The sequence below is a fragment of the Miniopterus schreibersii genome (genome assembly GCF_964146895.1).
Source record: "Miniopterus schreibersii genome assembly, chromosome: 19".
NCBI classification, from domain to species: Eukaryota; Metazoa; Chordata; class Mammalia; order Chiroptera; family Miniopteridae; genus Miniopterus; species Miniopterus schreibersii.
The window spans coordinates 36,499,515-36,621,410 of NC_138119.1; the positions used below are offsets into that span (position 1 = coordinate 36,499,515).

At 49.5% G+C, this 121,896-nt stretch overlaps 4 protein-coding genes across 6 annotated transcripts; 1 reads left to right on the forward strand and 3 right to left on the reverse strand.

Moving 5' to 3' along the window:
* Positions 1-9,097: 9,097 nt before the first annotated feature.
* On the reverse strand, positions 9,098-27,961 carry TBX19 (T-box transcription factor 19; the record flags this gene model as incomplete). The annotated part of the gene is made up of 8 exons (XM_081121930.1): positions 9,098-9,383; positions 12,115-12,250; positions 14,351-14,539; positions 15,904-15,965; positions 17,406-17,467; positions 19,123-19,257; positions 20,489-20,753; positions 27,765-27,961. 8 exons carry the CDS (start codon positions 27,959-27,961, stop codon positions 9,098-9,100), a joined length of 1,332 nt encoding a protein of 443 aa, XP_080978056.1.
* A 9,541-nt stretch (positions 27,962-37,502) lies between these two features.
* On the reverse strand, positions 37,503-56,975 carry SFT2D2 (SFT2 domain containing 2). The gene is made up of 8 exons (XM_081121689.1): positions 56,845-56,975; positions 52,325-52,411; positions 51,995-52,080; positions 49,030-49,111; positions 47,551-47,586; positions 47,406-47,464; positions 44,816-44,845; positions 37,503-42,735 (listed from the first exon to the last, which is right to left on the reverse strand). Exons 1-8 carry the CDS (start codon positions 56,905-56,907, stop codon positions 42,696-42,698), a joined length of 483 nt encoding a protein of 160 aa, XP_080977815.1. The 5' UTR covers positions 56,908-56,975; the 3' UTR covers positions 37,503-42,695.
* A 4,975-nt stretch (positions 56,976-61,950) lies between these two features.
* Positions 61,951-79,383, reverse strand: TIPRL (TOR signaling pathway regulator). Its single transcript, XM_081120846.1, has 7 exons — positions 79,091-79,383; positions 74,620-74,799; positions 73,842-73,941; positions 72,334-72,465; positions 67,770-67,865; positions 65,085-65,147; positions 61,951-64,143 (listed from the first exon to the last, which is right to left on the reverse strand). The coding sequence occupies exons 1-7, from the start codon at positions 79,192-79,194 to the stop codon at positions 64,000-64,002; spliced, it is 819 nt and encodes a 272-aa protein (XP_080976972.1). The 5' UTR covers positions 79,195-79,383; the 3' UTR covers positions 61,951-63,999.
* Positions 79,384-87,879: 8,496 nt separating this feature from the next.
* Positions 87,880-120,658, forward strand: GPR161 (G protein-coupled receptor 161). 3 transcript variants are annotated; one of them, XM_081121213.1, is made up of 6 exons: positions 87,880-87,988; positions 99,911-100,328; positions 103,491-104,215; positions 109,582-109,686; positions 114,843-114,962; positions 115,931-120,658. In XM_081121213.1, the coding sequence occupies exons 2-6, from the start codon at positions 99,955-99,957 to the stop codon at positions 116,194-116,196; spliced, it is 1,590 nt and encodes a 529-aa protein (XP_080977339.1). In that variant the 5' UTR covers positions 87,880-87,988; positions 99,911-99,954; the 3' UTR covers positions 116,197-120,658. The 3 variants fall into 3 exon arrangements, with proteins under 3 accessions (XP_080977339.1, XP_080977341.1, XP_080977340.1); XM_081121215.1 differs by lacking the exon at positions 87,880-87,988 and adding an exon at positions 88,066-88,306; XM_081121214.1 differs by lacking the exon at positions 87,880-87,988 and adding an exon at positions 88,274-88,355.
* Positions 120,659-121,896: the final 1,238 nt, after the last annotated feature.

Consider the following 121,896-nt stretch of genomic DNA (forward strand, 5'->3'; position numbering starts at 1 on the left):
GATTATCACACTGTTTCTGAAAATACCATCAGTCTCTCTTCCTAATGCTGTCACCTACCTTCCTGGGCTAGTTTTTCAAGCGCTTAGCAGGCCTCTTTGCCCTCCAGGTCACAGAGGGAGTGGCCCCCGTTTGACACGTTACGGAGGCAGAGCAATGTGCAGGGCGGGGGACAGATCAAGTCATGTCCTGGGATTATGGAGCTGGGAGACCTACCGAGGCTCTGAGATGCCTTCCTCTTTTCCCCAAAACACATGCAAAAAAACCCACATTTTTAAACAGGCAACAACCAAGCTTAAGCTAAACATGGAGGGTGGCACGTCCAGAGGGAAAAATAAGTACAGGTCTTGGAGTCAGGGAAGAGAGTGTGGAAGGGAGAAGGGACTTCTTCCCAGCTCAGTGGAGGTGACTGCATGAGTCTGAGCCCCAGGGGCGGGGGAGGCGCCCTTCTCCTGCCCTAGCACCCAGGAGCTCTGGCTGAAGAGGGGCAGTGATCCCCCAAAACCTCAGAACCAGGTGATTGGATAATATCCTAGCAACTGCTCTGATATTAGAGGATTGGGTCCGCCCGCTTCTGTTTGAGAGCGCTACCTGCGAAGTGTCAAGCATTTGACAGGTATCATCTCCCGTTAATCTCACAGCAGCCCTGCAAATTAAGTGTCATTATCCACCCCCTCTATAGAGGAAGAGGAAGGGCTCAGCAAGCCTCAAAAATGATGCCAAGTGCTCATCACAGCAACCGAGGGCCAGAGTCTCAAACTAGGTCTCCCTAGCTCCTGATATGGGGTGTCTTTTGCACCCCTACCCACCCCGTTTACCACAAATCCAGCAGAGGGAGATCTTGGGTGCGAGAAGACAGTCCTTAGCAGCACCCAGCAATTTGCTCAAGTCTCATCTTTTCCGGTTTTTCCAGTCCCCTTCACCGTGTCCCTTGATCAGGGAGACCATTTGTATGGAGTTTCATAAACCAGATTCCCTTTATCCCACAATAAGCATGCTGTTTGGTATCCAGGAGAAAAAATTACTAAACTACATTTCAAAACGAGGAGACAGTAGGGGAAATGTGGGGACAATTAACCAACATGCAGCTCAATTCTGAATTTGGTTTGTATCTATCTTAACAGCGCTCACACCATCTCCATCCACTAGCGTCATGGATGTGCATCCAAGACCTAGGTCTGTTAACCTTGAGCTGTTTAGGCCAGCAACCAAGGCCTGGACTCCAGTGCCTGAGGAACTGGAATTAGGCCACTCTTTTGTTCGCCCAAGATCCACTCCTATGCCAGGGTTTTCTGCGGCCTTTACTCAGTTCCAGATCCCTGGCTCCTGCCAACGGGGCTGCAGGCACATGCGCATTACGCCCCACTTCAGCCAGCTTTGGAGCGGGGTCCACCATAAACCACCTGCCCAGCCTCCAGAGAGGAGGAAGCCCTCCCCCAGCATCGCTCTGAGGCAACAGCTACAAATTGGCCACAGCTGGACCCCAGTTGGAATTGATGCTTCTCCAGAACCAGGGATCCAGGTGTCTCTTATGTGAGGCTACACCTGCTGGCCACCAGGCCCCTCTGGACCAACACTCAGGGGAGATAAGCACCCCTGAATAGGTTAGGGGTTGCAATTTGGAGATGCCATGTTCACCCAAGCACCTGCCCTTAAGGCCAGGCCTCTGCAGATCCAGGCCAGTTCCACCCAGATGCCCAGGACCCCAACCTGGCTGCCCGCAGGCCCATGGAGCAAGAGCCTTGTCCCCAAACCTCCAGCCTCTGGGGATGGAAGGAGCCCACTCCACAGCTGGCTCCAAGGTGGCAGCTGCAAATAGGGACAGTGGGTTCCCCACTCGGACTGCAGCCTGAGGAGCTCCTGGGTGCCTACAGCGGAGGACACCCTGCTGGTGTCCCTGTCCCAGCACCAGGACAGCGGGTTCTCTCCTGCTGTCCTTCAGTGGGCACATGCACAAGGGGTAGTTTAGGGCTGGGCATTAGGAGGTGCCTGGTCCCAAGAGCCAGCTCCTGTGACCCTGCTTTCTGATGTCTTGGGTTCCAGGCCCCTGGCCACCATGAACTATGCCAAACGTGCAGGCACCATCAGCGACCTTGGGCCACCAGGCCTCCAGGTGCAGCCTGGCCCATCCGACAACCTGCAGAGCCTGCGCAATGGAGGGAGCCCAACCCCTCAAATCACTCCCAGCTGCAGCTGTGAATGGACCGAAATCAGCCCCACGTGGACAGATCCTTGATGGGATCCAGGGTTTCTCTGCCAACCAGGACCCCCAGGTGTTTCTTATGGAAGATAGGCCAGCCCATCCGGTACCCCCGGGGCAGAGTGGTTGAGGCCCCTCGAGCCCTGCCTTCAGTGACAGTATGCGCCTTTGGATAGGTTAGGGCTTGGAATTAAGCAGATTCCTTGTTCCCCCAAGAGCCCAAAACTGTGACCAAGACTCTCATGACACCCTGCGAGGTTTAGATCCTGGCTGCCCTAACCTGCACTAAACCCATCAGTGGGCCTTGGGCAGCTGGAATCTCCAGCCACCTGCATGGTGTCCAGCATGCAGGGGGCTCACTCCGCCCTAACCCTCCCCTCCTCAGTTTCGTGCCCTCTGGCAGATAGAAATCTGGAAACAGAAAATGCAAACTACGAGCAAAGCTGGCATCAATACAAATTTGCCAGGAAGTCCTTTACATTGTAAGCAGAGAAATTAATTTGGCTGAGGTAATACGTGAAAATAGAATTGTAGAATTTAACTGTAGGGGATTAATTACAATCTCATTCATTAATCCAGGGAGGATTTCTGGGAAAGGAGGGATTGCAGGCAACATATAAATATCAGAAAGACGAGCCTAAAATGCACTGGTATCGATTAAGTGGTCCACTGACCCAGGATGGCAAATAGATGTATCTCACCCTACCACCCAGGCTCCCGAGAGAAGACACGGGGAACATGCGCGTGTCCCCATCTCTCTGAAGTCACAAGGAGACCTTGGAAGGTGAGGAAGTCAACAGCCCATGCACATGGCAAAACCGGGATTTCTTATTCTATGTAAACACACAGCCCCCAGCTGCCCTTGAAATCCCGGCTACAGAGATGATGGAGAAGAAGAGGTGCCTGGCAGGGCTCCCCCCACCCAGCTCTGGTTCTGGCCTCCTCTCCCGGCCTTTGCAGTCTCCTTGCTGTCTCTAGATCCACATAAGTAGCTTTCAAGCAAGCTGAAAAACTGGTCCTCCGCAAGATGATTGCTTTTGTAAGTCTAGAAGCTTCAGCTGGACCAGGCTGGCTTCTTACAGGCCTTGGGCAGCACTCTAAACAGAAAATCCTATAGAAGGAGCAGAGAAGGTGGGGAGCAGGGTGGTGGGGTGGGCTCGCTGACTCCTGAGAACCAGCTGGTCTTTGGGAGACAGGGCTCAGGAGTGCTGGACCCTAGCTGAGTGCTCTTGCTTGTACGGCCTCCCCTGTCCCCCACTGGTCCTTTTCCTGCCTCTGGGAGGCAGTTTGCATGCCTTCAACATCGAATTGTCAGCTCCAAAGATTCAGGACCAAATGCATTGTATTCTCAGACATGTTTCATAAGTGATGGCTTGCTTTGGGGGGGGGAGGGGGGGTTCCCTGTCCTATCCAGAAGGCAGCTTTCGTCCTGTTGATGTCTCAGGTATCATCATGACTCTCTTTATAGCTGCCAGTCTTGCATGGGTAGCTCTTTCTGTAAAAAATAAAAATCTGCAGAATCATTCGTTTTTTTTAAGTTCTGCCTCAGAAAATGATCAGCCACGACACAGCACGGTGGTGGGTGAACTGGCGCTTTGCTGCCACCTAGCGTCAACCTGCGAGGTTGGTGCAGCGAAGAGGCAATGATCAGGCTCTGGACCTGGTCCTGGGTCACACAGTTGGCTCTGAACCTTCAGCGGCTAGGCTCTGATTTAAAGAGGCAGAGCACACATGCCCACAGACAGAAAACCCGAGGCTGGCACCTGCCCTCACACCCATCACCAGGGCAAAGTCGGTGTGCCCACCACTCTCTCTCACCTCCAGACCTTTCCAGAAGCTCTCGGGTCGTTCTTTCCTCCCACCTGAATCCTGCTCCCATCCCCCCGTATCCCCTGGTGAAAAGATGGGGAGGGAGGAAGAGGCAGGAAAGCATAAGCCGTGTGATTTTCTCTAAGCTCTGCAGTCTTACCCCCTCCCCACCCGAGAGCTCTGAGCACTAAATGCCTCAGCTTTTGAGAGAGAAAAAGGGATCTTAAATCCATGCTCAGAAATCTCCAAGAGGTGCACACCATCGAGGTGCTGTGCGCATGGCCTTCCACAGGAAGGGCTGGAGAGGACCCTGCGAGGCAACTATAGACACATGCTCAGGAAAAAAACTAAAGCTCATTTAACTAAAATTAGGTCTGATGCGACCCATCTGCCAGTGTAAAGCCCCAGTAGCAGCTGGTGTGTGTTGTGTGTGCCCAAAACTGGGAACACTCCCACGAGACTCCTTCAAACCTTTAATGATAATGCTGTGAACTTCAGTTCATCAGACGGGTCAGGGCCAGGAAGGTTTCATTTGATTTTCTAGTTAACAGAGAGTTAATGGAGGAAATCATCTCTTATCCAGGAACGTGGTTCCTGGTAATTTCAACTTTTCATGCACGTCCATCCTACTGAATACTCCTGTTGCTACATACGAAGACTTTGAGATACTCTGATCAAAGTTTATACAGCATGGGCTGGGGAGGACTGCGGGTGTGTTATACGGCAGAATTTCACTCGAAAATAACTCCACGGGCTAAAATTCAAGACTTGTCTTACAAGAGAGAAGATTAAGTCCTGCAAACAGTTTTTTGAGTTGCCCACATGAATATAGAACGTGCAGACTTGGCTTAATAGCCGGTGATGGCCAAAATCTGAAGTTTGGCAACAACTTTGAGAGAAGAAAACCTTAAAACCTTAAGATCATAGGCAGTACTCTAGGTCTCAGGTCACATCAAGCCCTTGGCAGGGAGACGCTCGATAGAGCTGGACAGATGGACAGGGTTGTCTGTCCTGAAACAAGCAGCTGCTTTTACTGCACCCAGCACTTCTGGCGGCTCCAAGCAGCAGTTTCCCTCCGCAGGTAATTGTGCTGTGCAACAGCCCCACCTGCAGGATGCTGGGAAGAGCGCGGCCGTGGGATTTCAAGCCGCCAAGGTGCGTCTGGTCTCAGCTCTGCCACTCCTGCTATCTCTGCCCCGTTCCTTGTCAGGAACAGTCACCCCCAAGTGGGCAGAGCAGCAGGATTCTGCATCCGCACTGGTCAGCCCGCAGCATGTGTTCCTGGTGGAGGTTGACCAGCACCCATGCTGTCTGGTTTCAAACTGGAATTCCACGATCCAGGAGGCCACTGTCCTGGGCAAGCCACCGTGGTCACAGTGGCCATCGTGGATACCTTGGTCAATGTCTGTGCTTGCCTCTCCTGTTTCCCAAGGACTCACTGGCATCCCTTTGGGACAAGAAGGTATGAGGAGAGGGACAAACATCTACCAGGCTTCAAATAGCTTTTATTGCCCCAGCCAGTGTGGCTCAGTGGTTAGAATGTCAACCTGTGCCCCTAAGGGTCGTAGGTTCCATTCCCAGTCAGGGACATGTATCTGGGTTGCAGGTTCGCTCCCCGCCCCCAGTTGAGACTTGTGCAGGAGGCAAGCAGTCGGTGTCTCTCTTAAATCGATGTTTCTCTTTCTCGGGCTCTCTCTCCCCCTCCCCCCTCCCTCCCACTCTCTGTGAAGAGCAATGGAAAAAATGTCCTCTGGTGAGAATAACAAAACAAAAAAATTAAATAGCTTTTTTGAGAGTTTTGTCTTGATAACTTAAGTGTTTTCACTCTCAATAACCACCTCCCTGTTCTTTCCCCCAGTTCCAGGAGGTGCCCCTGGGGGACAGAGGGGCTTAGCAGCATCCTGTGAGCACCTGGCTTCGGCCTGGTGGGCGAAGGTGTTTGGAGCCGAGGCTGCCTCGGCCACAGAGGGGAGGGCTGGGGAGGCCACGCAGACCCCTAACGGGCCCCCGAGGGGAGACACTTCCAAATAGACCAGGCCTTAGGGAGAGTGAAAATCTCGACCACCCGCCTAAAGGAAGCGCACTAACCCTTTCTATGCAGTGGAATTTAAGTTTCTCTTCACTTTCATGTGGCCAGCCTAAAACCCAACTTGGGCCCGTTTCTCTTTACAATGAGCTAGGTGATGAAAATGCTCTAAGTGTCTCTAAAATCTCAGAGAGACTCATTTTTTTTAACTGACTGAAGCAATCAAGTGCTCTTCCTCCCGGTCAGAAATGAGCTCCGGACTCTCCTGAGAAAACACCGGAGAGCATATGGCTCCGGCTGCAGGGCTGCCTCCAGAGAGCCTCCACACAGCAGCCGCCACCCTGCGCGTCCCGCACCACGGCAGGCTCCCCGCCGAGCGTCCTGTGAGACCGGCGAGCCAGTCACCCCCACCCCGGCTCATGCTACGTCATCCTCTGCAGAGGACCCCATTCACCTGAGCAAGAGAAGTGAAAAGGGAATGAAGTTTCCTGGCTTCTTCTGCTCTGTCCCCTGGGCGTCTTCTGTCTGCTCCAGGCTGGGGGAGGGCAAGACTAAAGGTAGGTTTTCACAGAGCAGTTTGCCAGGCACGTTGGTGCATGACCCCTGCCGCAGAGACTGGTGAAGAGGCCTGTCCCTGACCTGCAGGGGCAACAGGAGGCAGCGATAGTCTCAGCTTCTAACAGAATGAGAAATTGCCACTTTCTACAACTTACCAAAATGCCATCTTGCAGAGACGCTAACATATTAATACCTTAATGGCCTCCAACGCATCGCAGAGGGACTAGGGAACCAGAGCCCCGTCCTGGGGCAAGCTGACTGGGCAGCTTTGCAAAGAGCAGTGGTGTGAGCACAACGTGCCTCCATCACTCACACACGGGTGCCTGGAGCTCTGGCCAGGCGACCCGAGTGCGGTGGCTTTCCAGGTCACCGTGCGGTTGAGTGGCGTTGTTTCAGAGATCTGAGTCTAAAAATGGAATGGCCCATGTTAAAGAAGCCCTTCTAGAAAGAACCAAGGACTCCACAGGGCCATGTTTGCATGCCCAGACTAAGGCTTGGAGTGGGGCAGGTTCGAATGGGCTCAGCCGGTAGGATAGTGGTGGAAGCAGCTGACCACTGCCGGGCTCCAAGCTGGACCTTAGGTGCCTGCAGCAATGCCCAAGTGACTATTCGGTCAATGCTGGGAGAACCACTCACCACTCAGGTCTGGAAACCTCGCTCCCAGGATTATCAACACATCCAGTAGTGGGTACAAGAGGCAAAGGAGAACCATTGAAACAGTGATTTTGCTCATGGACTACAGCAGTGGCCTTGGCTGGGGCACAAGCTACAGCGTGACCTTGGCTGGGACACTGACTATAGCAGTGACCTTGGCTAGGGCAGAGTTTGGAATTTTTATCTGAAACGAGGTTCCTAGAGTATTTATCATTCTATTTCTCTATTCTAGGCAAGTCTTTTCAAACTTGACTCTGTGTTGCCCGACTGAGTGGCTCAGCGGTTGATCCAGGAGATAAGGTTCAATTCCTAGTCAGGGCACATGCCTGCGTTTCAGGTTTGACCCCCAGTAGGGGGCCTATAGGAGGCAGCCAATCAATGACTCTCATCATTGATGTTTTTATCTTTCTCTCTCTCCCTCTCCCTTCCTCTCTCTGAAATCAATAAAGACATATTTTTTTAAAAAAAACAAAAAACCAACTCTGTGTCCATTGTCTGGTGCCCTTGTTTGAAATGCAAATTCCTGGATTCTAGCCCCAATGATTCAGATCCCATAGGTGTGGAGTGCGGCCAGGAATCTGTGTCCTAGCAGGTGCTCCAGGTGATCCCGGCACTGGGAAGCCAAGGACCAATGTTAGGAGTAGCCATTCTAGCACCGTCTCCATATGTCAGCAACGACTGAGAACTGGCAATCCCCACGTATCCCAGGGCTCCCACGCTGACAGTCTACCCTGCCCTGAACACGTGTCTCTGAGCTCTGCCTCTACCACTGTCCTTTAGCAAACACGCTTCACACCAGTTCAGTTCAACCAATGTTTATTGGGCACCTACAATAGGCAAGGCACAGAACCAGGAGCTGTGGGGCCCAGAGACAAGGCTGGGCCTCGCTCCCAGGGGCTTACAGTCTGTGGGAGACTCGCACAGGTAAGAGGAGCAGAGGCAGAAGGAAATGAGTTCCAACAGAGGCAATGCAGCGGGAGAGCAGGAGGCAGAGAGTGGGGCGAGATAGAGCACCTGGGGGGCACTGGCTACACAATGGCCTGGGCAGGCCAATGTCTGATGCAGGCTGTGGCACTTCTGCCGCCTGGGAGAGGAGTAGGATCCGCACAGTGGGACTGGACAGAGGGCAGCTCGGGCACAGGAGAAGGTACAGCGCTGTGAACGCCCACTGACAGCAAGGAGAACCGAGGCAGAAGTCTCCCTCGACTGAAATACAGCTGCTAAAGTAACGGGGAGCTCAGGCTGGAGAAGTGGTGAGGCTGGTGGTACAGGACCTGCTGGTGGTTAGGGGACATGCGCCATCCCCCGCAGGCACTGGTGAGCCATCGAAAGTTCCTGAGCAAGGACGCACATGCTCTCACCTCCTCAGTTCCAGGCCCCCTGCCATATTACATGATTAGCTCTATCTTTGCTAACTTCACTCTGAGTTACAGCTTCTCTTGCTCTCAGAGTAGAAGCCTGTGGCCGCTCGTCCTCAGGGGCTGCACAAAGCGACAAAGCAGTGGCCTTAGGTTGGCAACCTTGGCGCTTACCTAACAGCTTTCAGCCTCACCGCAGAGGAAGTAGGCCTTCCTGAATCATTTGGGAGCAGGGCAAGGCACTAGGAAGGTGTCCAACGAACTGTGGCTGCCTGAGCACAACAGATCCGCTGCGGAGAGATGAGAATGCAGAGAGAAAACGGGAGAAAGGTGCAAGCTCATAATTAGCTAATTAGCATCACCCACACTGACCAGTCTGCCTGTCGGCCTCTGGAAGAACCCACTGCGCACGCCCTGCAGCCCCACCCGCCGGGTCGGGGTTTCCAAGTGCTGGACACACAGAGGTTCTGCGAACACCTGCCCTCCGACCCTGCCTAGCTGTCCAGCGAGGAGGGAGAGTGGCACCCACCCCCACCCGAGCCACCCCAGCCCGCGAATGGATTCGAGGCCACCGCTGTCCAGGTGGACACGGCGATGCTGGTCAGCGAGGGCTCCCCCAGGACCTCCACACCCACTGAAGTGGACGTCTGGGTGGAGAGGGGCGAGGTCACAGCTGGGTTACCCAGGAGAAACGCTCCTGGGGACCCGGCGTGCACCTCTGGGCCAGGCCCGGCAGGGCCCCCCCCGCTGTTGCTGATGGTCCACAGGCACGGGTAGGGGCTGCAACACAGAAAGAGACAGGAGGGCGGGGCTTGATGGCGCCCCAGGCGACTTCCCCTGCGCACGCACGGTCCTGAGCGGGCCTCGGGGGTCGGGGGGGCAGCTGGCCGCGGGGTTGTTTCCGGCTCTGACACAGGCTGGCCCTGATTCTGCAGAGACGCCAAGGGAAGCACAAGACGTATGGTTGGGTGTCCTGAGACCTGACCCTGGGGCTGGCCCTGCCACTAGCAAGCTGTTCACTTTCAAACACAGCCACTCGCGCCTCTGGGCCTCCCCTCTCATAGCCTGGGGGCAGGAAGCGGGGAAGGGGACGTTGGGACAGTCTGATCTGTGAGCAAGGTGTCTCCCCGGCCTGGAGAGGAGATGTGGTGAAATAGCCAGGACACCCTGGGTCAGAAAGCCTGGGACAGAATCCCACCCCCGCCACTATTAACCCTGTGACCTTGGTCAGGTTATTCAATATCTCTGAGCCTCAGTTTCCCCTCTTCAACACCGGGACGCTAATTACACAGCCCTGCAGACACCGCCGGGAGGATTCAAGGAGGGGAGAATGGGACGCTGGCGCACTGAATTCTACGCCTGGTCCCCGGGTCAGCGCGGGCGCCGGCGCGAAGGCCAGGCCCGGGACCCCCGCTGGCCCCCTCTTATTCTGTAGCACTGCCCTCAGGGGGCTGCACACCGCGCCACCTGGTGAGGTTTGAGACTGCTGCCGGGCCCTGCCCCGAGACGCTGGTTTGCCGAGTCTGGCACGCAGCCCGGGCGCCAGGACGTTTCAAAGCCTCCCGCTGACGGTCACGCGGGGCCACTTGGGCACGCGAACGTAGAGCCAGGTGGGAGCCGGCAGGACGACCCCACTGCTTCGGGCCTCTATCAGCACTGCGCTCGGACGTCGGGGAGTCTCTGCATCGCCTGAGACGAGGCTGCCTGGTAACAGACTCATCACCCAGCGGCGGTCCTGACACACTGGCTTTTCTCGAGCACAGCCTTTAGAGAGGCAGGAAGGGGTTAAGCGCACCCCTGAGGCAGCGCCACCTCGCACTCTGCACCCTGCCACATGTCCGACATCACTGGACCACATAAGACCCGCAGAAGCCCAGGCCTTTTTTTTCCACCAGCTCAGCCGGCCGGGATTCTGGCCCCCGTTTCTTCTGCACCATCAGCCCTTCCTGGAGCTCCTGAGCAGGTAGAAGTCCCTGGACTCTGAGTTACAGGACTTCCTGTGTGACCTTCGGGTGTTTTAATGCTGCCCAGCTTTAGTTTTCCTCACCAGCGGGGAAATTTTCACACCAGCCCATGGAGCGCTATAACCGACCTCCAGGAAGTATCTAGTGCGGAACTTGGTACGTGGTGGCTTAATATCTTCGAGGTCATTCTGTCTCGCTTCCTGCCACAGCCCAAGTCAGTGTTTCCCTGAGGCCCCCAGCCAAGCCCTGTCTGCTGGAAACACAGTGTGAGCCACACACGCCAGGCTCAGCTTCCCAGGGGCCGCACTTTTAAAAAGGAAAGAAAAAGATCTTACTGTTAATAGTATTTTATATAACTGAAAATATTTAAAATAGTATTTCTTATTCTGCCTTCAGTGTAAAAAAATCATTGAGGCTTTTATTCTTCGCTTCGCATTCGTCTGTCTTCCACGTTCCGTGTGCACCACACTTGCTGTGCGTCTCAACTGGGACTAGGTTCAGTGGGCGCAGGCAGCTGGTGGCGGCTGCCTCGGACAGCCTGGCACTGGACCCCGTGGCCACAGCAACATTGAGAACACAATTTACAGCAACATTGGCAACACCTGGAAGCTCGTGGCAAATGCAGGGTCTCGGGCCCCAAATGTGCATTTTAACAACATCCCGGGCAATTCTGATGCATTTGGAGCATGAGAAGCCCTGCTATAAAGCGAGGCCCTGCATTCTTCTAAGTTGTTCTTGACTTGCAAGATCACAAGTCCTCTGACATCTGCCCAACCCCATCTTGTAATTTTGAATCCCTTTTTGGACCTTCTCTAAATTCTGCATACCTCTGTCGAGCATAACAGCTGACACGGAGATAGAATTGGCTGCTTACGAAGCACTTAGTGCACTTTCTCATTTTGATCTCACGCTAACTCTGCAGAGGAGCTCACATTATTACAGATAGGCCAGCTGAAGCTCAGTGAGGCTAAGAAAGTTGCCCAAGGTCACAGAGTCAATAGAGAGGGAGCTAAGCAACTCAAGCCCACGTCTGTCCAACTCCAGGTGCCCTTGCCCTCACCCCCCACAGAGATTTCTGGACGTCAGAACTAATGCGGGTCTCTGGTGAGAGTCCACAAGGGGTCCTACGTGCTGCACTCGGCCCCATCATCTGCATCGAGAGCCAGGCACCCATAGCCTGTGCCCCCGCTAGGCCGGGTGGCTTATCAGAATATGCACAATGAAAGGTCTTGAGTTCTCAGTGTGTATTTACTTTTCCCCTTCGATTCCCCTATATCCATTATCTATCTGTGATCACCATAGTTCATGGTATTTCTGACTGGTTTGAGACAAATGATCCCGGGCCATAAAATCTTTAACCTTTAAAAATAAACTACTGAGCAGGTGCTTTCCTACCCCCTTCCTGCCGGGTGAACAGTCCACCCTGTTGCTAACCTTCACCGTCACTGCCCAGGGGCCTGGGAGTCCCGACAACAGCTGAGACCCAGCCCCGTGGAGGACAATCCCTGGGCCCCACAGCCAGCGAGCACCCGCTGCGCCCGCCTTACCTGGGCCCCGGGTTGATGGGGCCGCTGGTGTGGGGCACAGACAGGATGCTGGCGTGCGGCGCCGAGGAAATGGAAGTCCAGCTGTCAGCTCCGGAGAACACTTGCAGGTTATTGCCGGCGCTTTCTATCAAATTCACTTTGGAGAAATAACAACAGCTCAGTGGATGGAACATGCAGACCCTACAAACGTGGCGACCAGTGACATCATCCTGGGGCCAAACAGCCCTGGCTTGTCTACCGGTGCCCACGGCTGTTAGTACTTTCTGAGGGAAACAGCAAAGGGGGGGAACTCGGGCTTCAAAACGTCAGCCATACACCACAGACTATCTTATTTTAATCTCACAGCAGCTCAGCTCCACGTTACAGGGGAGGCTCAGAGAGCTGGGGGGCACCGCCCTCTGAGACACGGCTCTGTCTACCTCAGTCACCACACTTAAGAAGGTCATCGCCCCTCAAGCTAAGCCTAAGGGCCACCAGTGCCCAGGCGAGCCGTCTGAGGTCCGGGACCTTATACTCAGCAGCCTCAGACGTACACCTCTCAAGAGCAGTGTCTTCCATGTCCTTGAATCTCCAGGCGCATAAATAGTGAGTGTGTGAGCGGAAGAAGGAAAAACGGAGAGAGGCAGAGGGGAGAGGAGAGGGAGAGGTTTCCGACGGTCACGCTGGCTGGTCTCCCTCCCAGGATTGGCACTCACAGCTTCCTTGGCCTGGCTCCCTCGCCTTCTACCTCTCCTCCCTCTACTCCGTTCCCCGGACGCAGGCTCTCTCACCCTCCTGGTCTTCGCTCCCACCACTCTGTCACCTGGAGGGCCCTTGCCTCTGCCTGTGTCCCGCCATCCACCCTCCACCTGTCCTTCTGCATGCAGCCTTCAGATCTTCAGCGTTAACCCCTGGGGGCAGATCTAGCTGCCCTTTTTCCTTGATCCCCATGGCACCTTGGCTTGTGTGTTTTACACAATGTTTCTCAACTCTCCTGTGCATGGGAATCACCTGGGGATCTTGTTACAAGGCAGCCTCTTTCAGAAGGAGAGCCTGAGAGCCCACCTTTCTAAGACGTTCCCGGGGGACGCTGCAAGGCCAGGGCCACATTAGAGCTGCCACTACATTGTATGAGGATCAGTGACGCACAGATTCGTGTGGCCCTGAGCTCCTCCAGGGAACACACTAAACCTCAGTAGCCTTCCATCGCCTAGACGAGGCCTGGTGACATGCTCAGAGGGCGTGTTTTGTGTGCTGACCATGGAGAGAACCGGGAAGCAGAGTGAGAACACTGCTCAGTGTCTGAGACATTAAGCTCCACACCTTCCTTCCTGGTAGCAGCTGTCACGGTTGCCAGGAGGCAGGCAAAGGAGCACAAGGACAGGTACTGGTGACCAGGAAAGCCCTCTGTAGATACAGAGCTCAGGTGTGCCTGGCACTGAAGTCTTAACACCCTCCACCATCTCCCATGCCAGGGACTTTACTTCTTTGTTTTATTTCATGTCGATCTCCCCACCTGAGAATAGAATCTCCATGAGGGTCAAGTCCTTGCCTATTTTGTTCATGGGCAGAACCTGGAACATTGTCAGCCCCCAGTAAATATTTGTTGCATGAATAACTGCATGAGAAATCCACCCTTGGTTCCATTGCTCCCTCCCTCATACAAATAACCAGGCAAGGGGTTGACACAGGTCAGGGCAGATGAGGCGGCCGTCAGTGAGATTAAAGCTCACAACAGCGTCAACATAAAAATAATCAGAGTGCACAAACTATTAAGGATGGCTCCTCGTGCCTTCGACTAATCAAACCCAAGCCTGGGCGCAGAGCAACCCAGCTCCCCAGAGACCATCGTGATGAGCACTTTAGCTCGGGCCTGGTGCTCCTGGGGCTGAGCACGCGCACACCTGTAGAGAAGAGCCCGTGAAGGCGACGAGCTGAGGGTCTCAGACCCCAGCCCCTGGCCTGGCCTTCAGAGACGAGCCTGGAACTGCTCAGGACATCGGTGCCCTGAGCAATCACACACATTAGGAAGTAGGAGACTCAGTGTCTTGTGAAAAAATGACAAAATGCTAGAAATGTCATATCTAATAAACAGTATTTCAAAGAAAACTTTAAAATAATAACATACAAAGATCTTACATGTTTGACGAAAGGGGTTCCATCGTCAGACACTTCTTTTTACTGCGTATCCACTTCTCTCCTCCACCCTCCCCACCCGCACCCAGGCCCCCACGGATTTAATGGGCAGGGCACCCACCTGCAGGAGAGTGGTTCCTGTGCACGCGTGCAGGAGGGTAGGGAGCCTGCCGGTGTCCCCGGAGGCTGGGGTAGCGCTCACAGCCGTGGTGGGTGTGGGGGGCAGACAGGGGCAAAGGAGCCGCGTACTGGTAACTGGCGTTTCCTGCTGTGCACACGCCGTCCGGGTTGGAAAAGATCCAGCCTCCCACTAGAACAGACGAGAGGAAGACACAGAGACTGGCACCAAAGCCAGGCCCCCGGCCACTTTGCATAGCTGTTGCTGTGTGGACTGCACTGAATGTCTGCCGTGGGACATAGATGCCACCACCCTGCCACTCCCCTTCACCCCCACCTCCTGCCACCCTTCCACGTTCGCAGCTACGTCGGCTTCTCTGGAGATGGATGGCAGGTCCTCGCCAAGTTTGTGACGCTGGAGTCATAGCGATATTAAAGACTATTGGAATGTATGAGTTAATAGAAATTCAAAGCTTAAGTTGCTTCTGACTTCACTGAATGAAATTAAGTCGGTCTAAGAAGCAGGTGTTAGCCGCACACACAGCTCACCGACCTGCAGCCACCAGGACTGTTTATCCTGGTTGCACAGAGGGGTGGAGGCCTCTCTATTTCTGCTCATCAGGGAGGTTCTCACTGCTCCCCTCATCCCCCCCAAGGAGGATCCTGAAAGCGGAGAGACAGGGGCCCGGCCAGCACGCCTTGGCAGCAGGAATCTTGCAGAATATTTTGGAAGGCTGCAAAGTATTTCACAGAAATTTGTTTGTGAATGATCGCCTCAATTAATACAGAAATTGCATCTGGCAAAATTTAACATACTTTGATGATTAAAAAAACAAAAAACATTCAACAAACTAAGAATGAAAGGAAATGGCCTCAACATAATTCAGGCCACATATGACAAGTCCATAGCTAGCAACAAACTCAACAGTCAAAAGCTGAAGAGATCAGGAAAAGGCAAGGACACCTGTTCCTGACATTCTATTCAGCACAGTACCGGAAGCCACTGGGCAAAATCAAAACGATAAAAAATAAGGAAAAAGAAAAGGAACCCAAATTGGAAAGGAAGAAATAAAATTATCTCTGTCCACAGATGACATGATCTTACATAGGAAAAACCCTGAAGATCTCTCACACACACACAAATGTTGGAACTAATAAACAAATTCAGCAAAGTTGCAGGACACAAAATCAACACACAAAATCAGTTTCATTTCTACACACTAACAATGTCTCTATCTCTGTCTCTGTCTGTATCTCTGTCTCTATCGCCATCTCTACCTGTCTCTGTCTGTCTCTATCTCTGTCTCTGTCTTCACTCTCTGTCCCGCTCTATCTCTGTATCTCTGTCTCTGTCTCTACCTATCCCTGTCTCTGTCTCTATCGCTGGGAACACTTGCAAGGCCATGGACTTGTCTTGAGCGGAAGAAATACCCCCTGGGTCTTGATGGGAGATTTGGAACAGGCCTGGGGCAGTCACAACATGTGGAGTCTGATGTGGTGGGAGTTGGCCCCTAGTGTCGCCCCAGGTTCCTCCCACCCGGAGTTCACCTGACTCACAGTGCGAATAAGCCACGTGCTGGCTCTCGGAGATCGCTTCTGGAACATCTTTTAGGTGGCTCCTGAAAGAGGGACGAAATGCACCATGGCTGTCCAGCTGACCACACAAGTCAGCACAAAGTCTGCCCTAACGTCTCTGGAGAGCATGCTGTTCTTGAAAATCAAGCACTCTTTTTTCTCAAATCTACTATCTTTCCCCCACTCCCGTTCCTCCAGGGCACTTTATCCAACTGGCCATTGCTCGCCGAATTGTAATTTTATGGTTACTCCAATTTGCCGTATTTATAACTCTGTCTACTTAGTTTGGTCTTACTGACAGGCAGGCCATGGGTCCTGCCTGACAGAATTCAAGCACTAACGACAGCTGAGATTTGTGGAGGACTTCAAGGCACAACCACAGCTGTGATAGGCCAGACCCTCCAACGATCCTGCGAGGGAAATAAGATTTAAAAAGTGGATCTCAAGCAGGTGAGCTGACGTAGGCCAGCTCAACAGCCAGGAAATGGTGAAGCTCAGACTCAAAGTCAGGACCCCTTACTCCAAGTCCTAAATTCTTCTGCTTGTACCATGCTTACTGCCTTTCAGAACCCGGGCTCTGTCAGCTCACACATCAGATTTTCTTTAGGCCTTTACTTCTCCGAAAAAGTTCTAAGTATGTCTCCTACACCATCGAAATTAAGCCAGATATTGACAGGTCAGATCCCCTGTGGCATCATTATAAACAGCTGTCCATTAACCCAGAGCCTTTACAATGAAAAGGGAACATTAGATAGTTATAGGAGGTATCGAAAAAGACTTGACACTCAGGCTTTAAAACCTGACCACTTCCACCAGAAATCATATCAATGCTCCAGGGCTTGTCGATAGAGGTCATAACTGTCATTAATTTTCATTTATAACTGAAAGAAATGAGCATAAATTGGTTATGCTCATTAATTAATAACTATCATTAATTTTTCATTTTTTTCCTAGAATGGAAAAGAAAGATACAGGGATTGAAGTCACTGGCCCAACGTGGTAGAATTTTTACACTCGGAGTCTAACTTTCTCTCAGGCCTGAGAGATACAAACCTCTCACCTCTGAACTACGCACATGAATGACTCACCTTCCCTAGGCTAAATGTCGTTTTCTTTAAATCCAACTCACTGAAACCACAGTACTCAGAGAGACTTGGGGAGGGCAAAGTGAAACATATAAAATCTAAATCACTTAATTTTTTTAAATGTGGTTGTGCCAGTTTCAAGAGTCTGCAGCCAAACAGCTGACGAAACATTGCAAGTTAAATGTTCTCCCGACCCCTATTATAAGGGACAGATAATTAAGAGTTGGTTGAATTTTGTTGATTTTGTTAAGTGTTCAGTTGAATATTTAAAAAAATATATTTCTATCAATGGTAATGCAAGTGCTACTTGTCCAGCTCCTTTCTGGACAATCATAAATTTCACATTTGCAGAAATCAAGGCATCAAGAAATCGGGTTTTACTGAAATGTCTCTACTCACCTTTCCTTGGCATCCAGGAAGGCTTTGGCAAAGGGGTTGTACTTGATTTTGAGAGCTGTTATCTTATGTTCATAAAGATGAGAAGTGTTAGTGAAAGCAGGACAGGCAGGAGCAGACACAACGCTTTGTCTTCACCTGAGAATTTCTGTAAAACCAGAACCGCCCCCGCCCCGTCTTTTTCTCCCTCCTCCACGTTTCTTTGCTTATTTCTGCACAAAACCGCTGTCGACCGCACTGTCTCTGGCAAAGAACGTTTTATTGTGGCCCATCATGAAAATGGCAAAGGCGGTGCACCTGAGCCAAGAAAGCCAAGCCCTGGAAAGGAGCAGAGCACCTTGCGTGCCACCCCAGCCTCCTTTCTTTGGTTCAGTCGTTCTTTTTTCTTTCTGCAGTTATGGAGCACCTGCCGCACGTCAGTTAGGCTTCTAGTCCCTGGGGACACCGTGGAAAGCGAGGCAGTGAGATCCCGCCCGGCCAAGAGAGCGGTCCGGCCTCGCCCCCCTATTGTTAAACCAGGGCCTACGCACTCAGACTCACTCCCACCCCCTGCTGCCCTGGTGCCACGGCCTCAGCCCTCTCCATTTGCTTCAGGGCCACCTGACTTCCACGCATCACGCCTCAGGCATAGGACACGTATGTTGGGTCTATATACTGGGGCTTCCACTCTCCCCACTGAGGACACAGCACACATGCAAAGTTTTATTCAGTGCAGTTTCCCCAACACGTAGAGCATCCAGCAGGTAGCAACACTCACCGAATACCTGCTGAGTAAGTGAATATTGAAATGAACGTTTGTGTCAGCAAAGGCCTGAGCCGTGCTGAGCTGCTCTCTTCCCGGCGGCTCGGGAGCGGCAGGAAGCCCAGGAGAGAGGGAGCAGGCTGCCGAGCCGCGTGCTCACGCCCCGCGTCCTTCCTGGCTTCATGTTCAGGGGGATCCATGGTGACTTTTTAAAAGCCCACACAGTGAACAGTACAGAAGTATGCAGTGGGAATGAAAGGCAAAGGGTAAAGGTGTATCCTCCCCTCCTGCCCTTGACCTCACTCTCCAGGGGCCCTACAGATGCCAGCTTCGTGGGTGTCCTCCACACAGTCTGTACATACAGAAATCTATATGCCCATCTCTAGTTAAAATTTGTTTTAAGTTTAAGCAGAAAGAATCCAAGCTTCCACAGGTGCTTCTGATGACCAGCAGGCCTAAGATCCCCCCAAAGTACAGGATGGACCCAAACATCCTGCCCAGAGCCGTTTAGAGGCCAGTTTCTGGCAACTTGGCTCTAACCCAGGGAGTGGGCTCAAGCCCAGGCAATAAAAGACCCGAGTGTGCTCAGAAAAACCAACCAGCGGGACAGCTAGCGCGACACAACCTGAAGGAGGGGCAGACCTGGCTCAGTGACCACAGACTCGATGCTAGAGCAGGGGAGACAGCAGCTTTGTGCAGGCCAAGGGCACAGTCCTGGAAACAGCCCTGGCTCTGTCGGGTTTACCACGCAGCACGACCCGCCCACTGGCAGCGGGACAGGGAGTGCCGGCGGGCCTTCGGCAAACGGGCAAGAGGGAGCGGCCAGTGGCCGTCCCACTGTTTAACTTCACCTCTGCCGAGTGTATGCGAATCCTGAAAAACCTACCTGTCACCCCAGCTGGGTCGTGGCAATAAAAGCACCCCCTCCTCGTCCCCCCACGCTCTCCCAGGTGACACGCATGCACCCCCCCCCCTTACCTCCTCATTCTGATAGGCAGTCACAGCTATGAACTGGGTTTCGGGGAAGGAACAGTTCATGACCATCCGATGGGCACCTCCCACACGCACTATGTGAACCTGGGGCTCATATTTATGCAGAGAATTCAGCATTATCTGTTGAGATGCAAGAAGAGGAAGACCAGCCATGCAAAGCCCAGGCTCTCACAGGTAATGGACCAGCTGGCCCTTGTGGTTGTCCCAAGCTCAGCGCCACCCAGTTAGGGCCACACACTGGGAATCCCCGGTCACCTGAGACAGCACCACACCTCTATGAGCAATGATGGGGGTGGGTTTCCAGGGAGTTTTCTAAAGAATATTCAGTTTTCTGCCAGAAATTCTGACTCCCTTATTTTTCTCTCCCTATTTTCAGCACAATGACATGGGTTTTGACCTACTAAACATACTGGTTTCCTTCACAGGAGGAATCAGCATTTTAGAACATGGACCTCGGCTGCATTCCACAGGAGCTGCCCAAAGAGTAATGACTGCGTCTGACATCCGCTGGTCACGGAAAACCCACTCTGTGCCTCCACTGAAAGATGCGCTGGAATCTGGGAGGCGATAACAGTTTACTTTCCAATTTCCTGTTTTAATAAAGAACTGGAACCTTCTGGAAACTGCAAAGACTTGGGTGGGTTCCCTCCCCCTCCTGACATGAACGCCTGCCCCTCAGCTGGTGAGCATTGGGAGGTCAGAAGGGGCGCAGAGGCTGCAGGCAGGGGGACCCAGGGAAATGTAGGGGGGCAGACCTTTTCCTCTAATTCCCCCTAATTCTACCTTTCATAAAGTGAACAACACCCCTACACAGAACACTAGTATTTGTAATCCCACCGGAGAAAACAAAAGAGGAGAAAAGCCCCCAGATCGTGTTTACTCTGATTGAGGAGCCTGAGTAAACCCTTCCTTAGTGGAGGTTTGTTTGGGTTTTTTCTGCAAACCCAAAGCTGATTCCATATTCTACTGATAATTATCCTAATGCCCAAGTGGAGGTACAATTATTTCATTAGGAACAGCTCTCTATTAAGGCATCTGTCCATTGCCAACACGCCACTCTCACCAAAAAAGGGCGAACGAGTAACAAAACGCACCGCCAGCCTCTCCCTCCCAGCTCAGCGAGGCGAACGGGAGAGGGCCCTGGTTAAGTCGGCTCTCTTCACAGCAGGAAGTCCATTAAAAACTGAAAGCACCAATTAAGAGCTGTTTATTCCTGTTTACATTCGGACTCCGGGGAGTAATTGGCTTCTGTGGGAGAAGAGGCCAGTGGGGACCTCTCTAATTGCCTAAATGCACCCTGGTTTTTTCTTGATTGGTTTGCGGGGCGTTAGCCAGGCCACCGGAGACCTACCTGCCCACCTCCATTGAGCTTGTTGGTGAGCTTGACTTTGCTGAAGGAGATGGGCGCTTTCATCCAGTGGGCCCCGAAGTTGGGCGAGTCCGGGTGGATGTAGACGCAGCTGTGGCTGGAGACCTCTGGCTTGCCCGCGGGCACCCATTCCCCGTTGACGTACTTCCAGCGGTGACTGTCCGTGGGGACAAAGTCCAGCAGGAGGGAGTACATGGCATTGGGGTCCAGCCCCGTGACACTAATCTTTAGAACAGGGAACATCCGTCTAAAAGAAAATGCAGAAATTGAGCCACAGGAGGGAAGTTAGAGTGTTAGGGACACTGCCCTGCTTTTCCAGCCATCAGAATATGCCAAGATTTCCCACGGAGAATGCCTGGGGAGAGGCCAAATACATCAGTGTAGCTAGAAGTTTACAGAAATGCAGGCCCTCAGACCTCACTCTAGACGTACTCAATCAGAATCTGCTTTTCCAAAATCCATTAGAACATTAAAACCTCAGAGTTTGGTCTAGAGGACCCGCCAAGCCGGCAGTCCCAGTCCCAAAAGAGCCTCTTTCCACAAATGCATTCATCTTGGGGTTTTACTCTAAACTGTTGTGCTGAGTGTAAAAGTCTGAAAACCACTGATCTAGCCATTTGACAGAGGAACCTGAAGCCCAAGGTGAATGTTCACACAGAGAGCTTTTCCAAGTCTTCTCCTGGCACAAGTGGGATTCTCACACTCACGCCACAAAGCCGTCCTTCCCAGCCTCACAAGAGAGCTCTGTCTAACAGTAAGAGCACTAGTAGATAAATGTAGTTTCACTGTAAAGTAAGTGAGGGGAACTCCTGGTTATACGAAGTTAGACCAGTTCCTTTCCTGCGGGACTTCTCAGAGGCTTTACACTACTAATGCGCACCACAAACCTTTGAGAAGGAGGCACAGGATGGTACACACTCTGAACTCAAAGGACAGTGAAGCCATCTTTGCATGAGCACCTTGAGGGAGTCTGAGCTCAGGGGATGTACCTGGAGACACGCTGATCTGCCTTCACGGGTCCTTCCTCCGCCCTCTAGGTCACACAGCAAGTCTGCTCTCAGGAATATCAGGAGCAGCCTCCTCACCACTTGGCTCCTGACTCCCTTTGGTTTATTGTTCTTTCACCAAACATTGGAAGTTGCTCCAAAATGTCCTCTAAAGACCTGGTTTCCAGACACATCCCCACGCTACCTGACTGCCCAGATGCTGTCTTATTTGTCAATACTGCTTTGAAAATCTGCATCCCCAAATCCAGAAGGTAAGCATCAAGAGTCTAGATATTTGCAGCTCAAAGTGGTCCATGAACCAGTACATCAGTGTAGCTGGAAGTTACAGAAATGCAGACCCTCAGACCTCACTCTAGACCTACTCAACTGGAATCTGCTTTTCCAAAATCCATTGGAACATTAAAACCTCAGAGATTGGTCTAGAGGATCCGCAGTGTTTTAGACAATAACTTAGGAGATATGCACAGGAGTCTAAGGACTGGTGCTTCTGATGGGCTGAGGGAGAATGAAAGGGAAACTGGGGTGGGCTCACTACTACGAGAAGGGCCCAAAGGCCAGGAATGGGCACAGGTGAGGACTGGAGGGTCACCAAGCATATCCTACTTTGTACAGTGGTGCCCAGCTCTGAGACAAGGTAGAATGGGTATCGTTACACATGGGAAAGGAAGGAACTGACTGGCAGATGACAGGGATGGATCTAGAGGACTCAGGCATCCAGTTCCAGGCTCCAGGGTGCAAGTCACATGGGCTCCCTGAGCTTGCCAGACATTGATAGGGTGCTTTCCCCTTGGCCCAGCCTCCCTGCCTTCTCCTACCTCACTCACTATGCCTTCTCTCTCTCTCCCTTCTGATTCTGCTAGTAAGTAAATATGGACAGGCTACAGGGGAGAGGAAGTCCCCGAAATGTCTCCCTAAATCTGAATACCTTATTAGAGATTTAGTTACTCATTTAACAAACGGCTTGAAGGGCCTGCTCTATGCCAGGAACCGCTGTAGGTGGGAATTCAGTGGCAAACCATCGCAGGCCATGTGTCTTGTTCATGAAGCCCACATTTGAGAGGAGAAGTCAGGCCACGAAAATGCCAGAGGCCACGAAGGAACTAAAGTGAGTGATGTCAGTAGGGAGATTAAAGGCGGAGGAGCTACTCTAGATGGACCCTAGCGGTTTGCGATAACATTTAAGCTGAGACCCAAATAAGAAGTGGGAATGCCAGAAATGAGTGATGTCAACACACCTGCACGCAAAAGAATTGCAGTGCAGTGGACCTTGGGCCCAAATAAGCCTGGACTATTGAGGAAGGAAAAGGCCAGCGTGGCTCAGGCAAATCAAGAAGAAATTCAGCTTTCACTTCCGCTGCTAACAGGACCGAGTGCCCTCCCCCTCTCGACTGTGTCGCGCTGAGCCTCACAGGGACGGCAGCTGGCTTTGCTTTTCACGCTCCATCCAGAGTGTTACCTGCTGTTCCAAGGAAACTGCGACCCCGTGGGAAGTCTCAGCGCCACCGGCCAGCAGAGAAACGAAACCAGTGAGCACCGTTTCCCACTCCCCAGCAGGGACAGTGACAGCGTTGGGGAGGAGGAGACGCGGAGCCTTCGTATGCTGCAGGTGGGAATGGAAAGGGTCCCCACTCAGGAAAACAGCCTGGCAGCTGCTCAACCAGTTAAATGCCCAACTGCCACATGGCCCCGCAATTCCATTCCGAGGGGCACACACAAGGGAAGGAAAAACACGCATCCACACAAAAGCACAAGTGCTCACAGCGGGTCATTCATACAGGGCAGGCAACACGCACGCCCACCAGCTGTGCACGGACGGGCATGGGGGACGTGACCACGGAGTATCAGGTGGCAGGAAAGATGCCACAACACGGAGGAACCTGGAGGGCATGGTGCCACGTGAAAGAAGCCAGACGCAAAGGGCCACACACTGTATGACCCCATGAGCATGCAGTGCCCAAGTGGGCAAACCTACGGGGAGAGGAAATGGATGAGAGATTGCAGGGCCCGGGGAGGGCACGACGGGGAGATGGCGAAAGACGCAGGGCTTCTTCGAGGACAACGAAAACCTTCTAAAATTACTTATGGGACCATTTGCACAGTTCTTTGAAAATACCAAAAGCCATTGACTTGTGCACTTTAAATAGGTGAATTGTAAGGAATGGGAACCATCACGATAAAGCTATTAACAAAAAAAGTAAAGCAGCCACAGTGTCCTGGCGCTTAGAAGGACACATCTGAGGGGTTGTGAAATGGCTTATTGCTTTATTCTCATTAGTCCTTCATTTGCCAACAATTTGATAATTATTTTTTTATCAACAAACAAATGGACAAAGGGATGCTATGTCTTTTTAATCTCCATATGCCAATGAGGAGTCAATGTAGGTCAGCCAACTTGCCAAAAGTCTCCCCCGGCCTCTGAGCCAAGTTCTGCTCCTCCGGCCTCAGGAGGGCCAGGACACACGACATGCTCACCTGCAGGCAGCGCCCGTGACCGGCTTGTTTTCGAGGACGAATTGCTCTGCTCATCAAGTTGACCCCCACCCTCCGCTTTTCTTTCCAAAGTGCAACTAACCACAGAGATACCCAAGAATCTTTGGGGAGCTGAGAAATATGTAGATCAGTCGCAAGTAAGAGAGAGGGGGAGATGGAGAAGGAGAGGGAGAAGCGGTGGGGCAGGTGAATAAGTCCTCCCCAAACCACGTTTGAGGAACCGAGGCTGGTTGAGCTGCCCATGAACTCTGTTGCTTTGCTGTAAGGTTTTCATTTTATTTCCCTAACAGGGGACCTTGGAGGCAGCAGGGCCAAAGGATGCTGTGAGGAGTAAGGTTTGCTGGAAGGAAGGGGCAGAGATAAGGCAGATGTTGTGGGTGGGGGAGCAGCAGAGGTGGGTAAAGGCAAAATTCAGGAGGTGTCGCTCCTAAACACCTTCCTCCATCTACCCACAGAACTATGATGTCTGTAGAACAGTCATCAGAGCTCTGGGAGTGTGAGTGTGAGCATGTGAGTGTGCATGTGTGTGTGTGTGTGTGTGAGCATATGCATGTATGTGCATGTGTGTGTGTGTGTGCACCCAAGCACTAGGGCAGACTACACCAATACATGTGCTCCTCATACATCCCAATGGTTAACTTGGGAGGAGAATGCCTGTGGGGTATGGACACTTGGACGGTTACCTGCCTGGTGTGCAACCTGAATTTTCTCCACTCTTGCACTGGGCTCACTGCACTGACAGCCTGTCACGATCACTGGCAAGTTCAACGTAGGTACCCCAATACTTACTTTATGATAGCAAATGGACGTACCTGCCCCAAGGCAACTTTAGTCAGAATTAAGTCAGAATTATTTAGTTTGATGGAAATACACATGAAATGTAGCGTTTTCCCCTAAGGATGTTACAGTCATGAACACAAGAGGAACCAGGGATTTCATTTCTTTGCCTCTGCAGCCTGAAGTAAGTCTTTTCTGCACCCCAAAATAGAAGTTCCGAGCTTAAGGGATGCAGGGGAAATGCTGAAAGCCAGCGATGATTCAAATGAGCCCTGGGAGGTAGTGTAATTGTCATGTTATCTCTGAAAGACTGATGATGAATCACTAAAAGTTTTCAATAAAAAGAAGGCAGGAAGCAAGGGGGGGAGGGAGGGCAGCAGGATCCCAGGTTCCGGGAATAATTCAGTGTTTTGGGGAGAAAGTCCTCTCTCTTTACTATTTCTGATCAATATCGGGGTGAGCCTACAATTTATGAGTAGAAACAGCTCTCCACTGGCAAATGAGCCTTTTCCTTCTCTGGTCGGCTGGCCTGTGCTATTTCCAGGCCTGCTCTTACTACTCAGGACAATGACGCCAAGTGCACAGGGGCTGACGAACGGACTGCGGCTTTTAGAAAAGTCAGCAGGTCCACTGCCTACAGGGGTCAAAGGCCCAGGCTGGGTGTGAAATGCCAGGAATATTCTCCACAGGGAAGGGCTGCAAGTCCACCACCCCGGGGCTCAGGAGGTGGCTTGGAAGACAGGGAGGGGGTATTTGGAGGGGATACAGCGGGGCTATAGTCCGAGGAAATGGGTAAAAAGGAGACGCTGAAGTAGGTGGTTAGGAGGAAATCGGGACACAGAAGAAGGTAGTAAAAGAGACGATGAAATAAGAAAGGTGTGTCTAAAGCAGGCACAGTAACGTGTTGCCAACAATTCAGTCATGAACTGAGACTGAGCCATTGCAGACCAAGCTCGCTCATTAACCAGCCGTGTCATCTCCTGGAGACGCGTCCTCCATCGTCACCTGGAGAAGGGAGGGGGCATCTCCCTCCCGGCAAAACCGTGGCCCAAGGGGCAGAAACCTAAAGTGCATCTAAGGAAAGATCCAGTTCACTGGAGGAGAGAAAACAGCAGCAGGGCCTCCACCTCCACAGAGAATCAGAAAACCAAGGTGACCACAAGGAATAGTTAATAGTAGATGACTTCAACCCTGTGAAGAATTTTAAATTTTAAATATGGAGAGAAAAATTGTATAGGTAAAAAAGGGCAAGAGAAAGCACATGTCGATGTGACATATTATTAAATTGAATTTTATAATGGTATCAGAAACTTTTATTCCTTACGGAAAGAGATGAAATATATTTTTACTTGGTGATTGTATTTATTTTGTTTATAAATGACTGCTCCAACAGCCAAAGAGATAGTGTGAGGTTAAGTATTAGTGTAACTACTACCAAGTACAAAGAATAATAAACAGAAATTCCTCCCTATTATCAGATATCATAAAATTTTTACAGCTGTACCACCACTCATCTCTGAAAAGAAAGCGAATCCAGCCCTGGCCGGGCGCTCAGTTGGCTGGAGCGTCATCAGTGCACCAAGAGGCTGAGGGTTGGATTCCCAGTCGGGGCACACGCCTGGGCTGCAGGCTCGATGCTTCTCTCACGTTGATGTTTCCCTCTTTCCCTCTCTCCCTCCCTCGATTCCTCCCTTTTTCTTTCTAAAAACATATCCTCAGGTGAGGATTAAAAAACAAATAAACATGTTTTATATCTCTTTCTACCAAAAACAATGTGTAGCTACCGATCAAGAGTAGGAACAGCTACAGATATTAAAAGAAATACATCCTATGTATGAAATAAGGAGGGTGCCGGTTCAGAAATATAACAATCACAGTGTGTAGCAACACCCTGGTTTCTGGCACACCTGTCACATACGAAGCACCTCAATGTCATGTAACCGCACTTGGTTCACAGTTCTCCCGGATCCACAGGAATGGTTCACTTTCTACTCTGGGCATTTTATTCAAAAATGGGAAAGTGAGGCCTCAGGAGTGGAGGCATTCTGCACGAGGCGAACGCCTTCCAGAGGGTCACCGAGTCCCGACTCTTCTCTGCTGGAGAGCAGACGTTCTCTCTCGGGTCACTGTTAGTCCTGCCCAGGCCAACCCCACTGAAAACACCTTCCCACATGAACCACAAGATGAGTGTGTATCGGCTGAATGTTGGGAGCTGGTCTGGCCAAGCAGGGAGCAGTGAAATTATCTTTCAAAATATTTGTGTCTTTTCTACTAAGTGAAAGCTTCTAAAATTACCTGGCCAGCCCCTTAGCGAACAAGATTTAATAGAATCTGAGAAATGCCAACAGAGATCAGGTTCAGTTAATCCCTAATTTGTTGCAATGAGAAAAAAGAAATCTTCCCCTTTCTCAGGCAGTACGTGTCAGTTTCATTACCTGGGACCACAGCGGCTCTCGGTGTCTCTCTCACACACACACGCACACACACGCACAACCTCAACCGAACACGCGCCGCAAACACACACCAGAGCAGATGCCGTGAGAGGCAAAGATTAAATTTGTCCTTTTGCTCCCAATTTCAACTAGTCAGAAATCTCTGGCAAGTTTGTTATATTTAAGCGAAAACCACCCAGCTTCCAAATAAAGCTGCCTTTCCCCTTATCTGAAAAAGTTGGGGCTCAGGTCTGCTCCAGGATACACCGTCAGTCAAAACCTGCCATCATTTTCTGACGTGTGAGCACATTTCCCAAAGCCATGGGACATGCCCCCCTGTAGAGTAATTTCCCCACTGAAAATGCATGCAAGGCAGGTGGCCTCGCCCTCCGCCTCTCGGATGGTCTCAGAGAAAATTAAGTTGGCCAGAGTAGCGTGGGAGACTGCTCTCGCGTGTTTAATCAGACCCCACGGCAGCCTCCTCCATATTTACGGGGTCTCACCTCCCTCGCCAAGCCCAGCCGGCCCAGGCAGGGCCACAGAGAAAGTCACCTGCCATTCTTGGTCACGATCATCTCATTAGTGACTTCCTTGAACCTCTGCCAAAGAGGGGCGTCCTCCAGGACGATCCGAAGCTGCTTCTCCGTGGGGTCGCCTTTCTCCCTCCCCGCCTGGAGCTCACTCTCCACCACGTTGAGCAGGCGAGAAACGGTGCCATCGCCAGTCTTCTGCGTGCCCAGCTCACTCATGGCCACGGGCCCCTCTCAAAGAGAGAGGCGTTTGGCTGGGAGACGCTCCCTACCTCGCCCGCTCCCACCTCCTCCTCTCACTCGCCTGTGAGAGGACGGTGCCCGGGGAGCTGGAGAGAAGATGCTGGCTCTTGCCTAAGCTCCTAGCATGACACCCCTGAAAGTCTCCAAATTATACACCAACCTGTTAAGCTTTAGTTAAGGGGGGAGGGGAGAGGGGGAAGAAAAAGCCCTCTCTTAATTACTCATTGGATCAGGTGGGGGAGAGCCCGGCTCTGCCATTGGCTGCTGAGCATAGAGTAACCATTTAAGAAGAGTACTCCATCCAAATTATCAGGCTTTTATCTTGTTGTACCTGAAGAGGTCTAATCAGCGTATTGAGGACCATTTTCCCGTTAATTAAAATTGTTCTAGGCCCGGACTGCCACAATCGGGCAAATCATGTTTGTGTATAAACCATGGCATGTGGCCCCTGTAGGAAGGAGGTCCTGGAAGGATGGACAAACCTGAGGCCAAGGCAGGTTCCCGGACACGGGTCGAGAGCCCAAGTCCCTCAGCTCCCCGCCAGCCCAGAGCGTACCTGGAGGCCCAAGGCACCGCGCCAAGGACTGTGGCCACCGCAGCGGAGACCAGGGTGGGCCAAATGACACCCGCCGCCCACGGTCAGAGAGCAGGATAAAAGAGCTAAGGCCTCTTTCTCCCAGGGTGTCCCCGACGGGTCACCTCTCTCCTGAGGGACCCTACACACACCCACACTCTGCTCACCTCCCACAAACAGAAGAGCCCTGAGCAGGGTCCTTCGTCCCTGGGATCCGAGCCCCAATTTCTCTAACCTCAGCCCCAGGCAGAAGTAGAGAAACCCCTTAGCACCCGCCCGCCTCCGAGGCGCCCGCTCTCCCCCGCTCCCCGCCGTGAGTGAGAAGGAGCCTCGCCAGCAGCACCCAGGGCGGCTTTGGTGCCGGGTCCAGAAAGGCACCGCGGCGAGTTTCCTTCGGGCGGCCCCTGGCACCCAGGTGAGTCCCCACGTTTCCCAGGAAGACACCAGCAGAAGCTGTCCTTTCTCTCCCATGGCCCTGGCACAGACGGGCCGGGAGGGCCGGGCTGAGCCGCCTCCTCAACCCCGAGTGCGTCCTGGGGGGGGGGCGGGGGGCTTCTCGCTGCAACAGAAAGTCGGAAGGGAAAAGCAAAAAGAGTAAAAGCAAAAAGGGAAGATCAAGGCAGGGCGAGGACGGCACTTAAAACTCATCCAGCGCCCACACGGTGCCGGAGCCCATGAGGCGTCACCTCCTTGAGGGATGGAGAAGTGGCTGGGCCTTCCCGGGTTTAATCGGAGAGAGAAGGTGACAATGCAGACAACTAAGCCACCATCGAGTGACAGGTCTGAGGATGTGGAACAGGGTGATTTGGGGCAGGAACATGGGTGCCAGGCAGCGTGGGGAGAACCGGGTTAGAGGGGTTTGTAGGGAAAGGCTTCTCTGCGGAGGAGACTGCTCGGCTGAGACCAAGGTGCAGGCTGGGGGTGGAGGGCAGGCCGGGGAGGAGGGCAGGCCGGGGGTGGAGGGCAGGCGGGGGGAGGGGGGGCAGGGGGGCTGGGAGGGGGGAGGGCAGGCCGGGAAGGAGGGCAGGCCGGGAGGAGCGCCCTCGGAGGACCCGCGGGGTGAGCAGGCCAGGCCAGTTAGAGAGCGTAGTGCAGAGAGAGCCCAGTGAGGCTGCTTAGGCTGGGCCTGGTCAGCTGCCGGGAGGAACTGGGTTTTCTATGATGTGAGACAGGAAACCATTGGAGAGTATTAGGCAGGAAAATAGCATGACTGGCTTTGTGTTTTTTAAAATCTGTCTGGTTTGCACAGAATAGGCTAGTAAAAGGCAAAAATTGAAGAGACAAATTAGGAGGCAAAAGACGGTGGTGGCTTAGCCTAGGGTAGTGGCTGTGGCCACAAAGACACGTGATTGGACTCTGGATACATCTTAGAAGTCAATTTGACAGAATGACATGAGGGACTTGGTGTGGAGGTGACAGGGACTTAGTAGATGGTAGGGCCACTTACTGAGCTGGGGAAGGCCATGTGGTACTGGCTAGAGCAGCAATAAGAAATTAACACAAAGACCAGGAGACAACTAAGTGGAGATTTCAGAAAGGCATTGCTCAGAACCATGACACAAGTGTGTATCTGAGCTTCCTAGCAGCCAATGCAAAAAGGGGAACTGCAAGCTGGCATATATTACTGTGTTCCTAAAATAAAAACTAGCCATTTACCTGCAAGAAGCTCCTATGAATCTTTATAATGAAAACACTGCAATACAGTGAACGTTTCCCCAAACAGTCCATAAATACCAGTAGGATGAGAAGCCCTGCCTCCAAAGAGTTAACAGTCTAGGAGATGAAAAAGACACGTGCCCAGAGAATTCCAATACACAGACGTGCCAAGTGTTCTGGAGAAACGAAGGAAATGCCGTTTTTTCTTAGTTATATCCGAAACAGTGTGCCCCCGAAAACTCCGTCAGCACATGGGTCCCTCCAACCAGCGAGCCCAGGACAGAGTGGCTGCAGGAGAACAGCACACAGAGGCTCTAGGCAGACCCCTGCAATAAAGTGGTTCACACCCTCGTGACCTTGAGTCTGTCCTGTCTAGAATAAGACTCCACTTCCCAGGCTCTGAGGTCGTATGATATGGGCTATTATAGATTGAACCATATGAATTAATGATAGTCAACCTTTGTTTTCCCTAAAAAAAAACAGAAATTTCATACAGTTCAATCTAATTGTTGGGTTTGAAACAAATATAAAATGCTTTGGCCCGGCCGGGCGTGGCTCAGCGGTTGAGCGTCGACCTAGGTAAGAGACTTGGTTCCTCAGGGAGATGGCCTGTGGCCAGTGGCCGCCAGCCCCAGTCAAGCGGGGAAAGCCAGCCTTTGCCATGCCCTGCCCTGCTCACAGGCATCCCGCCGTCGTATCCGTGTCTCGGCCTTCAATGTGACCACACAGTCAGGGACCGCCCAACACAGAAGTCAAACCAAAGCAAAAAAATACATTAAAAAAGAAATTCTGAGGAAACAGAGATTATGCAGGGAGCGGAAAATAACAAGAGGAAACCATAACTATTAACTTAAACATAGTCCTTTCCAACCTCGGCGAGGCTGTGGGCAGGACTCTGTCCCAGTGACAGGACTGAGGCCTCCGGCTCCCGTGGGCCTCCACCCTCCATCAGTTCAGAACCTGGCTGTTTGCTCTCTTCCGCCAGACCAGCAGAAGGGCATCTTTTTCTTCCTTCAAGGGTTCACCTGATTAGGTGAGACCCACCTAAGATGATCTCCCTTTTATTAACTCAGTCAACTGATTAGGAACCCTAACTACATCTGAAAAATCCTTTTTGCCATAACCACAGGAGTGATATCCCATCACATTCGGAGGTCCTGCCAATCTCCGGGAAGGGGATTCCACAGGGCTTGTCCACCAGGGGACAGAACCTTGGGAGCCATCTTCAAATTCTGCCCACCAGAGACCATGAAAAACAAGCAAGAAAACAGATTTTTTTTAAATGGAGGCAACTATGAACTACAAGGAATAAAAGGAGTTGTCCAAGGAAGGAAATATAACCACAGTATACTAGACCTCAACTAGAAACACAATTATGAAAATATAAATGTTGATTTAACAAAAACTCATGCTATTAGGGTGATGAGAGAAAGGGAAGCTTGCATTGCAGGGGAAGGGGTGCTAAATTCCCACCTCCTATGGGAGGAAGACAGTAAATTATGTCCAACATGAAAGGTCAACTAATAGCAGCACATGTACAATATCCAGCAGCCGGGAGAGAACTGGTGAGGTAATGGCATAAAGAGAGGGCAGTGGCGGCCCTGGCCGGGTGGCTCAGTTGGTCGGAGCAGCATCCCAGGCACCAAAAGGCCGTGGGTTCAATTCCCGGTCAGGGCGCATACCCAGGTTGGGAGTTCAGTCCGTGGTCGGGCCACATGTGGGAGACAACTAACTGATGTTTCTCCCTCTTTCTCTTCCTCTCTCTAAAAAAAAAATCAATAAAATTTTTAAAATTTTTTTAAAAAGAGAGGACACTAACTGCCTCTCGGGAGGGGGAGAGATGAATACTGGGGTTTTTTCCCTATGAGTTTTTAACCATACGAGTAAATGAAGCACTAATATGATTAACTTATAATCTAATTTTTAATTTAACAATGTATTAACAATAACTTTCCCATGTTATCAAATAATGCTCCACATTATTACTTTACTGTTTATAAATTACTCCATCTTATGAATGGGTCATGTTTCACTTACCCAATCTACCATTCCTACATATTTACTATTTTCCTGTATTTTATAGTTTTAACAATTAGATAAAAATTCTGTATTTTATAGTTTACAATTAGATAAAAATTCTGTACAATAAATATTTGGGAAAAGCCATGATTGTTTCCTTGTAGTGTTTTTAGAAGTAGTGCTAGCTGACAAGCACACAACATGCTAAGCAATTTATATGCATGATCTCAATCCTTATCAGAATCCTATAAGGGTAAGTGTCATGATTCTATCATCTTTTTAGGTGAGAAAGTTGAAGCTCAGAAAGTTGGTTAAGTAACTAGTCTGTGGGCATCGAGCCACTAAGTAGGAGGCCACAAATAACCCTGCGTCCTGGGCAATTACCTTCATTGCTCTACTTGCTTCATGTGCCACGAGGAGCCGAAATCTCTGAGTTCTCCCAAACATCCTAGGGTTTTACAAATAGGACTGGTGACCACAAGGATGGGTGTGCCTCCCTGGCACCAATTCCCACAATATGGAGTGCCCGCCCTGGGCTGGCACGCCTGAGCCCAGGAGGGAGAAAACTGACAAGGGACACCTTTGCGGAGCAGGGGACACCTGAGCTCTCAAGGGGGGAGTCTGCCTTGGGCACCGGATGAGCTGCATCCCAGGGAGAGAGAATATTCCATGAAAAGGCCGGAAGGCGTGAACACGCCGAGTGTCCCAGTAACGTGGAGCAGCTCAGGCGGCGGAATGCTGGACAGAGGAAATTTAACGGGGTTTGGACATTCAGTATTTCCCACGAGCAAACACTGTTGGGTGGCACGGGGACCAACCCTGTGATTATAACAGTTATGCCAGAGAAACAGAACTCGCACGTGAGACCTGTGTCTTCCAGGGCAGAATTAATTAGGACAACGAAGAAGAGAAACTAAATGAGAGGGCCCTTTAGGTTAGAATCCAAATAAAGCAAGAGCGAAGGTGGAACTCGCACACCACAAAGGTGGTACGAAGGTGGCCGACGTCCAGCAAAGCTGCCCTGGGTGACGACAACAACCGCATCATTTCAGCAAGCAGACAACCTGATGAGACTGGCGTTTGGGAAGAGGGCAGGGCGGTGAGGCGAGCCACGCGGGTGCAGTGGGAGGCAGCCACGAGAGCTCTTCAGGAGGTGGGATTCCCGGGCACCGGTCCCTGGATCCGGCTGTTAGGGCAGAGAGCACATGTGAGGAGGCTGAGTGTCTGGCTGCAAGACTGAGAAGGTGACAAACCATTTCTCCGGGACAGAGAACACAAGCGGAGTTGGGAGGGTGGCTTCCACACTGGCCACAAGCAGGAGCATTAATTCCCAAGAAGAGTCTGCAGTCCTCAGGCTGTGAACACCCCGGGCACCAGCTTGAATGTTGGGAACTGGGAAGTCCGTGCCCAGTTCTGACCTCCGGCCCTGACCGCTGCTGAAGAGATTAGGGGACTTAATGTCCTTCGGCCTGAGGACGTGAGTTTTATCTTACAGGCCCAGCAGCTGCCCTGCCGCTTTCGACTTGGGGGGGGGGGGTGTTAATTAAGGTGTGCGGCCTAGCGGACACCTGATAGCGCGGCTCTGTCCCTGGGCGCACAGCGGCCTCGCGGACTCAAAGGGCAGGAATGGGACGCCAGGCAACCTGAGCTCAGGAGCTGGGGCTGCCCTGCCAGTGCTGGCTCCTGGGCACAAACAGGGCAGGACCCACGTCTGTACATTCAGTCCCTGCAGAAACCTGACACCTGCTCCTCGCCTCCAGTGCCACCAGGAAATTAACACTCGCCCAGGCACTTGGTCCTAATTAAACTGAACAAAAAGACAGCTGCTCTGCCTTTCTTTTCTAATCACCAACCTGTGGCCAGGGGATTACTAGCTTTGGGGCAATTTAGGGAGGATTACTCTTTCATTAGTGTCTGGGGGGCCAGTTCCAACACAATGTCCTAAGAGCCTTGTCAGACACCCTCCCATGCCCACAGCCCATCCCTCTGCGTGTCCCAAAGGTTAGACTACAAAGCCACCAGCAACCCACTGTCTATCAGACCCCAAACAGCTGCGATTTTTCACCAGAAACGTCACCCACAATGAATTCTGCCTGGAGTTTCCAGGGATCTATGAGAACGTCATTCCAAAACTCCATTAAGTCTCTGACGACGATGCTGCTGATGATAAGGAACAGCATTGAGGGAGGAATAGGACTGTCCTCTGGGTTGACAAAGTTAAGAGACTCTTGACTTCCACACAGCTCCACCTACCACGCCCTCACGCAGCTCAGCCAGGACACACAGACACGCTGACCTCAGGCTGAAGGCTGGCCCTCAGACTGGACCAGGCACACTCCCCCCAGGGGCTAAGAGAGAAGCTAAGTATTGTGTGGGGATAAACAGAGTATTCTGCAGGCCAAAGTCAGCCCGCCTGCCTGCGGGCCCCCGTTTACACTGCCATTCATTCGGCAAATATTTCTGACGGCTTGTGTCTGTTAGGTGGTGTGCTAAGCGGGGGACGTGGCAGCTGCAAACTCAGACGCAGCCCTCGAGGAACGCTGAGTCTGCAGTCCTGGAGGCCAGGAAAGGGCTCCTGAGGAGGCGAGGCCTACTCGGAAATCCGAAGGCGAGCAGGAGGCAGTGTGGCAGAGGGCACAGGCAGATGAAACAGCACGTGAAGGCCACATGGCGCGAGAGCACGACACGGACAGAAGCGAGCGGCGTAGACTGAAAATGCAAAGGCAGGTGGAGGCCGGGCCACACGAAACCAGGCAGCCTTGTAGGCCTAAGTATGAAACACTGCCTCGTCCCAAAGCCGTGGAGAATGCGTTTGTAAAAGCCCCTCTGGCTACACTGGAGAGCCTGTCCTGGGGGGTGCTGCCCGACGTGGGGAGAAGCCAGTGGACACCACCGGCCCCCAGCAGGCGGTGCTCGCTCGCGGCCCCCTCGGCGCCCGGCAGACACGTCACGCTCCCTCCCGGCCCCGCCAGCATTTGAAGTTAAAGGGGCCTCCTCTAACCTCCCGGGAGTGGCTCCAGTCCCCGGACCGGCAGTGGCGGCCAGCCTGGGTTTGCCCCCGTCTCCCCCCCTCCACCGCTGCAGCTTCACCGACGCCCGGCCGCCGCCTTCGTTTTTCTACCCAAGCCCTCCAACCGCTTCATCCTGACCCGTCAGAGGCCCTGGAGTTTGGGGAACAGTTTCCAGCTCTATTTCAGCTTTCTCATCGCACGGAGAAAACATTTTATCCGTATGAAACGATAGAGGTTAACTAAATGTGCTGCGGCGATCATTTTGCGATGCGTATGTCCTTATATGGTACACTTTACACTTACACAGGGCTGTGTGTGAGCTAAATCTCAGTAACAGAGGAGGGTCTGAAGAAAACCAGCACGGTGCCTCGCAGTCAGGATACTGGTGACCTCTGGAAAGGATACAGGCAGCACTGCCTGCTGAGCGCAAGGCGACTTGAGATGTGGGCAACGTCCTATTTCGTTTTGTTTTAATCTTCTCCCGGGGATATTTTTCCCATCGGTTCTTAGAGAGGGTGGAAGGGGGAGAGAGAGGGGTGGGGAGAAACATCAACGTGAGGAAGACACAGGCTGGCTGCCTCCCACACATGCCCCAACCGGGGCCAGGGATCGAAACCTGCAACCCAGGTGCGTGCCCTTGACCAGCAATCAAACCCGTGACCCTTCAAGAAGGGCCAGTGCTCTAACCACTGAGTCACACTGGCCAGGGCCACGCCACTCTATTTCTTGCCTGGGTGGTGGTTATACCATCACACTGCAGTAATCCATTGATTCAAAACAATTTTTTATTGTTTTGTATTTTGTCTCTGTGTTTTGTTTTTCAAAGTGTTTAAAATACAGTGTAAAAACTGATCGAATGAAAATCGTTAAATCCAAATTATAATTAACACCTCTCAATTTATAGTAGACAAAATAAGGTTAGAACCTGACCACCACTACAATTTGACATAATTGATATTTGTAGAACACTCCACCCAACAGATACATATTATTTTCAAATACACATGGAACACCCACCAAGAAAGACTATATGCTGGGCCATAAAACAAGGCCCAATAAATGTTAAAGGATTAAAATCATTTGGATTATGTTCTCTCACTACAATAGAATTGAACTAAATCAATAATAGATATTTGGGAAATCTCCAAGTGTTTGAAAGTTAAAACGCACTTCCAAATAATAAACAGGTCAAAGAAGAAATCACAGGGAAATAAAATATTTTGAAGTGAATTAAAAAGCAGTGCTTAGAGGGAAGCTTATAGTATTATATTAGAAAAGATGAAATATCTAAAATCAATTATTTAAGCTCCCACCTTAAAAAGCTAGAAGAGTAAGTTAAGCCCAAAGTAAGTATAAGAAAATAAATCATAAAGAAAATAAGTCAAACAAAAAAGGCAATAATGAAAATAAATGAAACCACAGCGGGTTATTTTTTATTGTAAAATACATCACAAAAGTGCACACACACAAAAAGCATACAGTGCGATGATTTATCAGGGTGAACACCTTGTAGATTCCGCTTGATGAAGAAACAGGACATGGCCAGCACGCAGGTCCCCTGCACACCACGTCCCTTCCCAATCACAAACCTCTCCCTCCCTCCCACAGTCGTCATCATTCTTTCATGCAAATCACTTCCTTGCTTGTCATTATGATTTTACCACCTAAGAATGCACCTTTAAAGTCTAGAATTGAGTGTTACCTGATTTTTAATCTTCATACAATCACACAGTATTAGATGTTTGTTGGCCATTCATGTATCTTCTTGTTAACATCTGTTCGTATTTCTTTAACTGAGTTTTCTTTGAAACAATAAAATTCATAAACCTCAAGCTAGACTAATCAAAACGGAGAGGGGAGACTCAAAGTGCCCGTATCTGCAATAAAAGAAGGGACAACTGAAAATCCTACAGACATGAAAAGAACCTGACAATCCTAGTTTACGCAACGTGGTTAAACAAGCTACATGCGCGGGAGCAGCCCAATAAACACTTGAAATTTCTTACCTTCCAAACACCTTCAATCACTGGCTTATTGCAACGCTATGGATCGACCTTAGACCATGTTAATCCCCAAGTTATCTGGAAAAGGGGACTACCTAACAATTCAGCTCAAAAACACCCGTAAGTACCGACAGTGTGCACTTCCTACTAAGGACTCATGTTAAAGACGTGCTCTTTCCTTAGAGTCATACCATCTTCATTTGGTGTAGTGACTCCTGGAAAAACAAATAATAAGACACAACACTGGATTTATTAAAGATCATAATGCTATCGTTTATTAAAGGAGAAAAGCAAAACAAAAAAAGAATCGTTTCATGATGTTTGGGGGGCGGGATAGCTTCTATCAGCAAAATCCTCCCTCTGAAACGAGCTAGTAAAAGGAGAACGATCTTTATTGTATGAAACAGTCTCAAGGTAGGAAAAGGAACAGACATGAATATATTTTTGGATATAAAAATTCAGTGATGCAATCAGCAGCATTCAAAATTGTTGACTATACAATTACAAAAATTGATTCACGTTTTAACGAAGTGTTTTAAAAGCTCATCGTATTAGAACAGGCACGATGTTCTAAAGGCACAGAAATTTCCCGTTTCCAAAAGTCCTCGTTCCCGACTTCACAATCAGAATTTACAAATGCAGCAAAAATATGAGTTCAGAGGGGTTTTTCTGTGTGTGTTTCCTTTGTTCCAAGTGGCTAAGTCAAGCAAATATACTGAAGGCAAAATAAACACTTTTCACAGCAAAAAGACCACCAGATTAGATGTAAGCTATGACTCTCCTTTAGGACATTACACAAACACAAGGTTCGTCCATATTTAGGCTACAGCTCATTACCTCCTTCCAGTGTGGAAGCTCGACGGGAGCAGGCCGCCTCTGGCACATCTGCCCAGACACCAGTCTGTGTGGTCCAGCAGGATGCCTGGCAGGATGCTCAGTTTAGGCAGCCCATTTATATCAGGGAGCTTTTGCCTGTGACATTTTTTTGGTACTGTTTAATTAAATGTAGTGACATTACTTTCTTATGAATGCACACATCGCTGTTACAGCAATTTCAACTGGTGTGCCAAAATAATTTTTAAAGCATGCATTACCTGACTATTTAGTCAGGGGCACTGACCTCTTCCTCCTCAGATTGTCAAATAAAAAAATGACAACACCCAACACAATAGCAGTCTGGTGCGAATGAACCAAAATTATACCTATTGTCAAACGGGCAAAAAAAAAATTTTTTTGGTGTGCCGCAGAATTTTAGTAATTTGTGTGCCATGAGACGAAAAGGTTGAAAACTGCTGGTTTATTGCAGTGCTATGGATCAACCTTTGGCTTCAAATGCCCACGTTTCTCCCGTCTGGTGAACTCACTCTTCCTGGCTCTCAGCTCGTCCCACCTGCAGAACTGTTTGTACGTTTCTGAGCCCATCATCAGTTCGTCGGCTCATACTAGGAAGGAGGCAATTTTATTCTGTCCACTCACTCTAAGGCTCTCTGCCAGTGGTCTGGGCAGAGCGGACACCCGAGTGTCCACAGCACGACATCAGTGCACTTGGGAGGGTCACCTGTGCATTAGGGTAGAACTGGAAAAAGCCCAAAAGGGGAACTGAACACCCTATATCTTGAGTGGGATTAAACAAATTGCACCTTCCTTCTTTACTCAACTAAAAACCCTCAAGATCTCAGAATTTCATAGTTTTGCATTAGAAGGTATTTTAAACTCACATAATTTAACCTCCCAATGTTTTAAATAAGAACTTCCAAAAAATCTGGACTCCTAAATCTTAATTCTTTTGTTAATATCTCATCAAGAGGTACACAGATATAATTCTGTATTTAGCTTCAGCTGAAGGTCTGTCAGCTTTTTAAAAATGCTATCTGCAAAGATGGTGTACATCTTACATCATCAACAAAACCCTGGATTTTAAAATCAAAACTACACCAAAAATCTAGCAAAGTGGATTTATAAGCCTAAACACTAATTTGTTTTTATTTGCTGAAAATGAAGCTTGTGAATTTTTAAGTGTTGTAACCCTGCAGCAGACCCTAGTAAGCAATGGTCTGAGGGAACAAAGGCAGGCCTGGCCCAGGCTGCCCCAGAGTGAAAGGGATCCCCAGCCACTCATTCCACTAGGTCTGATCACTCACGAGGCAACAGCTGTCACCCGTGGAGCTCCCAAAGCCAGCAGCAGTAAGACCAGCATCCCCACACCCCTTTTTTTAAGGTATGACCCACTTCATTATTTTCCAATGGAAGTATCCAAAAGACATTTTATTTAGATCCATTTCTAACTGCTCCCTGAGCATACACTGATTGGGGTGGAAGGGAGGCAGCACTCAGGTAAACAGTCCACAGTCACCCCGCCAGCGTGACACCTAGAGGCTCCACGCACTGGTAAGCGCCCAGTGAAGATGCTCACCTGGGGGCAGTTTCACCCCCCCCCGGGGCCTAGGCAGCCGCCTGGGAGAGGGGCCAGGAACCACAGGGGCCTGGGCAGCAGTGGCCGGGGCACAGCCACACCTGAGCTGGAGAGACAGAGGCGGAGGGAAGGCGGCTCTGCAGTGAGACGGAGGTGGGAGGCAGCCTCGGGGAGGGCCAAGAGCTTGGCAGTGGCTCTCCAGGTGTGCACAGCGCAGCTGCTGCCAACCTGCCAACCTCCCAGCACAGCAATCTCAGGCCAGCAAGTCCAAGGAGGAGCGGTGGGGCCACTGCTGCACACAACTGGGACCCTAACCTCAGGTGGGCACATTTCCTGCCTGCAAGAGTCACCTCAATGGTTCCCTTCACTCCAAAAACACAAGGGTCTCCCCCTCCCCCAGCAGTGAACGGGGGTGGGGGGGAGGGGCACACGGAAGGCCGGGGAGCAGCCCCAGGGTCTAACACCAATTTTCCACTCCTCATCTCTCCCACTAGGTCCTTTAAACCAGCACTGCTGCTCGGTAACAGCGTTCCGCAGATCTGAAGCGGATGCCTTCCTCCCACAGCCCAGCAGACAAAAACAACCCAGAAGCTAACAGAGAACAGGCAGCAGGAGGAGAAATTTAGGATTCCAGAAGATCCTGGGAGGCAGGATCACCCCCAAGCTGCCAAGTTCCTGACCGGAGCGGTCTGAACACGCCACAGGCCATCAGGGCAAAGCAGGAGCTTTTCTGCAGGAGCCAACGCCCCCTACTGGCGATATCTGGCACAGACCCCCTTACCCTGAGGCTGCTCCTCTAACAATGGAGACGAGACCACCAGCCTGCAAAATTTTTGCAAATATTAAATGACATCCTGCATGGCAATACCTACAGTGCCAGAAATGTAGTACTGGATAATTTTTTTTAGATAAATTAATGGCCAGAGACATTGATGCTGTCACCTTCAATGGCCATCGGTTATTTACGGGATTAAATAATATGACCTCCCATTTACTGAGATGTCATTCACCTGTGCTGGGCCCTGTGCTAAGCCCTGATATCCTGCGACAACCCGGTGGGACTTATTTATTCCTGTGATTTTTAAACAGATGAGCAATCTGAGGACCAGAGGTTAAGTAACTTGTTCAACATGACACTAGCATGTGACAGAGCCACAACCCATGCCCGGATGTGTTTGACATCCAAGCCCACGTTCTCTACCTTATGCTACACACCCAGGTGACATCTTAAAAGGCAGCTCAGAGCCCTTTGGAGACCTGAACTCTCTCCGAGAGGCACCTAGGACAGGAAAGAACCCACAAAAGAGGGTAGTGTTTAATTTCCCTCCCTGGCTGAAGGCAGGTTAGGGACCTCAGCCTAAGACAAAATGTCCTAACAGCCTAGAAAGAACCCAGTAAGACTGGCTCCCCACTCTGCCGCATTAGGCTTGCTCACACCTCCCAGCTCAGAGGAAAAGGCTGGCTGGTATGGAGTCTCAGCTGTAGAGGGAAAGAGTCCAGCAACAGCCACAGCAAGGAGACAACCACTGCCTCTGGTATGGAGGCTCTAAGAGCAAGAGTCCACATGGGCAGCTAGAGCAAGTCAAGGACAGAAAGGCAATTGCAAAGAGACCTTGTTTGTAGAGGGATTTTGGAGATCTTGCAATGACAGGAACTCTGGCGATCGAGATAGGACACTCTGGTGGTGAGGCAGCAAGAAGCTAAAAGGACACAGAGAATGGAGATGCCACAGACCCAGTAAGCATCTGAAAGGGAGGCAGGGCCAGAGACACCGCAGTGACGTAGAGATCAGACCAGAAAAGTCAGGCTTGCTGATGGAAATGGACCCAGTCACAGGAGCTACCCCAGAGCCACACCAGTAAACACAGGGCCAGGAGAGACTGAAGCTGGGCACCACGCTCTGGCTCAGCTCTACCACCAGCCGTGGCTTTGGGTAGACCTGGTAACCTCTCTGAGCCTTGATTTCCTTGAATGCTCAGTCATGAAGCTCTTGTGAGGACCAGGCAAGATCAGGGACACAGAAGCACTTTATCTGTGGTTCGGCATTAGGCTGAGCTACGACCACCCTGCAGCCCACGGTGTCGTCCTCACGCAGTGTTTCCAGCGTGGGCTCATGCTGCAGCACTGGGGCTGCTTAAAGGTCATGGGCAGCTGGCCTACATCCCGCTGGCCCCACAGTGGGGCTCTGTCACCCCATCCACTCTCCCCTGGCTCCGCTCCAGGAGGGAACAGAAAATAAAATCAAATATTTATAAACAACGAAGGAAAGAATACAGCAGAGAACAGCTGTATGTTCACCTCCTGTCGGCTCTTGTCGAAAAGGAAAAGCAGCATTTTCTCTGCTGCTTTGTTCTCTGTCTAGTTCCTGGAGGTCATGAGTAAAATAAGATAGAAAAACCCGAGAGAGTGCGCGCTGATGTTACAAATCCATTCCACAGCCAGGGTGGCATCTGCATGGGCCAAGGTTCAGATTCAAAACCACCCCTTACCCCCCGAAAGGCCCATTCTTCCCCTCCCCCATCCCATGGCCAGGATCCACATGGCTGGCACAGCAGTCCAGGAGCAGTCGCTGGATCCCAGGCCCAGGGAACAAGCATGTGATGCTGTATGAGGCATGGGTGGTGGTCTCCAAGCTGAGGGACAAGTCTACAAAGTCCCTGTGGGCCTCAAAGCTGTCCCTGACTGCTGCACCCTGCCGTCTCCAATGGGGATCCTGGCTCCCAAGACTTATATGCTGCTTAAAGCAGTTTTTATTTATGAGAATTCAGGGGACCACCACTCACAGAGGAAGGAGTGATGAGAAAAAGTCCTCTCCAAAAGATACAGACCCCACCCCTCCTGCTTTGCTACAGACATTTGGGATTGGAGACACACCGCTGCCTCCAAAGCAATCCGCAAAGGTTTGGGTCACAGGAACCCATTGCCTCACGAGGAAAGGCACGTGTCTGTGAGTGAGAGTTCAAAGGTATTTACAAAAGTGTCCGCCAGCTTCCTTCCACGGTGCCTCCCAAAGCTTTGCAGAACTGGCCGCGTGTTACGCAAGACATACGGCAAAACACTTCTTCACAGCGTCCCTAGGAGGGAAACACAAGGGTAAATGGGGATTGCCGCCCCCGGGCTCCTGTAGATTTCCTGGCTCCCAGAGTAGCACCTTGTAGAGCAAAAAGTACCCAGACTGTGGGGTCAGACCTGGGCAAGTTGCTTGTCTTGCCTGAGTTGCAAATATCTCATCTGTGAAAGGGGATGTCCCCACTCACCCTCCAGAACAGCGATGGGAGTGAGTGCACTGAACAGAGGAGGTATTTTCTAAATGACAGCGATCATGATGATCAAAGGCAAAGACAGGAGGGAAGCAGAGACCATCAGAAACCAAGAAGTGCGTCAGGACAGTGCACTGTCTAGCAACCAGAGTCACAGAATATACTCAATGCATTAAGTGAAAGTCGCTTGGGGATTCCTTCATTCTAAGCAAGCAGCAGACGCGTGCTAAGCAACATCTGCCAGGAGTTCCCTAGCAAGGGCACCTTCTCTACAGCACGGAGCTCACTGACGTGATCCTGGGAATGCAGTGGCGAGCATGCGCGGAAAGACTGCGCTCAATAAACTGCTGTTCTATGGACTAGGGCTTTCGCCCCAGCTCCACTCCATTCTCAGCTGCACTGATGCCAAGGGCACTGGGAGCCAGCTAAAGGAGATGCGGTAAGTGAGCGCACTCACGTGAGCAGGCACTGTGCTTTAACATCAAGATAGTTCTAGACCATTTCTTAAGCTATGCTCTGTCCTGTGGTCCCAGGAGGTGCTGTGCGTGAGAAAGGGTTTTATGGTCAAGTGCGATCCCTCCTGGAAGCTCGCAACACACATAACACATGAGGGGACCTGGACAGCTGGCAAAGCCATGGGTGCCTTGACCCTGATGGGCTGCTAAGTTCTCATCTAGCCACTCACTTCCAGCACCTTCAATCACTATCAGCACCCGACATGAGATTCGGCAAAACATAAGTCTGCTCCTTTTGCTCCTCAGCTCACACACCATTTTTCATTTTCTCAACAGTTTAGGAAAAACTTTTTTTTAATCCTCACCAAGAATATTTTTTCCACTGCTTTTCAGAGAGAGTGGAAGGGGGGGGGAAGAGAGAGAGAAAAACATTGATGTGAGAGAAACACATCAACTGACTGTCTCCTGCACATGCCCCAACCCGGGCGGGGGATTGAGCGTGCAACCAAGGTACGTGCCCTTGACTGGAATCGAACCCGGGACTCTTCAGTCGGTGGGGCGACACTCTAACCACTGAGCCAAACCAGCTAGAGCAGGAAAAACTTCTTTTAAGTTAACAAGAGAAGAATAGAAATTAGTGACATAGCCAGGCCAGGCGTGGCTCAGCAGTTGAGCATCTACCTAGGATCCAGGCGATCGGGGTTCGATTCCTGGTCAGGGCACATGCCCAGGTGTGGGCTCGATCACTGACTCTCTCATCATTGATGTTTCTATCTCTCTCTCTCTCCCTCTCCATTCCTCTCTCTGAAATCAATAAAGATATATTTAAAAAAAAAGAAATTAGTGACATAAAAACAGAGTCAGAGGCAAAGAACACTGTGCCAGTTTTTAGGAGTCTTGGAGAGACAGAACCTCAGAGCTGGAAGGGCCAATCCACTCTAGTTGCAATGAGTCCTCTGAAGCCAGAGGGGTAGGGCATTGCCCAAGGTTACACTGCTAATAGGAACCCCTGGCCTGCTTACTTTCCCTTTACAAGCTCTTCTCTGAATCATCCCCATCAGTGAGATGCTGTAAGAAGACAAATACGAACTTAGATCCCCCCACCTCTGGCTCAGGGATACTGACGTAGTACCTGCCTTTGAGAAAATCTCCTCAAAGCTGCTGGTGAAAGGAGTGGGAATGTGCATTTACATGCTACAGATCACAGCAGAATGTTTAGATAGGCCTGCGTCAATGCCTATCACTGGTTGTGGGGGGCGGGGCGGAGCCTTAGCTTATTAATCTATAAATAGGTGTATAACATCTGCTTATTTGTCTCAAAGGGTCTCAGTGAAGATAAAACAAGCAATCTCTGAAAGCACCCATACTAACAGGCCCTCAGCAAACACATCAGCATCCCCAGATGACAAATGGTACAGTCCTAATACAGTGCATCTTACCTTGCAAACGGTATGTAGGAAAGGCTGTACCTATAATGAGAAACAAACACAGAAGATCAAATTAAATGAAGGGAGTGGACGGTTTCGGAAGAACAGGCTTCTGAGCTGTAAGAGCATCTGCAGTGACTTATGAAGCCCTCGGGGTGGAGAGTGCACACACACGCTGCGCCACAATTATACTGGGGAGAGGGAGTGTCATCTGCGGCCAAAGGAGGGCAACACGCCCAAGTGGAGAAAAGCCCTGTGACCTCAGGCTCACAGGGTGACCACTTTGACCAGCGGAGCCAGCAGAGTCTCCTAAAACAGGCAGATTCCAGAAATCTCGATGGCACAGAGCCCTGTCCTGAGAGGATGCCAAACAACCGCCAGACCATTTGTCCTCTCATATTTTACAAATCCTCAACAGAATACAACTTCTACCCATTGGGAGAAATTTTCTGCTCTGCTCCAATTACTTTTAAAAAAAGAACAGAAAAAAATAAAACCCCAGTACCAACTACTCTATGAATGAAAATATAAACAAGCTATGATTCTTCAAGAACCCAAGTCCAAAGCTATCTTGGTGGCCCCAGTTAGCTCAGCCCCCTGCCCAGAAGGGAACTACACTGGGAGAGGGCTATCCACAACCCTAAGGACCAGGCCTGGTGTGACGGGCAGGTGTAAATTGTTCAGCCCTAAGAAAAGCACACACAGGCGGAATATGTCAGTGTCAGTGGGGATGTGCCACTGTCTGAGCTCCTATGAATGCTGAGCCTCTGAAAACTGTCCTTAAAATCAGTCTACAGCAGAACCCCCTTATTGGAAGTTTCGCTTTCCACAGTTTCAGTTATCCATGGTCAACTGTGGTCCAAAAATACTGAATGGAAAATTCCAGAAATGATTTTTAAATTGTGTTCTGAGCAGCACGATACAATCCCACGCCGCCCGCGCTGTCCCGCCTGCGACAGGATCACCACGCTGTCCAGTGTTACCTATGCGGCAGATGCTTGGGCCCAACAGTCACTTAGTTATCAGCTCGACTGCTGGAACCGTGGGGCTGGTGCTCCAGTCACCCTTATTTCACTTAATAATGGCCCCAAAGTGCAAGAGTAGCGATGTTGCAACTCGGATATGCCATAGCGAAGCTGGAAAGTGCTTCCTTTAAGTGAAGAGGTAAAAGTTCTCGACTTAAGGCATTTTATCATCTCAGGGCATCGCAAGAAGGGTGGGCACAGTACAGTATGATATTTTGAGAGCGAGAGAGACCACATTTACATAACTTTTATTACAGTAAATTGTGTAAATTGTTCTATTAGTTACTGTTTGTTGCTAATCACTCATTGTGCCTAATTTATTAATTATACTTCATCATAGATGGGTATGGGTAGGAAAAAGCATAGTATATTCTATATAGAGTTCGATACTATCCATGGCTTCAGGCATCCACAGGGAAGTCTTGGAACAAACATATCCCCCACAGATAAGGGGGGACAACTATATAAGCAAAGACAGACATGTATATGTGGGTACAAGTTTCTGCCCCCAGAAAACAAAAATATAAACATAAGTGGTCACGCCAGGCCCTTTCAGCACCTGCTACCAAAACGTGTGTCGCATCAAAACTGGGCCATCAATCTTCGCCCTATCCTGCACTCACCAGCCCCATCTACTTGTGAACATAGTAAATTCCCAAAGGCATCGTGAAAGTACATTTATTCAAAAATCCAAAATTACCCACAGGAGGGATGGGTGTTAAGCTTGCAGTCTCAAGATCCATCTCCACCTAATTGATCCTTGGACACTCAAAAACTTTCACAGTCCTCTTTTTCTTTGCTTCAGAGCAAACATTTTTTTCCCCAAAGTAGATCAGTCACATCTAGACTGAAAATGTCTGGCAAATACCATCCCCTGGTAAACTTTGGAAGTATTATAGAAACATCTCACAAGCTCCAGGCTCACTACGTGCCATCCCATCCTCTCTTTGATCCTGGACCAGTTTGAAAGGGACATGAACCCACAGCCCAATCTGTGGTTTCAAATGACCATGTCTCCAGTCGCCCTTTCACTATCCGTGGCCCTCGAGTTACAACCCCCTGGTCTTGTCAATAGGCTTCCTACAGCCCACAGGCACGTGGTTTCCAGTCAGTCACTGCTCATCGGCTGACAACTCACTCTTCGTCCCTCTGTTAAATGATTCATCCCATCCCCAATGTAATGCTCATTATTTTTCTTACCACTTTCCTTTCTCTTTAATGTCTTTCTGACTCACAGACTATTTTTACCAGCCCCTCTAAGACTTCATTATCCTTGCTCTTACTGGATGCAAGTGGTTCAGTAACATTAACAACATCCCAAAATCAACCCCGAGCCCAGCCAAAATGCTGCAGTAGGCCAACAGCCTCCCAAGGCCACTCACGCCACCTACTGGCAGTGGCCGCATCCACGGGCTTTTGCTCCGGAGCCTGACTTCACCTGCATCACTGAGAATTCTTCTCTGAAGAGCATCTTTGCTTTCCTAACCCTCCTCCCCACAGCACATGGGAGTTTATCACCTTCGCTGCATTAGTCAGAGGCCGATGTGGGCAGGGACTACTGGTTAAAGGTTACTTACCACGTCAGGGCCAGAGACTGCAGGATGCAGAAGATGAGGGCGAGCCCCTTGTTGTGCCACTGAAAGGAAAACGGCATGGTTCCGTGAGCCAGGGGGACGGGCGCAGAAACCAGGCAGGTTACAGAAAATGCAGATACAAACTTACCCAAAAGGCAGAGCACAGGGTGAGCACAAAACACAACTGGGGAGAGAAAGGAAATATTATTGAGTTAATACAGTTACGACGACAACACGGGGGAAAATCCCGTAAAGACTTATCCTTGGCAAACTTTCATTAATACTGATCAAGCTGCAGTAAGCAGGTTTCTGTGATGAGCACAGCAGCCAAAAGCATCCTTCATTTCAAAGCATTTCACCCACCTGAGCACCCACGTTTGGCAGAAGAGTTATAATTGCTATGAAATTAAACTGGCCAATAAGATGTCAAGTAAATTAAAAAGGGAAGGAGCCTCTCTTACTTTCAAATTTTTCCCAAATCTCTGCCCAGCAAACAAAAATCACATTTCCAGTCCACCCACATGCCCATCCATCTGTCTTTCCATTCAAATACTAAAGCAGATTTCACAGGCACCTGTATTCTAACTCCTGCCAAACACTAGTCTCGAGAGTGGAAAGAGCCATGCGAAAACAAAGGTTAACATGAGACACCTCTCTCACAGTCAGCGGGTCAGTTATCTATTTCCTTGTCATATGATACTTTCCCTAGATCCCTTCTTAGAAAGTTCTTTCTACAAGACACTTGTCCAGAGCACCTCCATCCTCAACGGGCCAAGGACGATAGGTGCCAGAGCATCCATCATGCCTGTCACCTCCATTCTTCCATAACAGTAACCTCCCAAGAAATAGGTCCTAAGTATTTTCTTTGTGTCCAGCACTGTGCCCAGTGCTCTGAAAGGACACAAAATAAACAGCAAATGTGGACACGGCCTTAGAAAACTTACCTATTTGAAGAAATAAGAGGTACACAAACAAAACTAAAAGTGAAATACACTACCCAAGCTCCAAATGTTGCGCTACTGCTCATTATAATAAAAGGACAGAGAATGTGGTCTGGAATGATTTTGACGGTCACATAGAAATGGCCCAAAGAAATGAAAGGCATTCTGGGTTAATGGGACAGGGAGACAGGACGAGACTGAAGGCACTATCGTCAGAGCAGGGAACAGGGGTGATGGGCCATGAGGAAGACCAATGAAAACAAACATGACCCCAAAGTCACAGGACGATGAGAGGAAAAGAGCCCACCCTATGAGACTGGACTCCCCCCTCCCCCACCCCAGAGAATGAACTCAGTCTTTCTGAGCTAGTCCCTCTGTTATGCCTGCGTGTGCCGCCTTCACCCACCACCAGGAGGGCATGGGAGCTCGCTTACTACCCTACCACTGTGGCTAATTTGACAAGCAGCGCCCTCTGGAGGTGCTTTATAGACCTGGCAGTACCCTAACACCAACAGAAACACAAAGTGGGGAGTAATTATTAGATGGAGCATGCTCCCTTCTGACACAGTGGTTATGGGCATCGGTTACTAAGTCAAGATGAAAGGAAAAAGGTTAAGAAGAAAAAAATGCCACAGAGCAGAAATAAAACTCCCAACCCAGAAGCCCAGCTGAAAGGCGGACCTTACCAGCACCATGATGGTTGCGATCAAACGTGTGGGCTCCACCATTCTCTTTAGTTGTTTCACCGGCCCCATGAGGAAGACAGTGCTGCAGGCAAATACACACAAGCCATGAGACCAGAGCAGACCACGCTGGGCACAGCCGCCTCCCTACCACCCCCAGGATGACCATGGCAACGACGGCGGTGACTCGACTACTGTGTGACAAGCTCTCACTGTGCCAGGCACTGCACTGAAGGGCCTTGCGCACATTACCCTCATTTAACCCAGCAACACTAATGGAGCTGATCACAGGAATACGTGTCATACATATTTTACAGATGGAGAAAGTGCAGCCCAGAAAGGTTGGTTACTGTCCACAGCCACCAACTAGTAAATTCATCATCACTGGGTGAGATAAACCATCTCTGAGAGGTGCCACCTTGCCTCCTTCACAATCTACCCATGGAAACGAACAAACCAACTAAAAAGAAATGTAATTTAAAAAAGAAAAATCACATCTTACAGGCTTAGGTTGTTCATGTTAAAAGTAGAGCACGTCACTTTCCTTCCTGACTCCCAGAGAACACTACATAAATGATGGTAACATCACCTCTAAACTGCTGAATGTCTGCTAGATGCCAACTATCACATACATGACCTCATTTCATCACCCTCAACAACTCTGAGTCAGGTATTATCACACTGTAGAAATGAGAACATGAAGCTCAGAAAGGTTAACTGACTTATCCAAGATCATCACACAGCTAGGAGCTTAAGGAGCTGGCATTCAAACCCACATCTGTTAGGTGCCAAAGCTCCGAAAGATACCCTTTGTGTGCCTTCTGTGTGAATGGAACCTGAGAGGTGGCAGATGAGAGAGAGCAGAGCCTCACACCTACCACGCCAGGGCCAGGGCCAACCTTATGTTGTTTCTCGACTCCTCACAGAAGTACCCATGTGGCATCACCCAAGGGGTAGGCCTGTCATAACCAGGGTTTAATACACACCAGCCAGCAAGTAACATTAGCAATGGAGTGTTTAAGAAATACAAAAATTTTAAAATAAGTCTACCTCTCTTTGAAGTGCCATTTAATTTCAACTGAAATTCAAGGCTGTGCTCTTGGGTCAAATATTTACCAGCACTGAACAAGAAGCGATAGCCAAGGCTGGTCTTAGAAATTAAATACAGCAAATATACAAACATATAAGATTAAAGGAAAAGCCACAAATTCCTAAGACACACCCTGGAAATAACAATTCACTCCCCCTTTATTATCTCCCTAGGCAATGCTACAGAGTTGGTCCCACTGGGATTACTAACAGTTCTTATGGACTAAACAAAAGGCCAATTTATTTATTTTACTCAGTCTAGACTCTACATTATAATCTATACTGTTTGCACAAAGCAACCCCCCCCCCCAAAAGTTAGCATGTGAGGGCTTTAGAGGCACAAGTAGACATGTGCAGGCCAGCATTTAATAAACGAAGCTTTAAGAAGGTGTCTAGATTCAGGCAATCAATCATCTGTCAACATTTCCAGCTAGAAACAGCTGGTTTGGGGATAATTAGGGACAAGCAAAATAGAGGTACAGCCAAGTGGCTTATAGACTTGTACCAAGTAAGCTGACAAAACACTGTGTTTACCACCACATAAATATATACGAGGTGTGCAGAGCTCTGTGTGAAAAAGGCAGGCATTGATTCTGGAGGGGAGGAGGTGATAAGGAGGCATTTCTCAGAAGAAGTGGCTTTTGAGCTAGGTCTTGCAAGTATCCACCAAATGGGGGGAGGGAGGCATGGAGAGGAGGTGCACATGGGGCTGCATTCCATGCAGAGAACGCAGCCAGAGCAGAGGCACAGAGACCTCCAGAAAGGCAGGAGGTTCAGCCTGGCTGGGGTACACATGAGGCAAGTGGGAGGTGGGAGGGGTAAAGGCAGATCTCGAGGGTCTTGCCTGTCTGCATGCTAACCGGTTTGACTCCACCTGCAGAGAGGGACTGGGAGCCACTGAGCTCAGTGGGGCAGAAAATGGTTGGCCGGTAGGGGGCGATGGAGGACCAGACAATGGATTCTTGCAGAGTTCAGATGAGTGACACCTGAGAGCAGCTCAAATTCCACCTGCTCCAGGAAGTCCTCCCTAGTCCCTGGGTCGGGTCACACCAGGCCAGCTGCCCCTCCCTCAGCATCTCTCTCCACATCCTATTCTGTTATCAGTTTCTGTCTGTCTGCCTGACTGTCCAGCGAGCTCCATCTTGGCAGGAACCAGACCATACTGGTCTTTGAATGCTCAGAGCCCAGCAGGGTATGACGAGGGCTCCTCATATAAGGGACAATGGCCATGGGGCACAAAGAGGGAAGAGCCAGCAAGAGGTCAATACCAAGCCTCAATGATGGGGATGGGGTGGGCACCCAGGAATCTGGGGAAGAGAGGAAAGAGAACTGAGTTCAGGGCTAGTGGGCAGAAGTCGAGCCATCGCTCCCCCTGGCTGAGGCAGGACTAGAGTTGTCAGCACACGGGTGTGGCTGAAGCGTGAGGGTGAATGATTTGACCGCGATGTGGATCAAGAGTGGATGTCTGTGCACCCACGGCACGTGGAATGGGCTGACTCCTGCCCTCACGAGCAGGTCTGACACGGTCTTGCACTGAGTAATAACAAGTTTCACCTGTAGTGAAGTCATGGCGACCGCAGAGGGCTGTGTGTGAACCTTACAGACATCGTCCAACTGCTCTGTACCATGGTTCCCTCATATGCAAAATCACAACAGGAGCATACTTCTGCTTTCTCCCAGGGGAATTTCAAAGATAAACTAGGATATAGATATATTCTAAAGTGACAAGACATGGATCAGATGTATTTTGACTACCTCTTTTCTCCCCCAATCCTTAAAACAATTGTGGCACCCTCCTTCACCACCACCCCCTTTCAGGCACAATCCATATCCATTTTCCCATCTAATAAGTGGATAAGGGTAGATTAAAAACTGTTACCTGCCAATGGATGCGATGTTACCAAAGGTATAAAACACTGCAAAGAGGTACAGTCCCTTTTTCGGCACCCAGAGCAGAAGAGTGCCCTGGAAGACAAAGCAGAGGCATCCGCAGGTGAGGCGCTCTCCTCCTCTGCCCACAGCCACCAATCAGTCGCCCAGAGAAACCTGCTCCCCTCCCCACTCTCCCTACCTCCCGCTCCACTCCCCTCCTCCCTCTCCTCTTACACATGCATTTTGGTGAAAAAGCAGCAGAGGAAAGGAGGTGGGTGACTTGGGAAAGACCAAGGGAAGGAAGGCAGGGGCAAAGACAGGGGGAGGGAAGCCTTACCAGCAGTGAGCAGAGAATTCCTATAACAAAACAAGCAATGAAGCCTTTTATTCTGGTATTCCAGCTTAATGAAGATGTGTCAGCCACCTGCAATTTTACAAAACAGATTACATACATCACCCAAGACAAAGGACATACATAATTAAGCTTAGAAGCAGCATGTGAATTTGTACTGAGGGAGGTGGGAACGCAGAATCCTACACGCTCACTCGTAGCTACAAGAGCCCTCCTGAGCCTCGGAAGCCAGCTCCTTCTCCATCCAAGAGCCTCTTGTCCTGCGGCTTATACGAGGCTGGACATCTCCAGAGTGGGGGCTCTGCCTCAAGCAAACCCATTTCACAAACAGGAAGGCAGGACACAGACCCTCAAGGAGCCCAGCCTCAGGCAGCCCAGGCAGGCCCAGGCCCACAAGAAGAAAGGCACGAGCTCCACCAGGCAGGCCCAGGAGAGGAGGAAAGCCAGGGGACAGCAGCCAGGCGGTTGTATCCACTGGACATCGTCTCCTCCATCCACTAGCCAAGATTCAGCAGTTGCTGCTCCTGCCCGCATCTGCTCCCACCCTTCTCAGGACCCTCATTAAATCATTCACTGTTGTCAATGTTATTGTTCAGGGCTGGCATCAGCCAAGTCACCCAAGTGTGAGGCCCAGCCTAGTTAATTAGTTACCTCCCTACCCATCCTGACTGTCTGCCACCAAGATTAATCCCTCCCAAGAGCGAAGTTCAGAGGAGGTCGTTTCCAAAAAAACTCTACTAAAACAGGAGCCCGTGAGTAGCTCCCAAGGGTTTTCTCCCCGTGTCCAAGACAACAGCTAAGTGTCTGCACCAGAAACCTTCTTAGTCTATCTACCTGACAAGTAGCCATGGAGGCTCCAAGCTGGGCACAGGCAGCTACCAAAGGCCTTACCTGCACAGCAAGGAAGGGCTGCCAGGCCCAGGGTCTGTTCACCCAGGACCACCCATGGGGCCAGCAGTCTCCATTGGCAACGTGCTGGAAGCTACTGACCACATTCCCACCGGCTAATGGAGGAAGGTAGGTGGTGGCAGAGGCTGCAGGGTCACTGGACTGGCAACTGCCTCAGCCTTGAGTGTTCCCAGCTCAGGACCTGTTTTCAACCCTGTCTCCAAACTTCCTGTCAAACCTGAAGCTGGGAGAGAAGGACCAGAGGGCTCTCCCAGACATTGCTCCAGAATGACTTCATCTCCACCCAGGACAGAGATATTTGGGGCAGGCTATCAAAAGGGGTTCTCCTGCTTCCCCATATATTCACACGTATTGAAAGTGGGCTCATGACACTGCAATCCCCCCCCCACACACACACACAGCACCTGCAAGAACATGTGGCATCACATGACCCTGCAGGGAAAGGCACGCTCAGAGATGGTAGCATGCAGTGGGAGCAGGGGGTTAGGACCAGAGACATGGCCACCTGGCGCCATGACAGGAAAACCTCGCCTCCAAAATGAGCCAGGTGACAGACACTCTGCTATCCGGCTGCACCGGCGCCCAGACAACCAGGTTGGACCCCCTCTAACTAACCTGTTCAACCTCCCACCAAGAAAAGAATAAAATCAAAAACCACAACTCCTCCTACTCATGCAAGCACCAAGGAACTTACCTTGCCAAGGTGGAAAAAAACACCGGGCTGCATGTAGGGAGAGAAGTGTGGTACAGGATCGGATTGGATGTTACCGGAACACTATTTGGCACCAACAGGGATATTTTAAAAGATTCAACCTTTTCTTTTTTTTTAAAGAGGATAAACCATGAAGTTAAGTATCAAACTTGAATTGATCCTGGCACTGAGGGCACTAAACAGTCTCAACAGCAGGACGGCGAGATTCCAGCCCTTGTAAAGATCAAAATCACTGGCAACAGGACGCAGCCTGCTTTCCACCTTCAGAAAGAAAGTGGTGTGTTGGTTCTGTAAGTCTCTCAAGCTGAATTCCATCCCAACGTCACCCTGCTTACCAAAATGGGGGGAGATAACTTTTCATCACTGTTTTACTACTCTATGTGGTGGCAAGTTCTTGGTCACAGGCTGGAGGAAGCTGTCGTTTCACTACTTCTAACTGGACTCAGGGAAAACTAAACACTTTTATGAAAATAAATTCAGTTGGTGTAAAACGTCTCTCAGAATTCATGGTTGCTGGAAACTGTGCTAATACACTTTTTGGAAGTTAGAGTCGTTAAAACAGTACCCGGATAGAATTTGGAAGCAATCAGCTCATACACTGTCTGACTGGCAGTTTTCACAAAGGTCCCTTTGACTCTGGGATGTGGACAGAAGAGCAGCTCTTGCCAAAAAGAAGTAAAGCTAAGAACTGTTCGGGAAACAGGGCTGGTAATGAGAAGAAGGTGAGAAAGGAATACTGCCTTGTTGTGCTGTCCAACCAGGCAGTATTCATACCTTTCTTGCCCCTGGAATCCTCTGTAGAAATGTAAAACCTATACTTTTAGAAAGAAGTCCACTGACACTAAAGACTGAAAGTGTAGTTATAAAGATGAAGCATCAGAAAACTCATCGTGAGACTACTTGTGATCAGACATGACCAAGCAATTTTTATAATCACCTAGTTTCCTATGTAGGAGAAACAGAAGTAGTCATCTTATTACAGTTTGCATTAAAAGAAGAAAAGAAATTCTATCACAAAAAATCCTGCAGCTTTGCCAGCATTAAAACCATGGGAAATGTGAGACAATCAAGTCAGGACCGACATTTTAAAAGAGGCCCTAACCTAACAAGTAAGAGTGGAGCTAAAAATAACCCTAAAAATGAATTCAGCAGGTTCTGAAATGTTTCCCAGGAGTTTGTGGACTTGGGATGTGCCATTCAATGATGATATAAACAGGAATCTAAACTCAGAAAGAAGAAACTGACAGCCAGCAATATTTTACAAGAGAGAAGCACCTACCCTTTTTAAACTAGATTTAACACATGCCTGAGCCTCCAACATCTGAAAGCCCTTCACTGTGTCCAACACACACAGTTACCATTTTAAGTAAAAACAAATTCAGCATTTAGTTTTCAATCTGTACTACATCATTCACTCTTGAGGGTCTGTCCATTGTTTCATGATTATTTTCTAAATATATAATATGGGCAGCCAGGCCCAGCGTGGCTCAGAGGTTGAGCGTCAACCTAGGATCCAGGCGATCGGGGTTCGATTTCCGGTCAGGACACATGCCTGGGTTGTGGGTTCGATCCCCAGTCAGGGGCATGCAGAAGGCAGCCAGCCGATCAATGACTCTTTCATCATTGATGTTTTATCTCTTTCTCTCTCTCTCCTTTCCTCTCTGTGAAATCAATAAAGATATATTAAAAAAAAAAATACTGGCATCATCCATTGTCAACCCTCCCCCCCCCCCAAGTCTTCAGGAAGAGAAAAGGGCACCCTCTTGAAGCCTGGCTGCTCATAAAAAGCTTGTTGACAGTCTACAGGGCATAAAGCTTTAGATAAGCAGGACTGTCAGCCACCTGAGTTTTCTTCAGTCCCATCTGAGGTTTCACATGAGAGTTCATAATAGAAGCCAGAAATCCAGAACAAAAATTACTCCTGAATCTTGACCAACTGATAAAAGCAACAAATTGAAAAGAAGCCACACAGCTGTTTTGAAATGGCAGGAAAAAAAGTTAAATCTCAATTCCTACAAACTCGATTCCTAGCGTTGCTTCAAGGTGAAGTTTGAAGTTCTGAGATTGCAGAGGGGTGGAGGCATCCGCATCACACAAAACGCAGTAACATCAGCAGGTGAAAGGAGCGGGGAGAAAACCACGGGCGACACTGATTAAAGTGAGAGGAAACATAGGTTTTGCGTTGAAAGAAGATGGGGAAACTGAGGCCCGTGAAATACACGCCAAAGACATACTATTTTGTTATCCAGAAAGGAAACAAAAGCAAAAGGCATCGGAGAGAAGAACAAACATCCTGTGGGGCTCTGGATCCTGGGGCACTCGTGCCCAGCTCTCAGGAGGGGCCCGCGGGGTCCGCGCGCGGGCAGCGCGGGCAGAGAAACACGACGCGGTCCCCGCGCTCCGGCGCCCAAGGTTCCGCGGTGGAGACGGTCTGCACAGCAGGCAGATGGGCACAGGGCCGGGTGCGAGCGTCACACCCACAACCCTGACTGGAAAGGAAGGGGGCACGGAGCCCGGGGCGCGGGCCCGGACCCGCCGGGCGGAGCAGAAGGTCCCCGGCCCTCGAGGCCCCCGCCCGGGTCCCCGAGGCAGAGGCCGACCGACACCCGGGGGCCGCCCGTCCGCGCAGCCGTCTCCGGGTTTCGCTCCAGCGCCGCCCTCTCGGCGCGGGGGGGACGGGGCGAGGACTCAAATAAACACGCCCACCGCCAGAGTCCAGGGCCCGGGCGCCCTGGGGCGCGGAGCGGGGAACTGGGGTGCGCGCGGAGCCCGGCCGGGGATGGGGACGGGGGGCGGGGAGCAGCGCTGCTTTCCAGGACACCGCGGAAGTCCTGCTCCTTCCCAGCGCCAGCAGCCCGCGCCGCGGCCGGGGGGGCGCACTCACCTCGGCCAGGCCGCCCCGGTCCTCGGCGTCCTGCCCGCTCAGCACCTTCTTCAGCTTGTCCATCCCGGGCCCGCGCCGCAGCCCCTCCGCCGCCGCCTGTTGCGCTGCCGTCCGCGGCTCTTCCGGGTGCGCGCCCCGCCCAGGTGCCCGCCCCCGGCCGCCACCGGCGCAGGCGCCCGGCGAGCCCACCGCCCACTCGCGCCCGCAGCCCGCCTACGCCCCGCCCGCTTTTACGAGAGTGTTTTGGTCCAGGGCGTCGGGGCCCGCCGAGCCTCCCGCCGCCCTCCCGCCCCGGGAGTTCCGCGAGCGCCGAGCGCCCCACGCGCGGGGCTGCGGGAACCCGCCGGCGAGCCCGGCCCCTGCGCACACCCCCGACGGGTGAGGCCAGCCTTGCGACCACGCTGTGCTCAGTGCGCGTTCTGATCGCGCTTGCGATCTGTTCCCACTCCCGTGGGGCCACCTGGAATGAGTTTAGTCTGCAAGGAGCTTTGTGGAAACGTTGAACGACGCGAATTCCAAGTGGAATCGCGCCGCGTGGTTTGGGCGAAACCTTGAGGAACAGGTGGGACTTGGCTCTGGGGCTGGGGAGGGAACGTTAGATCGTTGGCTCCTGTCACCGACTGACTTCAAGCTGGAGCCCAGCGCTGAGTCGGGGAACCCCTGCCCCGCGGCACAGGGGCTCGCGCTGCGCGCCGGGTGACGGCTGCAACGCTGACGTCAAGACTGAATCGCCCCTAAAAACAGGTTCCCGGGAGCGACCGCCAGCGTCTCCCGCCGCCTCCCTCACGCGGACACTGCCTGGGCAGGACTTGTTACCAATGTCAACAAAAGGTCGCTGCGCCAACCCAATGCCAACAGGGGTCCTCAGGCTGAGGTGCGGTAAGAGAACCGATTTTTTCAGGTCAAGTTTGCAAACCCAGGAGACAGACCCTGGAAGAAACCCGAGTGCACGCGTCTGAGACAAAAGGGAGGCTGGCTTTTATAAAGTTCCCTCCCTCGCCCTTGGTTGGTCCATTTTTATGCAAATGAGGAACACAACTTTGCAATCTGATTGGTCTAGATAGTACTGTCCCAATTGGTCGGTTATGGAGCTGCTCTGATTGGTCGGTAAGGATGCAAATGAGGAATAGCTGTACAGTTCCGATTGGACAGGGAAGGTCTCTCAGCCCATTGGTAGAAAGACGATCCCAGGAACTCCTTTATAAAGGTGGGCTCCGCGGGCAGGGGCGCTGTGCAGGAGGCTGGCAGCCTCGGTGGGGTGTTTCCTGAGACGCAGGCCGTGTGAGAAGCCTCTGTTGGCAGTGGCTGCTGGCCTCTGGTTATGAATTTGTGCCCAGTTAACCACCAGGAGTCGTTCTTGGTAAATGGATTCCTTCTTGAGGCGCACACCAAGAACTGGGGCCTGTTGGAAATTACCTATAAACAGCCAGGCAAAGGGGTTTACACAGGACCCTATTCAAGTCAGTCACATAGTTGTAATTAAATTCCTTATGTGACTTCATCTTTATGGATATTCAAACATGGTTTGCTTCATAATTTTAGTTTACACCTCAGAACTTGAGTAACAAATGCTGTTGCTTTTGCCATGGATGCCCTTTGCCCCCTTGTTCCCCTCCGGTAAATGCCTACACATCTTTCCAATGTGAGGACACAGTGGCAAGTCCACCCACTGTGGAGTTAGGGAGATAGGGGCTTTGTAACTCTAGCACCATCTCTTACTGCTGGTTGTGTGGCATTGAGCAGGTTACTTAACCTTTCTGATCCTTAATTTTCTCATCTGTAAAAGGGACACAAATGACCACCTCTGTAAGTTATTGTGGGAAGGAAATAAAACAGTGTATGGAGAGCTTGGGACATGGCAGGCATTCAGTTAGTGTCTAATGGAAGCTAGTATCACTCTGCTACCTCCTCTGAAGCCTTCTCTAAGCCAGCCCACACTGACATGGCAGGATGCAGCAGAATCTCATAGAACAGTACACCATTTCACATTTGTTCCAAGTGTCTATTTTCTCGTTTCTCTACGTGCTCTAATTGAAGATTGCAGAGGTACTCACAGAATGATGCCATATTTGCAACAATTCACATGGAGCATGAGGAATATTCTGTAATATTAAACAATTCACATAACTCTTAAATGTGTAAATCTGTAGGTCTACGCATAACATACATGAAACACGATACTGATTCTAAGATATTGAACGCTAGAATCACAAATTGCTTTTTAATAAAAATATTTAATAAGATTTCATTACATTTTCAGAATCAAGTAAAAAGCTTCAACTTAAAAAAATAAATAGCCCTGGCCAATGTGGCTTAGTTGGTTAGAGTGTTTTGCACCAAAATGTGGCAGGTCAATTCCTGGTCAGGGCACATACCCAGGTTACAGGTTCTATCCCAAGTTGGGGCATGTACAGAAGGCAACTGACGGATGTTTCTCTTTCTGTCTCTCCCTTCTCTCTAATATCAATAATAAATAAAGCATCTAATGAACCCCCCAAAATTCAACTTTACTCAAATACTTAAAATTTCATTTTTAAACATGTTGATTATAAATTAGATTTCTTCCCCTTAACTTTTGTAGATGATTTTGAAAATTTTTAAATAACTGTTGAAAACATAAAAAATAATGCTATTTATTTTGAAATTGAATTTATATTTTTATAATATATTTTAATTTTATGGTAATTGAATTTAGGTGATTGAGTATCATCTTTTTTTTAAATTGATTTTAGAGGAGAGAGAGAAATATATATGTGAGAAAGAAATATCAATCGGTTGCCTCCCATATGCACCCGGACCAGGGATCAAACCCGCAACTTGGGTATGTGCCCTGACCCGGAACTGAACCCGCCACCTTTGGGTGTATGGGACAGTGCTCCAACCAAGTCACACTGTCCAGGGCTGGATATCATCTTTGATATTTTGCCAATTTTCAGTCATACAAAAGCCATAACTATAGTATTCGTCAATGTAGGAGGGTCATACATAATTTAACAATTATTTAGCTTGATTTGTAGCTATTAAATATTTAGACATATGGCATATGGACTTTCATTTGTATTGTTTCCCAGGCCCCACAGATCCTATGGGTACCCCTGCCCGTAAGTGGTTAGTCAAAGGCCTAAGTGGAAATGCTGGATGGGTTCAAGATGTAAGAACACAAGGATTTTCTGTTTTAAAATAGGAGAAAAACAATCTGCTACCAAAGCATCAGCTCACGAGCTTTATGTCCAAATAATGATAAAATTATCTAAAGCAGCAGATGACAAGCACTGCAGCCCAAACAGTATGTCTATGGCAAGATCCTCCATGCAGATTCAGCCTGAGCCCAAGGGAGAGGTGTCTTGTTTAGTGGGATTGGAGTGCCTGGGTCTTCCCCCAGGAAAACCTAACCTGGGTACAGTCTCCTTTCCCTTGAAGGTTTCTCTATATCTCTTCAGGGCAGCCTCCCTGCCCCTACTGACTCAGCCTCACAGTCATCCATTTCTTATGCATTAATTGAGCACCTACTACACACGATGCACAATGCCTGGTGCTTGACACACAAATGCAGAACTAAACAGACATTATCCGTGCCTTCAAGGAACTTTAGAGACCAAGCTCCTCTCCTGCTGGAAAGAGGGAATACTTCGAGTTGATTGCAGGTCCCTGAAGAAAAAGGGAGGCACAATATTAGAATTTGCACAGAGCCCAATTTCACTAGTTCTATCACTATGCGAGTAGTTACGTAATGTTGGAGGACCATCATATGTGAATATCTTAGAATTAACTTTCTCCCCCTACCCCTTTCTTCTCAGGGTTGCTGATTCATTCTTCTAATCAATCTCTTATTCACTCTAAAAACACCTATTGAGTACTAGGTGCCAGGGAAGAAATATGCAGCTCCTGCTCTCACAGTGGACCACAGAGGGGGTCTAACTCGACACTCTTGCCACTTGCCCAGTGACAGACTGGTGGCTCGTTACCCAGTGCTAGGCTTGTGGTGGGCACAGGAAGGTTTGCTCAGCTGACCTCAGTCTGAGGCAGGGGTAGCACACCTATTTTGTTATCCCTGTAGGAACCTGGGCCCAGGGTTTTCTGTCCCTGCTCTAAGGTCAGGGGTATTTGCTTGGACTCCTCAGAGCATTTCCAACTTCTCCCCAGAAGCAGAAGGGTTTGCCTTTAATCCCCAGAAGTCAAGTTTTTGCCTGGGTCTGGGGCTGATGGGATTTGTTGTTCCTCCCCGCAGCTGCCTGAGACTTCGGCACCCTTCAAGAGAAGGGTCTGGGGGCAATGGGCAGGGTTTCATACCTATGACTCACCTCCTGCCTGCCTGCCTGAGCCCCTAACGGGCTTCCCTCTGTCCCGCCCCAGCACCTTATGAGTGCCTGCTGTACACAGAAGGCGAACTTCTGTGTTTCAAGTCCCTTATTTGAGACTCTCAGCTCTTCTAAACTGATGGGCTAGCCCACACTTAGCCTTTAAAAAAATCAGTTAAACTTTTAGCTGATTTTTTTCTTACCTACTTGTATAGTGGCCATCTGACTCACATTCTTTCTGAGACAAAGCAGTTTGTATGTCCCATCTCCCGTCGGAGAGCTCATCACTCTTCGGGGTTCAGCTTACTTTGCCTTGCAACCTCAGCTCTGATGCACCCGAAGAACGCTGTAATTCTGTAGCTTACCCCGACTTTTCTCCTTGTTAAATTAGGAGTGGCATTCTTCTGAGGCTTTCTACATTCTCTTCAGGAGCAGACCCTCTACTAACAGCGATTTGTTATTCCCTTAAATCAGTGTTATTTCCATTATTATACTTATAAAATTTGTAATTATTTTTACTTTGTCTCCTCCATTAGACTTTAACCCCATGAAGACATAAACTCTATCTCTTCATCACTGCAGTCCCTTCTAGCACCATAAGGGACACACAGTACTCAAAACTCAATGAAATACCCCACACACAGAAAACGCTGGCAGGCTGTGACATCCAGAGTCCTGGGGGAAGAAGGGAGGGAGGAAGAAGAACCCAAAAGCTAACCTAGGAGTATATTCAGATTATCATTTATAACCCATCGGAGATTCTGGCCACGATGACCAAATTCAGAACATAAAGCACAAACAAGAAAGGTATACCAAACCACTCTTTATTTAAGCTTCAAGGAAAATGGAAGTAAATGAAATAGCAGAACAGATTCATAATTCCTTATTGTTTATTCTCCTCTTACAAAAAGACACTTGGGCAAATGAGTACAGAGCGGTCTATGTCTTATTTAGCGACAGGCAAATACAGGTTTTCTTGGTGTTCTCCGCAGGAATGAACTCATGAATTTTCAGAAGTACATTCTCCTATGCACCACCCACCTTCTACAAAAAAAGTCAGTTCTTTTAATTCCCTAAAGTGTTTAACAGTGGAGCAAAATAAGCAATCTAAGGCTGACTCAAGGACCAAGACATCTGAATCAGGTTTTAAAATATATATATATTATATTGCCCAGACTAATGAATATTATTACAGGTTTTTCATTTCTTATCATTTGTATGAATAAAGAAAGTCCATTATATTCAAATCGGCATGGCAAATAAAACAGAAAGCTAAGTACAATATGTATACTTTCCTGGCCTAAGAGAAAACATTAAATACAGGTATATTTAATACACAATGAACATGCCATGTCTTTTTGTAAAGTCAACAAAATCCTGATTTCTTATGTTACAGGTGATGCAATAGACAGTAAACAAATACCAAAACCATTTGAGACCAAACTTAGCTAATACAATTAGCTAAACAACAATACACACAACAGTGCACCAGAGTTCTAGCAATGAATGAATATCCAATTGTTCACTAAAACGTATCATCAAGCTAATACCTGAAGAGCTTTGCTAATACTTTATATTCTTATTTAATGATTTTTCTATCAAGTGGAAATATGTACAATAGTTATTTCAAAGCAGGAAAAAAGGGGGTGATATTTTCCCCCTGCCCTGTAAAAAATTCGTTTTAAAAATCCATTTCAAGTAATTCCTTCCTTGGTGCTTTATAACCACTTTCCATTGAGGAAGATCGTTAGAAAGGCAGAAAAGCATGTACAGTGCTTAACAGGTCATCATCAAAATAACCAAGTGGACTATGAATTTACTTTTGAGTACTTTCTGGACTACCCAGGTCTTAAATACTAATTACATTTTACTAGATTCCCTGTAATGCTAACAACATGAATCTTAAAATCGAACAGCTGGCTTTGATATTTAAAAATACACACCCTCCTCCGCCACAGCTACCTCTCAGATATTTTAAGCAGAAAATTAATCTGGTTGTTTAGGGGTTGATGTAATATGTGCTAAAGCCAGTCCATATTAACTCTTCAAACTTTTGGGACCAATAATTCAATGGATTTACTCACTCTGAGGCTGCATGGAAGATGGAAGCAGGAAGTGTCAGTACAAGTAGAAACACGTAGGAAATAGCACCGAAGATGCAGAAAAAACAGCTCTGCATTCTGCTATCAGTGACAAACCAGGCTTGTGTGTTTCCATGGGCACAGCAGCTTGCATTCTCCAAAACACTAGTTATTTGGTCCTGTGTCTGAAACTTTCTTTAAAGTTTCTTTAAAGAGCCAATTTAAATTGGGGGGGGAGGGAGGGAAGTATATATATATTTCTTTAATTGAGGGATGAAGATTTTTAAAGTATGAGGTCAATTTCCTGGGAGGCAAGTCACAACTCTGCAGTAGTGCAAAAAAGTGACACAAGCCCAGGGTAGATGGTCAGTACATCTACGTGCATGACCAGCAAGCCCATAAGTCACAGGTGTTACGATCCAGGGATTTAAAGTGAACCTGCTCACGGGGGAAGGAAAGTGTTTCACGATGGATACAGACTATGCCCAATGCTCATGAGACATACACACATCACTACTGGTGAGGTCCCACGCTCTGACAGTTTAGAAATCCAAATTTGACGCCAGGAAACATAAATCTGGACTGTGAACTTGAAGACAGACAGTACAAACAGCAGTTGAGCAGAACCTGCCAGCAACAATCTTTTGTTTTTCCTCTTTAAGTATACAGAAAATCTGCACATAGACAAGGCAGTTAATTGTCATAATAAAAATACCCCTGTCCACACAGCCAAGGTCTCCATCAGATTCCACGGTGAGGATGTGGTGCGTCACATTCTATTCCACAGGCACATTTGCTTGTGAGTCTGCGGGGTTCTGATCGATTCTTTCTGGAAATGCTAGCTTCTCACAAACTGCCTCTTTGATCGGTAAATACTGTGATATTTCATTAGGTTCCGTGAAGAGGGAAGGCGGGACATTCTGGGAAACACGTAAATCACATCAGCATCCATTCATTACTGCGCTGACACTTTTAGAGATGTGAACATGAAGCAGGCCAGTTTTAAAACAAGTACAATGTAGTGCATAAGGAGCATCGACAGGCACTCCTGCTGCAACAGGGACCGGCTCCAGCGGTTACCGAGTGATCCCAGAGGTCGGAGGGATGTGGTCATTACAATGCTCCCATAAATGTCCTAAGAATTTAATACCTCTTTCTTTTTACTGAAATCTTTTTTATTTCTCTTTGAATTTAATACCTCTTAATCCAGTCCCCTTTCCCTGCTGCTACTGTACCAGGAAAGCGCCAGCCTTCATTTAGAGCCCAGTGTGTACAGTAACTTTTCTAACCCACGTATACTCTGTGCCCAGACAGAAATAAGCACAAAGGGTGAAAAAGGAATGTCAAATTTGCGGGAAGGTATCACATTTTAAGCAACTTATTACAGAATTGTAAATTCCAAGGACGCCCTTTACAAGTCCCAGGGGAGCAAAAAACAGAGAGAAATTATGCCAAAACCAAGAAGTCATGGTGCAGAATTAGCACACTGGAGGGAAAAGAGGAGACTGGGTAGGAAGAAATCACAAGGTGGAAAGGAGAAAGAACATCTAGTTGGTGCCAACCAACCAGAGGTGTGACTCAGGGTAATTCCCACCTCTGGGTCTCAGCTTTTCCAGAATAAAATGTGGAAATTAGATTGGACAATGGCTACAGTACCTAACAACTCAAACGGTTCTTGTATTTGAGGTAAGCTCACAGTTACGTCCAGTAGGAGCCATCCTATCAAGCCCTTTAAGTGAATGAATGGATTCAGGGATGCAGATTTGGGTGGATGGGTGGGACATTGGGGGGGGGGGGGGATACATATTTAAAATGAAACATAAAAATTCAGCATCTAAAAACTGATATTAAAATATCATACCATTAAATTAGCAATTCTGCTCTCTCGTGATGTATATTCTCGTAACATGTAGGTCTTGTCGGCCTAGGTTTAAAAATAGAAAAGTTGCAACAAGTTTACTTACATTTATTTCATAATCCTTTCTATTGAACAGAATGGCTTATGCTTTAGTACAAGTTGTGAGAGTGCAAGAACTCTAGTGAGACTGTCTCATTCTCCAGTGAGTTTACTGCTATTTAACTCTCACCAAGAATTCTGAATTAAGTCCAATCCCTGTAAGTCTCAGTAACATCAGATACAAACATGTAAGCAAATTTAATCATTACCATGTAAGAGAAACACAAGCAAAGGTATTACCTTGAAAGTAAATATGTATATAAGTGAGATATACAAGAGACTTTCATTATTCAAATTTGGAACTACAGCTTTTCCTTAAGCTAGAATGTTATCATTTACCTATGTAACTGCGGCTACTTTTATGTACCAGAAAAAAAATTTTTTACTTTTATTCTCTCCCATTTTATAAAATTCTTGCCAAAATTGTTTATTTAAAATCACTTTTTTTGCACTTCAGTTTTTCTTATTTAAGAGTTTTTTGCCTTGGCCAGGTAGCTCAGTTGGTCGGAGAGTTGTCCCGATACGCTAAGGTTGCAAGTTCAATCTCTAGTCAGGACACAAACAAGAAACAACCAATGAATGCATAAGTAAATGGAACAACAAATCGATGTTTCTCACTCTCTCTCCCCTTCCTCTCTCTCTCTAAAATAAATAAATTTTTATTAAAAGTTTTCTTAAGTTAGGTTTTAAAACAGCAGTTTATTATAATTTGTTTTTTGAAGTACTTTTCAATAAAAGAAAACCACAAGATTAAACTCCCAAGGTTTTAATTTTTTATATCAATAAAGACATATTAGTACTCACTGTTAAAAAAAAATCCAGCCCTGGCTGGTGTACTCAGTGTTAGAGCATCAGCCAGCACACTGAAGGGTTGTAGGTTTGATTCCCGGTCAAGGGCACATACCTGGGTTGCAGGTTCAATCCCCGGTCTCGATTGCGGCACATGTGGGAGGCAACCAATTGATGTGTCTCTCTCACACTGATGTTTCTCTCTCTCCCCCCACTTCCTCCCTCCTTTCCACTCTCTCTCAAAAAAAAAAAAAAAAAAAATCACCCGGCCAGGCGCGGCTCAGTGGTTGAGCGTCGACCTGGGATCCAGAAGATTGCGGTTCGATTCCCGGTCAGGGCACATGCCGGGGCTGTGGCTGGATCCCCAGTCGGGGGCGTGCAGGAGGCGGCCGATCAATGACTCTCTCATCATTGATGTTTCTGTCTCTCCCTCTCTCTGAAATCAATAAAGATATATTAAAAAAAAAAAAAATGGAAAAAATATCCTCAGGTGAGGATTAACAACAACAAAAAATCCAATAACAAAGTATATAAAGTGTAAATCATCAGCATCACAGCTCCTGTAGATAACTATCCTGAACATTTAGAAATCTCTACACAAAATCTTATATAATCTTATGCACATCTTTCCAAATCAGTTAAATATAACTTCCTGTCATTAATTTTAATGGCTATACATTTTTCTACTATGTGGATGTAAAGTAAGCAACTTAGTGCCCATTTAGTGGGCATCAAGAGTCCTCCTTGCCTGTTTGGGTTATAAACATTGCCATGGATGTCCCTATACATACAACTCTAGGCAACTGCCCGATTCATATTTGTGTATTACTGTATATTAGAATCTTTTCAGGGTAATTCCACAAAAACTCAATATTACTGAGTTACAACAAACATTTTTAAAACTTAGATTTCACCCTTTCTGAAGGAAAAAAATATAACCTGTTTTTAGTATTTTGTTACCACTTTTAAAAAGAAAAAGGTCCATCATAGCCACCATATTATTTCAAGAAAAAAAAAATCCCTAAGTGCAGGATTTGGGAAACCACCAATCCTGTCCCATACTATTGGGTTCAGATCTGTTCTGCCACCTATTAGCTGTACGACATGGGCGATATTAAAATCAGTTAGTCTTTCTTTATCTCAGTTGCGTCAGCTATGAGACAGAGATCTTATGATAGGTTGTTATGAGAGGTAACCACTACTCCGACTGCCCTAACTGATGCCAGTGGTTTCTTCTCTGATTCATCATTCCACGTGGTCACAAATGTGAAGTTAAAAACTTATTCAGAAAGGACAGGCCACTATGAAGCTACTAGAAGAATTTTTATGACTCAATTTAAGCCTCCCCTTTCCTTTTTGAAAACACTTTATCATTATTGTTTATAAACCTTGTTAACAGTTCCTTAAGATGGAGCACAGAGCTTTCAAACTTTAGAAGAACTTTCTAAATAGGGAATAAAAAATTTCAGGAGGCCATGAATTGGTGTTTCCAGTATCAGGACATATGTAAACAATACACACTAAAAACAAAGGTAATAGTTAGGACAGAGTTTTCTTAAACACAGATAAAGCACATACACACAATTTTAAAAATGGCACCAGCCCCCCCAATAGGGAGTGTCTCTCAGAACAAACTTTCAGCTGCCTGAACTTTTGGAGAAGATGAAATGTTTCAATAACTGTGGTCCACAGTGAATGGGAAACATGTAGAATATAAAGCATTGTTTAATCTCACACAGACAATGAAACAACACGAAGAAGCCCAATATCAATTAGTACATTCATCAAAGGAGGAGATACCTCGTGGTAAAGTCTCGTGTCATTCATTCTGATAAGCACTCCATCAATTCGCAAGAAAAACCGCAACAGCAGGAAAAAGCTGGAAGGCATTACTCTCTGAAAGAAAAAAAAGTACATCAATTAATATTTTAATGAAAATTAAATATTGTTACTGTGCTAAAAGAAAAGAAAAAATTTTAAAGCATGGGAGGAAGGCGAATCAGCCCATCTAGAAATCTCTAAACTAGAGGTTCTTTGTCCTAGCACCAACTGAGGCTCAAAACCTTGTGTATGTTATATTACTGAACATCCCAGTTTCAGTTTCCTACAATAAAAATGTGTTTTTTCTAGGTCAAAAGATATTTATGTTCAAAAGACAACACATACCTAAATACAGAGAAAACGATAATGTTCACTTGTAAAAAATGGTAGTACTTCTAGTGAATGGCAACACCAGTAATACCAAAATGAAAGAACAGCCTAGTTCTTTGTTGCTACTCATCTTTTATTCACTTCACATAAAATAAAGAAGAGAAACCTTAAGTGGAATGCTCTAGTTCAGAGCAACTGGTTAGGGTCTGTGTCACAATGCCAAAACCTGGTTTACCAGGTCATTATAACACGCTCCTAACATCTTTCACCTGTCGCACTCCTACAAACTTCTGTTTCCCAAGTGTAACCAGGGAAGCCAGTTAGTGGGGAGTGAAAAGGTGGGTTCTGGTAGCAAGGAGGGAGGGGTGTGGGTTCCTCAGGTCTTCAAAAGCAGTGTGTTTGATCATTTACTAAATAAATACTGCCTACTAAGTGTCAAATTCTTACTAGGGAAGGTCTTGGATTTATATGGATGCAAAGATACAATGCCAATGTTCAAGAAGTTTATCAAAGAGGAAAACACACAGATCAAATGTGGTAGCTGCTATAACAGGTATGCACAAGTCCCCATAGCACTCAAAGAAAGCACCTGAGCCCGCCGACAAATGCCAGAGAAAGCAACGCCTGAGCCGACACGGAGGGAGAGCTGGGGATGGGAGTGCAGAGAGGAGGCGGCGAGTACAGAAATACTGAGGCATGGAACAGGAGGCTATACTCAGGGAACTGCCTGTACTCCCATATAAGCACAGGGCGACATTCACCAAGAATAAAGAAATAACAAGATAACCCAGTGACAGCAGCTTAACTGCCTACACAGTCCCCAGCCACAGGCAAGCTCTTCCCTGCACTTGACCTTTCCACACCCCGTTCCCTGGCCTGGCTGCTCTCCTGGCCAGCACCTACCGTCCTCCAGAGCTCAATGTAAATGTCACTCCTACACCGGCATTTCCCACGCTGCATGTCATTGCAGACTTCTCAGTATTCTCACAGGACTCATTAAAAATGAACAGGTTTATAACTCTATCCATTTATGTGTTTACTTGCTTAAAACCTCTATTTGACTATAGGCTCCATGATAGTGGGAATACCTGCTTCGTTCAACGCCATGTCCCTATTGCCTAGAAAAGGAGCCAGCACACAGCAGGTATCCGCCATCTCCGGGCTGAACAAAAGAGGCCAGAGGCTCTCTGCTAGAGAAAGGGCTGAGCCAGACTATACTGGGATCTGCTAACCAGCAACAGACTGAAAGGAAGACTCACAGTAACACGGGGCAGGAGGAGGCACTAACTTTGGCAATGATACGTGACAACAAGTCAATCTGAAAACACATTACCCAACAGAATGCTAGTTAAAATGTATGGGAAAGACTGATTTCTTCCAATTCAAAACTAGTTATTAACAGTCACTCGACACGACATGGAAGCAAGCTAAAGCACCATTTCCGCACTCCATGGTGGGGAGACCAGGAATTAAGGCCCGAGTTCTAGTCCAATCCTACCACAATCTACGTATAGTATAAGACAGTGGCGCTCTTAGGGGCGCCTGGAAACCTGTGCTGAGCAGCAATGATGAGCAGCCAGCACTAACACTCAGTAGTTCTGGACCGAGACAGCCACTGGGCCGTAGCGTAGAGGACGATCCACACAACAAAGCCCAACCCTGCATCCCACCAGACTTCCAGATATCTCACCTGGCATCCCTGTAGGTTAAAAAAACAACGGGGAATTATCTGACCTTACAATCTAATTCCATTTTACATATAAATACAAAATTTACTCAATTATCCATAAAGACAATGACTTTGTAAATCAAGGAGAGATTATACTGTTTTATTTGGAATTTTACTATTTCACCACTTTGAAAAATGCATCACCAATGGTAGTGCCAGACTGTGTCATATGAGTCACAGACTGTTAGCTGCATCTTCAGCCTACATCTGTAACTGTCACAGCCACAGTGACTCGATATGCAGAAGCACTGGCTGCTTCATTTTTCATTTAGTTTAGTCATATGATGCACTTACATAGTGAAATACATCTCATTTTACTCCAAATCAATTTTCTTTTACAATTAGAACATTATGTTGATTTACTGGAAAGCAGTACATTATCTATGAATTCCATTTCAAGGTAGTAAACAGGAGGGAGTAAAGTATTTGGTTAAAAAAAAATAGAGCGATGAGTCTGATGAGATGGAGAACCAGGAGCTTAGAGCAAGTCACTGAACCACCGGGACGTGAAGGACGGACCTGTCAGGCTCTCTCTCTGTAAAATCTGACAGTTCCCCAGGATTACATTTCTAACAAAGCCCCACTGCACGGCGCTGCGGAGTTCTCGGTGCCCTCCTCCATGAGAAGTCTCCTACCCCCTTAGCCTCCCACGCATTCTCGCCGACATCCCTACTTCCTAAGCCAGTCTCTGCTTCCATACAAGGAACTTCACTGGCCCATACTTACCACCGCTATGCCAGAAACTATGGCAATTATTTTATTTAGAGCAATATCTGCTACATGGTAGAAAGAAACCAACCCAGAAAGAACTCTATTTGAGTGAAATCATTCCAGCCCTAGCCGGTTTGGCTCAGCGGTTAGAGTGTCAGCCTGTGGACTGAGGGTCTCAGGTTCAATTTTAGCCAAGGGCTCTATCCCTGGCCTGGGGTCCGTGTTAGTGCAGGAGGCAACCAATCGATGTGTCTCCCTCACATCGACGTTTCTCTCTCTCTCTCCCCCTTCCACTCTCTCTGAAAAGCAATGGGAAAAAAATATCGTTGGGTGAGGATTAAAAAAAAGAAAAAGAAAATCGTTCCAGACATTCTTAACTTACAAAGTTACACAAGGTGAGAAGAAAAAACATCTCATGATGATGACATTACTCTTCGGTTTGAGACTTACTATGTACTCTGGTACACACATATTACATTTATGCCCATACCCTCTCCAACACCTTCATCCACACAAACACACGTGCTCCCCACATGCTATCCACGTGCATACCTCAGAGACATACCCAACCCACTTGGATACAAGTGCACACCCAGATATGCACACTCATAACGAACGTTCAGCACCACCAGTTCCGTAGGCTGGGAGACAAGTGGAAAGGTACATGACTGGATGAGTCAGAGTGAACAAATCTAAATGACAAAAGATAAACTGGGGGAGAGTTGTAGGTGAACAGGGAGTGGGGTGCTAAAAACACAGTGATCTAATGCTAGAATAAGAGATATATTGGCTCAAAGAAAACTGTGCTAATTAGTTACCCAAACTTAGATAAACTAGTCTTCTGGGGCCTCATCTATAAAATTCAGAGGCTAAATGATTCTCTAAAAATTCATTAAAATTCCAAAATCCTAGGATAATACAGAAAAACTTGATGTTAAAACAAATGTACTGCTGCTTTTGATTTACTGTTTTCATTCTTAATTATTGTTTAAGTCACAATACCCACTACCATTATGCTTCAAGAGCAAGGTTTAATGCTGGGACCTGTCTTTGACAGACCTTATGATAAGTGCTATAATGGAGGGGTTAAAAATAAAATACTTTTGGAGTATGGACAGGGATATTCAACTCTGTTGTGGAGGGCCTCACAGAGGAGGTGACATTTCAGTTGGCTCTTGAAGGATAAGGCATTTAATAAAAAATTGCACTTGAAGTTTTTCTGGGAGACCCAATTACAACCTAATAGTAAACAAATATGAGTAAACAACAATGGCCTTTTTATTATTATTTTTAAGCATGTTCCACCAACAGCACTGTTAATGGAAGTAGTCTGTCCTCCAGAAGAACTGATGGTTGCTATTTCCATTTCCACTTCCATGCTGGAAACTGAAGCATAGGTCCCTGGGGCACTGAGTCCTGCCACATAGTCTCTTCATTAAGTGACATCCACCTTGCTGTCTGCATAGCCTCCCCACATCATTTTTAATTCAAAATGTGAAAGTTAAGTCATAGTTTTCATTCAAATTAAATAATAAGCAAACAACGTAAAAAGTGGCCAGACAGATCTTTAAAAAATGCTTTGCTAAAGTCTTAACAATAGACTAAGATTTCATGAATTTTATAACGAACATTAGTAAGATGTACTCTAGACCCAAGTGAAACTTTATATGACATCATGTTAAAATAGTTTGATTCAAAGTGAGTCTTATATTTCTGACCAACGGTAGAAACAGAAGAAAGAAAGCAATTTTAAACAAAAATCATAATACTCACAATTTTCACACTTAGGCTTGAAACTCCATGATCATGAAGTTCATCCTCAAACAGGAGAACTTCCTCAAAAAACTTAATCTGTTCTCTGGCTTTCAATTTCTCTGTATCTATATGATCTGTTGTAGGCACGACCTGAAAGACAAAATGTAGGAGGGAGCACATAAAAACCTTCTTGAGGCTGTGGAGACAAAGGGAAGTAGCTAACGCTACTCCACAGCCTCCAGGAGGCTCTTCCTAGTCAGCCACAGTCAGCACCTTCATTACTGCACTGAGTTGAAACAAGTTCCAGAAATGTCCTCACTCCTACACGATGTGGCAGAGGGCCTCCCCAATTTATAGTTTTTCAATCAAGAGCAAGGAGAAAGAACCTCAACCTACTAAGCATTATAAGAGTCTCACGAACCTTTCTCCCCATTAGACTGCAAAGGAGGGATTTTTGTTTGTTCTCTGTATACCCAAGGCTCCTAGGATTACTGCCTGGCACACAGTAAGAGCTCAAGAATGAATGAATGAATGAATGAATGAATGAATGAATGAATGAATGAATGGATGTTCTCCCCAAAACTGCGTTTTTGTCTTGGAAGCAGTACAGAAAAATAGTTAAAGCTTGGAATATAGGAGTGACAGCAACTGAAGACAAGAATTAAGTTCCTGCCATGAACTTCCAGCTTCCCAAGATTCTAACAATCTCTGCAGAGACAAGGAGCTCCTTAACATCACATATAATATGGGGTCTCCATTAACTACTTTTAATGTAAATAGTTACAGTGAAATCAATTTTGTTCTCAATAACAGAATGTGATATTTAGAGACTGCAGCCTAAGCCAAATTTCCCTCATTCCAGTCACACTATAAGATTTCAAAGTACAGCCATGCTCCCAATATAAGACCTACCATTTCTACCTCCCTAGTGTCATTTACCATGAGGTTATCTCTCCTAAGTGGGGCTTACACAGATGCAATTTAACAGTCACATTGAGCTTCACAATCTATTGAGAGCTTTCCCACCAATTACTTCATATCAAAACTCTGCTGTCAGGTAGATATTTCTATTTACCCAATTCACTGATGAAACTAAGACTCAGATAAACAGGTTAAGTAACTTCCCTCAGGCCATTCCAGCTCACACATGGTACTGGCAGGACAAAACTCCTATTCGCCCACATATCTGTTCAACTGTCCAACTAGAAGCTGCTGCTAGCAGGTTCTGTCTGAAGCGCCTAACATTACATCAGGACAGATACATATCTGAACAGTGACAACATTAAGGCAGTTAGTTCTCCATTGCGCCCAACCACACTTTTAATTAAAACTGCTCCACTATGGCCTTCCTTTATTTCCTGCTGATAATCAATAAGCAAAACCCTCCTCACATTAGGTTTGGGAGCCTACCACACAGAAATAAGCAGATGAAAATAGACGTAAAAGATAAGCCATTACTAGAATGTTCTAATGCCAAAACTGTCCAAGACAATTGGTGACTCATAAAAGCAAAAAATAACAGTTACCTTTAACTTGAGGGATTCTCCAAGTAACGTGCCCTTATAATCTGTTGTAAAGGTCCAATCATACGGTTTAATAACCTCCTTGGAGTGCTCACCATCCGTCCTCCAAAGCAAAATGAGAGGGGTCAGATGTAGCGATGCAGGTTGCAGATCATCTGTATTTGTTTGTCACACCAAACGACACTCCACAACTAATGTAAAATGCCCTACTGATCCATATACTTGTCAGAATTCACTAACACAAAATCTTTCTTTTTCCCTCACGTTTATTGTTATTTAACTTGTCATATGCTGATGTAGTCTTTCCAGTTAGTCTCTACACTGCCTGAGGATATAGTTTAAAGGCTCATATTTCTTTGCATCCTCCAAGGCACCTAGTACATAATAGGCAGGAAGTAAATAATTGCTGATTTGAATATCAAAGAAAATATATTTTTCTTAATTTCAAAGGTCCTCAAATTTTCAATGCAAATCAGATATTTTTCTTGACAAATAGGAACATTCAAGTACATAGCGTACTCCTCTTCACCAAAGAACAAAAGCTCAAAAAAGGAAACCCCACAGAGCTCAGCTCAAATGTCCTACAACTTAAACAAGTACTCAAGAGGTGGGGCAACTAACTTCCATGTTATAGATGAGAAAGATTACTTTTAGAGTAATCCAACTACCAAGTTTAATAATACTACTAGCCCCTCATTCTAATAAGACACACACATCAGGGCTGAATATGTCTTCCCATTCCTTTCTTCTGTTTTACCCATGCGTGCATTCCCAGGCTTACCTGCTTTCCTGCCACTCTTCCGCACAGGCCACTTTGAGCACTCCTTGGTAGTTGTTCACACACCTTAAAGCATCTGTAGCGTTGAACTCAATCCCAAAGCCAGAGCCATGCTGTATTCTTAAAACGTTGTCTCCAAACATCATTTCAGGGAGGGAAGGCATATGCAATTCATCAGCTAACCTACATGCAACCAAAGGTCGGGTAGGATTACTTGATGTCACTATTGGCACTTTGGTTTCCTTTTCATCCCTACGTTACTGAATGAGTCAATTAACATGATATATTTGTACAGTCTATAAATACTTTCATCATCCATTCTCTCTATGTATATATTCTTTTTTCTAAACCTCACCTGAGGAGATATATATATACATATCTACAAAGAGAGGGAAAGGGAGAGAGAGCGAGAGAAACATCAATGTGAGAGAGAAACATTGACCGGTTGCCTCCCATATTGCCCCATCTAGGGATGAAAACTGCAATATGTGCCCTGACTGGGAATCGAACCTGCAACCTTTTTGGTGTACAGGATGACTGCTCCAACCAACAGAGCCACCAGACCAGGGGCTATGTATGTCTTTGTGGCACTGTATTAGGTAATGGGCTAAAAGACATAATAAACAAGTAAATAAATACATAATATATTATCAGTTAGTTATAAGTGATATAAAAAATAAAACTAATGGGTGGGGACCTATTTTAAGTAGGATGATCAGAGACTGCTTCTGAGAGTAGAATCTGAGCCTCAAAACTACCTTGTGAGCTGAGAAAGGCTAAGTTTAGGTAACTAATAACAGATTACAGAGCTGGTAAGTGGTAATACCAGGCCCCCTCCATTATGCCAGCTGCTTTATCAATACTTGCACCTCACTTGGAAGCCTCATTAGAGAAGGAAGTTATATTCAACACACTAGAAAGCTAGGATCACAATTAATCCACAGACATGTTTTGATTAGCCTGAACAATATTTGAAATAGTTGCCAACAATGATTGAGAGATAGTTGCCAACACAACTGAGAGATTTTTGAGTAATCTGGACTTCTGGTTTCTCTTTTTTGAAAGAAAAGGAAGACCTGGGCAGCACTGGGCCTGGCAATCTATATGGCACTGGTGGGTGGAGCTGAGTAGAGGTTGCTCCTTTAACTGGGGCCCAGGCAGTTCACCAGTCCCCTCCGCCCTTTTGAAACTTGAGTTTATAATCTGTTATAGTTTTTTAAATGGAAGCTACTTACTTCTGAATAGAGTAGCTGTATGTGTAAATCACCATGCCCATGAACCATCACCTCAGTCAAAACCAGGACTTCCAATTTAGGGGTGTAAGCTCAGCTTCTCAATCAAAGGCAATTATCTATGGGCTGGCAGGAACCCCTAAATTTTAGCCTGAGAACTCTGCCCAAAAGACTCATGCTGAATTGAATCATGGCCAAGTGAGCGTACTCTGACCTCTCTTTTCGTAAGTCTGAATGACAGCCAAATGAAGCAAACACCAAGGGAGGTGGCAGGTGAGGTAGAGAGGAGGAAGAGAGTGAAAATGTTAACTAACAGCAAGGGAAACAGAAAGAGGAAAGCAGAGACAGAGAAATAACAGCAACAAGAGTAGAGACTTGGATACAGTTGTTCAGGTCACAAGAACTGCTGTTCATTTTCTGAGATAATTCCTGGGTTTAATTATTTCCTCACGTACTATTAAATTCCCATTACTTAAGGCAACCTAGGTCTCTGTTCCTTGTAACCTGAAAGCAGAGGTTCCATGGAAGTGAATTTTCCAGTTACCTTATAGGCCAGTTTTATTGATTTTGGAAATTTTTCAAAATGTACTATAGACTTCTCTGTATTCTTAACCAGAAAATATAAAATACTATTTAACCTTTTCTTGATTATCAGAGATCATCACATTTAACACTCTTGTAAGACAACATGCTCAAGTTGGATTGAGATAGTCCTATGAAATATTCCAGTTATATACATAAAAGAATCACTGTCACTAACTTACACTGCTTCAAATGTTCTAAATTCAAACTATCTTAAACACTGGCCAAACACAGAGAATCTTAACACCATTTCTAACGTCAAGCTTCCCTCTTAACAAATAGCTATTACCATTAATAAGGCAGGGAAGTCAGGAAGCCTCTATGGGATTTAGATGCCTTAATTCACTAAAGGAAGTGTCCTTAATCCAATATTTCCCCTAATCCATTTATTTAGCACCCTAGAGGTTTTAACACCCTGGGGTAAATGCATCACAGAAAATTTTGTCACAAGGCAGGACTAAGTATACTCTGGCAGATATACTTCAGAAATAACAAAGAGATTAAAGATCTGAAATCTGATTCCCTTTAAAACATCCGGCACCTCTTAGAGAGTCTGTAAGTAACATACAAGTAAGCACAATTGGAAGCTTCATATATGGCACAATTATGCATATATGGTACAATACATAACAGAGAAAGTTAGATGGAGAGGAAAGCCCTGACAGTATCTCAATCTGCGGTGGGATTAAGAGATTTTTTTTTCCCTTTCTTTTCTGCATTTCCCTTATTTTTCTTAGTGAATCTGCAAGATGTTACCTTAGTTAGTTAGTTAGTTAGTTGGTTAGTTAGTTAGTTAGTTTTAACTAGGCAGCTATACATTCTTTCACGACTCTCCTCTCTTCCCTGGTCACTTCCCCTCTGCCAGTGCTCCCTAGGGTTCCATCTCATGACCTTTCCTTCTCCTCGTCTGGAAGACTTTTAGATGATTTTTATTCACTCGTAAGGCTCCAGGTATCAATTATAAGGTGATGATTCCCAAACCTGAAACCACGAACAAGACTTTTTTTTTAAAATAAAGTTTAGAGAGAGAGGGAGAAAAACATCCTTGTGAAAGCGAAACATCCATCTGCTGTCTCCTGCACATCCCCTGCCCGGGATCAAGCCCAAAACCCAGGCACGTGCCCTGGCCAGGAATGGAACCTGAAGCCTTTTTTTGGTGCAGGGACCACACCCAACTACCTGAGCAACACCTACCAGGGCCATGTACAAGTCTTTTTTAAGATCCAAGATAAATATATCCAAATGCCTACTACATCTCCACCTTATGACCCAACACAACGTACATTTCAACTAACTGAACTCACCCTCTATCTGACACCTGCCCCGCTCCCATTTCTCACATTGTTCGATGGCAATGATGTCCATTCCAGCCAGAAATCTTGCCGTCAGTATAGAGTCCTCCTCTCCCCTTCTTCCTCTTATCAACTGGCCATCAAATCAAGGGACTTAATTTTCTAAAATCTCTTTCGTCCTCTCCTCCCTAACTGGTCTCCAATCCACCCTCCATATCACCTCCTGAGAAATCTTCCAGAGCGGCGATTTTCAATCTCTTTCATCTCGTGGCACATAAACTAATTACTAAAATTCTGCAGCACACCAAAAAATACATTTTTTGCCAATGTGGCAATAAAATATAGGCATAATTTTGATTCAGTCACACCCACTGCACGGCTATTGTTGTGTTGGTTGTTGTCATTTTTTTGTTTGACAATCTAAGGGAAAAGAGGGCAGTGCCCCTGACTAAACAGGCATGTATTAATGCATGTTTTAAAAATTCTTTCTGCACTGGTTGAAAATCACTGCTTCGGAAATGTACAACTGGTAATGTTGCTCCTTTGTATAAAATTACACTCGGTGGTGGTCTGACAAAATTCAACTCCTTAGCCTGTGGCATAAGAGCTCTCTCAGTGACATCGCTCACTCCTTACTGCCCATCTGGTGCCCAGCTCCAACCACAAAAGCGGTTCTTCCAACAAACCAGAGCCCTGCATCTCGCTGACCTCCCGCTTCTTCAAGATTCAGCACCGGGCAGCACCGCGCACCCCAGCTGCCACCCTCCCTGCACGCCCCCTCGGGCCTCACACGCCAGCCCCCGCCCCTACCCATCGCCAGCTTTGTCAAGGTTCAGTTCAGGCCTCCCGCCTCCTGGACGCCTCGTCCGCCCAAAGGACCGCGCACAGCCCGCGGACACGTCTCCCCGAAACGTTATTCACACGGCATAACTGTCTCTCTCGCAAGACCGTGACTTTCTCAAGGCAAAGGCTATCTGTCACCTGCCGTGTCTCAAGAGCCTGGCACAGCCCCTGACGGGCTAAAAACCAAGCAAACGTTATCATCCCCGTCATTAACGCCAGGAAAACAGATCGGAGCCCCCCAGGGAGGAACCGTGCCAAGGCGGCGCGGGCTCGGGCAGGTAGACCCGGGGCAGGTAGAAAGCCTCCGAAACTGCCATGCGCTGCTCCAAACGGGCCGAGTGACAGTCCCGCGGGCAGCGCCTGGCGAAGCCCAACCGAAGGACGGGAGGGGGATCCGAAAATTCACCCGGGCTGTCACTCCCGGACCTGTCCGGGACCCGCCTGCGCCCCAGCGAAGGGTGGGGGCTGCGCGGAGCCACCCGGCCTCCCCCGGCCCAGCTCCCGGCCCGCGCCCCGAAGCCTCACTTCTCCACGTCCGCCGACTTCATGATGTGGGTCTTGGTCGCCGTCAGCTTCCAGGGCCCGAAGGAGAAGTCCCGGTGGCTGCTCTGGAAGCCGTGGATCATCATGGCCGAGGCGGGGCCCGCGGGAGCCGCAGGGAGCAGGCTGGAGCGGCGGCAGCGGACACCGGTTCCCCCGCCTCGCTGCGGCCCAGCCCCCTCGGCTTCGAGCCGTTACCTTGCCCCGCCCCGCCCCTGCCGTCGACCCCGACGCTCGCCCTGTTTTCCGCCGTCTTCCCCGCCCCTTCACTTTTTGCTTCCGGGCCAGTCGCCAATGTTGCGTGACCCACGTCTTACGTCATGACGCACCGGAAAAAGAGAGGAGGAGAAACAGGGGGTGAGGGGCTGGGCTTCGGTAGCATGGGGCGTGGTCAGGGTCGCACCGCCCCTCCGAACCGGCTGGATGACGTCATCTCGGGGATTTTACAGAACAGGGGACCCTAGGGCTTGGTCAGTGGCAGGAAAGGCCAGATGCAGACTGGATGAACCCACTGGGTCAAGGCAGGGGTTGGAACGACCCCAGAGGAGGCTGGCAGGAAGGAACCCAGCGAGACGGGGGGCCCCTGCGGAGAACAGCGGCGGGCGCAGTCCCTCCCGCTCGGACGGGGAAGGGAGGGAAGGGAGCTCTCCAGGCTGGGGGTCCAGCCACGGGTCTCAGGACCAAGAGCAGGACTCAGGTCGAAAAGCAGTAAGAGAGGGAGGCAGAACCCCAGCCGCAGCGAATTACTGTGGCAGGCGGGTACGGTGTCAAAGCATCAAGCCCGAGGGAAGAAAGAGGCCCATTCCTCAAGCGGAGCCTCGGTCGTAGAGGAAACAGGGAAGAACTGAGTCCATGGCTGGGAGTGCTCTTTCCTTTTCTCATGGGTACGGTTAGATCAAGTCGTGCCCCTAACCTAGCTTGAAAACCCTTGGGGGGGCGGGGCGGGGCCTGTATCAGTTGGTTAGAGAGCCCTCCAGATGTGCCAAGGTTGCGGTCTGATGCCTGGTCAGGGCACATACGAGAATCAACCAATGAATGCATAAATGAGTGGAACAACACATTGATGTTTCTCTCTATTCCTTCCTTCCTCTCTTTCTTTCTCTAAAACCAATAAATAAATTTTAAGAAAGAAAAAAAGAAAAGAAAAACCTTTGGGGAGTCTCTGTTCCATACAACCAAAGAGCTCAATGGAAACAAGGAGCTACTTTCAACATCTTGAGTTGTCCTATCCACAGCCCTTCATCCCCCAAATATGCACATAAAATATAGAAGGGAGGCCAGGTTCTGAGGAGAGGGGGAGGAGAGAAAATAAGATAATTCAGACAGTAGGGAATTTAAAAGGTGGAGGGGCCTGCTAAGGATGAGAATATAAATATTTCAGCAGTGTAATGGGACAGGGAAAGAGGGTGTAGAAGACCCAAAGGATTTGAGGGGCTGAGAGAAGAGCAGAGTTAATTGCATCCAAATTTATTTTTAAAAAAGAAACATTGCCTACTTTCAACTTGTGGCATGACTTAGAGATAAAAGCAACCCATTAGTAAAGGAGAAATAAAAGCCAGACTTTGCAAACTCTCAGAGACTTTCAGAGAAATATATTAGCTGACTTAAGTTCCCAAACAAATATGTTTTCACAATATATAGTTTTATATATTTCCAATATGTGTATTTTTACTCATTGGTTATATTTTCTTAACAATATACATGGTGAAAAAATCCTTCCAGATCAATTGATATCACTTTGACTCTTTCTTATTTAATAATATAATCCATAGTATGCCTATTCTAGTTTATTCAACCTTTCCTCTGTGGATGGGTGCTTACTTTGCTTATACTTTTTGCCACAACAAATAATGTTGCAATATACTTTCTTGCATATGTATATTCTGTATTGGTGTTTTTATTTCCAAGGGATAGATTTCCAGGATTAGGATTTCTGGGTCAAAGGGCATAGACTTATTTTAATTTAATAGATACTGTCAGATTGCTTTTTCAAATGGCTATATAAATACAGAGTGTGGCAAAAGTAAATTTGCAGTGGTTTGTATGAAAAATAATACAAAAAAAAATAATAATACAAGAATAAACTGTTTCTTGTACTCACAACTGTAAACCTATGTTTGCCCCACCCTGTGTACACGTTTATCAGCAGTGGGTGAGAGTTCAGGACCCTAGTTCCAAATGCTGGTGTGAAGACAACCCACCTCCAGAAGCATCCAATTAGCAGGTGCTGGGAGGGACCCAGGGATCTGAATTTTTTTCAAAGCTCTCCATGTAATTTAATGTAAAGCAAGATTGACCTAGCTGCAGGGTTTACCACGAGGGAGGGTAAGGGGCAGGGATCAGGGAAGCCGTCTGATGGGACCCCGTTCTACAAACGGCCCCAAATGTAAAACTTTCCCCTTATCGCCAAATAACATATAAGTAACAGAACCACCCAACAAGACTGAAAAAAGAAAATATTAATAATTCAAACTTAATTTTATGTCTCATTATCTGTCTACCCCATTGGTAATATTTACCCTTTAATAAATTTTTGTTGTCAGCACAATTACATGGTAGGACACTGCCATCTGTAAAGGCATTTTAAATTCCATTACGTCTATAGCTTCTGTACAACATATGGCCATCATTCAAACTGCAATTGGAACAGTTCTTACAGCAATATTATATTCCTGCAAAAGTTCTATTTTTTTATATCAACCAAAAACACTTCAATGTTCTAATTTTTCTGGGTAGAGAAACTAATTATTGCATTGTATTGGATAAAAGTAGAAGTATTTACTTGGTAGAGGTAGAGAAAGAAACGTCACCAATTGATTGCCACAGGGCCGGCGATCGAGCCTGCAACCCAGGCAAGTGCCCTCGACTCAAACCACACCTAAGCCCCTTCAGGCCGCGGGCTGACGCTCTAACCACTGCGCCCCCGCCAGGGGCTGGGCTGGATTGCTTCATTCCTGTCTTTCCCATTCTTCCCTCCCTCCGAACCTCTTCCAGCCCCCTTCCCTCCCGCTCTCCTGCTCCCTCCCTCTGCCAGCCTCCCTCCGTCTCCCTCCACCACCTCGGCTCCCTCTTGCCCCGAGTCTTTGCAGGGGACCCACCTCCCAGGCCCACCAGGCCTCGGGCCGGGCTGCCGCAGCGCCAGCATTGGCCACTAGGGGCCCTCTGCTCCCCTGGCCTGCGAGGAGAGTCTTTTATCCAACTTTCTTAGCAGAAATACCGTTAGCTCTCGTGGGTATTCTCCAAAGAATATTCCCAAGTAAACCAAGGGAAAATAGAGAGAAAGAAAGGATGCTCCCAACAGCAAACAGTGGTCTCCAAGCTTAAGAGGAACCTCCCAGCTTCCCTGATGGAGCTCCCTGGAGCTAGCCCAGCAAGCTAACATCATTCCCATCCCTGTCTCCAGCCCTCGGGGAGCTAAGGACAGTCTGATGCCACTTGTCTGGGCGAGTCACAGCCTTAGTTTGTGCCCTTAACTCTGCGCATAGCTGGGTTCATCTCTTTATTTGAGCCATATGGGAGCGAATTTGACTCCGGCCAGGATCCAAATTGTCACATATTCCTTTTGTGACACCCTGCAAATAGTTTTTCTCAGTTTATTTATTCAGGACTTTGCTTAGGGTGATTTTTCATGAAATTATTCTTTTAATTGTGTAGTCAAATTTACCTTTTCTATTATTATTACTTCGGTGTATGTCGAGTTAGGAATGTTTTCCCCACTTTCAGGTTATAAAGGAGTTAATTTTGTTTTCTTGTAGAATTTGGGTTTCCTTTGACATTTAGATCTCTGATACATTTGGGATTTGCCTTTTACACAAACTCTAAAATCACCGCCTGGGCACAAATTTTATTGGCTTGGGGTATGCTATTTTCTGGGAAGAGTCATAATAATGGTGAAATTATCCTAATCACTTATATTCCTATCCAGTACATTACAGTTTAAGACAGATTCTAATAATAGTAATAATAATAAAATCAATAATAGCTAACTTTAACTAGAGCTAAGTTCTAGGCATTTGACAAGCATTATGTCATTTAATCCTAATAATTACTGTTAAAAAACAAAATTCAACTGAGTAAATTTGAAGATCTAATTGGCTTTATTAAGTGATTTGTGAACCAGGCAGCTACTAGAAGGGCATCGTGAGGGGTTGTACATGATGAAAGAGTTGTATAGGGAGAAGATTGGGGCAAGGGAGCCATTAACAAAGAAAAGAAGGATTATTTGGGGGCCAGGACATCTTTTCTTTGCGGGAAGAGAAAGGGATTTTGTCATTCGGGTTGCCTCTTCTTTCTATGGGGGATGGAGAGGGCCCATGTGACAGATGGCCTTGCTGGTGGTTGGCCTGAGAGTTCCAGACTGGTTGATGAAGACTATGTTTCTGGGAGAATGTGACAGAGTCCCCTAACTTGGTAAATCCGACACCATGAGTGGCACTGATCACAGCAATGAGATTTTCCAAAATGATGAACAACTCTTGGTGAAGTTTAAACAAACCAAAGCACACGTTTCCCTAAGTCTGCACAGTAACGGCATTCCTGGGCAACCTGGTGCACAGCAAAATCATGCCAGAGAATTTTAGTGTTGGGGGACCCTTCAAAATTCATGTGTGTTAATAATGTGAACAACTTTCCTAACTCAACACCATACCCAGAAGTACAGTGGTACCTCAATTTTCAAATGGAATCTGTTCCAGAAGATCGTTCGAGTTCTGAAACGTTTGAAAACCGAGGGATCCACAGCCTACAGCCGGGCCTCAGGATCTTGCCCTCAGCGGAAGCCGTGTGGCCCATTCGCCTTCTGGGGCGTGTTCGAAACCCGAAGCATTTCCTTCCAGGTTTACAGCGTTCGTAAACCAAAATGTTCCTCAACGGAGACATTCGAAAACTGAGGCACCACTGTAATAATAATAACAGGGTAGAATTGCTTTTAGTCTTGGACTGTCCCATGTACTTCACAATGTTCGGTATCCATGCCCCTACCCACTAAATGCCAGGAGTGTCCTCTAATCGTTATGACAACCTCAAAGCACCCCCAGGTTTCCAAAATGTCATATTGAGAAACACTGAGTTAGATGCTTTCTGTTCCAAGTAACAGAAATAAACCCTTAATAGACAGATATTTATTGTCCAAGAGAACAACTTCAGGGAAGGTGTCATCCAGGACCACACAGTTTAGCCAGCACCTGATTTCTCCTATTTCTCACCCCGCCTTTCTGTACTCTGCTTCCTAAATTTTGGTTCCACCCAGTATTCTCAGCCCTTGAGGCTTTGTTCTGACCAGTCTCCTTGAACCAACCATGTGGCTGAAAAGAATGGGAAATGTCGACATTCCCAGCCCACCCGTGGAACTGGGGGGAGGTCAGTGCTGTGCAAACATGATGGCTGACCCCCAGAGGGAAACAATGTTTCCAAATGGAGATTGGAAGGTCTGCTCCCTGCCAGAGAGGGAGAGGGAGTGGATGCTGAACAGAGGACAGCAGCCATCCACAATTGCTGCCCCCAGTGTCTCTGCAGTTGGGTCCTGAAACAGCATTTTAACAAACTTCCCAAGATTCTTTTAATTGTAAAACAGCTTTTATGGAGCCATAATTAAATCCCAAAAAGCGTTCTAATTTCTCCACACCTCCCATAGTATTTGTCATTGCCCTCTGTATTATGACCATCTTAGAGGGTTTGAGTGAAATTTTTTGTTTTATTTATTAATTTTTAGAAAGAGAGGAAGGGCGAGAGAGAAAAAGCAATTTGTCATTCCACTTACTCATGCATTCACTGGTTGCTTCGTGTATGTGCCCTGACAGGGATCACAACCGAAAACTTGGTGTATTAGGACGATGCTCCAACCATCTGAGCTACCGGGTCAGGGCTAAAATTGTCGTTTTAATATTCACTTCCTTAATGACCAGTGATGTCCAGCAGCTTATCCTGCGCTTATCGGCCATTCATACATCTTCTTTGGAGAAATGTCTGCTTAGATCCTTTGCCCATTTTTAAAGTGAGTTGTTTATCTTTTTATTACTGAGTTGTAGGAGTTCTTTATACATTCTGGTGCAAGTCCTTTATCAGATATGTGATTTGCAAATATTTTATCTCATTTCGTGAGTTGTCTTCACTTTCTTCATGGTGTCCTTCGAAGCATTAAAACTTAATTTTAATAAAAATCCAACATAATCAAACTTCTCTTTAATCACTCGTGCTTTCGGTATTATATCTAAGAAATTCTAAGAGATCTTTATATATCCCAAAGTTTGAGAGCCAGAGGCTTTGAAGACATGCTTTTATCTATTTCCATTTTTCTTTAATTTATTGAAAAAGTTTTACTGGGTTAGGCCCTGGTCCTACAGTGGTGAGTCAAACAGGCAGGGTTCCTCTCCTCATGGAATTTATGTCTATCCCTGGAGGCATACTAAAAACAGATAAGTAATCTATCTATCTATCATCTATCTATCATCTATATCTATCTATCTATCTATCTATCTATCTATCTATCTATCTATCTATCTATCTATCTATCTACCTACCTACCTACCTACCTGTCTACCTACCTGTCTACCTATCTATCACCTATCTATCATCTTGTAACAATATAGATTTCTACAGAAAAAGAATAAAGTGCTCTGAGAGAAAGGAGGTTAGAGAATCTCTTTGAGATTGGTCAGGAAAGACTTCTTGGAGGTGACATTTAAGCTCAGATGTGAAGGGTTGGAAGGAGTCAGCCTGCGAAGAGTGGAGGAATATTCCTTCCAGAACAGACCGCATACTTTATGATTTTGCTGACTAGTTTTATGTGGGCTGCTGGATTGAAAAGACATTTTATACCCAAGATGTCTCATCGTATGTTGATACTGCACCAGTATTTAGGGCTCACTTGGACAAGGCCTCATTATTTTAGTTCAGAAGTCTTGGGGGGGGGGCAAGGGAAATGGCTTATGAAATTTATCTGGGAAAGGAGAATTATTATATATCTTTCTCTTACTTTTTTGGAAAAAAAATTCTTGCTCAAATCAATGTTGTTTTTCACACAACTATCATCTGTAGAGCGATATATAGTGAAATTGTTACTTAGATAATTGTTGTTTTTCTCTCCATTTGATTGCTGCTCTCAGCTCACTATTAGCTTTAGAGGAAAGAAAAACCAATCTTAAGAGCAATTGAAAAGATGCATTTGTTGGCAGCAATTTCTGTCCTAGAATGTACAGTAAGTTCCGAGCTCTTGAGAGATGGGAAGAAAAACCTTCGTGATAAATAATATATTTGATAATGAGCAGTTGGCGTTCCTCATACTGTTCTCAGTTGAAGGGTTGGAAGTGGAACAGAGTACGTGTGGGACGGGCAGCTTTTCATCATGGGTGGGTATGGAGTCCAAAGAGCCATATTGTAGATTTTCATTCTCGCCACGCTAGCGTACGGCATACATTTTCCGGCCTTTCAATACCGACTTTCAAAGGGGCTTCGCTCTCAGATTCCGTGGCACTAGGTGATTTACCTACATTATATCATTTCACCTTTTTAACTCTACAGAGAGGCAGGTATGAGTATGCCTATATTATATAGGACTAAGCTGATGTTCAAAACGGTTAAATAACTTCCCCAAGGTCACAAGTCTTGGCCAGTGTTGGAGTCAGTGCAAGTTTAAAAAATATTAATAACTAAGGATTTCAGAATAAAAGTATAAAATACTCTGGAGAACTGAGTGCTGGAGGCTCCTTCAGCACCTGGCTTGCTGGCGCCCTAGACTCAGAGGCGTTTCCACGTCCAGTTTTTGACCAAGTAAAGCACCCGTCCTACAGGAATATCAAGCCGTCCGTTCACCTTCTCGCCCCATTACCCCCCGTGTCCCTGAAGACAAGCTGGGCGTTCGGCAGGCGCCAGACGGGCAATTACTGCTCTAAACGCTGCCCCAGCGGCCCGGTAATAACAAGAACGCGGGTCCCGCAGCGCCGGCCCGCAGCCGGGGAATCTCCGCGGCGCTTCGCGAAGCGGAGGGACTTCTGGGGACCGGGCACCCCGCTCCGGGCGGCGTCGGTTTTCGCTGTTTGGTGAACTTACTTCCTACCGGTTCCCCCCGCCCCGTTCCCGTCTTCCTTCCTCCCTCTCTCCCGTCCTTTCCAAGCAGTTTCACTGTTTGCTCCCACTTTTCGTCCCCGGGCACGCCGGCTGCACAGCGCGGGAGGGGACCCACGGGGAGGCTCGCTCCCCCGGCACCCCCAGCGCCCGGCGGCGGGCTTCGTGCGGGGCGCCCCGGCCCGCGCTCGGGGGGGCAGAGCGGCCGGCGGAGGTCTGTCCGTACCCACGGGCCGGGTCCCCCCAGGCTGGCTTCGCGGCCCGGGTACCCCCGGGCGGGGACGGTGCCCGGCGCCCGGCGCCCGGCGCCCGGCGCCCGGCGCCCGGAGACGCTCACGCCGGCCGGGCGGATGGGCGGCCCGAGGGGCAGAGGGCGCGCGAGCCCCGGGGGAGCCCGAAAGCGTCGGCGTGATGCGGCGCAGCGGAGGGGGGCGGCCGGCGGAGGGGCGCCCGGGGAGGCCCGGGGAGGGACCGCGGGGTCCGCGGGAGCCGAGCGGGCGACGAGAGGGGCCGGGCCAGACAAAGCCGCGGCCGAGGCGGGCCGTGGGAAGCAATGGAAAGGGGCGGCGGGGAGGCGGGCGCGCAGGAAGGGGCGTGGGGACCCGGAGGGGCCGCGCCGGGCGGGGCGCGGGGCGGGGGCTCGGGCGGCGCGAGGTTCCCGGCCTGCGCCCGGCGGCCCGCGTGCGGGCGGGGGCGGGAGGAGCGAGCGGGCTGGGGGCTGAAACCCGAAACCTCGGGTCCGCGCGGCCGGAGGAAGGAAGCGCGGCGGCCGGGCGGGCGGCGGCCGGTGGGGCCCTGCGCTGCCGCGGCGGCGACCCCTCGGTGAGCGGGCGGGGCGCGGGCGCGGGCGGGGGCGGGGTCCCCTCCCCCACGCCTCCCCGCCCCTCGGAGGTCGGGGCTGCCCCCTTGGCCGCACCCGCCTGGCTTCGGGAGCCCGCGCCCTTTGTGGGAGATCTTGGGGGCACGCCCTCCCCGGCGCCCGGGGCTTCCGAGCGGCCCAGCTCGCAGCCTCGCCCTGGTTCTCCCGCGCCGCCGAAGCCCCCGGGACCGCGGGGAGGGGGACGGCGGGGTGCGCGGGGACCCGCTGGGTGGGGTCGTGCGCCCGCCGGCCGAGGGGCCTCAGGCCCTGCCTCGGGACAGGTGAGTGGCCAGAGCAGCCCCGGCCCTGGGCTGGACGCGTGAGGACCAGGTGAGCAGCATCCTCCCCGCGGGGCGCAGGGCGCTGCGGCTCCTGGCGGGCGGGGGGCGCGCCCAGGTGTCGCCGAGCTACCTGGCGCCGCGGGGAGGCGCCTGTGCCCCTCCGGTCCGCGGGAGGGGGACCCGGTTAGCGCTGGGGCTCGGCCAGCCTTCGGCGCCTCCAGGGTCCGAGCCTGACAAAGGCCCGCGGCTGGGCGTGTCCGCGGATGACCGCGGTGGCCGGTGCACTTCTGAGAGGTCTGGCTCCGCGGCCGCGCGGCCGGCACTGGCAGCGCTGTGGGTCGCGCCTCCGAGGCTGTTTTTGGGCTGTGTTGTACCTTTGACCAGTTTTTGGGAAGTGCTGTCCAGAGCAGGTCATTTGAAGTCGGGAGGTGGGGTGGTTTTGGAGGGAAAGGACCTCAGCCCCTGGATGTGTCCCGTGGGCAGCCTGGGGAGGACCGGCCGCCTCCCCTGGGACCGGCACCCGGACGACCCTCGGGGGAGCCTAGGGTGCCCCTGGAATCACCTCGCTGCGGCCGAGCCCGGCGGCGGGGGGGGGGCCCTTCCCGGGGACCAGCCGGAGGGGCGGGGCCTCAGCTCAAACCCCAGGGGCTCTTCCCAGTCTCCGGAACTGGGATTCATGCCGCCCGTTTGGGCACTTCCTCCAGAGCACCCCTCTTTTCCTGTGCTAGGCTGCGCCCATCTTATTTTATATTTCTAAGATGCTTCCAGGCACTTCCGGGCGCTCTTCTGTTTTATTCGCCTGACAGCCCTGTCAAGCACTATAACCCAGTTTATGGGTGAGGACTCTTGAGACTGGACAGGTGAAGTTCTCTGTCCAGCAAAGTGGGAGCCGGTGGAACTCAGGCCTTTTGATGTGGCTCCATCACAGGTGGGGCCCTGAACTCAGGACTTGTCTCTGACCTGCTGCTCCACCCCCCAGGCAGGGAGATTGGGGACCCCTCATAAAGAGGCCTGCTGGGCAGTTTAGAAACAAAATCCAAGGCCTCAGGTACTCAGGTCCTCCTCTTTTGTTGCAGCCCTGGGCAGTGGGAGTCTGAGAGACGGAGGGCTCTGTGGTCAGAGGGGCTGAGCTCTTTGTTTGGGTTTGTGGAAGGCAGAAATGGGCTGAACTGAAACTGACCTAAATGTCAGCCAAAGGAGGTTCAGTTCTGTGTAGTATAAACTCTGTGCTGGCTGAGGCCAGTCAGGAGGCCTGCCTGGAGGAGGAGGGCGGGCAGGAGGGCTGGGTGGGGGCTGTGTGTAGTGGGCGTGCCGTCGGTAAAGAGACAGCTGCAGGTGCGACCAGGGTCCAGCACAGTGTTTCCTGATCCGAATTGGTGTGTGTGGGGGAGCTGGACATTTTTATGGGGAAAAAGCTCCACGTTTTTAAAGTTGGCAACTAATTCAAAACATTTTTCAAAATGTGCAGGCTGGTTGCGGCCTGCAGACTGCCAGCTTGCACCCTCTGCATTAGCCCTTAGGAAGCACTTGCTGTCATTCTGAGATGCAATCAAACATGCCTGGAGGGGAGAAGCGGTATCTTCTTGATGTTTTTCTTTGAGAACAACAACAGAAAACCATCAACAAAACTGGAGGTAGCTATTAGGGCAACCTGGAATTTGGAGGGAGGACTGACTTGATGACTTAATTGCACCGCCAAGTTTTTCCCCCAGTTTTTCATTGAATTGTTTGTGATTTCGTCAATTCGTGAGCCTATTACTAAATTCTGGAGTTTAATCCTTTCCTTCTTAGCAAGTCAGATATCTTGCCTTTTGTGTCTTCTCCATCTTTGTTTATTGTACCTTTGCGCAAGAGTATTTCATTTTTAGGTGGTTAAATCTATAATGATTTTTGTGTGTGTGGCTTCAAGTTTTCTTGCTTAGGAAATCCTCTCCGTCTCAATAGTAAATTTTCCTAAATTTTCTCTTCTCCATTTTGTCTTTGCTACTTTTTATTTTAAAATGTTTTAAATTACTGTTCTTGTTACTTTTCTTCAGTTTCTCTCCTCTGTGGCACCAGGGAGGCCAAGCTTGACCTGGTCAGTGAGACCCTTAGCCAGTGCAGCATCTGTCATTCCTTTCATTTTCATAGTGACCTTTTCACCAAGGCTTTTTTTGTTTGTTTTGCATCCTTTCTTCAATTTAATGTTTAAAGAAATGGCAGAAATGTTACATGTTACATAAATAACTAAAATGAGGAAAGAAGCATCTACCTGAGTAACAAAGGAAATCCACAGAAAGAACCTTCTGATAACAGAAGAATTATCAGGCCAGGTGGGGGTGCAATACAAAGAAAATTCTCATCTAATTCAGTTTCGGGCTGATTCATCAAGTCTTAAGGATGAGCTCTCCTGCAGGTGGGAGAAGAGGCAGAAAGGACATCTGGACGATGGAAGCATTGTCATGTGCAAAGTCATGGCCTTGGAGAACAGCATGAGTGTTTGGAGAACCGTGAGTGATCCGGGATAGCTGAAGCGGAGGGTACTGCAAGTGAATACATCCTTCGGTGCCAGAGAATGACATGGAACGATCAGGCTCGCATAGAGGACTGGCAGCCTGGCAGCAGATTGGAGTGGGGGTGAGATCAAAGACAAGATGAGGTAGAAACGTCTGGTAGTCATCGGAGGGAGATGGTGATGCTCTGAGCGGGGGCAATGGCAGTGAGGATACAGTTTTGAGTGAGAAGTTGGTGATGCACTCAATGTCTGTGATAGGAATGGAACCAACCAACACTGGCTGCTTTACATACATTTCTTGAGAAAGTCAGTATGGAAATCCAAGGCTCAGATACGTTCATTTGTCTACCCAGAAAGAGTCAGTCCAGGCCTTACTTGGTCAGGATTACCTGGCAAGAGTAATCTAGTGCATCCAGATTTCTGACTTGAGTGACTGAGTGGGTGGTGGTGTTTTTTCTAGGATAGAGAAGAACATGAAGAATAGCCTGTTGGGGTGGCAGGGCAGAGAGGATGGATTCCATTCTGCACATGTTATATCCCAGGTGCCTGGGTGTGACATATGGCAGAAGATTTCCACCAGGTGGGTGGCAGTGAATCTGGAGCTCCAAAGAGTTGTCTAGGCTATAGATGGAGATTTTGGAATCATTGTTTAAGTGGGTTCAGAGAGGGAGCTTAAAGAGAGATGAGTTATTAAATACAACTTTTTATTTTTATTTACAGTTTACACTTAATATTATTTTGTATTTGTTTTGGGTGTACAGCATAGTGCTTAGACAATCATGCACTTTACAAAGTAGAAATAGGATTCTTTTTTTTTTTTTTTTTTTTGCAAGGGGTACAAAATCCATTTGAAATTGACTTAAACAAAAAGGAAAGTTATTGGCTCATGCCACTGAAGAGCTCACAGATGTATTTGGCTTCAGGCAGGGGTCCAGGTTTAAATCATTTCATCAGGTCTCCTTCTCTTACCTCCTCTGGCTCAGGCTGTCCCCTTGTGATGGCTCAGGGAAACTGCCTTTCTCCCAGCTATCCCGTTACGTCTCATAAACTGATTGGGTGGAAGGAGATGTGATATAATTGACAAGGCATAAGTCGTGTGTCACATCCACAAAGGCACATGAACTCCGACTATATAAAAGGTGACTCTCCAGAGAAAACTTGGGCAGCTAACAGAGCAAGGGGAATGGATGTGGAGGAGGCAGGTGGTTAATTTCCTGTGTAGATGAGAAAGGAGGGAGTGCCCCAGAAGGCGTCTTGGGAAACAGTAACACTTACAGGGCAGGATAATTACATGTAAGTGGGGCTGGTAAGGAATGAAGGAGGGAGAAGCAGGAAAGTCAGGGGAGCCAAGGGGAGAGGGAGTCTCAGGCAGAAGTGGAAGCCGTCGAAGGCGTCTGATGCTGCAGAGCGCAAGGAAGGGCCGCTGGATGTTGCTCAGATTGGCAACCTTGCCCAAAGCAGAGATCGTCTTTTATTGCACACTTGACTGAGACTGTCTTCTAGAGGGGGCATATTCCTACCTACCGTGTGCGTTCCCACCCAGCCCTGGGGATGGCCAAGTAAGGGCAGCGATGTAGCGATGCAATCAGGAAATTTGGGCTTTGTCAGTAATTGGGTGCATGACTATAAGTAACTCACCTCCCCTCTTGGGCTTCAGTTTCATCTGTAAAATAACACAACTAGTATGAGTTACTTCTCAAGTTCTCTCTTCAGTCTCAAATGTTGGAGAGTAATGAATCTGATCACTCCACACACTTAAAAAAAATCTTTTCTCTATTGACTATCAGATCAAAGTAGATACTAATGAATGGGGGGATATAAAATATTTATTTTCTCCCACATACAGAGTGCTGTTGGGAGATCAAAGGGTAAACAGGAAGAATTTCTAAGCCATCTGGAGGGGGAAGCATCCTCACCTAAAATAAAAACCTGTGCTAGGACGTGCACGTCTGAAAGGATAATGGAATAGAGAAGGAAAGTTAGCTGGCAGGTGGCGGTCAGGGTCATCAGGGGCGGAAGGCTCCAGAAGCGTCTTCAGAATTTTGCTTCTAAGGTGAACCTTGAACTAGATGTTAGTCACGTAAGTGGCAATAGGGAGGTTAAGAGACTTGGGCATGGCTGACGCTGGTGATTGCCAGGCTTTCCCTGCTGCATGAATCTACCTGCCCTGTTGGTATCACTTCAACTGGAGAAAATGCTTAATTACAACAAGGAAAAAAAGAGCAGCAAGGAAGCTATTATAATAATCCAGAGGACACATAATGTATCCTGGACCAGAGTGGCAGTAGCAAAGGTAGCGAGACATAGTTGAATTCTTGGGACATTTCAACAGGAGAACCAGGAGCTCGGCTGATGGACCAGGTAGGGGATGTGAGAGAAAGTGAGGAGTCAGGAAGCTCCAGCGTTGAGGGTCTGAGCGACGGAAAGGATGGGGTGGCATAACATGAGATGAAGAAGAGCATGCAAAGAGCAGTTTGGGAGGCGAAAGATTGGAAGTCTGGTTTGGACGTGGTGGGCTTGTGCGCCAGTGCCATCTGAGTGCAGTGCTGAGCAGCGGGCCAGCCCGGAGCCCCCGGAGTGGCGCTGGCTTCCGCCGCCGGAGCAGGGGCTCCTCACCGCACCCTCAGCTCAGCTGCCTGGTGAATCACCGCAGGGGCTCTGGCAGCAGCGGCAGGTAGACTTGGAAGAGCTTGGGGCAGCTCTGACCTGGTCTGACCCGGCTCCGCCTTCGGGATTTGCTGGGATCCCAGATCCAGGCAGGGTGGCCACAGGCCAGTGTCTGATGCTTTGATGAGCCTGCTCTGGAAAAGCTGGCGTTTCCACTCTTCTCCCACCCAGGGCAATAACCAGGTCCAGGCGGGGGTGACCAGTGCCTGGAAGTTATTTCTATAGTAAGGCCTTGCTCCACCTTCAGTGGCTGAAGCCTCCCCGTGAAGCTGTGGTCAAACTGCTGCTCTTTTCTCTTTTTCCTGAAGCTTCCACTTGGGGCGCAGGACTCTGCCCTGCGTGACTTGTCTTCACCATGACTTCAGCTGGTTGTTTGTGGATTTTCTGGGAGGCTCACAGGGACCCTCCCCTGTCCGTGTTGACTAGGAAACGGGAGGGCGATGAAGACAGCTTTCAATGTTGCTGGCGGAGGCCTGGGAGAGAGGCCAGTTGCCCTTTGAAGAAATGCAGCTGACAGCCCGTGGCTCAGAGTCCAACTTGGCTTAGGACTGGGTGTTCCTCTCAGTCTCCAACATGCGCAAGAAACACTTCAGCAGAGGCGTTTGGTGAACAGAAAGTTGAGTTCTGGTTCAGCACGTGATCCGGGGAGGGTGCAGCCCATCAGGAGCTACACTCTGGCTCAGCCGTGGACCAGTCCCTTGTGAGGAACGATTGTGCTACAGCAGGGTTACTCCAGGTGCTTTCTGCCATTCACCTCTGTCAGTGGGTGAGAAGCCGTGAATATCGCTCCTGCCTTCATCTCATGACCCTCCGAACCCTGTGGGGGAGAGAAGAGAAAGAGCAGGTACCCTGTGCCCGGCTGGCGTGCTCAGTGGTTGAGCATTGACCTAGGATCCAAGAGGTCACGGTTTGATTCCTGGTCGGGGCACATGCCCGGGCTGCGGGCTCAATCCCCAGCAGGGGCCGTGCAGGAGGCAGCCAATCAGTGACTCATCATTGATGTTTCTCTCTCTCTCCCTCCCTTCCTTTCTCTGAAATCAATAAAGATATATTTTAAAAAAAAAAAAAAGAATGTTTAAAAAAGAAAGAGCAGGCACCCTGGGACTTCCTACCAACTTTGTGAAGCAGGTCCTTCCAAGCAGAAATAGTTTCCCCGTTCGCAGGTGCAGAAGCTGATGCCCAGAGAGGTTAAGTAATGTGTCAAGGTCCAGAGCCTGTAAGTGGTGGAAGCAGGATTTGAACCCAGGCTCTTCAGTTCCTGAGTTTGTGCTCTCCCTGAATGTAGAGAGGAGTAATTCCTGCCTCTCAACGTTACGCACAAGGTCAAATGAGATGATGTCTATAAAGCTACGTTGCGTGTTGCACAGTGCTTTGCAAATGCTGATAATTATTAGTTGTTAATAATTAGGCAGCACTGTGGAAATGAGTATGATTCTCAGGCGTGTGGGGAGAGGAATGGGTCAAGGACCGAGCCTTGGGGACTGCCTGTGCTGAGGAGCAGGAGCTTGTCTTGGGAAGAGCGGCAGAATCTGGAGAAGCGCCCGGCCTCCAGACCTCCAGCCCCTGCATAGGACAAGGGCAGCCAGGTGCTCACACTGATACTGTACGTGCGGAGGGGACCATAGCCGGTGTCTCCCAGTGGCAGACCAAGAGCTCGGACTCCAAGGCCACTGGGCTCTGACTCTCTCTTTCCTTTGGTGCATAGAGCTCAGCTCAGCTCTTCGTTAGTAGTGAGAGGTTTTGAACCAGGACCTTCCCGGTTGTGGTGCTTTGTGGGGACTAGAGCAAAGCACTGTGCATTGTCGCAGACCCTGGTTGGCTGGCGGGCCATCCGTCTTTGGATCAGCTTTCACGGGAGTGCCAGGGTAGGATGGAGGGGGGCAGCGAGGGAGGCCTCGGGGTCCTGTGATCTCTCTCTGGCTCTGAGCGAGCCGGTGGCCTGGCTTGTGGCTGGGGGAGGGCTGGAGGTTTGCTCTTTCTCTGTTACTTTAGCGCAAAACAAGGTGGTTATTAGAACCTCCTTCCTGACACCGCCACCCTCCCACGTGGGCTGGTGATGGCGGTGTGTCAGGGGCTTTGAGGCGCTGAGATGAAGAGCCCAGAGAGTGTGACCAAAATGGCATCACGGTGGCCTCCCCTGGGCTTGTTGGAAGTGGTGCTGAGGAATAGTTTCCTCCCTGAAGGGCTGTTTATTCAACAGCTTATGTCCTCCCTGTTGGCCTTTGAGCTGGTTCTTCACAGCCCAGGTCCTGTGGCTCCTGGGTCTCTACCCTTAACCACCAGGCCTGTGACTCTGATGCGTGCGGGCGAGAGCGCTGTGAGCGGGACAGGAGGGAGTCCACTCTCAGTCGAGGAGAATCAGAGTTCTAGGTCAGAATGGGAGGTGAGCCGCAAAGTACCCAACTGACTAAGAAAGAGAACCCGCCCTTTGCCGTAGCCACTCTGCCCGTGCACACCAAGGCATTTCTGGAATTATTTCTTGGGAATCGCCATGCAAGCCAAGTTATGAAACAGTGGATACCGTCGCAGCGTTCCATAGTGCTGCCTTGTTTTTTGAACCCAGAATGATATTAATCTCTCATTGAGTGACAGGCTTGGCTTTGGATGACTTGAGGCTGTTACCAGTCCTTTGCTCCAGTAGACAGTTCATTGTCTCTGGGATGGTCAGGAAGACCGAAGGCAGTGCCAAAGGAGGAGTGACCATGGTACCGTGAGCCGGGCGGTAATGACACGTTCGGCCTTCCCTCCGGGTGGGACGCCGTTCTGATCCATGCATTAAACCTCGATCATGTTCCAGTCGTGTTTTCCAAGTGGAGCTCGGGAGCGATTTGTCTGGTCAGGGCAGGTGGGTGAGTGCGGGAGCGGAACCCGTGTCTGGCAGCGGAACTGGCCAGGAGGGCGGGAGTGTGAGTCACGCTGGAACCTGCTTCCTCGATGGGCCCTGGCTTGCCAGGCCCTGGGTGCGCTGGCTGCCTGCCTGGACACCTTCACGGGCTGGGGCATTCCAGACCCCTCTCCTGTTCTCTAAAAGTACACCCCGAGGGATTTGCTGAGGCTTGTGCCCTCCCCGCTCCAGGCTCCTGGCAGAGGCTGGGTGTGGATTTCCCTGGGTGGGCAAGTCTTTGTCCCACATCCCCCTGCCTTCTGGGAAGACCTCAAGGACTGCGGCCAGCCTGGGATGTGATTTCAGTCACTAGTGTGCTGCTAATACGGCCACTGGAGAGTAGCCAGGTCAAGGAGCACTTCATTCCTTTTTAAAAATAAAGTTTTGCACCCTATTTTTATTTTTAGTGGTTACCTTTATAAGGTTAACAGTCATGTTTGACTTAACAATGACAAAGTTTTGAAGGCTAGTCATTCAACAACTAATAATTCTTGAGTTACCTACTGTGTGCCAGGCACTTGTCCAGGTGCTGGGGAAATAGTCATAACCAAGGTTTCTGCCCCAAGACTAGCTTAGGATATTTTCACTCCAGTCACACTTTTAAGGGCTTCCATTTTGCTTAGTGTTTTAATTTCATCTTTTTTTCAAAGCTCCCATCTATTTATTGTTCCACCTATTCATGCATTTATTGGTTGATTCTTGTATGTTCCCTGACCGGGGATCGAACTTGCAACCTTAGCATATTGGGCTGATGTTCTAACCAACTGAGTTACCCAGACAGGGCTCTCAAAATCTGTTTCCTTAGCCACTGTGTTATCACGTGCTCAGTTAAGAGTAACTAAGGCTTATGTAGGATTTTGTTTTAAGACACCAATTAATAATTTACATATAAGAGTTAACAAAATCTAGAACTCACCAAATAAAGAGAAAACCCAGCCCGGCCAGGCATGGCTCAGCGGTTGAGCGTCAGCCTAGGATCCAGGTGATCGGGGTTTGATTCCCGGTCAGGGCACATGCCCAGGTTGTGGGCTTGATCAATGACTCTCTCATCATTGATGTTTCTATCTCTCTCTCCCTCTCCTTTCCTCTCTCTGAAATCAATAAAGGTATATTTAAAAAAAGAAAAAAAGAGAAAACCCAAAATGACCTTCCAAAGACACAGACATACGAGGCTTATCTATAAATGTAGTCATGGCACAAAGCTGGAGTAATAACACATTGCATCATGGAATCAAAATTCAGAATATTTTAGCAGCCTGGACACACGGGCCAAAATCACAAAATAAAATTTAGTAGAAATAATATTTTGTATTTAGGCTTAGAAACATTAATTTCATAGGTTCAATTTTGGGGGTGCCTACCTTCACAGAAATTCACGTGTGTGTAAACTTTGTGTTTTAGTTGATCTCACACTTACATAAGCTCATTAAGCCCAACAGGATGGTACACCTGCTGAAAGAGAACCCGTCCTTCAAGGGAGACTAGCAGACTATCCTGATCAGGGGGGAAATGGCCCTTTGTCCTTGACACTTGCCAACCACATCCAGAATGGTGTATGCAGTTTTGGGGACCACAAGTTGAGAGCATCACAGACATCCATGAGCAAGTCCAAAGCAAGGAGTCTGAGTTAGGGAACAGTCTGGAAGGCATCCCAGGAACTGGGAGATTTTATCAGGAGGAGGGAAAGCAAGTAACTTGTGAAGTATTTCGAGGCTGTTAGATGGAGAAGAGATTAGAATTATTTGGCCCTGCTCAAGCGAGCAGGCCCAGGGCCCATGGTCATGACCCAGAGCAGCCAGGCTCCCTCTGAAGGGAAACTTAAATTAGGACTGCTGGTGAGGCAAAGGGCTGCCCCCTAAATCTACCAGCTAGCTCCCTGTGGCCAAAGGTGTTTGGATTGTGGTGTTGGGTCAAGGGGTAAGGTGTTGGATAGTGTTGGATAGAAGTGTCAGGTCAGGGGTAAGGTGTTTGGATAGAAGTGTCAGGTCAGGGGGTAAGGTGTTGGATAGAGGTGCCAGGTCAGGAGTAGAGTGTTGGATAGTGTTGGATAGAAGTGTCAGGTCAGGGGGTAAGGTGGTGGATAGAGGTGTCAGGTCAGGGGGTAAGGTGTTGGATAGTGTTGGATAGAGGTGTTGGATCAGGGATAAGGCATTTGGATAGAGGTGTCGGGTCAGCGGGGTAAGGTGTTGGATAGAGGTGCCGGGTCAGGGGGTAAGGTGTTGAATAGAGGTGTCAGGTCAGGGGTAAGGTGTTGGATAGAGGTCTCAGATCAGGGGTAAGGTGTTTGGACAGAGGTGTTAGGTCAGCAGGGTAAGGTGTTGGATAGAGGTGTCGGGTCAGGGTAAGGTGTTGGAGAGTGTTGGATAGAGGTGTTGGGTCAGGGTAAGGTGTTGGATAGAGGTGTTGGGTCAGAGGGTAAGGTGTTAGATAGAGATGTTGGGTCAGGGGGCAAGGTATTGGATAGAGGTGTCAGGTCAGGGGGTAAGGTGTTGGATAGAGGTGTTGGATCAGGGGTAAGGTGTTAGAGATGTTGGGTCCGGGGTTAAAGGTGTTGGATAGAGATGTCCGGTCAGGGGTAAGGTGTTAGAGGTGTTGGGTCAGGGGTTAAGGTGTTGGATAGAGGTGCCGGGTCAGGGGAAGGGGCCGCAGGTGTGCGAGGCAGTTAGGTACCGGTTCTTGTCTGGCTCATGCAAAGCAATCTCTCCTTTCTTTCTTGTGTCTTCTGTTTGTGGGGAAACAGAGCAGGTGGGGAAAGTGAGCTGTGGGATTCTTTGGCTGATTAAAGCAGGCAAAGATTTTGGAGAAACAGTCATCGGCAGCATTTTATGCTAATGTGTCGATGTTGAGTTTTAGCCCAAGATCCTGAGCCAGTTTCCTGAGAGCAGGAACTGCACCTCACAGAGAATGGGGTCTGTGGGCCCAGACCTCCAACTGGTTTTCCACCTCCCGCTGGAGTCCTTGTCTCCGTATGAATCATACTTGCTTACAGCCTGCTCAGGGACCTCAGAATAGCCCCCACGGTAATCTTACTGTCAAACATCAGTGTGCACAGGAATCAGCGGGGATGGGGTCATCATGCAGATGCTGGTTCTGTAAGTCAGAGGTGGACCTGAGCTGCTGCTGCCGGTTTGGGGACCACCTGGAGTTGCTCGGGTCTGAAAGCAGCAGCCCGCAGTGTGCCCCCCGTAAACCACGTGTGACAGAATCACCTCTCCAGCCTGCTTGTTTCACCTGCAGACTCCTAGGCTGCACCTCTGATCTCGGGCCACAATCTAGCAGGTGACCCTTTGAGCTGACACTCCAGGTGATTCTTTGACACATTCAAGGTTTGAACTGCTGGCCTTGGCGGGATAGATAGGTCATTTAGAACTGAGGGATGCCTCTTTCCAGGGGACACAATGAGTCACATGCAGGGCTGGCTATAGAAAACAGGCCGTGTATGTAGAGCTTGGTAGGGGAGCCCAGCGGAGTCCTGGGTGAGCTGGGGGCCTCAGGCCTCCGCAGCTCTCCTGCAGAGGTCAGATGACCTGAGTCGATGACTCTTGCCCTGTCCTTCCAGTCGCCCAGCATGCTGCGCCCACCGCACGCCCAGGTGCACTGACCATGAGCCTCAACTCCTCCCTGGGCCACTGGAAGGAGCTGAGCAACCTCACTGAGGAGGCGGCTGGTGAAGGGGGTGTCATCGTCACCGAGTTCATCGCCATTGTGATCATCACCATTTTTGTCTGCCTGGGCAACCTGGTCATCGTGGTCACCTTGTACAAGAAGTCCTACCTCCTCACCCTCAGCAACAAGTTCGTCTTCAGCCTGACCCTGTCCAACTTCCTGCTGTCCGTGCTGGTGCTGCCCTTCGTGGTGACAAGCTCTGCTCGGCGGGAATGGGTCTTCGGGGTGGTCTGGTGCAACTTCTCCGCCCTCCTGTACCTGCTCATCAGCTCGGCCAGCATGCTCACCCTCGGGGTCATTGCCATCGACCGGTAAGCTTGCCACACATCAGAGAACTGGAGAATTCAGGAGACGGACAGAGGGACCCTAGTGGTCACCTGCTCCTGGGATTGCCACGCTGCCTGAGATCCGGGGAGGGTGTCGGGCTCCTCGGGGAGAGGATTGGAAGGCAAAGCTCTGCCTTTGCTCTGTCCCTTCAACCAGACGACCTCAGATTTCATCTCATCTCTCTCACATGTTTTATTTATTACTTATTATATATATTTTGCCACCACACTCTGTTTAGTGCTATTGAGCACAGCCTGGAGCCTTTTCCAACAGTCCATCCTTGCTCCTGCCCCTCCCCAGGCCAAGAGAGAGGCTGCATCCTGGGGAGGGGCTGGCAGTGGGCATCTGAGCCCAATGCCCATGTGTATATAATGTATAATATTTGTATATATTTATAGATAATTCTCTCTGCAGGTTTATTTTTTAAAAGAGGTCCCATGGCTTTAAGAAAATGTTCTTAAAGGCCGCTGATTCTTAGTGTGCAGATGAAAAGCAGAAGCTGTGGAAGGTGACCTGTCAGAGGAGGGACTAGACCTGCTGTCCGCTGTCTGTTGCTTTGGCCTGGGCCAGAGCTGGGCTCAGGGCAGGGACCCAAAGAGGAAACACTGTCCCCTGTCCACAGTACAGGGACCTCAACAATCAGCTTGGTCCATGATGGAAGGGGAGCAGCAGAGGGAAAATGGCCCAGGAAGTGAAGTCGGGCACCTGGGAGAGATGGTGTATGCTTTCAACAGTCTGGGTTGTCCCTTCTTGTGGTCTAGCTGACTCAGTAAGAAGTGGCCCTGCTGATGTCCCTTGGCTGCATCCGACAGGCGCCTTCAGATGCCTGCATCGTGCTGAGTGGGCTCTGCACACCTTGAGGCTTTGATGGCATTCCCACCCCTGACATTCAGCTTGGTGATTTGCAATTTGCTGATGGTCACCTCATTCATCCCAGGCTAGGGGGACTTCCTGAGGGCAGGGAGGGTAGACTCAGGCAGTGCAGTCAGGGAAACAGAGGGAATGGCCAGCAGTGTTGTCAGTGGCTGACACAAGTCCCCAGGTTCCCTTGGGACCTTCAGGGTTTTAGCTGATGAGTGGTCACTGGATTGTCTATTCAGGGCACAGGCCAGAGTCCTGTCGGCTCTGGGCTCCGCCCTGGGGAGGATGCGGAGTGAGGGAAGCAGCCAGTCGTCCCACACTGGGGTGGATGGACTCCAGCTCTCAACATAGTTCTCTAATCAGAGGAAGAGCTGGAACCGTGGGCCGGTTGGTGACGGTGAGGAAAACCACTGTGCAGCGTAGGTTACCGCATTCACCCTGGAGTGGCTGCAGGTTTATTCTTATTTGTAGCGGAGCCCTCCTATTAAAATCAGGGTCATGATTAAGGTTGTGGATCTCATGGCAGGAGAGCTAAGCATTGGAGCCCATATGTGCATGACAGCTTTTCAGTTTCACGTGACATCAGGAAAGCCTCTTTGGGAACCAAGGGTCATGCTTGGGCTTGTGTCTAAAAGTGAGTTGCTGGAGAACAGACGGAGACCTTCAGAAGACAGCTGAGGGTACAGGAAGCAAAGGAACCCCTTGGTTTCGCCTGTGTCCACCTGGGGGAAGAGGGAGTTGCTCTTTTCTCTCTTTTCCTTTGAACCTGCAACTAGGCCTAAATGAAGCTTAAATTTAAAACATGAAGTTTCAAATCTACAAAATCCATTTTTTGTGGCAGATGTGCAAATGTTGATAGAGGTGCAGATTTGTGCGTTTCAATGTATATAATTTTACTCCCCAAGTCCCCCTAAAACAAATGTAACGCCTGGCATGTGTGGATGTGCATGGGCAGTGCTCTGGCCCATCTGTGGGGGCTCCCTCTGGCCGGGCATGCCCACGGGACTGGGACGCAGCTGGGAGAAATCACTGCCACATCCCCTGGACTTGCTCCTGCCCAGAACCCTAGTCAGCGAGTGATATAAACACCAGTTGTCACAATAAAGCAGAAGCCTAGCCATAAAATAATAACACTAATGGGGTCTTGAGAAGGCTGTGTGCAGAGGACAGCTTATTAATCGCAATTGCTTTTACAATTGTCAGACGAGGCTGGTCTGAGGAGCCAAGGGACAGCTGACAGTCCCCATGCTGGGCCTCCCACGCTGAGCTGTCCTGCCACCCTGAGGTTCTGAGGCCACGGGGCCCGCACATATTTTAAAGGGGCAGAGAAAAGTAGAAACTAGCCTTGGCTCATTTTGAAAGTGAAGGAAACTTTCCCAGAAGTGCCCGCAGCAAACGCCCCGCACATTTCATTTGCCAGGATGATGTCATGTGGGTCAGTATCTCAGCCAGTCCCCTGGCCAGGCGACCACCAAAACAGCCTGACTCGTTCTCCAGGACTCAGACAGGCCTGGTGTGCCGTGGTCATGGCACTTGTACAGGAGCACGAACTAGAGGGGGTTTTGTCCTTGAGAAGGAAGGGGAGCAGTTGGTGGCCAGAGACCAGGCTGTGCCCCTCACTGCCATTGGAAGGGTGGTGCATGCAGGCCCGCCCCTCGCTGGTGCACTGTCCTCGGTGCAGATCTGTGGCAGAGGTTTTGTGGTTCCATTTCACAGATGGAGAAACAGAAGCTCAGAGAGGTTGAAGCAGCTACCCCGGGCCACACAGCCAGCAGACGGCAGAGCCACCGTCTGAGCCCAGATGCCCCAGCTCCGGAGGCTCGCTTCTCTCTCACTGCTGCTCAGCCTTAGCAAGATGCAAATGAGATCTCAGCGTAACACACGAATGGCTGTACCCCAGGTTGTGTGCAGCGATTCTGTGACCCACCGCAGTCCTGGGCACAGGAAACGCTTTTTCCTGGCCAGATCTGAGATGGGCAGCCTCAGGCTGACCTCTGAGCTGTGTCCCAGGGGTGATTCAGGAAGGTCCTGGTGGAGGCGGTAGCTCACAGGTGATATGTGGGGCTTGTAGCCACAGTCATTGCTAACGTCCTGCCTGCACCAGGCAGCGTCAGTGTGGCCACCCGTCTGCTGCACTCGTGCCCTCACGGGAAGCCCTCTTCTAACCCGCATTTCCCTCGGATCGACTGTCCGCGTGGGGAGGGTGCTCACCTAGGAAAGCAGTGGGTGCCCATCCTGGTGTTTTCTCTGTTGTGATTCCTCTCTCCCTCCCCATCCTTTTGCAGCTACTATGCTGTGCTGTACCCCATGGTGTACCCCATGAAGATCACGGGGAACCGAGCTGTGATGGCTCTTGTCTACATCTGGCTTCACTCCCTGGTCGGCTGCCTGCCTCCTCTCTTTGGTTGGTCGTCGGTGGAGTTTGACGAGTTCAAGTGGATGTGCGTGGCCGCGTGGCACCGGGAGCCTGGCTACACGGCCTTCTGGCAGATCTGGTGCGCCCTGCTCCCCTTTCTGGTCATGCTTGTGTGCTATGGCTTCATCTTCCGCGTGGCCAGGGTCAAGGCGCGCAAGGTGCACTGCGGCACCGTGGTCACGGGGGAGGACGACGCCCAGAGGCCTGGGAGGAAGAACTCCAGCACCTCCACCTCCTCCTCGGGCAGCCGGAGGAATGCCTTCCAGGGAGTCGTCTACTCGGCCAACCAGTGCAAAGCCCTCACCACCATCCTGGTGGTCATCGGTGCCTTCATGGTCACCTGGGGCCCCTACATGGTGGTCATCACCTCCGAGGCCCTCTGGGGGAAGGACTACGTCTCCCCGCGCCTGGAGACCTGGGCCACGTGGCTCAGCTTTACCAGCGCCGTCTGCCACCCCCTCATCTACGGACTGTGGAACAAGACGGTGCGCAGGGAGCTGCTGGGCATGTGCTTCGGGGACCGCTACTACCGGGAGCCGTTCGTCCAGCGGCAGAGGACATCCCGGCTCTTCAGCATTTCCAACAGGATCACAGGTAACGTGGGGACTTGGCCGGAAAGGGGTGCTCACCCCCAGCCAGGGGTAGCCCGTGGTCCTCTCTGCCGCGCTGGCTTGGGGAGGTCTCACATTGATTGTGGCCTCCAGGCTCAAAGTACAGGTTTGCTTTGGGGAAGGAACATCCCAGAGGGTGCACTGGGATTCCCCGCCGCTTTCCTGAGCTGAGAAGCCCAAGGCAGGGGACAACAGAGTTCAGAAACCTGTTTTCTGTGACCCCAGCCGTGGCCCATTGGCCTCGAGAGTACCGTTCCTCCTGTCCAGACAGAAAAGAACCCAGGCATCGGACCCGCTGCCTCCTCTTGGCCCGTCTGTTCCTTAAAGTAGAGGCCTCCCTTGCTCACCGCTCATCCCCAAACATACTCGTCCTTGGGCCTTTTGTCCCAGGTTCCTGGTGCCCTTGATTGTCCCCCATAATTCAGGACATGTCAGTGCCACACCTCAGCCTTCCCCTCCTACTTAAATGTCACTGTCATGTCCATGTGAGGCTCTCCTCCCTCAGATAATAAACTGACTCAGAACAAACAAGCTTCTGGACACTGTCCCGTCACCTTTGGTGAGACCCACAGGAATGACTCTAGTCAGGAACAGACCTTTTTAAACTTTTATTCTGAAATAATTTTAGCTTTGGAAGAGTTGGAAAAACAGAGACTCTGGTCCACCCAGCTTCCCCAGACTGAACACCCTGCATGACCCCATCCGCTACCCAGCCCGCCGCGTGAGGTCGGGCAGTGCTGTGGACTACAGACCCGATTTCCCACTCATGTCCCTTTCCTGTTCCCACGTTGCCCCCAGTCATCACGTCTCCCTTTGTCATCCTCAGGTCTTTGTTCTTGCCTTGTCTTCCGTGACATGGACACTTTTGTACAGCGCTGCTCAGGGGTTCTGTAGAAAACCCTCAGGTTTTGTCTTCAAGATTAGAATGGTTATAGGCTTTTGGCAGGAACACTGAGGGTGCCCTTCTTAGTGATCATGTCAAGGGCACGCCTGTCACCATGCCTTACTGCTAGTTGCAGTACCCTTCGATTCTTGGTTAATGTCTTTGTCAGCTCGAGCCCCTGTGACAGAATGCCATAGGCTGGGTGGCTTAAACAATAGACATTTGTTTTGCCACATTTCAGGAGGCTAGAAGTCAGAGACCAGGGTGCCAGATGTCAGGGTTCCGTGAGGGTTCTCTCCCAGCTTTCTTCTTGGCGTGTCCTCACATGGGAGACAAAAAGCTCCGTGGTGTCTTCTTATGAGAATCCCACCCTCATGACTTCATCTGATTACTTCCCGAAGGCCCCATCTCCAAATACCATCACATTGAGGGGTTAGGGCTTCAGTGTGTGAATTGGGGTGGGGGGACACCAACATTAGATTCATACAGTTAAGGTGGTATCGGCCAGGTTCCTCCACTGTAAAGTCACTATTTTTCCTGTTATAATTGATAAATACACAGAGGAGATACTTCAGCTATTATGTGAGCATCCCGTAGCTCCTTACCCGCCACCTGTTTTTGGCGTGCGTGGGTGGGTCTTGCCTCTAGCGATTGTTACTATGTTGTCCTAACGGAGAAGCAGCTGGGTGTTTAGGGTCATGTCTGAGGGGCCCATCACCTGGATGAGCTATTGGAAGAGAGGTTTGAGGGCACTTACCAGATACTTATGGAAAGAGCTCGTACAGTCTGCAGTTCTCATCTCTCGCTGGATGACTTTGGGCAACTCAAACCACTCACATTGACTTTCTCTTCACGACACAGAGGTTTTCCACCTTCCCTCTGACAAGGGTGGAGAGAAAGAACAGCTCCTAGTTATCACAAATGCTCAGTGGTAGTGGTACCAGGAGATCCTTTCCCTGAGGCAGTTACACAACCCAACATCACTGGCGTATTTCATGGATTGATGGAGTGTTACTTCTTGAGAGAGGAAGATATTCTGGGACTTTTTATTTTGACCAAAGGAGAAAATAGGTCTCCCTGTATATTAACAGCTGGAATGCCCACCCCTGACACTTGAGAGACCGTGTTTTCACGTGCGACTTGTGAGCCAGGAGTACTTTCGGGGTTTGGTTTCATTTATTCAGATTTTGTAAAATCATTTATCTTCTAGGCAAAAAAAAGAAAAAATGTTTTCTGTTCCAATGAAGTTAAGAATGAAGAAGGGAAAAAAACCAGGGCAGAGAATGGAGGAGGAGAGGGTAGACAGACAAAAAGAAATGTCTGCTTTTCAGGCCAAGATTCTCCTTGTAAGTCACTGGCGATTATCCTTGGAAGAGTCCGGGAGGCTGAGAACGGGCAGAAAGCACCAGCTGTGGTTGGGTTGGCACATTCAAGGCAGCTGGCGGTCTCCTGCCCATTGAGGGAAAAGCAGTCTTGTGGGATGACTGGGTTGAAGAGTGTTGGATAACAGTTGTTGGCCTTCTCCAGGAATGGGAGCTGGGGGGTCCCAATTGTCTCTTCCCTGGAGGTTCCCAGGGGAGGCCAGCAGCACCAGCAAGAGCCGTTGAGACAGAGCGGAACGCAGTGCCCAGCAGCTCCGCTCCCTGCCCCATCCATACTGGGAATGACTTTCTGATGGGGAGAAAGCCCTGGCCTCCACCTCACCTCTCTGGTCCCTCTGGCTGAGCCAGGGCTGAGCAGATCCTGGTCTAGTGCCCTCTGTGGGCACAACTTGGATCTGCAGGAGACTCCTCAACCCCTGTCCCAAGCCTGCTCCGGGCCACTGCTCACCCTAGAGAGTGCACACCCACTAGTTGTCACCAAGGGCCAAGAAGGATGATAATATCCATTCCACAGCCAGCCTGGAAGGACTCGGAGGCCCTGTCTTGCTCTTGTGCCTCTCGGTTTGCATGGGCACCTGTAAAGCTATAACCTAAGGAATGACGACATGGAATTATAATCTCTCCTGACAGGGCTTGTGAGCAAAGGCAGAGTGAAATTCCAGAAATAGCTGGAGCTCCCAGCCGACTCTGGGAAGCCAGGAGTTTTATAAACATGTCTGTCTGTTTCGTATGTAGATTTCAGCCACAATCCATGCATTTTGGTTTTCTCATTCTGTTAGCCCCAAAGAGTGTCAAAGGTTAGGTTCTCCCTGGGGTGCCAGCTGCCACTGAGCCAACAAAGTATTGTCTGCTTGTTAGGTGTTCATTAGCAGACTCCCATGGGCTTCCCTAGGAATTTGGAGGGTGGCCTGGACATCTGGGGAGGGCAGCGTCTCCAAATGCCACTCTGCTGGTGCATGAAGCTCCTAGAACTGGGGACAGAGCCTTCTCGGTTTCTTCTGGCGACAAGGACACTGGCTCACATTTAATTCACGTTTAACCCTGGGCCCTCTTTGAAAGGTCTGGGCCGCAGGGAGGGAGGAGCCTTTGAGTTTTCCCACCTTGCTTTTCTAAGATCCTTTCCTGGTGCCACCAAGAGGTCTTCTGGTTACTTCAAAATGCCTGTTTCCCCTGCGCATGGCTCTCCTTTCAGCCTCTAACAGGCACTGGTGAGTCTTCTAGCTGCCCCCCAGGCTTCTGATCTTATCCCTGGAGCCTGTCGCTTTATGCCTTTTTAAAAATAAATTGTGTAAAAGGGTTGAATTGGGCCCAGCTCAGTAGGTCTGTTATTTCACGTGGAGAGTTTCAGGGTGGCTGCACCCGCTCCAGTGGTAAATGCTGGGCGAACAGAGTAGAGAGGCCGCCTGGCTGCACTGCCTCCAGAGCCAGCCGAGCCGCACTGGCCTGGCTCCAGGGATTCCTCCCACTGGTGGAGGCCGGGATTTGTTCCTGGCTTTCGCCGCAGCCTCAGAGACGGTGTCCAAAACCCACTGCGGCTCAGCCTTCCCAGTTGGCAGTGAACAATCCCCCACCGGCCCCCCTCCCCAAGCCAGGCTTCTTGCTGAGACACAGTCATGTTCTGGGGCCAAGACCCTGGAGGGGATGGTCATGTGGGGTCTCCTCGTGTGACTCCAGGATGTCATGAAGGTCTGGAGGAGCCTGCGCTCTGCACTCTCCACCAATGCCGTGTCCTCCTTGGCTCCGGAGAACAGAGGAGAGTGTGTGTCACCTGTCGCTTCAGAAAAGCCAGGTTAAAAGTAGAGACTGGAGCCCAGCCGGGTGTGGCTCAGTGGTTGAGCATCGACCTAGGGTCCAGGCGATCAGGGTTCGATTCCCGGTCAGGGCACATGCCCGGGTTGCGGGCTGCGGCCGATCAATGGTTCTCTCATCATTGATGTTTCTCTCTCTCTCCCTCTCCCTTCCTCTCTCTGAAATCAATAAAGATATATTTAAAAAAAAAAAAAAATAGAGACTGGAGTTGCCTCCCACCTGTGAGTGTCCTGTGGGGGGAGCCGGTGGCCCCTTCCAGTAGGCCCTCATGTCCACCAGGCCGCAGATCTTCCATGTCAGATCAGACTTGGACTTTCGATCCTGGATTTTCATTTCTAAAGCTTTTTGTTACTCCCTGGTCTCCGTAGCCTCTTCTGCAAGGGTTCATTGTTTTCTCAACTTTCGGAGAGCTCGCAAGTAGAACTTCTTTGTTTTCTTAAGCTCCTTGCATTGTCTCCTGAGATCCATTTTTCTTTCTTTTTTATTCCCCATCCCTGTCTTCAAGCTGGCCCCTCCTCACGTGTCTGGGCTGGGCTGTCCCTTCATCGTTCATAATGAGGCCCAGGCCCAGTGTCGCCTTAGATCCGGGTTGGCCGCTGCAGGGGCCTCCAGTGCTCAGGATCCACAGGGTTATCTGGTGTCTCTAAGGCCAGGCCCATTCACATCCCTCCACTCCCTGCTGATGCTGGGGACCCACCACTTCCTATTGAGACTATCGAGCCCCACCTGCCTGCAGAGACGCCCCACCCTCCACTTCATGAGCTTTGGGAGCCCAGGGTGAGAACCAGCCTCTTCCTAGGCCCCAGCACCAACCCCAGCTCTCTCCTGGGTCCATTGCCTCACCCATTCACCTCCCAGCTGACAAACATTTTCTCCTGCTCTGGGGTGTAAACCTCTTTAAAAAGTCCTTTTCAGTATTCAGGTAGGATTTCAGGAGTAATGTGCACCCACGTTCCATGTTTAACCGGAAAATTACCTGGGACTGCTCACCTCCCATTTTCTCTCCCACCTGCCTAGTTGGTTTGACGTCACAGGAGTTCCCCTCTGGGGGACCCAGTCAACCATGTCACAATGCAGACTGCCCTGGCTGGGAACAGGGCACAGTGGGGAAGGGGCAGTAGCCAAGGACTTTCTGTCTGTCAATGGGTTGAGAGTGCATTTTGCAGGGAGAGCAGAGGGGACGAGAGTGGGAGGTGAGGGGTGGGAGACTGTAATGGGAGGTCAGGCTGGGAGCAGGACCTGGTTCGTGTGGTCAGTGCTGACTTTGCCTTTCAGACCTGGGCCTGTCCCCACACCTCACAGCACTAATGGCAGGTGGACAGCCCCTGGGGAACAGCAGCAGCACGGGGGACACTGGCTTCAGCTGCTCTCAGGACTCAGGTAAGCCTAGGACAAGTGTGCCTCCCCCTTCAGGTGTATCTGACACAGTGTAGGCGCTGGTGAGGGGCATTCCTATGCTGGGTGGAAGGAGCGTGGGGGCCAGAGTCTGGAGGCAGGGTTCCCAATCTGGGTTTTAGCTTGTCAGAGCTTCGTTCCTCGGTTCCTCCTCCATAAAATAAGGATCTCGCCATCAGCCTGTGCAGTTGTGGAGTCGGGTGGCCTGGTGCTCAGTCTTCCTAAACCTTTGAGTTTCCTCTTTTGTAAATGAGGGACAGCAGTCACTATGTCAAGGGCAGCCCCAACGAGGTCAGATACCCTTCCTGGTCCCCACTGTTAACATGCCTGCACCCCTATCCCCTGCAAGAGACACCACAGATCCTCCAAGTCATTCCAGAGGACCGGCACCTGAGGGCTCTGTGAGGTCGGGGTCTCTCCTGGCTGCTCCTGGGGAGCTGAATACTTCATCTGTGCCCGCTGAGCATGTTCTTGGGCTCACAAGGCCCTGGGGTGGGGGGCAAAAAAGGGCAGAGGCTGGCAGTGTCTCTCAGCCAGTCATCCATGGCTCCACATAGCTGGAGACCCACCGCATGTCACCAGCCTTGGGCTCTGGTGTGAAGGGAGCCAGTTGGAATCCTGGATCTTGAAGCAGCAGCCGGGTGGTGGGTATTTTGCTGTGTGCTCCTATTGTCACTGCTGGCAGCTTTAGATTCTCTTTGCCTTGACCTATGTTTCCTCTCCTGACCCTGTGTTGTGGGACTCTGGGTGCAGGACATGGGCAGCCACTGAGACAGGCCTTCTGTCACAGAATTTTCCCTGAGCATGTTCCCTCACCTGACAACCCAGAGGGTTGAACCACTGGTCACATCATCCCCTGCAGCCCCGAGTCCTTTGTGTGACTTGAAGGAAGGGAAGGTCTCTGCCACTCCTCAGGTTATTCCCCTTCTCAGACAACCAGCAGGGGCCCAGAGATGCTGTGACATTCATTCATTCAACAAGTATTTGCCAAGCCCCTACTTTGGCTGACACTACTAGGTTCCAGAGATACAGTGTGAACTGCCCTCCTGGAGCTTCTGGTCTGGCAGGGAAACAGGCGGCCTGTGCACTCTTAGTGGGTGAGCTGTGTGGCATGGGACCTATACCTCAGTAATTCTGCTGTTAAAAGATTGTGAGAGACTCTGGTCAAGGTGGCAGAGTAGGTAAATACTTTCCTACCTCCTCCCACACCACATGAAAATTACAACTAAAGCATAGAACAACCATCATTAAGAGCCATCTGAAGACTAGCCGAACAGAACTCCTGCAACTAAGGATATAAAGAAGAAGCCACAGTGAGACTGGTAGGAGGGGCAGAGATATGGAATGGGTAGATCCCACACCTACATGTAGCAGTTAAGAATCAGGAGGGATTTGTTGACTGTACAGATGCCCACTGAGGAGTGAGGGGCTCTCAGCCCTATGCTTGGCTCCTAGCTTAGAGCACCAGGACCAGGAAAGAGGAGTCCTTTATAATATCAGGCTGTGAAAATTACCAGGGGCTCAGTTTGGATGAAATGGAAGGCTGCTGTAGACCCAGGCATCCTTTTTAAGGATGCCCCAAACACTTGCCCTAAGCTCCAGCGAAGGGAAGCAGCTCAGAAAACACCAGGGACACACCCAGAGAAACAAAATTGTCTGGTTTCTGGGTAAGGGCTGGAAGGGGCAACTCTCTATGGGACAAAAGTGCCAGCAAGTGCCATTCATTGTTCCCTTGTTGAGCCCTCATCCCACTCAGCCCACAGGCACGGGCACAGAGTCTGAGTCTCCATCAACCTGGCTCATACCCCTCACCACACCCAGGTGATTCCCTGAGACCCCATCCCACCCATTTTTTACACCAGGTGAACCTCTGAAAGTGGCTATTCCTCATAAGCAGTCAGCCTCTGCCTATGCTGCAGACTTCCCTAAAATCTCTTAAAGGTCCACAAATCCTTAAAAAGAAGCATCTGGCCTCTGCATACCCTATACCTCTTGTTAAGTAGCCCCAAGCCCAGCAAGACTGGCAGCCAGCCTCAGTTTGCAGCATAGCCTCTTCCAGGCACCCCAATTCCAGCACTGGCAGCTACCAGCTGCAGATCACTTTGTAGCTCCTACCAGGTGGCCCTGGGCCAGGCACAGTCAGGGCTGAACTTGGCCTGTGTTTCCAAGAGACCCCAGAACCAACACACCCAGCAGTCAGTTTCAGACCACACCAGAGCACCACCCAACCACTTCCACAGATGACACACCAAAAGGGTGGACTCAGCTGGGACCAGAGTCCCTCTAAAGTAAATCTCATTCCTTGGGGTCAGCCCTTGCACAATAGCTTATCCTCTGTAGTCATGGCCAGTCGGCTTGAGGGCCAGGCTCACCCACTGACATGCCAACAGCAATCAAGGCTCAGCTACAACAGAAGGGTGTACACAGCCCACTCAAGGGACACTCCCTGGAGCACCTGGCTCTGGTGACCAATGAGGCTGCACCACTGGGCCTCTCAGGATACCCTGTGAAGACTGGGAGACATAGTACCCTCGCCTAATATATAGAAACACAGGGAGGCAGCCAAAATAGGAAGACAAAGAAACATGTCCCAAAGAACAGGGCAAAACTCCAGAAAAAGAGTTAAATGAAATGGAGGCAAACAATCTACCAGGTGCAGAGTTCAAAACACTGGTTAAAAGGATGCTCAATAACTCGAAGATTAGATGAACTCAGAACTTAAACAAAGATATAGAAAACCATAAAAAAGGACCAGTCATAAATGAAGAATATAATAGCTGAAATGAAGAATGCATTAGTGGGAATCAACACCACATTAGATGAAGTAAAGGACTGAATCTGATTTGGAAGACAAGGTGGCGGAAAACACCTCAGAACAGCAAAAAGAAATAACTTTTTAATATGAGGGAAGTTTAAGGGACCTCTGGGACAACATCAGATATAACAACATTTGCATCATAGGGGTTCTAGAAGAAAAGAGAGATCAATGGATTGAAAACCTATTTGATGAAATAGTGACTGAAAACTTTCTTAACCTAGTGAAGGAAATTGACATACAAGTCCAGGAAGTGCCAAGAGTCCCAAACAAGATGAACCCAAAGAGGTCTACACCAACATACATCATAATTAAAATGGCAAGTTTAAAAACAAAGAAAATCTTAAAAGCAGCAAGAGAAAACCAGTTAGTTACCAACCAGGGAGCTCCCATAAGACTGTCCACTGATTTCTCAACATAAACACTACAGGCTAGAGGGAGTGGCATGAAAAATACTCAGTGATGAAAAACAAGGATCTACAACCAAGATTATTCTACCCAGCAAAGCTATCATTTAGAATCGATGGACAGATAAAGAGCTTCCCAGACAAGAAAAAGCTAAAAGAGTTCATCACCATCAAACCAGGGTTACAAGAAATGTTAAAAGGACTTCTTTAAGCAAAAGAAGAAAAAAAGATCCAAAATATGAATAATAAAGTGACAATAATTACATTACCTATCAATAATTACTTTAAATGTAAATGGATTACACCATCTACAAGAACAAAGTCAAAGTGGATTAAAGGCTTAAATGTAAGGCCTGAAACCATAAAACCAGAAGAAAAAAATAGGCAGTAAACACTTTGACATTGCTCATAGTAATATCTTTCTGGATATGTCTCCTCTGGCAAGGGAAACAAGATAAATAAACAAATGAGACTACATAAAACTAAAAGGGTTGCACAACCTACCAAATGTGAGAAAATATTTGCCAGTGATACACCTAATAAGAAGTTAATATGCAAAATATATAAGGAACTCATATAACTTACCAGAAACAAACAACAAAAAAGATCCGATTTAAAAATGGGCAAAGGACCTGAATAGACAGACACTTCTCCAAAGAAGACATACAGATGGCCAGCAGACATATGGAAAGATGCTCAACATCACTAATCATCAGAGAGATGCAAATTAAAACCCTAATGAGGTATCACCTCATCCCTTTCAGAATGGGTATCATCAGTAAGTCAACAAACAAGTGTTGGGGAAAAGGGAACCATCATGCACTGTTGCTGGGGTTATAAATTGTTGCAGCCACTATGGAAAACAGTATGGAGGTTTCTCAAAAATTAAAAGTAGGACTACCAAATGAACCAGCAATTCCACTTCTGAATATATATATATAAAAACAAAAACATTAACTTGAAATGGTATATGCACCCCCATTTTCATTGCAGCATTATTTATAGTTGTCAAGATATGAGAAGCAACCTAAGTGTTCATCGATAGATGATTGGATAAAGAAGCTGTGGTACATATATATACAATGGATTATTACTCAGCCGTAAAAAGGAATGAAATCTTACCATTTGTGAAATCTTACCATGGATGGTCCTAGATGGTATTATGCTAAGTGAAATAAGTCAGACATAGAAAAATACCATCTGATTTCACCTATATGTGGAGTCTAAAAAAACCAACCAAACCCAACAAAAACAAACTTATAGAGACAGAGGACAAACTGATGGTTTCTAGATGGGAGGGGAGTTGGGCTGGGTGAAAAAGGTGAAGTGAGTAAGAAGTATGAACTGGCCGTTAGGGCAGTAGGCGCGGGCTGTGGAGTGCAGCGCAGAGGACGCAGTAACGTTGTGATAACTGTGTGGTGACAGGTGGGTGCAAGACTTATTGTAAGTTATATAAATGTGTACCCACTAATACAACATTGAATGTAAACTGTAATTGAAAAATAAAACAAATTTTTTAATGTTTACCTAACGCAACATATTTTAACCACAATGATAGAAATTGAACTGTATGAGGAATCACTCAGAACACAACGCCTTTTTCTGGGGCCCTCTCCGCCCAGCCCTTCTCCGCTCCCCCAATCCAGGCCTGGCCCGCTTAGCACTGAGTGCGCTCGCTGGGGCTCAGGACCCACCGCCCTGCAGACGGCTGCTGTAACGAACGTTTCTGATGGCCGCTGCCAGCTCCCTGAGATAGGATGACACAGTATCCATTCCTCGGGCACACGTGGCAGAGATTGTGGGTTGGAATAAATGGGAGAGAGGGATGCACGGGGGTTGAGGGAGGGCAGGCGAGATGGAGGCGGTGAGGAGGACTTGGGACCGCCGGTTCCATGTGCACGACCCGCCCTTGGTTTTAGGGACGGACGTGATGCTGCTCGAAGATTACACGTCTGAGGACCAGCCTTCCTCCCACTGCACTTGCCCACCCAAGAGGAGGAGCTCGGTGACGTTTGAGGATGAAGTGGAACAGATCAAAGGTTGGTTTCTGTGACAGCTTCCCGACAACACAGGGGAAAGGGAAGGGTCAGGACAGTCCCTGGCTCATCTCCGACCCCCGTCCAGCACACCAGGGCCCACCTTTGCCCACCCCATGCTCCTCCCAACCCTACAGTCGCCCTGAGTCCGCGGGCTTCCCAGCGGTTGGGTCCAGCAGCTTCCAAGCTGGGCCCTCTGGGCCATTGAGCTCCACGCAGAGGCGCCCTCAGCCCGGCTCCCTTCTCCCCGGGGTGAGCGGCGGGGGGGAGAGCCCACGCGTCCCTCCACTCTTCCCCCCTGGAGAGTGGGGTGCAAGTTGCCTACTCCAGAAAATGTGAGGAGGGGGGGTACATTGTCCCTGCAAAATGTCAGGAGGAAAGCAGGCGGCGAGGGTCACAGGAAGAAGGCTCTGGAGGGAAACTGAAGACCCCCGCCCTCCCTCTCGTGTGAGTTGTCAGGTCCTTGTCCTGGGTGGGCGCCTGAACCCTTAGCGACCCCCCGGGCCCCAAGGTTGTCCCGGACTTCGGGGAATCTGAGCCAGTACGGAGAGGGGAGGAGAGGAGAGAGCACTCGCACTTGCGGAAGTTTAGAAGCAGAGAGAGTGACCAGAGGGCCCTGCCAAAGGCGCCCTGCGACAGGCGCTGGAAGCGCATCGGGGCTTCCCCGTGAGCCGCCTCCCGAGCTCCTTGGGAGAATGGGTTGATTTCTAGAAACCCAGAAGTAAGAGGTGTGCCGTGCCCTCTCTTTACAGCGGAGAGACTGAGGTTAGGGTACATCCTTCTGAGATCCTGGGAAGGCAGTAAGGAGGGGAATCGAGGGTTTGGGCCGAGAGAATCTGACTTGGAAACCCTCGCCCTCCACGTGGGCCGGGTCTGCCTCGCCTCCCCGGGCAGGGAAGCAGCAGCAGGCCTGTCCTGGAGAGTCACCGGTCCTGGCCCCACCATAATCTTTATCTTTACTTCTTCCTCAGAAGCTGCCAAGAACCCCATCCTCCACGTGAAAGCCGATGTGCACTCGTCCTTGGACAGTTACGCAGACAGCCTGGCCAAAGCCATAGAGGCGGAAGCCAAAATCAACTTGTTTGGGGAGGAGGCATTGCCCGGGGTCTTGATGGTGGCTCGAACCGTCCCGGGGGCCGGCTTTGGGGGCCGCCAAGGCAGCCGAACCCTCGGGGGTCAGAGGCTCCAGCTGCAGAGCATCGAGGAAGGGAACATTCTCCCTGTAGAACAGAAATGAGGGCCCCAGGGTGGCCTGTCCCCAAGAAGGATGCCCATGGCCAACAGAGCTGGGGCCCTGGGAGCATGGGGCAGGAACCGCACCTGGTGTGCTGCCCCCAGGAAAAACATCGAGAACTGTGTCCATGGTCAGAGACATCCGTGTTTGCGTGAGTCCACCTGTAGGCTTCTCCTAGGTCCCCGTGATGGGACCTGAGGCATCAAAAGCACAAAGAAAAGCAGTTGGAGGTGTGGCCGTGACTTCCTGGGAGGTGGGGCACAGGGGGGACTAGAGGCTGCCTGGGAAGGAACCACCGGGTAGGTCATGTTCTTTTGTTCACAGTCTGCCACGTGGGTTCCCTAGAGAGCCCCCTATTCCCCCAACCCCACTGGTGATGACCTTGCCTCGGTGGAGCCACCTGCTGGTGCTCTTGGGGGCAGTCATAGGCCGCCTCCCTACTCACTGATTCTTTGCTGTTTCAAAAGGAGGGAGAAACCACTATAAGAGACAGGAGGAAGGAGTGGGTACCACATGCTTCATTTCCAGGATTAAAAAAACCGGTGCATTTGGTTAGGACACACCATGGACTTACCAAGCCTGGACGGCCGTGGTGCCAAATGGTCAGGAGGTAGAGACACTTGTCGCTGGAGGAGCTCCCTTCAGTAGGAAAACCTCCTGTGGACTCCGCGTGTGATGTTTGACCAAGATGAGGCGGAATGGAAACCCTGACGGGCCTGCGTCCGCACCTGCACTCCCCACCCAGCTCCGCCTCTTACTCAGTCTCTGCGACTTCTGTCACCTCTCTAGGCCTTTGGGAAAGTGGGATGAGGGATTGGGCACCAGGCTGAATGGTCTCCAAGATCGTTTCCAGCTGTGATCTCTGATGTTCTCTGTAACGCAGAGACAGGAAAAGAAAAGGGACCCATGGACCCGTGTTGGCACAGCTCTGAGGTTTCAAAGGCGCGGATGGACTTCAGGCCCAGGGGTGCGGCCCTGGGCTGGTCCACTCAGAATGGGGCCGGGGAGGCGGGACATGGAGGAAGGGACCCTCCGAGGTGGAGTGGATTCGTGTGGGGCTTGGAGTAGTGGGCATGGTGACTTGGGAAGCCATTGAATCATCTGTGTCTGCCCAGTAGCCTGGGGCACTAAATATGCCAAGGGCAGGACTTGCCCCGCCCTAGAGTCCCACGAGGTCCTTGGAGGGGCCAGTCGAGATCAGCTGTGGCTGCCGAGGGGCAGCCACTCCCAGAAAGCTCACTGGCTTTGTGGTGTTTCCTTTGGGGTCTAGCTAGCTCCCGGGGAGGCAGTGACTTTTTCACTGTGTAGACACCAGTGGTTGGCTGGTCCTCGGTCTGCAGTTTGCAAAGTCCTTTGCTGAGACTTGAGGGCTTGCTTCCTGGTGCTCAGGCTCATTGACGATGACTCCTGGCCAGCCAGGTGCCAGGTACTGGGTAGGTTCTGGGTGGGAGGGGAAGGAGCAGAGGGCATTTCAAGAACAGAGGTGGCTTCACCTTCGGGTCCTGCTAAGGAGATGTGGAGGTCAGACTGCCCTCCTTCCGGTGCCACTCCTCAGTCAGAGAGCGCTTTACATTTTCTTTCTGTACATAGTCCTAGCTCTTGTCCAGTTTGTAAAGGGACCATATTCCTGACCAGCTCCCATGCGCAGAGGTAGAGCAGGGCGGAGACCTTTACCTCTAGGTTGGAATAACTGGGGCAGCTGGCCGGCGAGGCCTGTTTGAGGGGTTGGAGTGTGCGTCCCCTGGACTGCACCGGGCCCGGCTCTGGGGGGAGTCCTGAGACCCCAAGCCCTCACTGGCTGGTTGAAGACTAGCTGGGATTTATAAGGATTAAATCTAAGCTTATCTAGAAACACCGCACTTCACAAAAGTACAGTTTCCTTTTTTGCTGAGGACCATTCATTTACTTACCCACCAGACCCTGCACGGCCCCTGTGCTCAGGACCAAGCTTGGCCCTGTGAGCAGGAGCATGACGTGGTTTCACTCTCCTTTAGGGAGAGACCTGGGGGACACTGCTGCTGATCAGTATCAGAGTCGAGTCATGATGACAGAGAAAACTGGGCTCCGGGGGAGGTGACTATTTGCACCTAGTGGGGTTGGGGTGGTACTGCGGAGGTGGCGGACTGAGCCAAGCCTTGGAGGACGCTTGGCAGCTAGGACCGCATTTGGCGAATTCAAATTTGCTGGTTCAGCCTGGGGGTGGGGGGGAGTCCCAGACATTCTGCAGCTCCTGAGAGGCATTTTTGAAGATACCTGCCCTTAGTGGCAGGTTGAAACCCAGGCCCACAGCTTTATACTGTGTAATGGCTACACGGGCCAGCGGCAGGTGGGACTTTTGGCCACTTGTCCATTTGAAAACCTCTGGGGTCTCCTGGTTTTGACAGGACCAGGTTTAAGCCTGTTGCCCATCTCTGCTGCTTTCGTTGCGATCGCTGAGCCCCAGGTTCCAGGGCTGGGGGCTGTTAGGACCCAGAGGCACTGGGATCCCCACCCACAGCACAGCGCTCTGGCCTGGGAAGGCTGGCGTGCGGCGCCTTAGAGGCCAGGCGGCAGCCTGCGAAGCGCTGAGGGTGCACCTGAAGGCTGCTGCCTCTGAACTCGTCTCCACCGCGGTCTTCAGCCTTGAAGGACCACCCAGCGTGCTTACCTGTGTGACACCAGTTGGGCGGCAGCTTCTGTCCCTGCCCAGCTATGAGGTCTTCAGCGACTGCCATGAGGTGGGGCTGAGGACCGAGACCAGGGCCACCTGGTGCTAACGCTCTTTCTCCTCCAAGGAGCTGCTGTGTCTCTGTCTACACCTGAGCGGCCAGTGAGACTCAGTGTTTGCAGGCGGCCAGGGAAGGGTGTGGGGGTGGGGGGCAGGAAGTGGCAGAAACGTGCTCCATACGGTGAGACCTTAGCCTGTTTGGCTGTAACTGCAAGAGCGTGTTCCCATCGGAGATACGTGCATGTGAGAGATGTGTCTGTGGATGGAGCCCGGGATACTCTCCCGTGTTCAGCCCTGGGCCCCGCTCTCCCGTCCAGGAGGACTTGGGAGGGGGGTGGCGTGGAGGGTGAGGCAGGGAACCCGCAGGTACTGAGTGCCCGCCGTGTGCCTGGGGTGGACGTTCTGTGCCTGCTGTGTGGCTTTAGTTGGGCATTTCCGAGGGCTCCGTCACGGCTGAGCGCGTGCTGCAGGGGAGCAGCGTGGACTTTGCTGGGCTGAGTTATGGGTTCACATGCACGCGGCTGCTAAGTAGCGGGGTGTTCTTGGGCCAGGTCACCTTTCTGCATCGGTTTTCTCATCTGTGAGGTTTTGTAACCTGTTCCGTGTGGGGATGTGGAATGCTGGGCCCCCCACGGGAGGTTATGTGGATTAAAGCACCTGGCACAGCACACGGGACACTGGCTCCTAGCTGCTGTGGTCTCTTGTCCATAACTAGGTGGCTGTCCTATGCTTGTCTCACAGGGACCTCTAAGGTAACTGCTACCCTAGGTCAGAGGTGTTGAGGCCACTGCCGTGGGAAGTGGTGTTTGCTGAGCGGCACTGAAGGATCTGGGATCGAAGGGATGTGGTGAGGAGGGGAAAGGCTGTCTGGTGTCAGGAGCTGCAGAGTCTGAAGGAGCAAACAGGTGTCTGTCAAAGATGATGGTCCCAGGCCTGGGGCAGACCCCATGGCACAGCACCAGCTCGGCCTCAACCCAGAATAGATGCACCCCGGTAGATGTGGCCTGGCCCTGCACCCCGCCCAGTCCTGCAGGGACAGTGACTGTGTGGTAGTGGCTCTTGGGTTCAGACTCAGATCCTCCGCCCCGAGGAAGAGGCAGTGCGGGGGCAGAAGTCCGTTCTGCTATCCCCAGTGCATGCAGAACCCCAAGGTGAATTGTGGAGGGGGCAGGAGGAAAATAACTGTTTCCACCAGAAGCAAAGGAAAATGGCTGCGATTTGGATACTGACCACAAGAGGGGGCAGAGCCAGACACTCGTCCTGGGTTGGGGACGGACACAGAATCCAGGGGGGCCTAGGAAGCGAAGGAATTGTCTCAAAGTGCGTGAAGCCAGCGTCTGGGCCCAATGCCAGGTGTTGGCCATGTGACCGAGAAGGGAGCCAGCTTTGTGGCTGGAGGACGAGGGACAGAGCTTCATTAGAAGACAGGCCAGCCTGGCTTTGCTGTCTAGGAAGAGCGGTTGTAAACTGAGGCGCTTAGGAGACTGGAACGGCCGCTTGCCAGGCCTAGAAAACCACAGCCCCGAGGCCTGGTTGGATTCCCTGCAGAGTCCAAAGCACAGGCTCGTCTGTGGGTCAGCGAGGGCACCATCGTGCTCAGCGCTGTTTTTAGGACGTAATACAGAGCCGCTCAGTTCCCCAGAGGGCATGTTCCTGAGCAGTTGTAAGAGCTTGCGAATTACAGGCCACTTGCTTTTCCTTTTGACACCACCATTTTGAAATGTCATCAATCACAGCCCCTCCCGGGGCAAGGACAGTCCGGGGGGGGGGGGGGGGGGGGGGAGGGTGCAGGGGACGCCAGGGAGGGCGGAGCTGTGGGCCCGCCCCGTCTCCGGGATGTGCGGGCGCGGTGGGAGGGCCTGTGCCGTTCCCACACGGACCCCTGGACGCGGGAGCAGTTAAAACCAACCCACCAACCCAAACAAAAGGCGAGCTGGTCCTGGAATACATTTCACTTGAAGTTTTCGATTTTTTTAAAGACAAGAAAAATGTTTAGAATTATTATAAATCAGTATTTATAAATAAGTAAAAGTGTATTTAGAATAGTTTTGTTTACTGATTAAATATCTTTTTGGTATATGTACAGCTGTGGAAACTGCATTTGTACTTAAGACTTGTGGACTTTTGGGTGTCCTGCCCCTTACCCGTATCCCCACTTCCCACAGCCCCTTTCTGTTTTCCCCTCCTTCCCATGGGCTAAAAAGAGGAAGGAGACTGAGCAGGAAGGGTCGACGGTTGCAGAATCGGGGGGTGAGGTGTCCGTACCACAGTCACCTGGGCACATCCTCCATGCATTTTCAAAATTCCCCCAAGACGGTGAGATTCATGGAATATTGTCAAATACAGAACAAATGCTCCTAATCCAAAGATCTTACAGGTTTCATGAACAGCAATGTTCTCCATGTGTCCATCCCATAACCAAGGTCAAGGGTGTGTGGTGATCATCAGACTCAAAACCACGCCAGGGCATAAAACTCAGCACCTCCACTTAAGTCCTCACCTGCCACCGCTGAAGGCAGTTCCTTCTGCTGAGTGTGTGGCACTCGGGTCCAGGCATCTAACCTCTGGGGTCCCCCCCCCCCAGCATATGCTGAGTCATGGCCAGGACCTGTTCACCCTGCTCCTGTGTAACATGTACCACCAAACTGCAAAACTGCTGAAAGTAGGTGACCTAATTCCTTTGACAAATACCATTTAAAAAAAAAAAAAGCTTTAGAGCAGTTTTGGGTTCCTAGCAAAACTGAGCAGAAAGGTCAGATCCCATATGCCTCTCCCCCCTCCTCCCTGTCCCGTCCTGCACCAGAGGGCACACATACCATTTTGATTTTTGGCTGCTTTTCCTGCGAGTTACTCCTGACCTCACAGAGTCCTCTAGTAGAAGCCTCTGTCCTGTCGGCTTTCCAACACCTCCCTAAGCATCCCTGTAACTGCTCCATTTCAGTGAAAGCAATGATGTCCCAGTATGTGCTGAGAGCAGCATTTTCGTCACTGTGAAG

What these genes read in the sequence shown, in the direction of transcription:
- TIPRL (XM_081120846.1), bottom strand. Translation starts at nt 79,194, where the DNA reads ATGATGATCCACGGCTTCCAGAGCAGCCACCGGGACTTCTCCTTCGGG. An exon ending in ACACGAGACTTTACCACGAG is followed by an intron (nt 65,148 to 67,769) that starts GTATCTCCTCCT and finishes TTTTAAACCTAG; the next exon opens with GCCGACAAGACCTACATGTT. An exon ending in GCAGAATTGCTAATTTAATG is followed by an intron (nt 64,144 to 65,084) that starts GTATGATATTTT and finishes CGTGTTTCCCAG; the next exon opens with AATGTCCCGCCTTCCCTCTT.
- SFT2D2 (XM_081121689.1), bottom strand. Translation starts at nt 56,907, where the DNA reads ATGGACAAGCTGAAGAAGGTGCTGAGCGGGCAGGACGCCGAGGACCGG. An exon ending in GAATTCTCTGCTCACTGCTG is followed by an intron (nt 52,081 to 52,324) that starts GTAAGGCTTCCC and finishes TTTGTCTTCCAG; the next exon opens with GGCACTCTTCTGCTCTGGGT. An exon ending in TCGCAACCATCATGGTGCTG is followed by an intron (nt 47,587 to 49,029) that starts GTAAGGTCCGCC and finishes TTCTCTCCCCAG; the next exon opens with TTGTGTTTTGTGCTCACCCT.
- GPR161 (XM_081121213.1), top strand. Translation starts at nt 99,955, where the DNA reads ATGAGCCTCAACTCCTCCCTGGGCCACTGGAAGGAGCTGAGCAACCTC. An exon ending in GGGGTCATTGCCATCGACCG is followed by an intron (nt 100,329 to 103,490) that starts GTAAGCTTGCCA and finishes ATCCTTTTGCAG; the next exon opens with CTACTATGCTGTGCTGTACC. An exon ending in TGAAGTGGAACAGATCAAAG is followed by an intron (nt 114,963 to 115,930) that starts GTTGGTTTCTGT and finishes CTTCTTCCTCAG; the next exon opens with AAGCTGCCAAGAACCCCATC.